Raw genomic sequence first — 127,485 nt, 5'->3', positions numbered from 1 at the left:
TTCTAATTACAATAAAGGAATCTATCCCAATTTCACCTATGTAATTTTTTCACTAAGTTATGACTAAGTTATGGAAAGTCTGTTTTGGGGGCTGGCTTTAGTGGGGAAGAGAGCAGGTGGTAAAGCTTTAACAGAACATTTGAAAAAGATGATGCTCACAGTGGCCCATTACCAGCAGCTGCACCACAAGAAGGAAAAAAATCTTTCATTCTCCTAAGGCAACTGAAGTCTTATAGATGATGGTGAAAACAAGACCTCTTCCATGCTTCCCCCTTTTCAGCTTACTTCCTAACCTTACCTTTATCTCCTCTCTCTTTTTTCAGCCAAGTCTAACACACAGGGAAGGGACTAATCCTGTTTTAAGGAAAGCTGTTCTTCAGTCCCCTCCCAAATGCACACAAGACTGCCCAAACTCCCCGTGGAAAAGGTGCTCTGCATGCAGAGCCAGCAAATTTAGGCACAGTCCTATAGGTGTTTTGGGCTCTCAGGAGCACACTGGTGCCATACCCATGGACTATACTTCCACTTCTGTTTCACCAAAATAGGTTTCATGGCCAGGAATTCAGTCCAGGAAACAGTGCTCCCCAGTTTCTTGTTCCTGTAGGAAGGAGTTGTTTTTTAAGAGACAAAATCAGGAAAAAACCCAGAAGGGAAATTAAAGAGGATGAGAATGAGACTTCCTATCTGTTTCCCTCTCTATTCCTCTCCCTTGTCATGTTTTAATGAAAAAAAGAAACTTCACTACAATTTTCCCTCTCTCCAAAAAGATTTTTGTTCAAAAAATGCATTTGGGACTCAAGTTTGCTGTTCCTTAGATCTGAGTAAGGTTTTAAAACCAAAAGGGAGATTTTTTTTTTTTTGCTACATAAAATTAAACATTGACACCTGTTTTCACTAAAAATTGAAATGATTGCATTTTAGATATTAAAATCATTATCCAAGCATGTCCAGCAAGGTGCTGATTCTGAAGTGTTATATAAAAAAAGTTAGCATTTTCAATAAAAAACTGACATGGTTTTTCATACAGAGAATACCATCAACTTGAAAAAAGAATTCTATACAACTGGTATTAAAAAGATTATTTACTTGACAAAACTGAAAAGTTTCACTGGAGCAACATTTTTATGACCTTTTTTTTTTTTTTTTTTTTTTGTGCATGTGTGCAAAGCTCAGCTTCCTAACAGAAATATTTGATCCCAAAACATTGTCAGACTTAGCCAAATTCCATCCTGAGAGAAAAAGCACAGCCAGGTCTTCCTCCAAAGGCATGTCATGTAGCAGAAGAACCAAGAGAAGAAAGATGGGTTAAGGGCAGGAAGCCCAGCTCTGCTACAGGTTTCCCTCTCAATCCCTTTGTCTTTGCCTCAGTTCCTTGGGCCAGCACAGCAAAGAGCTGAGTTCAAGCATGAAGAGCCACACTCAGCTTCAGCTTAGCAAGGCACCGTCAGTAGGGCAACAAGAAGCACCTCATTTACCAAATGAGGAAGGAGAAGGAAGGCCTTAAGAGGCTTTAAGTAATTTGTAAACCAGAAGCAGCAAACCTCATAAGACTATAAACTCATGCATTCTTGCCACATTATTCAGTGGTTCCTGTTGGAGCCACCATCTACCCAACCCCGTCTTCATCAGAGGAGCATGTGAGGTGCTGCCCTCTCCACCATTTCACCCCTGCAGACCAGAAGAGAAACTCCAGCTTTCTCCTTGCTAAGGAAGGGGGTTTCCAGATGTTTAAGATCCTGGCCTCCCTGCTGGAAGCTGAAGCTCCAAGAGGTCGAGTTGTAATATTTTATGTAACAAAGAATCATAGAATGGTTAGGGTTGGAAGGGACCTTAAAGACCATTTAGTTCCAGCCCTGCTGCCATGGGCAGGGACAGATTCCACTAATCCAGGCTGCTCAAAGTCCAATCCAACCTGGCCTTGAACACTTCCACAACTCCTATGGGCAGCCTGTTCCAGTGCCTCACTACACTCGCAGTGAAGAATTTCTTCCAAATATCTAATCTAAACCTGCCCTCTGTCCATTTTAAGCCATTCCCTCTTTGTCCTATCACTACATCAAATGCAATATATTACATATCACATTTCTTTTTTTTTTTTTTAATTTAAATGATACACATACAATATCCAACAGAGAGGTGGACCCTGGAACTGAAGGAAACCATCTGAAGAGGGATGGAGATAGCTACAAGGCCAGTTCATTGCCAGTTCTGTCCCAGGCAAACCTCACAAGCAGTCACTTTCTGCTGAGTATCTGAACAATGAGAAAAAGCACCCTCAGTTTGTCTTTTTAAACAGGATTTTTAGCTTCAGACTACACTGTGAACCTCAGCCCGCATTGTTTATATTGAAAGAGCTAAACAAGTTTTGATCACAACTTTAAATTCTCCTGTGAAGGTACCAGGCTCCTGTGACTGTTGCCACTGGTAGAGGGGTCTCAGACCCTTTCTGAAGATCTGGGCAAGGTTAATGGCAGGACCTGTAACATCCAAATGCTAAAGCCACAAAACTCCAAAAAGATATTAATTGTGAACTTGAAAAGAATGGCCACCTTCTGCCCGTACAGGTTTTCTAGACTAACATTTTAAGTGCTGGTAGGAAGAGGAGAGAGCTGAGCAAGTCCCACCTTCTCTCCAAGCAGTGCTGAAATGGAGTTGTATTTGTCAAAATTATATGTCTGAGGACTGGGGAAAAGAAAGAACAATTTAGCAAGATTTCACAGGAGACAGCAGCAGTAACTATGCAATGCCTGTATGCCACTGAAAGACTCCTCTGTGTCGCAGGAGATGCAGCCTCCTGACCACCACACGTTAAGCAGATCACTCTCCCATAGGTTTTAGACTAAAAAAGACTTTTCTATTCTGCTTTCTTCCACAGTGCCACCACCTCTGTTCAAATGACTTCCACACCTAAGTCACTGTATCAGACCACCCTAAACCAGTGTTTTTCATCAACAAAGCTGGTAACAAATCCATAGCTCCCAGGATCACTCACCTCACCTTAAACCTGCACAAAGCAGCAGTTCAGATTCCTGCATCCCTGCAACTCACTCTAGCTCCCCCTACTTGTATAGCAACAACGTCATTTGGCCATTTCCATGTCAGGAGATGTATCTTCACCACACACACAACAGCACTGTGCCTAGGGCAAAGGGAAATCCCAGAAAAAAGGGAAGATGAAGATCTCGCCCATCTACAGTGCTCTTGCATGTAGATCACAGCTTGCTGAAGCTACACCTTTTCTTACACTGTAACCCAAAGCCATGATGATGCTTCACCTTTTTCCTCTTTAGGAGCTTCGTTTACAGTCACAACCATTAACAGAAGAAGACTCGAGAGCTCCTTTCCACCAGTGGAACATTCCAAAGTAGGGAGAAAGAGATGCTCAGACTTGTGCAAAGAGGAAGGAGCACAAGCTCCTGTCATTACTGTATCTGCATTCAGCTTGAACAGGTGACCATAAACCAATGAAGTGGAGAGCACTTCCACAGCCAGCCATGCAGCCGCATGCTGCTGGAGGAGATGTCAAGCAACAGCCACTCTTAAAGCATGGATTCATGCCAAACAGCACTTTATGTTACGTGCTCTGGGCACACTCAAAATTCACGTCACTGGTGGCTGGACTGGCGGAGACTTCATTCCCCTCAAGAAGTTACAAGTACCTACACCACTGTTCAAGTACAGCCAGTGACAATTCCAGTCCCCTAACCCTTGAAGCACGGTGCTACCTCTGAGTTTCTTGACACACCTCAGTTCTGAGCAGCAGCAGCTCAGAACTGTAGTTCCAGGACTTCAGCTTTCACCAGAGGGAATCAGTTCCAGGCAGTACAACACCTGCCACGCAGTGGATTTACATGCCAGAGACCAACACCAAACCTGAGCTCAAGGCAACTTTCACATGCCCCAAGGAGAGGGACGAACAATAAGCATCCAGGTTTTACAAGCTTTTCAAGTGTATTTTTATGAACTCCTTTGCAAGAGTGAAGATTGAAATCGATGCATGACCCTTTTCCCTCACCAGAAGAAGCCCAAAATCTCCACAGCAGCATGACCAGCTCTACCAAACTGCAAAAAAGACAAACTAAAACAGAGCAAACAAAACCAGAAAGTAAAAACCACAAAGAAACCCAATCACATTAAAAAAACCACCAAAAAACCCACAAACAAACCCAAAAAACAAAACAAATCAAAACAACCCAAACCAAAAGCAAATAAACAAAAAACCAAACAAAACCCACACAAACCACTCCGTTTTTCCTAAAATTCAGCATCTTCAATGCTTATGATTAAATGAGCATCTTAGGAAAAAAACTTGTTGGACAACAGAATCTGTGATGGAGAAGAAAAAAGTTGAGAGTTCAGGAAGTAGAATAAAAACTTCATAATGAAAAGCTGCCATGTCATGGGAGTTGGCAATGGTGTTTTATGTTTGGTTATAATAGCCCTGTCAAGACACTGTATTTACAATGGCACATACCTGCTGACACTTTATTGGCAAGTAGGAAATAGAAGTTCTAAAAGGAAAGGGAATTAATGCAATGGCTCTTCCCCTTACCTAGAAGGTGACATTTTATTCCTTGCTGTAGTCTCAAAAAACATCCTTCTCTTGTTAGATATTAAAAAGTTGAGGAAAAAAAACAAAAAAAGAAGTAGGAATCCTTCCTATCGACCCAGCACTGCTGACCCTCCAATTACTACACTTGAATCGTGAAATTCTTTGAAAATGCAACACAGCTTCTTGCACCAATATTTTCGTGGCTAACAACTCCCTTCCTTCCCTCAGCATACACTCATACCCATTCTGGAGGAGGACTCTGGCCCATCCTCTTTTTCCAACTTCATCTTCACTGGACACCATCTACCAACTGTGTTGCTAGTCCTCAATCTTTTAGTCAAGCACTGTTCTTTGCTTAATGAAAAAAAGAACTGCCAAGTATCCTCACAATATATAAAACAACACATCATGCACTGAGACAATCACATGGTCAAATCAGACACACTGATGTTCTCTTTTCAGTAAAGCTTCCTGTACTGAATTTCTTGTCACAGGAAGAGTCAACCATCAGAAAAACCCACAACAAAACAAACAGGACCCACCAAAAAACCCAACACACTACCTCATGAGAAACTAGTTGAGCTAGCTGAACGGAGTGAAATAGCAGGTTGGTTCCCAACTGGGGGTGTGCAGGAATCCACATCAGACAGTAAGTAAAACTAGGTTAAAAGCGGCAGAAGCTGCACCCAAAACACAATCTGAACACTGATATACTTTACTGTGGTAACACTAAGGTTATCCACCAAGAAGTCTTCCTTGGGAAAGCAGCACCACAAAGAGAAAAATCATTCTAGTTGCAAACCTTTTCCTGAAGGCTAAGAGTTTGTTGCTAGGGCTGACTACAGAAGCTGCTGAATGGCAGCAGGGAGGAAGCAGCTTCAGGAATTGCTGGGGTACATAGAAAGCAGTTGGAACTACTTTGGGAGGCTTGCTTATTTTCAGGGTCATGAAGGGGACCCTCCTAAAAGAGAATGTTAAAAAGCAGAAAAATGTCTAGCAACTGGTGAAGGAGACACACACACACACAAAAATCCAAACCAAAGACCATTTACATTTTCACCAGCATCTCCAGAAGACTGTTCCTGCTGGGCTGCATGCCCAGTGCAGGGGCACCAGCAGGCACTGCCACGGGAGAGGCTGTTCCCAGCCTGCAGCGCTTCTCCTTCCACCACCAGCAGTTACAGGGGGGCATTGTACAGGGGATGGCTGGATGACAAAAACATTATTTGCTTTTTGGGGAAGCACTGGCATCAAAGGGTGCGCACATTCTCCCAAGTAACCAGGGCACGTGACTGAGCAACAATACCCGTTCAGAAACAGCACGTACAGTTCTGTAACACAGACAGTAAATACAGCACCAAAACGGTAACTTAGGTGAAAGAAGAGCAAAAATGTGTAGTCGCCAAGTGATGCTTTGCAAAGCAGGGTATTTAGAATCATTTTATGCAGATTCAATACTTGGTTCCTCTGTACAGTGACCAATTCAGGACTTGCTCCCACTCCCTGAAAGGCCAGTGTCCCTCCATCCCCATTTAGGTGTTCACAGTTCATCAGTGGGAATTCCCTTCCTTGCCCCTGCCAGCAGTAAACATTTTTGGAAGGCTGCCAGCCTGAGCTATGTAGCTCACACCAGGTGAGAAATCCTTCTGCACAGGCATCTCTAGGATTTCAGGCTCTCTGCCATCCTCATGAGCTACATCAATCACCACCCAAACCACAAGCTTGCTGGTTTTAAGCATCTCTGCCTGGAAGGATAAGAGCTTACTGGAGACCTTCTGTACATTAAGGGCTCTTCATCCCCTGCTGTGCAGTGATACTATTTTACACCTTTTAAGTGAAGATGCTGACTAAAGCAGGGTTTTTTCAGTAGAATTCTCTGCTGCAACCTTCAGGCATATTATTGCATGCTATCTATCCCAAGTGCCATGGCACTTAATTCAGAAAATATAAACAAGTTTTTCATATTTCAGATTTAAAAAGATATCACCAATAACAGAGATTGACAGCAATGAGTGAAGACAAGAGAATCCCTTTACAAAATTTAAAGTGTGTATGTTTTTTCCACCCTTCAATACAGAAGTTACCACGCAAAGCAGTATTTTCCAATTTCCAACCATCCGGTTTTGATGAACAGGAAAAAAACCCCACAACACACAATGACATACGGTTTTATCAGATGCAGTAATTAAAAACCCAACATTAAAAGAATAGAAAAGCAAACATGAAGTCATCATCAAGTTTTCTGGTTTATTTAAGATTTTAGTTTTAATTCTGAAGAAAGAGGTACATTTCCTTGGTTTTAGTTTTAGCGTCAGGTTATAACCATGTTTATTTATCTGTTTCTTTTTTCCTGTCTTTTCAATACTGCACAAACGTCCAGAAACTACAGGGTTAAGTAAAAGCTGCAGGCAGAGGAGGTCAGAGGTTGCTCCTGATGGTGATCATGTGGCCCCAATGCAGTGCTATCCCAGAGTGCCCTAATCAGGTGAATCTTTAAAAAAAAAAAAAAAAAAAGAAAGAGAGACTGACAGAGGAGATAGAAAGACTGAAGTAAATATCACTCGTGTTTCAGCTGCTTATAATTATATTATGTATATGCTAGGTATTAAATCTGTGAATACTTTTAAAACATTAAAGTTTACTTTAAATCTAAAGCCAAAATTAAAGAAAAATCTTATTCTCCCCTCTTTAAACCACTCTTTAGCAACATGCCAGTTACTCGTAGCTACAAGTGTTTTGTCTTTCAATACACTTCATCTCAAACACTGACTGATGCAATAAAATCCCCTGCTCAAAAAAAAAAAAAAAAACAAAAACAAAAACCACCAACATAGCAATTTCCCTGTGTAGTGCCACACAATGCAAAATAAACGCTGGGCCACTGTTTGCCCCACATGTTCAGTAACTTCACTTAAATTAAATACCTTTTTCATGTTCTTGCATTTGATTCTGCATTGCATTTTTTCCCCTACTGCAGACTGACACTTTTCCACTAGGCAGAAATACTCATGTGCAAGAGACATAAGACAGTAATATTCTCCTTAGGCATTGAGACTGCATTTTGCTTTCTCTCTCTCTTTTTTTTTTTTTTTTCCCCTTAGAATGGTTAGAAAATATTTCAAACAGTGTATTCCAAACACTGGTTCTGCAGAAACTTAACAAAAAGATATGGTCATGACCCTGTGATGGCATTGCATTTGGGGGGGAAGTTTGATCAGGAACTGGATTCTTCAGAAAGAAAGATATGACAGGGAACAGTAGGTGGGCATGGGAAGGAGTCAGGGTGGGACACTTCCTGCATTTCTAACGTTTTGGGTCTTATTTTTCTTTTTCTTCTTTTTCCTCCTTTCCTAATGACGATCCAGCGCTGAGCTCTGTAGTAGATCTGTGGGGGTTTTACTGGGGGGTCTGAAGGCTGTCTGAAAGCCTGGAGGTGGGGAATGGAAGCTGGTGGGGTTTGAAGGAGGAGAGTAGGGATTCCAACTGGCTCTGTGCAGAGGGATCTGTGTGCCGAAGGGGTTACTGTGGTGCGTCTGTGATGGCGCTGCACTGGGGCCGTCCACCTCTGTGAGGGCCTGAAGAGATTTTAGCCAATGTGGAGGATTGTCATCTTGAAGGGTGTCTAAACTGTTTCCTGTGGAGGCTGGGATACCTATGAAAAGAAGAAAAAAAAACAGCGATACAGGCAAGTCAGAGTAGAAGCAATAAGTTGAGCGTGAAGGAGGGCAATTTAACCTAACAAAAAGCAACAGTGAAAAGACATGATTAGTTTGTACAGAAAACGCATTTTACATTATTACGTATAATTACCCTGCCCGTAAAACATTTAACATTAATTCCAGATAGGAGAAAGTTCACCCTCAGAGCACTTCTTCATAAAACACACATTTTTCTAACAAACATCCTTCTCAAGAATTGCATCCCTGTCAACATGATCTTACCACACCAAGCTGCCAGTACACTGCATGCTTCACCTTCTACTCTGCCTACTTAAATCATGCTTTAGTCTCTCTAACAGGGAAATGCAACCAGACAGCCTTATAAAAGAGAGCTTTATAAACAAGTGGAGTACGTCCCTTTTTAAATAACAAAGTCCAGTGATTGCCTTCAGTGCCTCAGGACCAGCGGCGCACATACCGGACATGCCATCCAGCAGAAGGGACACCTATACATTGACCGTACAGAAAAGTGCTGCTCCACCTGACTGCCTGCAAAGGTTTTGGGCATGCATTGCAAAGGCCTAAGTGACGCTCTGGTATACCTAGTGGTTCCACAAAAATTCCTGGACCCTTGAGGTTTTGTGGATGGAAGCTGGAAGAGACCACCGCATACTGTCTTTTTTTTTTTTTTTTTTCCAGATGTAAATCAGTTTGTGCCAAATACCCATCTGATGGTTTGCCAGTGGAGCTGAAGGAGTGAGAAACGGTTACCTGTGATGATTGCGGGGTCCATCCAGCTGCCAGGGCTGTCCCAATTCAGGCTGTCGGTGGTGGCAGTGTTGGACGTTGGTACACTGTGGTTGGCGTTGGAGGGGGAAGAAGCATTGGGCAGTCCACCAAAGTTGATGTTAATGTTCGGTAGAAGTGCCCTTAGCCCGTCCTGCCATTCCTTCATATTTAAACTCTCTACAGAACTGCTGTTGTCTGGGAGATTTACCAACAAAAAAAAAATGAAAGATAAAAAAATAAAAAGCTGAAGTTAGAAACAGATGTCCTTCTTTGGTGGGCTATGGGATTTTGCTTTTACTTTTTAAGCTAAGCATTTAATACTTTCCCTGTCCAAAAACTAGGGTCAAAGTTTCCATGATGAATTACTCAGAGGGGCAAGCAGGTTTTAAACCAAGTGTAAGGAATGGGAGAAAGATTTAACTCCTCTCCCAATACATATTTCCTCGTGTCAGTTCAGAGACTCAAATAATCAAGGACACAGTGGCTCTTCCTCTACTACTAATAGGAGAAAATCTACCAGGTACTTGATGAGAATACCTCTGTTGCAACTTGGCTGCTTTATTAATGGGCAGCAGGTTCAAAAGGGTTGTTTTGTTTGATGCGTATCAAAATGAAGAAAGGCTAGGTAGGGCTTTGCAATAGAAACCGGACATGAGAAGCCAGGAAGGCGGAGGAATATCACAAAAGTCTCTTGTTTTAGCTTGCTCATTCTCAGCCCTACAGATGTTCTTCCGAAGGACATGGTAATGAAGTTGGAGGGAGTGAAATTTCCTCTTGCAGTTGAAGAACAGTAGTAAAAATTCTTTAGAGAGCTTTCAGAATAATTACCAACACAGCAACATCCTCAAAACTTTGGTCAGAAGCAAACCAGCTGGACACCAAAACAGTCAAGTCTCAACTACTTGCCTAAGTGTTTCAGGACATGTATTGGTAAAGGACAACAGAGTAACATGATTATTAGCACTATAGCAAATGATTCCTGAATCATTTGCTGTAGTGCTGTAACAAAAGTTACACCATGCTATCTAGGAATAGACTACCAGTTTCTATGATCCATCTTTTGCTTTAAGTATCTCAAAGCAAAACAAACCAGACACAAGCATTCTAGTATTTATCAGCCAACACAGAAAGTTCTACTTTTTAAACTTGTGGTCAATTATATTTAAAAAGGAAGTGTTGGGCAAGTATGTTGGCATATTGTCATCTTTTTGACACATACCTAGAATACAACTGCTTTGAGTTTTTTATTAAACATCTCTGCTTATCTTAATTGAAGAAAAGACCTTGATGTCAATCAGAATTGTTATAGAGAGATACACAATACTATTACTTCATCAACAACAGAAAAGATTTCAGTCTTCATGAAAAATTAGAGGATATCACTAACTTGCAACTCTGTGTTGGAGAGCAAAGAAAGCAGTCTCAATTGCTATCAAAACCTGCCCTGGCAATATCTGTAAAGCTGAATGCTCAGAAAGAAGAGAGATCTTGAGCAATTGCCTTTTTGTAACTACAGGGGGAGAAAAACTCCAAAACCAAACAAAAAAAACTACTTCTTGAAATCCTGTGCTTCCATGCAGAGCTTTCCTTCTCCAGGTCAGAAGTTTTCAGAATAAACTTTATATATAAAGATTCTGCTTCTGTACAGAATTACAACAAGCAACTTCAGTCACAAATCACAGCAACATACTTCAGTCCAAGTCACCAACTGAAATTATTATGCAAATCTGCTCTACCTACTTTGCCAATAACAGCTGTTGGAGCAATGCATTCATTTCTAACCCTTTGCATGCTTAATGCAGCTGTTCTAGCACAAGCATCCATCTACACACATAAGTGTCCCCACTTCGTAGAATGGCACCTGTCACCTAGAATGTCTGTGGCCAAACAGACTGATGCTGCACATGGGGCATGGACAGGGATAATGACAGAGATGCAAAGAGGGTACCAAGAAAATCTTCCTCTGCGTCTGGGCAAGTCCACAGAATACATTTGACCACAGACAGTGGAAGGCTTACAGTCAACTCCTGACTGTTATCCCCACTTACTGGCTGAGCTTGGGAACCACTTGACCTCAGAGGTTATGTCATGAGGTACCTCCACCAGGAAGACAGACAACTCCTAAACGTTCCCATAAACAAGGAAAAGACAGGTAAAAACCAGGTAGCGGAAGTAAACTCAAAAGCCTGCCTGTTACTACATGCATCATGTTATACCTAAAGTTCAAATGTTCAGTGCAAAAGGAAGAAAAAACAAGCCCTAAGAAAACCAAAGCTTTCCCTCAAGCAAGCAACAACCTAAGACCACCTTTTCTGTAACACCTTAGCACAAAGATGCAGTCAAGTCTCCAGACATAAGTGTGCAGCAATGTGCGCTGTGGGGCCTGGTGTACAAGTCCCTTCGGGTGAAAACAATGCAGGCTTAGCAGCAACTCATTCTGTGTTTGTTTTGCATCAAGCCATAGTGCATACAACTGGCTTTCACTTCAGCTTTAATTTCTCCTCCTGTAAACCAAATCTACTTCCTGCTCATTCCAGAGCTCCTACTTTTTCCTTTGTAATTCTAAAACACAAAATAAATGCTTTGAAGAACTTAGTGCAATACATTTTTCATCAAAACCTACAATCCTGAGGTTAAATATAATAAATCAAGATTTTAAAAAGTATTAGTCAAAAGTGTCCTCAATATGTTCACAAGCCTCTTGAGCATCCATAAGCCCATTTGAGACAAGTTCTAAATTAACTTTTCAGAATGAAAGTAGCCAGCTCATGGTCGCTGCAACATATTCTGCATGGTACACCATTGGTTTCCAGTTTATTTTCTCAGTGCTGCTTCCAACAACTTGTGCAAAGAAACATTTCTGTTGAATTACTCACTTCTACTACAATGCAAAAAAGCACAAAAAAAATGTTTACTGGGTCCGTGCATGAGTGAATATAGTGATCTCAATACCTGTGAGCTGAGGATCTGCATGCTCATGATGGTCTCAGTAACAGAGATTACTAACCCCCAACAAGCCCTCAAAACTCACGTACAACAAAATTAAACGTGCAGTAAAACTACGTATCTGCAACATGTCATTGAGCAAGTCTAATGAAGACAAAGCCTGCAAGATGTTATAAGAAACAGGATAGGAAAATAAGGGTGTTAGGCCCCCTTCTTATTAGGCATTATAAGAAAATACATATGCTTTGTCCTGGGTACCAGGTAACAAAACAGAAAATTAAAAAAAATTTAGTGTCTTTTTCAGACATCTAGGTTTGTGGGGTTGAAAGGCAACCTAGGACAAAAACACTGACCTCTGACACACACAAAAAAAAAAACCACCAAGCACCACATCACTCAGGTGTCTGTAACAGTTTTCCAGCTTAGCTAATAAATGCACCAAAAAAAACCCCCAAAAACCTCCACAAAACACCAAACATGACCAAAGCTTTCTCAGTTACTGGCTATGTTCAGTAAAGCACCTAGATAGAACATGAGCAATCTCCAGGCACCATACATCAGCACTCAAACCAAACAACTAAATCAGCATGTCTTTGCTGGAGTCTGATAAGTTTTAAACAAGAGCCTAAGTGAAAATCCAAGCCCACCCCAAAGACAAAAGTTACTTCACCATGGAGCTAAGTACCATAGTTAAAAATGAGAAGAAGTTAGCTCTTAGTTAACATAGATCTATTAAAAAGGGCATTTGCCTGTTGCCTAAAGATCAGGAGAAAAAAACCTCACCAGGTGAATTTAGTATAGATAAGTAGAGAGCAGGTCTTCAATGAAGGCTTCTGGCATAAGGAGTACAAAGGCACATGCCCATGTCCAAGGGTTCTACAATTTTATAGTATTATCCATCCAATCCAAGAATTATCTGCCCCCCAGATCCTCCCCAAATCTGCCTCCCTGGCACACTCTCCCCTGAACTGAGTCAGAGTTCCCAAGACCCCTTTCTTCTTCATCTTCCTTTTCTTCGCAGCATGTACTATCTTTGGAACTTCTCCAAGGTTCCTGGCTTGAAGGTTGCTTTGACTATGGCAGTATCTTGTTGTTCAGGCCTGGGAGGCATTTGTTGTTAAACAGAATGTGTTTACTATAGTCCTGCCTTGAAAGGAGCCTAAACAAGTCTGAAGAATTTAGAAAATTCGATATGAAGTAGGGAACAGGGTTTGGTAAATGTTAACTACTATTCTAAAGTGTGACAGACCATACAACTATATTAAAAATCTATATTTACCACACAGCTACTTTAAAACCTACAGAAGGCAAAAAATCCTAAAAATTCTGAGGCATCAGCCTTTTCCTACTTCTAAATTGTTTGGAGGGAGTAAGTTTTTGACTATTAGCAGACTTCTCAGTTGGACATCACAACTAGGCACATAAGAACCAATACACCACTGTTTCCCTCTTTCAAGGGGTGGAAATGCCATCTCCTTTCATAACTTCATCTTAATTTAAAGCAGCATTCCATGGACAGTGGGAAAACAGAAGAAAACAGGGTAAAACTCAGTTGACTGCAAAGAAAATATTTTATGCACCAAAATAAATATGAGATTCCTCCCCTCATGCCCCAGCATTGTCTCCCAGAAGAGAGAATAACTTGGTGAAATATCATTATGAAAAAAGCACTATTATGAAAAAACTTGGCCCAAATACACATCCTGAACTCATCTTCTCTTGATGTGCACTTCATAATCCTGTCTGGTCCAGCAGAAACTTGTGTTTACAGGGGTGAACTGATCCCACAGTTCTAGCACTGAAATTTGACTGTGTCTGAGGTGGTATGTCAATGTGAAATAAAAATACTTGCATGTGAAATTTTCAAAGTCAACCACTGTCTTAGACTAGAAAAGGAAAGAAAAACAAGTTTCATCAAAAAAATAACTTGTCCATCCAATGTAAATAAATAATTAAAGTTAACTTTTAAAAATAATACAATTGAGAAGCCTGAGCATTAATCTGTACAAAAACTAGTAATTTAATGAATTTCTAAATAAACTAATTGCCCCGTTATTACATTCTACCAGACAGTCTGGTAGTGTTACCTCATTATTCTCTACCTGCAATGTTGTAACACTATTCCTTCAAATGAGGCAAAGCAGTGTGTATTTGGGGGAGAGACGGTGAAGAGGATGATGGCCAAACCAGAACACTGTTCTGTTGTACATAATCAGTGCTCTGGGAGATGTTTGCACAAGCATCTGCTGCACTGACACAGGCTGTTTTGTGACTTCCAAAATTCTGACAATGACACTGCAATGCAGACCCAAAGGTGTTTCAGATTTGGCTGTGATGTTGATGCACTTGATATTTTATATTGAGGGTAATGGGATAGCACAGCTTACAGAGACAAGCCCACTAAAATGAGTATCTGTCTACAGTGACTAGACCATTTCCCATTATTGCCCCAATTCTCATACAAGTCAAATCCACAGCAAAATTCACACAGCATATGCTTAAAAAAATATGACTAATAGCAAAGATCACAAGACTGTTAAGTGTAAAGCAAGTCTATTTCTTTGTTCTGCCAAAATGATATTCCAAACTGTTACAAGAGTACTAACCGTGTAAAAACATTAAATATATTTATGCCGAGAGTCCTATATATTCTGGTTCCACCGAAAAGCAAGCAGTCCTGCAAATCTAGATTGCAATTATTTATTCCTTTTTTAAGAACACATCAGTATGCTATGTGTGTGACCAAGACACACAACTGTGTCAACTCCAGAAAAGCTTCAAATGAGTAAAATAAATTCAGAGGAAAATCATCATACGAGAGAAAAATAAACTTCTTAGCAATGCCACATAACTGACTGCACAGACTAGCAACAAAAAAAGCAGAGGCTATCAAGGTGTATTTGGTAATAAAATAGCTATTTCAACAACCCACCTATAAAAAGGCCCCTATGAAATCTTCAAGGACCCTGTACAGTAACAGCTTTGAAGTAAAAGAAGCATGAGAGGAAAAAAAAAAAAGAACAAGAAAGACTACCAGGAAGAGTTCACCAGGAGTCTTTCAACTCAATTAGAAACAAATGCCCCCCACCTCAGAGAAGCATACCCTTTGAAGTGACATCCCTGGTCTGGGTCTATGCTTTGTGCTACCATGTTCACAGATATCACAGTGCGTGCCCTGAAACAGCCTGCTGCCCTATTCTGAGAAGTGACAGGGGCTTCTCTATTTTAATTTCAAAATAACTTTCCTCTACAGTTACTTCTGTTTTGCAAACAGTTGTCCCATATTTCCCTTTAGAGGGGAAAGAGAAGGCAAGGACCACCTGCCACATCCAAAACAGAAATTATGCCCATCACATTATAAACTCAAAAGCCTTTCATCTAAAACTTATATATTTAACCATCAACAAAACACTTATGATAAAAACTGTAGCCATGTCACTTTAATGTGAATAATAAGCTTGTTTCCTCATGGAATTTTTAAAACCATGAATTAAGTCCCAGTTAAGCTTCTACAGTCTGAAGGATTTCAGTCTCCAATTTAATTGATTCTGTGTATCTACAATTGTTAGGAATCCCACAATGTTTAAACCAAACAGTAAAGTTTCATCCATTCACAGAGGCCTGAGCATGTTACTGGCAGATTAAAGAAGACTGAAACGGCCCACATTTAAACAGCAGTGCTGCCCATCAGGAATGCAAGTAGCCACTTCATATTAGGGAAATGTCAAGTGGCAGGAGAACTAGAAGACAAAGCCGTTTGCAGGGAACATTTAAAAGCCTCGCAAACATCGTCTGTACGTGGGAAACAACTTGACAATTCACAAAAACAGCTTTCCAAGTGTCATTCCATAGTGTGGATTTCAAATGAAAGTCTTATAGTCAGAAGCTCTACAAGCGAAGGAAAGAAAAGAAGCACATTTATGTACATTCACACCCCTACAAAATTGGCTTTGATTGACTCTCAGCTTTAAAATAATGCAAGTAAAGCACCTTATATCTCAATTCCACATTGATTTCCATGGTTGTATTAGTTTCACCCAATTAAAAGACAGCCATTTAAAGAAAAGCACACTATTCTTCAATCTAAAAAAATCAATTGCAACTTAACTTGCCAGTTGGCCAAGCTATCAAGTAGAAGAGGAATATATTGAATTCTAAAGTATACACTCAAAAGGGGAAGTTTTTCTAAGTAATTTTCTTTTTTGATAAGGATCTGACAGTACAACTTTTAAGCTTTCTGTGACTAAGTAAGTGTTATGAGTCAGAAAACGGCATTTATTTTCAGAGGAAATCCCTTCTACAACATTAGTATGGGGACAATATGAAGACTCATATTTGCTTGCATGTATTGTGTCAGAATTTTATGACATTTCAGAAAAGCAATTTTACATCACGTATTCTGGTGAGTTCTTGTGATTGACTTATATTTGCCACGGTTCAAGAGACCAAATCTAATACATAACTATAGCAGCCAGCCATCCAATTTTAAGCTATAAGCAAATTTCAAATTGAGTTTCTAACTTGCTTTGAAAAGTACACTTGACTTCTTAGCAGATGATTCCAGAGTATCCCAATATTTTTATTACTGACTTTTTAAAGTTTATTGCTGAAAACACACAGTGGTCAACTGCAGGACTTGACTCAAGCTGGGGTCCAATGTACTGCATATAAAACAGACAATGTATTGGGTAATTCTTCCATCTTAGTCGATAAACCTTTCTATTTTTTTTTTTTTTGCATGAGCTAACAGTTAAGAAGATAGCCAGTTCTTGATGCCAATAATCTTAAAAATTTCCTTAAATGTAAACTAAAGCGCACAAAGACTTAAGATACTGAAGCAAAGGAAACAGGTACTTGAATCCTACATACAGTTTGATTAAAAAGCTCAGAAAGCATACAATTCCATTCACCTGAGGAAGAAAGTTCATTTTAACCTAAGCTGCTTACTCTCACATCATGGAGGGTTCAGTCTCACCAGGTTACCCTGTCTCTCAACGGAACAAACAAACTTGGACTTCCAGTGAAAATCCTGTGTGTACAAGTGTACTTGTGGGTGCATGCATAGACATATGCATAAATTAAAACAAAACAAAACACTGAAATTTGCCCTAAGGGCAATGAAAAAACTAGAATTGGTAAAGAAAAAAAAAATCAGATCTTCAAAGCTGTATTTATAATTAGCAAGAGCCTATTCAGTTATGGAGATTCTAGATTCCAGGAATATCCAACCAACCCTCTGACCCAGACTACAAGACCAGCATTAGCACAATGAAAGCATGCTCTGACAAATGATACAGTAATTTTTAATTTTTCCTCATCTGTAACAACCAATTAAGGCTCCTGCCTATTTGGAATTATTTCAATCATTCTGTGGGAAAATTATATAAATTGCAAGAAAGCCAAGTTTTCACTGTCCATGACATGAAATTTATTCTGATTACTAAATGTTGTCCTCTAATAGAGGTGACCTACTTTTTAAATACATGTGTTTTTTAAAAATAATTCCTCTGAGGACAAGCTGAAGTTCAAATGAGGCTGTGATGTAAAACGAACCTTGAGACGGCAAAGAATGGAAAAGATTAATTTTCTTTTTGCCCTCAAATGTGATGTGGCATCACTGAGAAGAAAAACACTTTTTGTAAAGCTGCTCTTTCAATTGCTCTCATACCTTCAGCATATTTCCTTTATGCTCCTCTTCCAATACAATTTTAAAAAAGATTACATTTGCTCTTAATAATTTTTCAAATTGGTGCATTTCAAAAAAAAGTTTACATCGGAAGCCCAGGAACTTTGTACTTTTTGCTGAAATGCATCAGTCATAATTGATATTTTGTGAAATGGACTTAGAAGGAGCTAAAGTTTCAGGTCTGTGCCAAGGTACAGCCTCTTGTTAGACACTGCTACTAACAGGTGGCACTGCCAAATGCACTCCTTTCCAGTCCTTTAAAAGGAAAATGCCAGGGTTTTAACATCACTGATATAATTGCACCTTTTAACTCATTCTAGTAGTTTATTGTATATTTTGAAGTGCCAGTTGGTATTTCAGAAAAGCATCTAAGAGAACACAGCAGCCCAAGGCTAAGGATGTGCCTGCTGGAAAAGGGAGACGCTACACCAGACAACAGAGCTGCCTCGTATGCTGCTGCAGAGCCATCCCAAGATCTTATGGGTCAACTGTGAAAGGAAGCAACTTTTCTAAATTTTGGTTTAAAAAATCCCTGAAGAGGTTCTACAAGCAACAAATGCAGTCTTCCATCCCTAAAACACAGGCAAAGGCCCAACACTTAGTGCAGCTGAAGCTCCTCTGGTGACATTACTACAGACATAGTCAGAAAATTTGATGTGAAATATCTCCCACCTACTTTTTTCTCTCTTTCTGGGAAGAGCTACTAAAAAAGCTGTCAGGACTGATGCAAACTGGGTCAGCTACTCAGGCCACTTATTTCAGCCAACTCTGCATTTATTTCAAATCTAGTAGTGTTAATGAGATTAGTCATTCCTCTGATACATTGCAGCCAGGAGAAGTTGGAGGATTTTTTTCACACTTTTTTCTTTTTGTTCACATTTTCTCCTTCCAAAATAAAATAACACATTTAAAAATAGCCCTCTAACTACTCATAAAAGCAGGATGCCTGTCTTTCACTGCCATGACTAATACTCTTGCAATCAAACATTTTAAAAAATCTGTAAGAGCTTAAAACCAAGCTCGAGAGATGAGGACACATATTTCTGTCAAGCCTTATTTGAAACAGTATCACCTATACAATCATAGGAAAAAATTCCAGAGAGTTTAGAAAACAGTTGCAGTATTAGCACTGAAAAGGCTCTGGAAGGGAAGGGTGTGTGTGTGAGATGAGATTTGGGTACAGATGGAGAAACAGCAGGACAGGTGCTGCAGATGAAGTTCTCACAGAGATCATGACAAGATTACACAAAGGTCTTAGTAGTAAAAGTAGAAAGTGTATAGGAGTTAATGGACAAGACATCAGAGTTAAGAAAAGAAATATCCATAGTAGATTTTCATCTTGACACTGACTTAGTATTTTGGAAATTATTCTGAAATCCCATTTCCATTTAATTTATTTTAAACCATCACACCATGGCTGTATAAAAATCCCCACCAAACTTGTCCAAAGAAACAGAAATGAGCAAGCCAGCCAAACACTTCCTCTTCACCAGTGAAACAGAAAATTAGTTATGATGGGAAATAAAAGGAGAATGAATTTCAGGGTGGAGATACACACACACACACACACACACACAAAGTGTCTCCTAAAGAAGAAAGGTGAAGAACCTCCATGGAAAAAATGGGGTGCAGTGAATATAAAGACTGATGAGAAGAACAAAATATTCAGCGTCAAAGGTTGCACTAACAAAGGTCATCTTTGAGGAAAACAGGATACACCAGTAAAAGCAATAATGGAAGCAGCTGAGTGTTGTCTACAAAAGGTACTTTTTGAAGTTTCAAAAGAGGAGTGACCCTGTTATCAGGGCAACATTATCCACTTCTGAGAGGAGCTGCTCTGCACTCTGGAAAAGATACAAGCCTTTGGAGGCACCATGCATGGCACCTACAACTATCAGTTGTATCAGCCAAGATTTTTGCCAGATTTCCTATTTTCAGTACGCATAATCAGAGAAAGATTTCAGCTATAGGCAGCCACAGAGCTAACCAGGGGGCACAGAAGACTACATTCAGCTGTCATGCTTTCTGCCCAGCTGCTGTCAGAAAGCCAAACATCAAGGAAGACCATCAAGTAAGCAAGTGGTCTTCTTTAAAGGATAGAAAATTAATGGATTAATACATCTCTTACTGTTAAGAGTAAGGCAATCAATACTTAAAACAGGCATTATACCTTTCATATAATGTCAGGTCAAGAGAAAGAGTGTAGGAAAATGTTCTTTTGACCATGGCATCCAAATAAAGGGATGTGAGGCAGTAATGTTTAAGGCACATTGATTGTTGCTAGGGTATGGAATCAGATGCATTTTATACACAGGATTTGAAGAAATTTAATTTTTACAACATGCTGAATTCAACAGCCATACCACATGGACCAAACCCTCTTTTAAAGAGGCACAGTAGCAGAACGTGCCCAGAACCCCATATCATATCCTGAGACCACAGAAAAATGTCAGCTGCTATGCCACAAATTCTTTTTTTTTTTCCCAGTCCTGGATAAAACCCAGGCATGGAGGGGGAGTTGGGAGATTTTATGTCTGCCTCGATCAGAAATGCAGTTGTGTTATGAGAAAATACAAAGTCAGACAATGACTCTTAGTATTATAGGGAAAGCATGACAACACTATTTCTGCCATCTCATCCTTTTTTGTGCTCTAAATAAAGTCTTTAAATAATACGATCATAGTCAATATATAGGGATCTTCCCTTGTATTACTAAAATGCTGTCCATAAGGTATCATTGGGCAAGAACGGATTTGATGTTTACATTCAATAGCTGAGGGCACAGAGGCCAGAAAATTTCAAGCAGTAGATGCAACAGCATAGATTGTTCAGAAATAGAAGAGCTCGGGACTTAAAGTGGGAAGAAGTTGGACTTTCTTAATAAAATCTTCATTGCTTTGTCCTCCCTGCCACCAGCCATTGCTTCACAAAAACCTAAATGAAGGCACGATTTGAAAACATGCATGCTACTCAGTGTCCTGATAAGAAATGCAATACCACTACCACAAACACTGCTGGCTGGTACACAAAATTAATAGAGCTGTCTGTTTATTGTCTCATCTTTAAATACATGTAATACCATCAATTAGGCTGTACATGCTCAACAGATATAAGCCACAACACCAAAACTAAAGGGTCTTGAGAGAATTTTGATTCATCATTATATTCTACTACACAGTTATTATATTCAATCAAGCCCCCTGTTCTGAAGCTCCAGGACGGCTCAAAGAAACCCACTGCAATCTCCACATCAGTTGGCTTCAAATTTTACAGTGGTTATCTTCAAGGACAATGGGTAAAACTTTTTTCCTCCCCTATCCTAGACAGGGTTTAATTCTTTATGTTTCCTATCTATCTCTGTGTACACTTGACTATTTCCTCTATTTAGATTTCTAATATATGTATGATATGTATCAATTGCCTGTCTTTGTTAAAAAAGCACTTGGACAATGCTTCAAGACGTATGGTTTCATTTTTAGGCCGCCCTGTGTGGAGTCAGAAATGGGACTTCATGATCTTGTCGGTCCCTTCCAACTCAGTGGTTCCAATGATTTATTTAGGAAGAATAGATACACATTACTATGTACCATTAGTCTTGGAACAGTTCAAACTATCTCAATTTTTACTGAATATATAAGTGCCTACAATTAAGTTTTTGCTCATTTGGGATTATGTTCAGGATAACTATGAAAGTAATAAGTAAAATAGCAGACAGTGTTTCAAAACGTCAAGTACTTCATCCTGCATAAAACTTACAGGACAACTTTTTCCTAATACTTTTAACTCTGTGAATTTGGTCCTATACATTTTCTATGTAACCAAATCAAGGACTACCAACCACTCAGTAAACACCAGAAATAAAACTATGTATTCCTATTTTCACATTAATGTGCATACATCTCATTTTATAAGCATCTGTCTCAAAACACACTGGTTATCTGAAATCTACTTCATGATCTCATACTATACCTATTATTTTTTAACACCCAAGAGGCAGTAGGGTAGCAAAGATGATAGCGTGTTAATGATAAAATTACAAAGAGTTTCCTGTTATCCTACAGTAACCTAAAAATAAAGGCACACACCCACCCACACTGCTGTCAGTGAATCAATCTTTCCTTTGGCATTATCTGAGGAACAAGGAATACCTGCTGTCCTGTCTTCTTAGGACAGCTTGCACACAATCTAGGGTAAGATTTCTTTTAGCAAGAAACACACTGCCAATGAAGAAGTCATTGAACTTCTCCTGAAGCAGTTACAGTTATAATTACACGTAAACCATCTAATCAATCCCACACCACAGAGCAGCCAGAAGCCTGAAAATGACAACATGTAACATCTGCTAAGTTTGCAAAATCATACTGTAGGGGGAGGAAAAAAAAATGTTACTCTGGGAGTCAATCAATCAATTAAAGAGTTAATTTAAATATAGGCTGAGGACAAACATGCCTGATGAATGTAGCACATTTGAAGTATATGTACAATAAAACTATGAAGACAATTGTCATTTAATTGGAAACCATGGAATTAGTTAATAAATACTACTTCTAAGAGATAGGCAACTAAATTCCACATGAAAATTATTTTTAAATGAGCTTAAAAAAATTAAAAAAATGTAGGTAGTGCTTGTGCCCCTCCATTTATATTTGGTACACATCACAAAACAGCCCTAGTTGGAGCTATGAGCTTATGAATACAGCACAGCTCAGACTCTCAAATAAACAAAAGGTAGCTTCAGCAGATTACATTTAACACGTCACACACATGTATTTCTTGGTTTCTTTTGCTGTTACATCTGAAACAGCCGAGTCGATGACATTTACTAAAACATGGACTAACAAAAGAGCCAAGAAAAAGGAGCTTCAGGTGTACTACCACTAATTGCTCCATACTGCTAAATAGCTATTATGATATGTGCTGCCTTTCTAGCAGGTCAGCTAGAGTTAGTTATAAAGCACAGTAATAAACTTTCATAAACATGAGTTCTCTGTACTTGTACACCACTTTCCACTTCCAACCCCACCAGACACTGTACTTGTAAATCAAATGAGGAAACCAGGAAAATTCTGTAATTATATACTTGATGCTGGTAACATTAAAAGCAAACAAAGAACAGGAATTGTTTTTTTCAGAAAGAATACGAAATCAATTTGTTGAGAGACCTGTACACTAGATACAGATTAGAAAAGACAGAATAATCAATAAATTGGAAACTATTAAGTCAGCACACAAAAAAAGAGATATGAGGTCATCTCCTGACTTTCAAATTATTTGTACATCTCAAGCAGATAGGTCAGTAAAGAAAACCCTAGGCACTAAATAATACAAATCCTTAATCCAGCAAACAAAATCAGAACTAGAAGAGTTCAGCTGATTTTTGGCAGCAGGAAAAGAGTAACCTAAGTTTGTACAAATTACTCTTTTTTCAAGATATATCAAAGCTGACACGCAGATCACATGAGAAGTGTTTGCACTGCAGCAACTGCTGCTATCTAATTGTCAGCCAGGCAGCTAACATTGTTTTCTATAGCACAAGATTAAAACCAACTCAAAGGAATTTGCCATAGAAACTAAAGCAGATGTTTACTTTGTTTTTAGCACTGTATTTGCCAAAAATATTTTGAGATCAATTGGTTCTAGCAGTTGCATACAAAAAAAGGACAAATATCTGTTCTGTTGCCTTAAAACATATGGGGAAAGTAAACGGCCTGGGCTGTGCATCAATCAACACCACATAACTTGCTCTTCAGAAGGCATACAGAAGATCTACAAGTCTTCTACAAACACAGAAAGGTCTACTTCCAAACTGTCAATTGCCATTAAAGTAAAGCAATACTTCTGCAAACCTAGAATCAACCTGTATTATGAACAGATTTTTGTTTTGCTGTGTTTCTGGAAAGTCTATGTAGTTTAGGGGAAAGTGAGCAACACTGCACACTGCAGTTATGGATACTGCAAGTTTTACTCCATGCCAAAAACATTTTTTTTTTTTTTTTGAGCGCAACCAGTATCAGTCATTTTAGACTTAAAAATTTGCCACTGCCAGTATAAACAGTTTTGAACTACGTGCATTTGTAGTCTGGACCACGTTTATACTTTCAGCCTCAAGACCATACAGCAGTCATGTAGCTACAACAAGCCTTCAAAGAGTACAAAGTACACGAAAGTAACAGCCAAAATTAGCTCTTGTACTAGAGCATCAAAAAGCACACATTGACTTTTTCTAGGTCACTTTCTTATAGTATAGTTAGTACTTCTAAAACCCGGAAAACAATGCTGGCACAATCTCAAGAAACAGTTTTCTCCATCTCAGGACTACAAAGAGCTAACAGAGACTTTCTACCTGCAGTTCATTATACATATAATACAACTTTTTCCCCTGTTACAAGAAAAGAGTCTGTGTGGGCCAAGCTAAATCGGAAACATGGAAGGACTTCAAACTCCAGAAGTGAATTTTTAATCAAGACAATTATTGTTACAATTAGCTCCTTAGTTGTAACGTTTGATGCAAGAGCCTATTAATCCATTCAGGGCAGCCTGAACTGGCCTGACTGTACATTTATTTTTTCTCCAACATCACAACCCTCACAGTCAGGATGAATCCTCTTACACACATTGCAAGCATCCATTCAGTGGAAGATTAGCATAATATTAAGGCCATCTGAAGTACAGAAATGAACAGCACTGAATGTTTTATTGTGTAGCCATTTGGTTATGCGCAAGAGGGAACAACCCAGCCAAGACATCTGGCACAAATTACCGTCATTACAATTTTCTGCACGACTTTAAGAACTCTGGTCAGCACCTGCATGTCAACAAGAAAGTCACAATGCGCTTCCAGGGCCTATTCTTAAGGAAAGCCAGTCTGGCAAGACTGAAGAACCAAAATACCAATCTGCTTTGGCACAAAATTAAGCGGGCACAGAATACTCCACCTTCCTTATAAAGCTCAATATTACAAGGCTAAATATCCAGTTACTTTTTTTTTTTTTTTTAATGGAAAGGGTCTATTTAAAACAATATTCCTCCCTCTGTTCATAAACCTAGTATGACAGTTAAGAGATACCACTCTACCACTTGTATCTGGCTACACTAATATTCCTGTCCTGGCTCAGAGAAGCTGAGAGCATCAATTAAGTCATATTCACGCTGTCCCAATTCACATACCTGATATAGGGATCCCTCCCAGACCTGTGCTGTGTTGTGGTGGGAGATTCAAGTCCAAGAAATTACTATTTGAGGTGGGATTTGCTGTGTGGTTCAAGTGCATGATGCTATTGCGTGGGAAGGCCATCCAAGGATAGCGAGCTGCTTGGCCTGGAAAACTGAAGGAGTTGTAAACTGCTCGATGTTGCTGAAACTGTGGGAACCTCTGTGGCATGACTGGAAAGGTGCTACTGAGAGAGTTGGCATTTGTGGGTGCAGCAGGATGCAGGAATCCAGAGCCTGGCCCTTTGGCAGTTGTAGTGTGTGGGGTTGGGTTCTGAAGAGATGTGGGCGAAAGGGAAGGTTGGTCTTGGACTGACAGTTCCTTCTCAATCAGGTCTGCTAAGGCTTTGCGGGTGATGTCAAAGGGGTCAAACCCTAAGTCGTCCTCTTGCTGTTTGGAGGAACCAAACCCAAAAGCTGCTTGCCAGTCTGTGGAGGAGGACACTGGTATAGTTTCTGTCAGAGAGGAAAGGAACAGGATTTAGAACAAGAATTAGTAACTATTTATCCCTATAAAAATTTCAGTCTGTGTATCTGACTGTGGTCTGTTATCTTTCATATAATGCTTCTTTATACATTCCCCAAAGACACCTTATTCATCAGCTTGGAATGTCATTTTCAGAACAAACTCTTATAGACTTCTACTAAAGGTGAAGTGTTAGAACTAGCAAATAGTATTTTTACTGCAGAAATGCTCTGTTCCTGAACTACAGAAAAACCTTATTAAATCACTATTTTCAGTAATAACACAAAATAGACACCAATATAAACTCACTTAGAACCTTCTTTACACCCATATTAATTCATGGAAGTGTGAACAAGTAGAGTTTAAATGAGGTTGTTATTCAGTTAAGTATTTTGCTTTCAGTATTAAAGCCGAGCAAGAAAGGTGGGCAAGAGATATTCCTCCTCAAAAGAAGGAATCTCTGAACAGTGATTTAAAAACCAAAACCAAACCAAAACAAGCCAACAAAAATCCCCTACTGTCTACCATTATGAAAAACGCAAGCCAAATTCCTGAGCAGAGACATTAATAAAACAAAAAACATAAAGAACTGTATTACAAGATATTGTTAAATATTTTGAGAATGTTGAAAAAAAGGGTTATCAGAAATTGCCTGAATTTTCAATTAGTACTTCATTCCCTGAAACTTTTAATTCTCTTATTCAGGTTCAGTGAATACTTTCACGGTATTTTTCCTCAAAACTGTGGTCATGCAAGCTAAGTACAAGGGTAGTATCACTCGCAACAGTAACTCCCTCTGCTGGTAGGGACCTGGTCTGCTGCTTTGAGTAGGTTCAGTATCCTCTCTTTGAAAAAAAAAATTTCCACTTATATTTTTACTCTAAAATGCATGACAATACAGAGTTGTTTGATCGATAAATTGTCCTCTGCATTCTTATTTAAATAGCAACCATCATTTTATATTAATTACGATCTCTATTACCTGCACATTGTCTCTCACTGCTACTTAATACTCACAAAATTGGTACATAAAGTACTTTACAGCAAGTAATTCCCTTGGTAATAATACTGCTTATAAAGAGATAAAAATAATATTGCTCACAAACAAATTATGACATCCAGAAGCAAGATAAACATCAAAAGATGACTAATCACTAAGTAAACCAACATTCTATATTTTACTATAATGTTTCATTTAATTTTCTAACAATTCCCTCAGATATATAATTTGTAAGCTCTTAAATACTGGTAACAATTCCCAAGACTATATAAATACACCTAAAACCATGTTTCATTCATATGATGTGGTAATTCATAGCAAAGTACCTGGAAAATACAGGTATTTTTTAGTTGATGCAATTAAGCATATTTTTATCTTACTGGAATTTATAGAACCTCACTTCAGAGTGAGAAAGATTAGGCACCTTCAGGTAACTACACAGGATAGTAAAGAAAATTCTGAATTCTACAGAACAGCTTCTGATATCAGAATTACAGATTATCACACCAATATATATTTGATACCCTGTATTTTCTCAACTCTCAATAAAAGCCTATACATTCAATACTAAAGCATACATTTCCCATCCTATTATTTAGACAGGCACGTTGCTAAGAAAAACTAAAATAAGCAGTCTAGTAATTTAGCCATACAGCTTGACAGGTCTGTAAAGATTCTTTTAGAAGAAACCCTTAGGTCAGTGCAATTCATTTGTAGTTCAGTAACAAATTTTAACCATTCGTGAAGGGTGAAAACACAGTATGGAGCACGTCCTAGAGTTTTAGGTTCTGCACAAAAGCTGCAAAAGCAAGCAATACCCAGCCATGCAACCTGTGTACATACCTGATGTGAAGAGGCTCTGTGGTTCTGGTGCTGTGGGCCAGTCACTTGAAGTCTGTGGAGAGCTGGGAAATGGAGGAAGCCCACTAGGGATGGGATTAGGGTGCCGGAAGTTGTCAGAGAAGAGTGACTGTGATTCTGTTACAGCCCCTTCAAAAGGAGACCGCGCACTGTGATTAGATGAACTGATGGGTATAACTGGATTGGGTTTTGTTAAACCAGGAGGTGGTGAAGGTGTGTCACTGTTTGTTATCTACAGGCAAGAGAGGAAGAGAAGCAATTAGGACATGAGTGTTTATATATAAAATATTCCTCACTAATGCAGACGAAAAATTCCCTTAAAATTTTTGGCCACAATTATGTTAGCTATATAGCTCAACACAAGGTCAAACAAAAATTAACTTATCAATTGCATTTTTCAATATTGTTTAAAATTATGATATACTTCAGAAAGTACTTGCTTCTCCAACTGCAAATTGCACCAAGTCTTCAAACCCAATTGTTACTTTCACAGTACTTAGCTTTATGTCTTACCTGCTGAGAGCTGTCACCATTTCCTATACTGAGGGAATCTGAAGGTTTATCGATAGGGCTGCAAAAGTGGGAGGGGAAAAAGACAATAAGACACTCAAGTATTTAATGTGAAAATCAACATTTGCTTTCACAGTCGAAGATAAGCCTTAAAATAAAAACACAACAAAATTAATAAGTGGGAATTAAGGAAAAGAATCCACTTATTTTTTATGAGACTGCTTTTTTAATCATAAGCATTCCAATCATTTGTCATATACTGTAATACTTCTTTCCACTACTCTCCACTCTGCTTGTTGACAGCCTTAAGGAACAAAAGAGAAGTTCTGAATATGTTCATAGCATAAAAAAACCAAAAACCCAGGACTCTACTGCTATGGCAGTTATTTTATAATAGTCAGTTCCACCTATGGTACTACTGGAGAGAAACTTGGGAAGGTTTATTTTCCCAATATGCAGTTTTCAGTTCCCATGCAAGTCCTAAATAAATCTGGGGAGAGATAAAACATTAAGTTACCTAGTCCTGGTGGCAAGTTAAGCTTCCCAACAGCTTTTAACTAGCAGAAATTAGTCCCAAGGTAAGAAAACTGAGTTTTGAGACGACAGAATGGAAAAAAAGACATAGCATAAAAAACGGCCCAAAGTAAAGAGAATGTAAGATACAGCAGAAAACAACCTCAGAAAGCTATTCACTCCAGATTACCCTGACTTGGTTGATATGGCACATCTGAGGATTCAAGATACTGACAGGCATCTGTGAATTGCCTTATCTATGCTAAATAGCACATTAATGAAATGGTATTAGTTCAAGTTCACACTAAAATCTTTGCTTTACAACTTCAAGGTACTCTCATTTTCATCTACCCATAAGAGAAGATGCACAAGCAACAGGTTGTGCAGATCAATATGCAGATCCTATGAACAAGGACCAGAAGAACACTAATTTCAGTTCCATTAAGAGGCCACAATGGGATACAAGTCAAATTACAGTCATGATGTGTTAGTACAAGACAAATATATGTAACGCTTTTTCTTAACTGGGTGCAGACTTCAGATTTTACATACACCTGGTTTTCAAACACCCTTTGCTGCTGCAAAGTTTAGCTACTGCATACAGTCATATTGTAAGGCCAACAATTCATAAGATTGCTTCCCCTCATATTTGTTCTCCTCATCCCAAAATGACTAGTTGAAAGCCAGCACAACTACTTCTAAATTCTAAAGAAACTGTGTAAGAGTAATCTATCCACAATTTTTTTTTGTGAAAAAGACTGAGTCTACCTCTAACAGATAAATGAACCTGGAGTATTTATGTCTATAAAAGAAAAATCAGAAGAATATACTTGCTAACAAGCATTACTCCAGTGAAGATTTACAAATACTTTCTAATCAGTGATCCAACAGCATGAAGAAAGTTCTTCTATTTGAAACAAACTGCTTTTGGTTGGTAATTTCTGAATAAAGCAAAAACGTTTGCCGTAGATTCTTCATTATACAATAAATTCTGATTGCAGAGCTGATGTTCCAGTCAAATTCTTTTCCTACACCTAACAGTCTCAATGCTGCAGTTTCGAATCTATGTCCTAAGACACTTTTAATGACAATCTAAATGGTGGAAGTGTTTATAATACTTGAACCTGCCTAAGGAGCCTTTAGTGGCAAGACAGGCTTCCAGCCCTCAGGAAACCTCCTACAATATTTTTATTTACAGTTAATACATTATTTTCAGGAAAAAAAGGAAGCTGTACATCACTGAGATGCACGCAACCAGTCTGATCACTCCTCAACAGGACTACCATTAAGCCTAACGAGAAGGTACCACTTTCAAAAAGACTCTCAATGTTAATGCATTAGTTTAATGTTGATTTAAAATGAAGATTGGCTACCTAATCAGCAACACCACCCCTTGAAATATTAGGGTTTACCTTGTTGCTTTTACATTCAACCTCTTCATGAGCCTAACCTGTATTATCTAAAGGGTCCACAAAAACAAAACAGCACTACAGACTAAGATTGGAACCGCAAGTGATGTTTAAGACGGAAAAGGACACTAGTTCTATTTAAGGAGGGCACCAAAGAAGAAAAAAATGTTGGTTACTGCAAGTAGATGAATTACTTCCTCTACGCAAAGAAGCCTCAGTTGAATTTGCTGCCCTGTTGTTCTGTAACAGAGCGGTAATTGGGGAACCCTTACCTCTGCAGTTGTGTTTCTGGAACACATCACCGTAAGGAAATGACAGATACTCAGCCCTAACATTTAACTTCCCTCTACTGAAGTTTTTTCAAGTGACAAGCCTCCTATGCACAGCAAATAGTGTGTTACTTTTGTGGAAGCTTCTGTATAGAAAAAAATGAAGGGATCAGCTCTGACTGGGACCATGCAGCTGTACAAGCTGTTGAACCCCTGGTTATTCCGTTCCCCTCAGCCCTTTACCTGCAACATCACTTACTAACTTCATTTCAGGGTTCTCCTGCACAATCTGCCAATCAATCTTTTTGACATGGGCTATGCTAAGCACAGCTTTTTGTGACCTGATCAGGATTTGAATCCAGTCTCCAACCAGAGAGAGACTGGAAAATCATTCCCTCCACACCAATCAGTGAGAGAGAAAGCAAGCTATCTGAAGTATAAAAGGCAGCACAATTACCCGAAATCTGAGTCTGCACCATCTGGAGTCATGTGTTCTGGGTCTGTGCCATTTTCTAATATAGGAGGCGTTTTCCTGTGTTCCATTGTTAAACCGTTGGCTGATTTACTTGAACTCTGTAATGATGGCCAGGCATCTTTGTTATTACTGTTGGGTCTGGAAAAAGGCAAGAGTAAAATAAAAAAATAAAAAAAAAAAAGAGTTCAAGTTATGAAGAAAGTGTTTTAAAAATTGTAAACACTGGGGAAATAAATTCTTGCGCCAGACAATCCATAAGAACAGATTCATCTGGATATTATTTCTCAGATTTTAAGTTTAAAAAAAATAATTAGTGGGATAGGTAGGGTAGAGAAAACCAGAGGGAATTCTGTTTTCTTTGCTGAATAGACAGTTGTTCTGTCAATGCTGAAGTCCAAACTTGTCCATTTAGGGGAGAGGAAAAATATTAAAATAAAAATTAAAAAAGCCATCAACAGTTCAAGTGTCCAGACCTCTGCATACCTCATTTGGAATTACTTGCTTTAGCCCGTAAGTATTTTTAAGTTCTGTAAGTCATGAGCTAAATTTTTTTTATTTTTAATACGTTTTATATTCCAGGCCATATCAAGCCTGGCCACAACAGATGAAGTTTATGTTTTACATCTACACAAGACTCCACAGCTTTGCTAACAGACCATGAGACCAGTCAGATCACCACACTGTTCAATCGAGTTACTGCTCCCTTCATTTCCAGTTTAAAGCCATAATTACTTTCTTTTTATAAAGTAAAAATAAAGTTCATTTCAGACTGCACTTTAGAACTGAAAGAAGTTCAAGAGAGGACTTAAAGCCCAAGTTTTGCTGAAAATTGTTACATTCCATACAAATTGAAGCAAGATGGAATATAATCTGTAACTGAATGCATTCAGTGTTATCTGCTAACCCTGCAATTTTATTATAAAACATCTGCTTTTGTGTTCTTGAGCTTTTATATTAACTTGAGCTTTTCATTTGCTTAATTAGGAGCTGGTTTTAGTGTCCAAGTGCAGTCTAAGGAAGAAGCTTTCACAAAAAAAATTTATAACATATATGCCCCTCTTAATGCTGCCCTTCATTAGTATGTTCTTATTACATAGTTCAACATTTACTCTACATCTTTGGGTCAATTTAGTAATTTCACTATCAGAATCTGGAAATTCCTGTAGCTGCTTATAGTAACATAAGTGTTTCCTACTCCTATTCAGATAAAATTAGTAGTAGCTACCCTCAAATCTCTGTATGTAAGATTTGCTGTTCTGTGTCCATCTTTTCTTATATACCTATAAAATATGAACACAGACAAGAGCCTTGAGCTGAGTACAGATCCCATCTTGGTTTTGTATACATTTGGACTAAGAGATAGCAAGTTGATCAGATATAGAACATCAAGGAATGAAGACAGCAGCAGCACAATGTCAATCATTTAATATTCTCACCCATACAAAGGTGAGCTGTAATCTAGATATATCAAGAGTTTCAATCCATTAATAGATTTACTTTAAATATCCAAATTTATGTCCACTGCAGTGCATAAATGCATATAACTACCTCTATACTAAAACTAATTTTAAAATGTGAGTTAGAAGTCAGTTTTGCATCCACGAAGAAAGGCAAAGCAACAAACTGGTTTATGTTTTGGGATGGGGTTTTGTGCACATGGGTTTCTTTGTTTCAGTTAAGTTCAAAGCTACATGCCTCTGAAGGGCTGTTCTCTAAAAGACCAGCAGGTGCTTAATCCATGCTTCCACTTGTGGCATAGGAAAGCATTAAATTCAGTTCTTTAAGAAAATGCCATCAGGAAAATAAAAAAAGCTTGATCTGTTTTAAATGTAGAATATACCTGCAATTGAAAGAGAACAGTCACTATGACTGTAACGTGACGTACCAAGGGAAGTGTAGACAAAGTGGCACTGGGTGATTTCAACAGTTGTCTTAAGCTAAAAGAAAAGGTCTGCAAACAGGACCTTTCGAAATAGAAGACAACTGCAGAAAAACCACAGTTTAACAAGTTGTTTTCTACTACTGGATATTTAAAATTCAACATCTACTACTTAGAACTCAACTCATGTTCAATTCCAGAGTGAATCAAATCCTGTACCCCAGAAACACAAGAACAACCACAGATTTGTCAGAGGCCCTGACAAACTGCCAGAAATATTAACATCATATCAACGAATCAAACAAAACCAAGAACCCAATTGGGTAGAAAGCTGTGAAAGAGAATCAGCTCAAAAGCTACCTTTTGTACCAAAGAGGTGGGACTTGAAGGAACAAGTCAAAATCACAGCTGCAAGAAATTTACTTTGCAACCCTAAACATGGTGCCTAGCCATTATTAAAGAACAGAGTCCGTGTTGTGATGATGCTTCTCAGTGACAAGAAAAATTAACTCCAGACCACTTGTTGCCTTTAGAGTAACATGCCATTTTTTTCATAAGTGCTAAATGTTAGCACCACAGACTGGCCAAGCTCCAACTCCTAATTGCTCTCCAAAGCCTTAAAAGTTTGATGCAGCTCCAGATAGAGCATTCTTCCCTTGATGGTATAATCTGTTTTGCTGGGATCTAATGAGATTTCAAATTAAAATTACTACAGACTTTAAGCATAAAATAATCAATACCCAAGTGAAAGAACTGGTGTATTTGCTTTATTTGCTGCATTTTACCTTCCAAGTCAAAACTGAACCAGTGCCCAAGAAATATAGAGTGGCACTGTCCTTAACTGGAAGCCCCGACCACTTGCAGTGGAAGAGCATATGACACTTCCTCCAAAAGTTAAAGAAAATAATCCCAGTACACCATCTAGCATACCAGTTCTCAGAACTTATTCAAGCTCCACCAATAACATTTTAGATCCAGTACTCATTTTCTTGCTTAGGCTGCTGTGCACTGGCAAACTATTGTCTGAAAAAAAATCAGTAGTGGATAAACTGCTACACAACACCAACTCTGATTACAAGGCCAAGGTGCAGATGAGGCGCAATCTGACTTTCACATTCCACTCTGCCCACCTCCTTGGATTTTCATCTCCATGAAAACAGTATAAGCAGTGGAAGAAACTGTCAACAGTTTATATTTCTTTGTCTTAAATATGACATTTGAATGAATAATTAAGGTCTAGTGACCTTAGACTTTCATTTATCTTTGTGTGACTATATCCTTACATGAAAAGAAATCTTTTCATAACTTACTGAAGAAACTACTTCAATGGAACATTATATTACCAAGCCATAATAAGTGATATCTGCAATTACAACATAGTGAAAAAATATATGGACTCCACTATAAATCATGATGTAAAAAACAAAAATCAAGACTACAAGGTGTCCCAGTTATAAGAGTACATACTGCATTCATAACACCACCATATGAAGAAAACAGACCTGGTCTTTAGCAAACATTACGCACTGCTGCAAATATAACACACAAGGTCTTTTTTCAGAATAAGATTATCTTGTTCTGAACTACTGATCCAAATGCACACAGCAGAAACACATCTTCCCTAAGGAAGCCTCACACTCACTTTGTATTAGAACAAAGTGGTGCACGTGTCCTGGTTCCAGCCAGGACAGAGTTAATGTTTGCAGTAGCCAGGAGGGGGCATGGCCAGGACTTAGAGGTTATTCTATACCACCTCGTTTTCCAGAGATAGGGATGGAGTCCCTTCTGGGTCACATTGCACGGCAAGGAGTTGTCAGGTACTGCTGGGGTTTTCTGCAGGGTGAGCAATCACTTGTCCCTTTCTCATCTTAAGACAAGACAGTCTTAAGCTCTGCCAGGGGAGGTTTAGGTTGGATATTAGGAAGAAATTTTTTACAGAGAGAGTGGTCAGACATTGGAATGGGCTGCCCAGGGAGGTGGTGGATTTACAGTCCCTGGAGGTTTTTGAGATGAGACTGAATGTGGCACTTAGTGGCATGGTCTAGTAACCATGGCGGTGTTGGGTCAGGGGTTGGACTTGATGATCTTGGTAGTTTCTTCCAAACCAGTTGATTCTATGATTGTACCCTCTCATCAGTATTGTTGCTGTACTGTTAGTTGTCTTATTTCATTGTTGTTTCCAGTAAATTGTTCTTATCTCAACCTGTGATCTTCACCTTTTGTGCCTCCAATTCTCCTCTCCAGCCTGCCAAAGGGGAAGGGGCAGGAGGACAGGGGGAAGTGAGAGTGGCGTATGGGTTAGGAGTAGTTTCAGTGGGAACACTAAACTGGAGAATACCATTTCTAAATCACAATATGTCCCTCCACAGAGAAAATCTGTATCAGAGTTTATCACATAATAAGTACTAAAAAGAGCAGGTAATTTAGGGGATGCAGTAGGAATAAGAAAGTTTTCTTTGAAATAACCAGAAAGCAAGCATAGCCAGGCAGTCCGTCATCAGTACTTACGCATCATACCTCTGCAGTGCTGTCACTTTGTTCTTGTTCTTGTCAACTGTACCCGTAGATAATTGGAGAAAGTTGGGGTTTAGTTTGTATAATTCTTGCAGTAGTTTCTGTTCATATTCCTGGTGCTTACCCGCCTAAGAGAAGAGAAACTCACTATGAATAAATACTGGTTTAATATATATTTTTATAGTTATAATATTTTTATATATAATATACATATATACATCCCAAAGCTTAATAATTTAGCTTTCATAACTCAACAGGTCACTCCTGTCAAACCCAAAACAGTGCTGCTCATTCTCAGCACAGATCTGATCTCAACAAATCTCAAGCTTGCCTAGAAATCACTTGGATGTACCTACCAATTAATAATTTTGGAAACTTCTAAAGAAGAAAAATAGTCTCAACCTTATTAGAACTTGATACTCAGTTCTAATTAGGAGCTTGACAATATACCTTACAAATCATGAACAGCTCTAAGGCAGTCTGCATTTGATATATCAACCATACTAAGCTTTTCAGAGGATGGGAAGGAATGAAGAGTTTCTCTTAAACCAAAAGTTCTTCCAAAAAGGAATTAAACTTTTTTTATTAGCTTAATAAAACAGCTGAGGTGGTCTGAGTGTTAACTGTGACAAACAGTATATTCTAAGCAATAACTGACAAATCATTCTACTTATTAAATGAAAAATTGAAATATTCTTTCAATTTATTGAGAACAATTTTTTGCTTTCAGAAACTGAGGAGGTCCAATCAACTCCAGAATATTAGAATTTGGCATGGAAGAGAGTGTTTTTCAGTCTAGCTTGCAGATAACATTCTGGGGCTAAATCTATAAAACAAACCCAGCAAGATCTATTCCCACATTTAAGGTGACATCTGAAACAAATTCAGGACGAGCATTCATGTTTTTTGTACGTTGTTATGACACTTAGGTTAAGAATTATTACTTGCAAATTAAGTATTGTTATGAGTTCAATCAGTGCAAAATAGGACAGTGAATTTGAAGTTGTCAATAGCTTTTATCTACAGTTTCCAGATACTAAAAGATGTCCTTTAGCAAAGGAAACAACTGCCAAGATTTATGGCCAGGTCCTCTGAATCTTAAGTCTGAAACATGCAAGTTATTATCTATCACATCTTCAATGTTGATTTAGAAGTTCTCACACTACTTGTATATCTAAAATTCAACATTTTTTGCATTATTTAATTCCCTTTATAAATGTGTCAGGTAACACATGAAGGTAGAGGCAGTCTAAACTATACCAGCCCTCTACTGATCTGTGAGCTTGCTGTTACAGCTCAGAGAAGAGATACTGAGGTTACTGTGAACACATCTCTGAAATTGTTGATTATGCGCTAGCCACAAAAAATGTGCTGGGCATCATTAAAAAGGGCATTTAAAATTAAAAACAAACAAACAAACAAAAAACAACAACAACAAAACCACACACACACAAAAAAAATCAAAGCCAAAAAAAAAAAAAACCAACCAAACAAAACAAAACAAAAACACCACGGAAAAGAGCACATACCACACTACACATAAAACACTGAGGACTAATAACTTTTGCTTCCCCTACATTATGCATCTGAGCTCTGCATCTCAAGGAGGTCACAGAAGATAAAGAGAAGGGCAACCAAAATTATTTCAGAAATGGAGGAACTGTCAAAAGTTTGTAAACTGACAAAAGTTTACAAACCCCAAGACTGATTTGGAGAGAACGCTGAGAGAGATTAGATCAAGTTTTGCCACATCACAAAGGCAATGAATCAGGTGAATAAGGGTTTTTGCTTTCAGTAAGTACTTCAAGGCTAATATTAAGGGAAACTTGACAAAACTAACTGGACAGCAGTTTAACACAGGCAAAAGAAAGCACTTTACAAAACAGCTGTTGAACTTCTGGGGCTTGCTGCCACAAAAGTCTATAGGGTTGACAGTATCATGTTCAAAATGGATTAAACAAATTCATGTCTGACAGCTCCATAAAAAACTAAAAAGCCTAAACAGGAAAATACCCTCAAATGTGTATAATATAACAGATCTAGGCGGTGGGAGAAATACAGGGAAACAAACAGGGAAGGTGGCCTAGTTTGCAACTTGTCCTTGAATTTTACCTTCTATTGCAATATATACTATAGAGACTATTGAGTGAACTGGCAAGGTATTTTTTTAATTTAAGAAAATGTAGATGAAGTCCTTATAAATAAGCGTTTAACAGATATGAACATTCTTCCTTATTCTCTGGCTTAGCCTAACACATCAAATAAATTCTACTAGAACAACATTTACGCTGGCACTAGGGGTGGGAACTCCCTGCTTCATGGACAGACCATGTGCAAAAATTACAGCACGGACGCAAGGCTGGCATGCTTGAGATTGAGTTTAAAAGCTTTACCATACCTCATGAAGAAAGATACAGGCAGACACAAAAGGCCTCAGAGTGCTCTGCATTTGAGACAGTAAATCTACCCATTTACTTCATTCCCTACCCAAGACAATGAGCATTCTGATGTTGCGATAATAAGAACAATCCCAAAATCGTTACTTAGATTTTATTATAGTTACCTTCAATGTTTCATTTACATATGGTTTCTATACACTTCACAGACTAAAAAGGATATCCGAATTCAGTGTGGTCCATCACAGTACAACAGTCAGTCCATGATAACTGTTCACACACACAAGCACTACAGCAAAACCCAGACGTGCACTAACTTCTTTTGCAGAGATCTAAAATAACATGTTACCTTGCACTGGTATGAAAAAAGGACAAGTAGCTAACTCAAGGTTACTTGAATTCTTGGCTATGACTTTTATCTCCACCTTTTTGCCTCACAAATACTCACCGCACTTTTCAGATCAAGCAAAGTGCAACGAAAATATTGAACTGCTCTCTTCCAATACCCAACTGGTTAATCACCTTTTGGATTTCAAAATTAATTTCTGCCATAACATTCACCAAAAGGCTACACTACACATATTAGACTAAATCACTGACAGTAAGACATACAGGCCATATTTCGTGTGTTTCCCATTCATTAGACTTACCTGCATTTCTTCTTTTGTGAAACTGGCTGCTTCATCACCTAGTTCATGTAGATACATGCAGTCTGGTTTTGGACACTGCATATTTTTTAGAAAATAACTGCAATATTTTGTTGTACCTAATGATGCCTAAAGGAAGAAAAAATCATTACTTAAATACTGGAGGTTAAGAATGTCTTTTACAATGTAAGTTTAAAAAAAGCTGTATTTTCAAAAAAAAAAAGTCACCCCAAGATTTGGAATTACATTATAATGCATTTTTTGACACAGATGGAATAAGAAGTCCATTTGTAAGAAATCTATGTACTTGAGGGTTAGATAATTAGTATGCATTTTTATTTTCATCCAATCTAAACAAAATGCCAAAATAAGAGCCTCAGTAAATATTTCCATTCATAATCATAAGGAGACAAATAAGTAGCAGGTTCAGGAAATTAATATTACCTGGATTTTCTATAGCCACCAATTTGGCCAAGTCTGCCTGAATACCTGTTTACACAGACACCAACAGGACAAAACTTCGATTTCCCAGGGAGCTTTTGAGAGGTGTGGTATATGGACTACAGAAACACTTTGTAAAAGCAGTCAGGTTTTCACATTGTGCTATTACACTATACAACCAAAAAAGCCACTGTGAGAATGGAGAGGTGGTGCGTCTCTGTCTCAAATTTTTGTTTTAAGAAGTTATCTGCTAACCCACCAAAACATTGCCTGCTGGAAGCTCAGTGAACTTCCATGTTGGGATTACTGCTAGGAAAAGAGGTCAAACCCCAATACACTTATTCAGCAAGACAAACGTATCCTTGCAAACAAAATTTTGTATTGTGCACTGACATTAGTGTCCGAGAACATACACGTAAGAATGTAAAAATATTTCCACCTTAAGTGTTCTGCCGTCTACCACCACGTTATTGACACACTGTATGGCTCTGAGGGCATCTTCTGACCGGATGTAGGTTACATATGCACTGGCACTTGGACCCTAGAAAGAAAACATGCACTATTCATTATTTTTCTTTCCCCAGACAGATGTGATCATTAAATTGCCTTTTTAGCTGTTCATTTCATAGACTGGTATATTCAGGGCTCAATGCTTTTAATATGAAACTGGCAAAAAAGGTAGAATTCATAAAAGCTCATATGTAAGGCATAAAGAATGGAGAAAAGGAGAAATGCATTGAAATGTTGCTTCAAAGTTCTAAAAATACTTCAAGGCATTTTATCCCCAAAATGCAGATTAGTGAGTAAATGCCATACTGCTGCTTCTTCAAAAGGTTCTCACCGTCTCCTAGTTTTCAATCGTTCTACATTGCACCTTGCATCCAACTTTGAGAGTCTTGTTGGACAATGCCTCAGTAACTTAAAAGTAATTTGATTCTTTCAATGTTTTTTGGTTTCAGGTTTTTTTAAACAGTCTGTAACCTACTGCTTAATCAGAAATAGGGGGCCCTGGATTCACTTTGCACACCATGTATTTCCTAAAGGAATTAAAAAAAAAAAAAAAAAATCACAAGGGTCTCTGACTTACCTGTGAGCCTGCATATGATGTGCTGTTATTAATGACAACTTTGTGTATTTTACCAAACTTCCCAAAATATTCTGGTCGTTTCAACACCTACAAGAAAAGAAATTTAAAGTGGTATACTTATAATTCAAACAGAGGTGTACCCAGTCTTCCATGAAACTCTGCAAAACAACAGATCTCTCCTACAAAGAGGAGAAGAGCATGTAGATTGAATATTTTTTTCCCCACATAAAACATGATTACTTGCAATACAGAGTATGCTGCCACTGCAGAACTTTAGTGATGGATATTCTACATTTTATGTTGAATTTTTAAAAATTCTTTTAGTATTCCGATTACCCTATCCCTATCCTGGCAAAATACATCCCATACAGCATGAAACATTCCTGTATTTATCTATTTTAAAATTTAAGGGGAAAAAATAAATCACATTTATTCCAGTTTCAAAATAATTAATCATGTTAAACTTCCATTCAGCTACATTAATTACTAGGTACAACATGCTGAATCCTGACTTACTTGCCCCACTCCAAAGAGAAAAAGAGTAAACCAACTAGCTCAAGATAGTCTCAAACTGTCTAAAGATCAGACTAAGTGCAAGAAGACAATACAGGAAAATTCTCAGGGGCAAGAAAAAACATTTCAGAATCAACACCATGCCAAAATGAATGGGTGACTATCACATCCCTAAAGGAAATAGAAATACTCCTGTCTTGCCCTTCCCTGAATCAGTTAGTAATAACAACACCATTTAGGGATCCTGTGCAAAGCAGGAATATCATCATATTTAAACTGCTCTGCTGAATGATGGTCACCTGTGCCAACAAAAACTGGCAATGTATCTAATACATTTATACCGAAAGTCTTTCTTTTTCCATTCCTGTGACGGAAGAAGGTACAAAAGTATTGACTACTGAGACTGACGTTAGATAAGCTAAGGGTATTTCTAGCTCTACACAATAACCTGGGAGGTTATAAATCAAAATTTGTTTCCTCAGCTCCATTTTGATATTAACACTGAATAGTGCAGTTAAACTGTACTGATCCAAGAACATCTTTACCTAACTACCTCCTCTCCCTTCTCAAGGGAGCATCACAATTGGAACACCCTGTAGAACTACAGGACATGTAATGTCTTCAAGAACTAACAGCATCACAATTGGAGCACCCTGTAGAACTACAGGACACGTTACATAGACAGTAATTCCCTGGTCTCTTCTGACTGGTCTTCACTTGGTCTACACCCTCTTGAAACATCCCATACCCATTCTCCAGGCATCATTCCAGAGAAGACTGACAATCCCAAAGAAACTACTGCTTTACTCAAGCATATTGCAGATTATACTCCTGATAACATGACAGCACAGCCTTTGCAATTTTTCTAAAACCCAGTTGACAGAGAAGGATTCACAGATTCATTTCCAGAAATGGCAAATAGTAGGCAATCTCCCCTTTCAAACAATCTTCACTTAGAAAGGATTTTTTTTGCCTGCTTAAAAAGAAAACCTGAATATACCGAATACTTTTTTAGCTCATTTCTCTCTGGCTAGGTTTCTTGAAAATCAAGTTATTTTGGTGTTATATGAAATATTCAGTAAATACACATTATCTTCTGCTACGTTATTGAGAATATTCCTACCAACAGACCTAGTACAGCATATTCCACACTCCCCCCAGTAAACCCACTTCTAGTTACTTCAAGTATTCAGTACGGAATTATCTGAGGTTTTAAAAAAGTTAAATGTATTTACTATTATTTCTTTTACAAATCCTCTATCTGGTCAAAGAAATCAAATGCATTTTTCAATAATAAATAGCACCAAGCCACTGCTGACAGCTGCTTGCAAATACTTGCTGCTATATTTTAGTATATACTGAAGTGTTATACACCAGTTCCTTGTTTACTTTTTCTCTTCCCTTCTTATCCCTTCTCCCCCTTCACTAAAAGCAGCTTTTTACTTTTGTTCTTGATCCGTCTACCAAAATACAGACCATTCGCTGAGTACTCATAAACAGCCACTTCTGTTTGAGTTTCCTCTAGACATTTTAGTTCAATAATGTGAATTTAGCCTGGCACAGTAATTTTGAAGATATCCATCTTATCCTGTAGTACATTTACTCCATATTCTAATTCAAGATACTTTTACTCATTAGCACTTATTCCATTGGCCACCTGCAGCTGACTGATGTTGGAAGTAAATAAAACATTTTAAACACAACCAGTTCTCAAATTTTGGATGATGCAGAGTAGCAAGCCAACTCTTTCCTGAGTCTTCCCCTTACTGATTTTTTTCCTCTCAATTTCTTAAGGACATCACCCTTATGTTCCTTCCACGTTATATTTCAAGTATTGCCTTTTCTCTCCCTACAGGATTGTGCCACACTCCATATCGGTTCTTTGGAACACAACCAACCTCCCATTCCAGAAATTGTGATGCATGCTACAGTTGTATAGTGTCAACAGAACCAACCTAGGAAAATGAGTACCTAAAAAATCCTTAAGCATATTTTTAGCTTAAAACCAAGCTCTCATAATTACACAGAGAACAACTTCCCTAAAAAAATAGTAATAAAAAAAACCACAGAGCATCTGTACTCCCTAAAATACAGAGAAACACTTGTAGAAGTTGTTTTGGAGGAGGGAGCAGAGTAAGCTTCCTTTAGAAGAGGGAGCCTTTTCAATGCTGCTTCATTTTATACCCTGCAGGGAGAAAGACAAGGGTATTCTAACGTTTCATGGCAGTAAGTTAAGAGCAAGATTTGCAAGGGTGAACCATTTACCTCTGGATCTGCTAGGCGCTGAGATAGCCCTACCACGAAGACAAGGTTCTTCTGTACAACCCGTACACTGGCCAAATGTTTGCGGTTCTCTGATATCTTCTGTTTCCTCTCATTTTGTTTCTGTTTCTTTTCGTTTTTTATCCTCTGCAGCTCTTCCTGGGAGAGTGGTTTGTACACTGCTGGGTCTTCTGGGTAAGGCTAAACATAACAAATAGCATTAAACTCAACCCATATAAGAAACAACACACTTAAAAATCATTAATCCTGATGTTTGAATGAAAACATTTCTTTATTCTGTTATACTGATCTAATTTTTACAGCCACTCACATTATAGAGGCATATTCAGTCCTTTGGGAAAGGTGAACATTTTGCATATTTTCATGTAATTCTCCTATTTATAGACATAATATTGATTTGGGCAATAGCCACTTTCTAACCCAGCTGCCTAGTCAATTTGGTAACGTTACAAGCAGCTGCAATGTGACAGTCAACACATCCTGTTAAAATTTCAGTAATAGAGCATACTGAGCTGGGTGCAAGCATGCACTGAGTGTTCACTTTATATTTAGTTGTCTGATACAGATTTGAATGCTGAAGTGTACTAAACACTACTAGATAAGAAAATAAAATACAAATGTATTTTCAGTGGCCCACAAGTTCAAGACAACTTCAACACCATAACATTGCTCAACCTTTACATGGTTAACTTCTAGTGAAGAGACAGATGTCAATACAGTTACTGCATACTGACTCAACAGTATTCTTGCCGTGCCTGTGTACCAGTTTAAAATTTGGTCTCTCTCCTCTGGACAAAGGTGCATTTTTAACCTCAAGATTATCATCTACAGATAACTCCTCAAACACAAACATAACACTGTAGATTTTAACCTCAAAAGTATCTAGCAGAAGTACAAGAGTCCTCAGAGTTACCCACAAAGATTGCTCTACACTCACAGAGCACTGCTATAAAAGAACTATTTTAGACTGGTCTTGCAGACTACAGTGCACTGTCTTCTGATCCTCATTAGTCCTCGAATCAGTCCCACACTCCTTACTTGTTCCAGTTTTTCCAGACTGAAAAGTTAGGTTTCACACTGTATATAAAAAGCAATGCTAAGCACAAAAGCAAAAACATAAAAATGTATCTCAAACAAAAAGAAGTGTTTCTAAACATTGACACGAAGTAAAAAATGAGGAGAGTAGATGAGATGTGCATTAAGATGAAGACTTAAGGAAGTTAAGGTCAAGCTCACCAGTATGTTGAACTAAGATCTTTGCTTGCACTACCATAACCAAAGGTTTCAGTGTGCAAATCCAATAAAGTATGACAAATAGTTGTCATACTAAATAACCTAAGAAAAATCTACTGCAGCAGATGAAAATAAGGTTTAGGTTAAAAGCATATATTCCTCATAGTTGCATGATGTTACTCAGTCACCAAGTGCTCAGCCCTGATAGTCTTCTGAGTACATCCTCAAACCAACCACAGTCCAGTTTTCAGCTTAAAGTTCAGCATCATTATGCCGTATTTGTGACAATCTACTGAAAATATGCTGCAGTCAACTTCAGCAGATGGCATCTCACAGTTGAACATCAAGTCCTCTGGAATATGCTTTTAGTATCACAAAGGAATTTAAACTTCTAAGATACTTTAGTTGTAGCCAAAGGTGTCCTTAACATGCAAATACAACAAGCAGTCAGGCTATCCCTGAAGAATGGTCAAAGTCATACCATTTCTCAAAAAGATGTGCTATTCCAAAGTAACACTGAATACGTTACAGAGATTTCATAATGTACTTGACGAACACCAATGACCAATTTGACACCAAGAAAACTATTGCAAATAGTGCTACAGTTCATCAGCTTCTTTCTTGCCAAGTATATCCCCATTCAGAGCATATTCTCAAGGGAGAAGCAAGTCAGATAGTATTCTCCTTCTCTGTACAGTTATTTTCTACTGGAGGTCCTGAGCATGAGTCAGGAAACATCCTGGGTAGCTCAATCATAACCCTGAACAGAACATATGTCCACAGTGAAACTAGTAGTTTGTATTTGTACAGGAAAGTACAAGAATTCACAGCAGGAACACAGCTAAGCAGCAGCCTCAGAATCAGGGAAGAGAAGTGTCTCCATCTCAGCAGAAAGTACAAGGCTGTCTGAATAAGGATTTCAATCACTAAGAACCAACAGTTGTTGTTTTGCCACATGGCTAATAGCACTTGTTTGACCAACAGAATCATCAAAAGTTCTCATTAGGTACAGTTAGGTTGTATTATATATTAAACGTTTCATATGTTTCTCACTCTGACATTTTTAATGTTTCTGAGGGATATGATAGTTGGATACCCTGACTTGCAGGACCTGTAAATGAATCTGTGCACACCTCTTGAATCCAAAGAATAAATCAGAAACAGTTGTAAGAAATGATACATCTATTGATATATCATGTGTGACATGGTAACAAATTAAGAGATATTGTACATTTGAAGAGGGGGGAAGGCAGGTAAGCACAGCACAAACATTCCAGCATTAGAAATAATTTTTCTTTCAATGAAGAACAAAGTCAGTCTAAAAACAGGAAAAAAAATTATTTCATCTTCAGAGTGAGTGCTTCCCACAGTTTTGAAGTTCATGAACTCAGATGATGGTTCAACTACAAACAGGTGCATGCAGTGAAGACTGCTGGAACATCACTGAAAGATAAGCAAGGTAGACTGACTGCTGGTGTATCTCACAGTACCGTTCCGTCTGTTGTTTACTCTGTATCTAACCCTACAGTGCTACTAACATGCCCACGTTTTCTATCTTTTTGGGAACAAAATGCTTATTTAACCTATTATCACTGATGCCTGAGCTGGTAGAAGATTTGAGATCTAAACAAAGTAGCTACGTCAAGTGTTATCAGCATTTATGAATTCTCAGATGCAAGACATTAAGAGATGTCAACATCACTGATTCACTGACTAAGTTTAGTTGACACCCTCCACTTAAGCTGTGCAAATTCTCTTCAGCAAAAACCTCTGAGGCCACCTGAGCAAGTGGTCACTGAAAAGTGACCGAATTTTGTTTACACTAACTGCAAGTTGTGGGTAGTCCTACAACAACTTCAGCAAAAGTTTGAATGTTTCTTCTGAAGTCTTATTTCTTTAATCAGAGATGGCCCTTGATGAATCCTCAGTCTTCCTAAGTTTGTCTTGTCATTTAAGTTTTATTTTCTTTCAGACTTTTTTCCCTATTTCCCAGGCGTTGAAAGCTGAGTTGGAATTTATCAAGCACTTTGCTTTTGCCATTCCTAGATGGGTCACATTCCTTCCACACAATGGATGTACCAATACTTCCCACTTGTTGCTTTGCTACCAAGTAGGTCCTGAAATGAGAAATGCAGAGAAGTCAATAAGGTTTATGCATAGTATACACCATACTACTTGTATCAAGAATAAAAATAATAATTAAAAAAAAGGCAATTTATATTTTAAAATATCCATTGTTGCACTAAACTATTCAGTTGTGGGATTAAAAGCACCACAGGAAAAAAATGGCATTTGGAGACTATGCATTAAGACTAAGGGTTCCTTTTACACAGAAATAGTAGGAGAAACATGGACAAAGACATGCACAAAGCATGTTAATTTCTTGGTCATACATGTAACAGTTTACTATTTATCCCCATCTCTAACACAAGGTGCTAGGAGGAATAACGCTCGCTAAGTCAAGGAACTGGAGCAAAAGGCAAAGCCACACTGCAGGAACAACTGTGTATCAAGTTATATTGTTTGGTAGAAGAGCAAAGCAATTAAACATGAAAGAGTTGAGCTTTTTTATTGCTGGATTTAAAAAGTGCAACAATGGACTCTAAGGTCTGAGAGTGCTATGCTCTAATAAAGCAAGTGAAATGGTGATTCACATGACAAACAGTACCTAGGCTACTGAATTTCAAAGAAAAGAAAACAAGTATCACTTTAAGGATAAAAATCTCTGGCTTTACAGCCAGAACCAGCAAGTCTGTGACATGTAAACCAGTTTGCAGTTATAGAAATCTCTTTTGAACACACATGTTTTCATTCTAATTTGACCATTTCACTCACAGTTAAGTAATCAATTGACTGGGAAAAACAGGAAGACTTGCTTAGCACCTTACAATTGACTATACCTATAATTCTGAAAGGTATCAAAAACACTAAGAACAGGACAGTTCTTAAGTAAATATGTTTTGTAGAAATAATTTCCCAGTCCATTTCAGAGGATTCAGACAAAGTTTAGAAAGCTTTTAATATGTTAACATTAAGAAGTACCAGTTTCCAACCAGCATTCAAGTTTAATTCACACTAGCACCTTTCACTCAAATCAAAACAAAGCAAATGTTTGTGTACTACTACTATTCACACAAGGAAACTTAAGATGGACTAAATCAATTGACTGCAACCACACGAACACATTCTGCACATGCAGATGTTAAGCTTTGTAAGAGTTCATGTAGGTGTACTTTCTCGTTGGTAGAAAAAAACATGAGCTACCATCTTTTCAGTTCGGCGTACATTAAAGCAGCTTAGCAAAATAATGGTCTACATGCAATGCACGGTTAAGATCTATCAGACTAACGGCATAGGTACCACCATAGCATATCGCCAAACTATTTTATCACAGACTTATCCAAAATCTCCCCCAATACCCTTCAACAAAAATCCCCGGACTGTGAACTTGTTCATTGCTCCTCTCCACGGACTACTGCTCAAATTACTGGAGAAGTCGCATTGCACTCAGTAACATTGGCTCAAATAGCAGATTTCTATTAGGTAATTGTAAACAACATACTCAGCCTTGTTTTAATATATGTTTATTCACAGTCCATTTTGCAGTAGGTATCCTGCACTGGTGTGCACATTATAAAAATATGACATATCTGTTAAAACCATTGTACCTACTATAAACTTTCCTGTTAAAATTGTTTTGCCATGTTCTGTGCTTCAGCATTTTAAGTGGCCACAACCAATACATACCACAGTAGATATGAACAAAAAACTGCTCAGATCTTTCCCCAGAAGCCTTACTATACACAGACAGGAACTACTTAGATACACAGAACACAAATACACATACCTGGTTCCTTTTGTCCCGCACACTTCAAAAGGTGGTTTATTTAAGGCTGCAAGTCTGTAGCTCAAAATTATTTATTTCCAAGATCCTGGTGGCATCTGCATCACAATGTCTATGCCTCCCTCTGCCTTCTTCAAGTCAACTTCTTACAATCCAGTGATATAGCTGCAAGCTTGTTCAAGAATATCTTGCAGTTCGTGGATAAAGAACATATCAAGAACACAATGGTAGTTCATTGTGAAAGAAGAGGTCTCCTGTCACTCCTGGAATGGTCAGTATGCTTTACTCCAATTGTAGCACTCATTCCAGCTTTCCGCATGAAACAGTTATTCTAAGTGAACTGTATCCATTTTGTCAAAGTATCTGCACATCCAATCGTATGCCAGAGTATTCCACATTTAAAAGTTCAGCTGTGGCAGTATCCGTGTTTCAAAGAATTCAGATATCCAGAGGCAGTGAATCATGCTGCTTCTTTGATTTTTCAAATATATTCCACAGACTTCCAATAACAGACAGGTGGAAAATAGCATAATAAATCAGCATAATAAATCCAGGTAAATGAAGCAATTTGCAGAAATGAGGAAATCCGAAATCTTATGTTGTACCAGAAGAGTAGAAATTCACTTGTACTACGGAAATGACTACTACAGCATGTGTCATCTACAGCAGGTATCACACGTGGAGAATTATTTGGCTAATGACATGTAGGTCTTCCTTGTAGAACACAGAGCTAAGATACTGCAGCAAATTTGCAGAACTTTTGAACAAACATATGTTGGTGTGGGATAGCCTTCAGGCTTGCAGAAGCATCCAAACACAGGTTAGCAGTGATAACTCTAGTGTAGCCAAAGCCTTAAAGAGCAGCAAGAAAATATGACTGGAAGTGCTTAAAGAATACTGTGGCAGTGAATAAAGGCAGTGAGACCAAGTAAAATTACTTGGGGTCTGAAAAGGAAGCTGTAACATGAGACAGGAAGACAAAGGCATAAACTGAGGACAGGATCATGACTGAACAGCAGGAGAAAGAGACATAAGTAGCTGCAATTACAAGAAGACGAAGGCCAGGCAAGAAAGTTACAATCAAGGGAAGTCATTAAAGACAAGAGGATATTAGGAAAGAATTTATTAAACACTGAAGATAAGGAAATTAGAAAGTTAAGCAAAACACTAAAAGGAGGAATAAAATAATTCAAAGGATATAACAGGCAACTTAGTGAAGCTGAGATCTACAGTTGTGGCCAACCAAAGTATCAGCCAGACATCAAGACACGGATAGAAATTAAGTACTACCTTCAAGCACTTGGAAATGCGATGAGAATACTAGACATATAGACTTAGTCTACATTTTAAAATGCTTTAAAGTTTAATACCACTGGATCTTTTTCCAAAAGTTTTACATGTTTAGTATCCACTAAAAGACAGATTAAAAGCTCCAGTGTCACAAACAAAACAAGCAGGTGCTTTACAAGCTTACCTCAGTCAGCTAGCTCAGTCAGTTTAGCTAAACCTTAGCCTTCAGCAAACCCTGGAATCCTCACTGTTCTTCCTGAAAAGACTTTGCTAATGCATGAGCAACCCAACTCAGAAGATTATTTTTTTTTTGGCAGTTCTCTTAGTATCAGCATACCTTGGTTCTGATTCACAGTTTCCCCTGTTAATGCAGTTCTGAATTTAATAAACCAAGACTAGCCACTTCATAACAGCTTCAGCACATAAGCAGACAGAATCTGAAAGATCCAACACCTCACCCTCGATCTAGGCTATGACTAGATGAATGTTTCCCTTAATGAATGTCTTTGGTACCAACACAATGCAAGAGGCCTTGTGATATATGCAAGACAAGATGCTGTTCCAGGAATTTACCTTTCTGCAAGCAGGACAAAGTCCATTCTCATCAGTGCGAATACGATGCCAACAGAAACGACAAATTTGGTAGCCACAGGTGCAAGGGAAGAAATTGATGTCATCAATTTCCAGAGGCTCCATGCAAAGAGGGCATTCCACAGGGTCTTCCTTAGCATCAGGGCTGCGAGACATCTTTATATGTTCGCAGAGCAGCAAAAGTTTATAATAACTTAATAGACCAAGAAGGTCAGCACTTGAAAGTCTGCAAGAGGAAAAAAAAAAGAAAAAAGTATTATTAATACTGTTGACAACTTTTCTCTTGTACCTTTCAATATTTCAGTTCTTCAAGTCCTCATTTTCTTCCTTCATTTCCTGAACTCAATCATTTGAGTATGTTTCTATTCTGTCAGTTTAAGGATGCAGCACAGGAAAGTTACTTTCAGACTCAAAACAAGGCACTTGGAGTCACCACTGAGATATTCAATCGATTTGGGCATTTTCTTCTTTCTTTTTTCATTTAAGTACCACCACAAAGTGAAAGTATCTAATCTCAGCAAGCTGTCTCTATCTGCTGCATGAGACATGCATGTAGACGGGGCAGAATTAAAGGACAAAAGTAGAATTTTTAGATGAACCACTGGAAGACAAACAAAAGGAAAAAAGACACAAAAATGAAAAATCCACTGAAAAAGACTGAAAAGATGGGACTAGAACTGATAGATGGGTGGTCATACTAGCTGTAATGAACTACATCACTTTTGTAGAAATAAGTGAGCTCTAAAGATTTTTTAAATCCTAAATTATTTTTGCAATCACATTTTCCCCAGAAAATCAGTAATTTAATTATGATTTAACCACACATATACAATCTGGAGTCCCCCTCTATTTTCCCAGAGAGTTTTCTGTTTCATTACTAACCACAAGCTAGTAGATTGTATAGTATCTAATCTTTCTCCAGGCTTTTAGGAAGAAGTCCAGAAAACAATTCTCACATCCACCTACTTGAAGAATGATATTTAATTCTGTCATTGGAATCAAGATGACAATGTTTTGAGATCAAACCCTTGCTCACAGTTTTCAGTATGGTGTGATGTCAGCCTTACATAGCTTTGGTTTCATACTTCAACCACCCCCCAAAAAAAGAAAAAATCACCAACCAGTACTGTTTGGATCCTCCTCACCCCAAACCATACTTCCTTGCACAAAGTCTACCTTATAAAGCCCAAGAGGTTACAGCTTGAGCTGGAACCTCCCACCTTACAGGATAGGATCCGTTTAGCATCAGTCTGCAATGCCTGTCCCTGTCCTGCACACCTATTCAGGAACTGAAATTCCTCTGCAAGCAACCAGGAGAGAACCCTGAAGAGGAACCACACACACGCACACAACCCAAGCACCATCCAGACACACAGCAGAGGGTATATAGCTTTGTTTGGGAATGGTCGCATTGTCAGTAGGTTAACCTGTAATCACAGGCTGATACCAGAAGTTCAGACTAACTACAACTTCCACGAGTTTGGTAAGGAGCATATCATCTAAGCACAAAGTACAGGTCTGGTACACAAATACCACTGCCTGAGAGAGAAAAAGTTCCACTGGATGACCATTTAAGAATAAGGATGACAGAATGGCTTTTAGATATTGTAAGCATAATTTCTCTATATGACATGCACTAGCAACAATGTTGTCCTCTTTTTGACTTTCACAATGATTAAAATCAAAAAGTTAAATCTCCACAATAATACAGTATCTTTTACTTCATTATCTATGCTTTCATTCGTGCTATATTCACAATCACTTTGACAGTCTCAAAATCAGGTTCTGGAACTTTACCAGTGTTTTCTACAGGGGACACTAGCAGAATCTGACCTGAAGGAAGGAAAGGATTAGTTTGTTTGAGAGCTTTGTCTTGTTTTTAAGTAGACATCCCCACTGGCAGAAGAGTGGGAGGGACCCTTAAAAGGCCACAGAACTTTATTTAATTGCTTATTATGCAGATAATACACATTTTTACAGCAGCCCGTAAACATTTCCTGTAAACTTTTCACACTTGTATGGCAGCAAAACCATTACAATATGAAAGTGACTTTAAACCAAAGCATAGATGAACTCCACAGGTTTTCTTCAGTTTAGATTTGGATCTGACTTTGTCACTGATGTGCCAGCAACAGTAAGCAGACAGCATGTTCCCTTCTCCTGCATACTCATTCCGTCACATGCTCAGTAGCTCTGAGCCTACCAAAACACAGAAGTAAAGCTATACTAGTACTACTGAAACTGTAATTAAAAGCACCGTTTTGAAGAAACTTCCACCACCACAGTGAAGTTACTTAACTTAGGAAGTTACTATTTGGAATCTCCACTAGGAAATGTCATCAGATGATGTGGGGAAAAAAGCATGCTATACTAGCTAGTGCCTCTGGGACAGGCAGACAAACTCTAACAAAACTGCAACACAATTAACATTTATGAGCTGTTTAAGTTAACACTAAGACTTCAGCAGCTGTTAGCAATAATGTCAATGGCTTGCTTCAGTCAGCAAATGGCCCGTTATGCTACAACAAGGAGTAAGGAGAAGCTGTGTGCCATGTTTCTTGAAACTAAGAGGAAATATTTATTTACTTGGTCACAGACCATTCAGGCATCCCATTTAGAGATTCGCCAGTGAAGTGTGTCTCTATTTCAGAAGGGTTTACACACCAGGGTCTGTGTCTGAAATCTGCATCAGAACACTGTTTGTTTTTTTTCCAAACCAGAATAACGTGCATCGTAAGGCATCATTAAAGCATTCTGCATATAGTGTGTGCACTACCAAGAAACACAGAGAAACTAGTCAGCTCTAAGGCTATTCCAAACAATTCCAGAATAATGTCACAGGAAAAATAATGCAGCAATAGCAAAAAAACAAAAGGCAGTATTACATGCTGTGTTTAATCCAGAGTATCTGGCCTTCTGGATCAAGTTCAAAGAGATTAAATTAATGGCATCTCAGGAGAAGAAAAGGAGGAAGGTTGCACACATGTACACATGATATACAAGCAGCTATAATTTGTCCATACACTTTCCAAAACTCCAACAACTGGAGTAAAACATGGCTCCAACAGTTCCACATCCTGTTTACAGGAGACTATGCCAAAACATTCACACAGGGATGGAGCAGAGGTGGACAATGTCCAGCAGCGTGTTTCAGATGTACTGATTTTCTAACAGGTAATAATCAAATGACAGAAATACTCAGTTGGGAGCTTTATCCCTTTTACTAGATCAACAAGTTAGCTCTTTTCCAAAAACAGGCAACATGAAAAAAAAAAGGATATTTTATTAACTTTTGTAAGTACTTATTTAGTGGATGACAGCTGTGTCTAATCTGCTTCATCAATTAACTGTTTCTCTTGATGAAATCCTACAAATTTTGCAATCATGAAAAAGTGATCCTATTCTTTGAGGGTACTCATCTAAACACAATTTTACTTCTAATAAAGATAGTGATTTCAGTCCATTTAGGATGCAGATATTTGTTCCCTTCCCTTTTGCACTCAAGGTGAAGAAGTTTAACTTCCAGCAGTTCATCTTTCCTATTTAAATTTAAAAGGGTCATAAAAAAAAAAGGCAGGGGAAAAAAACTAGCTTGCTATTCATTCTTTTTTCCCCCAAGTATACCAATTTGAGACTTGACACACACTCCTCCTGTTCTCTCCACAGCAGACACCGGAGTATATTCATTTGTAAGCATTTTAGTAAACACATCCCTTAAAGTTCTCCTCCAGGAGGGCAGCTAGCTCCAGGGAACACAGACACATTCTCCCCCTCACACAATGGACTGAATCCAGCCTTGCTACTTGCTTTAAGATAATAAAAGCAACACAGACAAAAGTCCTCAAAATCTAGTCATGAAAAACCTCAATAAGGACTCACATCCCAGAAAAATATTTGGAGACTTTGAAGGAAAAAACCCAGACATGCGTTAGCTAATGTTTCACTTAAGTTCAAACATACCTGACACTTGAAGTGAAACAGGTCGGAGTCTATGCACTGAACCTTTAGTAAAGGCTCATTAAACTTACGCAAACAGAAACTCATACGTTTTTTCATGGCCTTGTATCTCTTGAAACTCGTCAGCCACAAGAAGTCTCAAAAACATGGCACAGATGCTTGCCTACCTAATGCTACTAGAAGGGCAGCCCCTCCCACGAGACCCCTGCTCTCCCTCTGCTGAAGGATCAGTTCTCTTTCTACACTTCACCTCTGTGTTGATCCCACATACAAGCTGGAGGCAGAAAGACAAGCAGACTACAAGCAGCAGCTACAATGGGTTATCCCTTCCTTGAATCAGGGAAGCATCAGCAGCTCTGTCAGCGCAGCAATCTCCCTTGGGCCAGCATCGGGCCACAGCGGCCTGAGGCCCATTTGGACTACCACCTCCACTAGAGACCACTGAAAGGACAAAAACATCCATCTTCTTCAGACTCTGAAAGTAAAAAAGGTTATCACTGCATTGCAGTGACCACTGGAAGGTGTACACTAAAACCTTTCATAGGCAGACTGCAGAGAAAAGTCCATTTTTACTGTTTTAAGCACACAGAACCGAGGGAGATTTGGTGAGTTAAGTCATCCAGGGCCCCACAGAGAATCCATAGGCTCAAAGTTCCCATATGCACACCCCAAATGATGGATGATATCTAGTGGTAGACATAAGACTAGATATTTTAATGAAGTCATCCACACAATTCAGAAGAAATCTGGTAAAATTCCACAGGCCATGTTGTTTGATGTGATACCTTGTGCTTGCCTGTCATTTTTTTGAGACTTACACAAGAAGAGTGTAGGGCTCAAATAACATCAAAATACAGTTGTATTTTACAATCACCTGGTTACCAACACTGAGACAGGAGACAGCACAAGTGCTGAAAAGGGGCTATGCTTTTCTAAGTTTTATGGCTCTGCTACTGACTGAGAACAAAGACACTTCAGTAGCAAGCAAGCAGGCTCTTGAATTCATCCAAGTTAATTTTCATTTCAGACCAACGGAAAGGTCACTTCCTACTTCTTTTTCCTGACTGTGCTGAACATTTAAAGCAAACTGTAGTACTAATTGCAAAATCCTGCCCAGAAACTGCAGAGTCCATTTTCTCCCATGTCCTCTTTCTGGAATAATGTTTATTATTCTGTCTGTAGTCTGCAGCTACATTTTGATCACAGTACAAACAGCATCTAAGAAAAGTTAAGACACAGACAAAGTCCCAAATGTTTGGAAAGTATGACCAGGAATCAGGCAGTCATCTCATTATTTCTAAAACCAGTGTTACGCTGACTAGGATTATCCCCAAGTTATTTAGCTCAGAGGTCAACACTGAAGCCTCTAGACACTCTCCCCTTTATGCCTCCCTGTAGGTGCTTAGGGAGCACTCATAGCCTCAGACTTTGAATTCTGCCAACATAAGCAGTTGTACCATCACTTGAACCAACGAGACCAAAATGAAAATATCCTTGCAGGGTCATATTTTACCTAAATCAGTCCTCCACCTAGTTCATCACACAGCCATACAGAAGCTTGCACTAGTATTGTTAAAACACAGAAACAAGCACCTAGGGGTAGCAACTGCTCAAGCAGCATATTCAGCAACAGTGCAAAAAATCAGGCAAAGAAATCACTGAAGAACCATCTACCTAATGATCTCAAGGCAGATTACGAAATTAGTTAGATGTCACCTGCTAAAGGGAACTTACCATTCTTTATAAACCTACTGTGAACATACTATTTCAAGACAGTTATGTGGCAAAAAAGAAGTTACGTACCACAGATGCTTTCTTTCATTTAAACTGAACCAAGAATAGGTTGTTGTGTTTACAACAGTATTGAACTGTTACAATACTCAGAACATTAATGCATACACGGCTACACATACTATCAGTGACAAATGCCAAGTAACATTATTTACACAAATACCTTAGTTTCTTACAAGTCATGATCAGAAGAAGATGTTAAATTTTATTTAGAAATAAAAAAGGCCAAATAAGATTCTGACAAATTCATCCACAAGCACATAAAGCTCTGGACACAATTATCCAAGACAACACCTAGCATCTATGTCAACTCACCCAGTGAAATTAAAAGCACAATATTTGGACAATCTGTAATTGTCCAAATTCATTTCCCACATTCATTCACATTTAATTCTAGGATTCCTTACTTTCTCTTTCTGCATATCCCCATTTCATTTTTGTACCTACAGCACCACTACATATAGACAAAATAGGTCTAAAGCATTTGGATAAGGAATTAGAAGTGGGCTATACAATTAATAGTTTAAATATTTTAAAAGCCTGTGTCACACACAGAGACCATCTAACATTGGTATACATATTCCAGCATGGTTATTTCCTCTGGACACAAGCAGGAGATGCTCAAGCAACAAGTGAAACACAATAGCTATACTGAACAGATTTGTATACAGTAAATTATGTATCACAAATCATTGTCAAAGATGTTGTAAAGTTCCATCTGAACTATTCTGAATTCCCTAAATCTCTCATTACTTAGAAAAAGGCTACTACTTAATTTCTTGTACTTTTTCTTCAGAGCATCTGCTACCAGTCACTGTCAGAAACGTGATACAGATAGACCAGCTTGCCAACCATGCAGCAACCACAGGTGGTTATTAAACAGGCTATTTGTGGAATGGAGTGTCTTTATTCTGTTCACACAGCTCTCTAGCACAAACACTTATTCTGCAGTTGGAGTGTCTACACATCAGCGTACCATAGTTCAATTTTTCCATAATGCTGTGCTCTATTTAGTCCTTAGTAAGGTGACATATACTCAAACACACATTTCATTTGTCCTCCTTGTAATTCCGTACAGCACTGTGAGCACTGGAAAACTCCTATTCTTTCCACATCCTAGGGTACCAGTTTTCTCTGTGTTTAAAGACCAGCATATTGATACAGCTGTAGAAGACTCATATATTAACAGAACCAACAGCAGGCAGTTGGAACAGTACTTTGCAGAAACAAAGTGTCTTGTAAAAGGTGGTTTAAGAGATTAAAAGCTTTGTTAATGCATATATATGCAGTAATTTGTTTGCAATATAGCAATATCCAATTGTAAAAGTAACCACTATCAAAGTGTATTCAGCAGAACACCCCAGCAGACAGATTTTTAACGACAACTCAGCAGGTTAACACTGTTCAGCCAAAGGTCCTATGGCGAGGCACAGAGGCCAGGTGAGTGATGGCACCTCAATTTCATCGACCTGCACTTCCTTCTGTTTCACAGATGTTTTCAAGCCTTCCAGTGCTTTTACCTCTTCAGATTAAAAACTCCGGACACAGATGTTTCATTGGTGCTATCCCAAGTAAATTTGGGAAAACTAGCTGGAACAGTTTAAACTTCAACTTCCTATGTTGGAACCCTCTGAGACATGACTTTGTGCTACTGAAGCATCTCACTTACCTATGAATTTCTTATCCTTCTGCTGCTCTTTACTCACTATTACTTAAAATACCCAATTTTAAGACAAACTGCAAGCCAGCCCTCCCCTCAATTTAAACTGACTGCAAGTTTTCATCTATAAAGTAATTTTTTCTATTGATAATTACTATAAATGTTAATCTACAACTAAACAAACTCTGTTGTTTGCTTATTTAAACTAATTCAGCAGACAGACTGCATTACCCATACTTCAGCTGTTGCTTTTTCAGTATGTAATAACTCTGATTTTTGAGGGTTTGTCTTCTAATCCAAAGCCACTGCTACATTTAATAACTTTTTTTTTTAAATCTACATGGAATTTTTTAATTAGCATAACATACAAAAGTCATATAAATTCTTAGATGTGCTTGTAAGGTAAGACAATATGTTCACAAGACCTGAAACCAATTTAGTTATCTAAATGTAGCACTGTTAACTGTAGTTTATATCTCTAAATCCTTTAAGATTTCAGTAGTACAAGATATCCTTATTTTCATTTCCTGAGGAAAAGAAAAAAAGCTTTTTCACCTTAAGAAAATCGGTTCCTGCAGTGAAAGCGAACACACCACTGAACTAGAAAATTAAACTGGCATGACCTGACTGTGCCTTTAAGAAAATCTGGTACAGCAGATAAACAGATTCCAGATTTTAGTTAGTGGACTCTACTAGTATAATGTAGAACTAAGTACTTGTATCAATCAAGGTGTATTGATTATATGTTGAATACTTATACACTTGCTGAATTGCTTTTGATGGGAGAGTTGAGCAAAACAAGCTCATTTTAAGAGACATTATCTACAGACCAATTTAAATCTTAAAAAAACCCCTAAATTCACAGTGCAAAAAACACACTGCCCAAGTCACTACATCAGTGATACCCTTCCCCTTTGCACCGCTGTTCAGGATATCCTCCTCCATTTCCCATGGCACAGCTCAGCTCTCTGTCTCCTCGGTAGGCCTCTCACCACCTCCCATTTTCATTGGTCTCCTGGTGCCATTCAGCCTATTCACATTTCCGTAGGATGCCTTCATTCAAAAGAGGAAAAAACTACCATTTGTTCCAGGCTTCCAGCTACCAGAGTTTTTATCAGTCCATTGCTTTCTTCAGGGAAGAAAAGAGGTGAGAACCTGCCAATTCTATAATGAAAGCTTCTTGTGCTAGTTTATATTAGATTGCATACTTAATAATAATAGCCAGTATTCTCAGATCCAATTAGAACAGCTCAGGTCGGAAGAGTTCCAGAGCCTTTTAAGATCAACAACCCAGAAATTCTCACACAGGGAAAAAAAAAAAAAAAAAAGAAAAATCACCTGACTTGAGGGTGCAAGACTGCCTTTGAATATAACCCATTCGCAATGTCCTGTTTGCAGTCATCACCTTCTGGATAATTTTGCAGAAGGACTTAATGTTGACCTGTTGCTCTAGCTGCATCAGTTCATGTACACAATACTACAACTCGTCTGATCTGAAAGGATGCCTGAAGAACAAGAGTCATGCCATCACTGAAGTACAATCTGGCACAGAGCACCATCAATGCAATATGCTTCGAAAGAAGTCTATGGCTTTTTTTTTTTTAAACCTGCATTCAAGGACAGCTCAGCTTTGACATTATAAACACCCCTCATTTTCATGGTGCAGCACAGACAAGACCACTACAGCATCTTTAGAAGTCCTAGCCTGCCTATCCAGCTGTACTCACTAGTTTAAACAGTTGTATTATCCAGTACAAAATCCCTGTAAGCAGTTTTCTTATTAATTCATGGATATTTGTTATCCAAATGAAAGAAAACCGATATTCAGTTAAACCTCCTGCAAACAGATCTCCAAAGATTTAATTATCTATTAGATAAATACCTTCCTCTACAGCAAAAGGATTATCTGTTATTTGTCCCTGAAGAAGCAGTAACAGAAACAGTATCACAAAAACTATTAAAAATGCAGCACTTCTGCTCTTAAGGGAATCGTATCCAGTAGTTAACATACACACTTCTGAAATTATCTTGGGAATACTTCTAAAAGTTACAACTGCTTGGGGGCAGGGAGGAAAAAAGCACAGAAAAGGGGCATAAAAGCTGATCGCACCAAAGAGATGCACATTCTTATTTGTAGCACCATGCCTTATAAAGACACACACACACATTCCTTTACCCACTTAAAATTACAAAAATGACTTGTAGAAAACTAGATATAAAATGCAAGTCTGCATGATCACAGATTGTGGCTTCTCTTCTCAACTTGCTGAGTGTCTCAGAAACCCTCCAAATTCCTTAACTCCCCTTATGAAGTGCTGAGTTGTCACTGCAATATTAAGTTATAACAAACCAGGAAAGTGTAGCAGTCATATGTTAGTATTATCAACAAACTCTCACACAACACACATGGCAAGCAGTAAATTTTCTATTAATGCATAACTGGGGGGATTGACCACCCCACATGCCTTGCCTCTAGCCAAGAGACCCCTTGAACATTGTTCTTAATTTCAGACTGTTTGAGATGCTTTTCTTGAACAGAAAGAGTATAAATCAATGCACGTGGTAACCTTTTTTCCATGTTACCAAGACATGAATAAAACTAAGAACTATTCACTCTGAAGCTTAGTAACACAGCTGACTACACTTCCAGACCTAGGGTATGGGAGATCCAGTCAGGGTAACAACTCCTGAGTTCCCTTCCATAGCATCCTTGAAATTAGGAAAGCAAACTAAGACACCAGAAAATCTGAGCAAGAACAAATTTTAAGTAATTCCCAAAGCTCTTTATTTATGTTTAAAATAACCTTGAAAAAATGGATAATAAACTACTTAATATTTATTTGTTTTCTCCCCACTTTCTCAATTAAGATGTTTTTATAAGGCTTCAACTCATGCAAGTTGTCCAACATTTTCAAATAACTTGACCTTTACAGAGCAACAGAGCTATTATGCTCTTTTTAAGTAATTTTAAGCAGCAAACATGAACATAGTATCAGCCTAATCACTGATTTCTTAGCAACAACGGTATTAAGTCTCCCATGTTTTTCCATAATCCATGAAAGAAAACATACTTTTTAGTTGGGTTGGAAGGGGAGAGAAGCACCAAAATAAGTTTAAGACTGAGAAATCTGCACAGAGAAAGCAAGCCTTATACAGCTCATCTGTAGGTTCTGGATGAGCAGCAATTCCAGCTTGAGTGCTTCTGCTAATCACGAAATAATGCAAAGCATTGAATAAAAGAAGAATAAAACTCTTTGTCCAAGTCCATGCACTCCTCAGTGCTCACAATTCCATCTTGAAACTCACTGGCAGCTGATGGCAGAGATCAGAGGACTGGCATGAAGTATGCTCTATGACACACCGATTGATAAGTCAACAGCCACAGAGTACTAGATTGAAAAATGCCATCTTATTCTTACACTAGCAAAACACAAACTACTACTTCATCACTTCCCTGGTCAGAAACTTGGAAGCACCTATGCCACTGACTCCCCTCGGTTCTAGTAGCTTGTACTTGAACTCTAACATTAAGTTACTAAAAAAAAAAAAAAAAAAAATCTTCATTTCACTCTGAAATTTTGTGTTTGCTTTACAAAGAAACCAAATTATCATCTGATTCCCCAGACTGTAGCTTTATACCTCACAACTCAAAGTGTCCTACCAGATGACATGAACCAGTGAAGCCTTCACAGGACTTTTTCATAAGAATTGTGCTAATCAGAATGGTTGGAATGGTACAGACACAGTATCAGCCAGAAGCATGTCTCTCTCCCAAAAGTTTCTACAGTCCTTAAAAGAAAAAAACCATTAAGGGAAAAGCAGCCTGATATACATTCTTTACAGAGTCAGAAAACAGAGATACCTCTTCTCCAGAGCTGCAACTGCTCCCCTGTAAATCTATCAGGAACCACACGTTTCTCTCTCAGGGCAGAAGTTTCCACACTTAGGTCAGCCCTATGAGCAGGAACATCAGCAGGTGGCTACTAAATAGCCCTCTGGGCTTTAACTGAAGAAGACGGTGAGAGAATACAAAAGTAGTGATCGTATGATCAAAACCCAACAGCTAAATCACCATACAAGCTATTCTTGAAAAGGTCAAGAATGAAGCAGAGATAGAAAGAATAAAATTAAAAAACTAATAAATCAGTTTATATTTCTGGAGCCAGAGATGCAGCGTAGGAGCAATACTGTCAGCTGCTGTCATTACTACAACTACTGAGTACAAGAAAAACTGCTGGACCAATAACAGCTCTGACAGACTTTGTGCTTTACTCTATCAGCTTTTTTGCACTGCACTACTTAAAATATTTCCAAGTCTGAATATTTTGTATTTTGTCTTTTAATGACTCTGATTACATATGACCTGACCAAATCAACATGAAGAGCTTTTTTTTTTTTTTTTTTTAAATCAGGTAACTCAGCAATAATTTCTCTTCATGTACCTCACATTTTTTTGAATACGCTGTGGTCTACAGCTCACTTAGAAAAGAAAGAAAGGAGAGGGAGGGGAAAAAAAAAAAAAAAAATCAAACAGATCCCCTGACCGTGTTCCTGACTCAGCACATGAAGAACAAAGCCAGAATTTTCTCTTTAGGAGCATCAAGTGAAAGTTAATGAAGTTGCATTTTGAATTTTCAAGAAAAATACAGTTTGGGAAACAGTGACAACCAGAAACCAGTTACAAAAAGCTGACATGTGAACTGCCATCCTCAGTCACTAAATATTACAAAAAATCTTTATTATTATATTAACCAGTAGTCTAGAACTGGGATTTCTTGCCTCCATTTATTAGAATTGTAGAAACCCCAATGTATTAGTACATATGGCCTGAAAAACTGGCTCTGTACCTGCACATTCATTCTTTACCCAATAATTTTTCAATACAAGTTCTACTTACTACATATAAGGAGTGCAAATTTATAAAATCAAACATAATTAATGTCTGATCAGAAAATTTTGAAACACACTTCACTGAGGTAAAGAATAAATCTCTTCCCAAACATTTGATGCAAGAGAGCTATAAATTCTACTTTGTATTTATTTTAAAGCCATTTTGCTTAAGAGTTTGACTGGGTTTGCCTCTACAAGTAAGTTTGTAAGTTATCTGCAAGTTGACTTTTACAGAGTCTGGTCAGTGACACATGTTGATAAGGCAGCTGTGGAGGAGCCCAGTTTTTCCCCTGCTGAGCCTGTACTTCAAAACTTCTGCTATTGAGTTTGCACGGATGCTTTTTGACAGGTAGCTGCAATAGCAGATTTTTAAAAGCAAGAATTGATAGTTAAACTGTTTTAGAAGGAACTGGACATACTAGTTTAATGAAAGGAAAAGTTTTGCTCGGAAGTGTTAAGATATCCCAGAGAAATTAAGCAGATTCAATTTCTTTGCCTCTCCCTCTCGATGAGTTAACAGAGTAGGAGGTACACTGGTACTTTCAGTACTGCACTTAATTTCAGCTGCCAGCCAGGTTATTCACCATCCAAAGCAGCATCCACTCATAAAGAATGAAACATATACCATTCTCCAGGTGTGAACAAATACTGTAAAGCCTGTAGCTTTTAAGATTTAATCTGTAGTCAAGTCCGATGACCACGCTGGAGTTAGCAGGCAGTCAAAGAAAAAAATATCCAACTGCTCATAGAAAAGTCACCAACCATCAATAATTTTTTGATGGAAGTCACAGATCATGAGGACCAGAAAAACCTTTTCTCCTTAAATTTCAAAAAAGCTTTCAATAGGGTTCTGCTGAGCTCTCTAAAGAAACTAAGCTGCCATCAGTAGTGTCAGTCCTCTCATGGATTAAGAATTGATTTTTAAAACTTGGCAACAAAAGAAGGAACAACAGTCAACCATAGGAGCTCCAAACAATTCTGACATCGCAGATGTAAGTAATTCTATTTATTAACAATCTTAAAAAGAAAGCAAGGAGGAAGTGGACAAAAGTTACTACACCAAAGGACTTAAATTTGAGACCAGCACAGAAATCCAAAGGATCTCATGAGATTGAAGAGTGATAAAACATTATGAAATATACTGTTGCTAAATGCCAAATGATGCAATCAAGAAAAAACTTATAAATGGGCACAATGATGTGCCAATCTACCAAGCAATTTTAAGGAACAATATCTCTGAGCTGTTGTAAGTATCCCCTGCAAAATCAGCTCAGTTATCAGTCACAGTCAAAAGCCAAAGTGAATACAAGAAAGTATTAGTAAAAAAAAAAAAAAAAAAAAAAAAAAAAAAAAAAAAAAAAAAAAAAAAAAAAAAAAAAAAAAAAAAAAAAAAAAAAAAAAAAAAAAAAAAAAAAAAAAAAAAAAAAAAAAAAAAAAAAAAAAAAAAAAAAAAACACACACACAAAGCACAAAAAAAAAAAAATCACCGTAGAAGTCTACAGAGTGTCTCCTTTACTCAGAACAACTCTGCTTTCCTCTCACCATATGCAGAAAGAACTAGTAAGTACAGAAAAATTAACAAGAATTACAAAATGCATCTAAGGAACAAAACTGACCCACTAGAAAAAAAAAGGTACTCTGGGCACCACAAATACAATGAAAGAAACAAATAGAATATTTATATATTCACCTTTTTATATGTTGCATTTTATATACATATACACATACATATTAATGTATAAAAATAGAACAGTGTCTAATTAAACCTTGAAACTCCTTGCTATCAAAGGCTGCAGATGACAATTTAAACAATTTTAAAATAATCAGACAAGGTGACCAGGGTGGAAGATGCAGTTTAAAGTGAGCAGATCAAACACTATTAAACAAAAACATACTGCCAAGGAAGTGGCTGGGTTACAGGATCACAGAATATCCTGAGTTAGGAGGGACCCATCAGGATCACTGAGTCCAGCTCCTGGCCCTGCACACGACACCCCAAGAATCACACCGTGTGCCTGAGAACATTGTATAAACACTTCTTGAACTCAGACAGGCTTGGCGCTGTGATCGTTTCCCTGGGGAGCCTGTTTCAGCGCTCAACCACCCTCTGGGTGAAAAACCTTTGCCCGGTACCTAACCTAAACCTCCCATGACTCAGTTTGATTCCATTGAGATAATTCCTGGGCTGGAGAAGTTCAGAGACTTTGGGACTGCTATCAAAAAGCATTCTAGGAAGTATCACTATGATCACCCTGTTCTTAGTGTATTCCCTAGAGCAGCTGCTGCTAGTCACTAACCACAGCAAGATATTGAGATAATTTCTTTCTGATCCACTACACCTGGCTTACACATATGGTATTGGTCTAATATATTATGAAGTGCCACACTTTTAGAAATAGAAAAGGAAGTGGAAATGAACAATTAATACGCACTACTGATTTTGAGTGAATTTGGACACAGGATTCCTTCCACATCTTTTTAATTCTCCTATCCCCAGAGTTGACTTCAGCCTTTTTTTAAATATACTTTTACAACTACAACTTGACAGAGCAATTATAAGCACAAGCAGTTATTTACCTAGTATCTGATAAACACATGAAAATGAAAGAAATGCATCACAGAGGAAAGACAGGGAGAGTACAGACTTCCATGTCTAACCTAAATCAACAAGAGTTCTCCCTCCATAACTTCATTCGAAGTCCTGAAGCTGGTTACCAGAAGTTAGCCAGGCAGCAGATACACGCACCTGCTCTTTACAGAAGTACATCAGGAAGTTATGTTGAACTGTCAAATATTTCCCCATTCTGATCAACAAAACCTATAAGAAGTTAATTTAACATTACAAACTGTTGAATATGCCAGGTAACCACACTTATCCTACATGTGCAGAATTGCAGCCGCACCAGTTTTATTTTCACACTTCAGGTACTACCTGAAGTCTCCAGGATTCACTTCTGTCTAGAGATACAAGTCTACAGCAAAAAGCATTTCTTTGTCCAGAGATACCAGATATTATGATGGAGGAACATTTATTCATGGCACTAAGATACTGTCCATAAGCATGCTTTTCTAGACTATCAAAAATTTGAGGAAGATATTACTTAGATACTTGTGAAGTGGGAGTACAGAGTTGTTTCTATAGTATTATTTGAACACTACACAAAAAAGTTATAACCCAGTTCCTAAAGTTCAGCATTCACAGATACTAACTTATCTACTGTGTCACTTGGAACAAGCTGTTTGAAACCATACTACTTTTGGTTTGTTTACTTGGTATTATTAACAAAACTTTGTTTCTTGGGACAGCAATAACTTAAATAACCACATCCAAGCACCTCCATCTCCTAAAGTGCTACAACTTAATACATAATCTGTAGTGATAGCTGCAAACATTTGAAAAAAAAAAAAAAAAAAGAAGCAACACATCTACAGTCAGTAGATTACACAGCCTCTGCCCAGTTAGGACTCTCCTCTAATGTTTTTTACAGTGGTGCTGTCCCTTCTCATTAGCAAATGGCTTTCAATAGCCATGAGTACAGTTTTAATCTAAAGAGCAACAGAAGTCAGTTCTGGAGAATAGTAACACTAAGATACACCAAGCTCAAGTTGCAAAGAACTGTAAGTACTGCTATGTGGGAAATGTGAAGGGAAACGAGAGGTCCCCATTTATCACCTGGTAGCAAACTTTAATCACATCAAGATTCCCAGTATGTGGAGAAAGATCATCCTCAATCATGTTCTGCTTGGACACTATTAGTTGGACAATATAATCAGGAGTTTGAATCCATGCACTTTCACTTCACTTTGCATAAACTTTCTGGGAAGAAAATTAGTTAATCATTTATTTGTTCAGATTAAGAGTTCAAGTCCACTTCTGCCAGTAATTTAGGACTGAACTTTACAGTAATGCTATATTTATGATAAGGTAAATAAAAGTCACGTCACAAGAGCCTGTATTCCAGTGATCCTTCGCATTAACTGCCAAAGTAAGCTTGTCCTCCCTTTATTCTGCCTCCAATATAAACCGAGAAGCCACCGAAAAGACTTTATAGGAGTTCTGCTGCAACGAGGAGGATGGCAGTAGTACAGAGTACATCCTGCAACCAGCATCAGTGAGCATAAACAATCATCACATGCAGTCTGAGCTGATTCAGAGAAAAGCCTTATCTCCTCAGGAAGGGCAAGCATCCCAAAGAGGTCAGTAGCACAATGAAGTTGTTCTTCACCTTTTCTGATGATGATCAACCTACAATACCAACTACCAGGAATGCGAGAAGTCTCTGCACAGACATTCACACACCAGCACACAAGCATCTACTCATCTTTACAAATCTGGTCATATAGAAGGAATTTGAGAAAAGCCTAAATCAGTTCCTGGGGAAGAAAAAGACACCAATCACAGCCCAGAGCCATGGCTCTAAGAATTAATTCTATGTCTTCCAAAACTCCTGATTTACAAGAAAATCCCACAGAGAAGTATCAACAAGGGAGGCCAGTGCACAAGAATTTTGCACTTAAGAGGCTGCAGTTAGCCCTTGCAGATAAATGGCTTCTTGCATCAAGGTGAGGTCTTCTCCTTGCCCTCCCACAAGGCACCTATGCAGTGAAAGAGCAAGACAATCTTGCAAGTCAGGCATATTACCCCAAGCTGCAAGCTGTTAGCACAGTTTCTTTTACGGAAGAATCACTCACTTCTAAACAAGGCCCATTTATGCTCAATCATTGCATCAGACACATAGGAGATGTCTAACATTACATGTACAAACCCTGCCTTGCAGAAGGGGAATTCAGAGGGTTGGTGCTAACAAAGCTGAGATGACTGTAGTAACACTGCCTCAGAAGAAAACACCATGAATTTTCCCCAAAATAGGACTACACAAGATTTCAAGAGCAAAGGAGGAAAAACACTGACTTGTAAGAACATAATATTATCTATGGACTAGGTTGCTATTGAAGCATTTAATGTTTGAAATCACAACAGAAATCTCATACCATTGTCAAGTACCATATGCCTTATATCCAGAGTCAACTTTCAGAATATACTAGCAAGTACGTTCCATTCCTGGAAAATCTGCAACTCAATCCTTAATTGTATTAGTGACAAATGAAAACAGACTTATGAGGATGAATGTTTAGAGCTCAGTAGTCTGAAAACACTCGTAAAATATTACTTACCTTTCTACAAAATAAGTGGAATGAGTTTGCCTTGTAGCCTTCTACAGAAGTTGAGATCCTTGCCTTTGCAAAAGGTAGTTTACTGTATTAAGGTTTCACATCATCTAAACTAGTATGATTAAAAGATTGTGGAAGCATCAAAAGACGACTGGGGAAAAAAAAAAACCTACACAAATCAACAAAAACTTTGTATGCCATCACGACTTCCCTGAAGAGCTATAAGTTTTCTCTGAAAATCCTTGGCTTGATTACCACTGCTCTTTTTCACACTATGGGGAGAAACACAAGAAGAAACAGCTGTCTAGCACGAGTAGCAGTGTAAGCATTTTTTTGTTTAGGGCCAGTCAGAGATGCCAGTGTCTCAAATCAGAAAGAGTTTTTCAGACTATCTATACTGGCTACACATTTCTCGATTCTCCTGGTCAATTACAAAAGCTGTTTATTTTGGTCTACTCCAATGTCAGACTCTGTGCGGATAGCACAGTGATAATCACTAAAATCCTCAGGGCTTAACAGTGCCAGAAGTTTCATGGTCCTCTCTAGATAAAAAGTCAGGAACAGAGATTGTAGAGAAGTCTCAAAGCAGTAGGTCAGGATTAAATACAGAAAGAACATCTTTGTTTCTTAATCAGTATGGCAGTCCATCACAAGCCTTTCAACATAACATTCCTTTCCTCTTTCAAGACACTGGTCACAAGAGAGGCCTCTACAGGCTCAGGGAGGCTCTCCTGGCATTTCTTCCAGAGAAGCTAAACCCATACATATCAAACCCATACATATATCAAAGCAGACCACCAAAAAATAAAGTTACAAGCTGCAAGGACTTCTTAAAAAAACCAAAAGTGTCAGGGGTTTTATTCTGAAAATCATTAGCATCAAACAGTGATAGATTCCAAACCTCACACTAAAAGCAGCTGTATAATCTATCACACACATCTGATCAGTAATTCCTGAATTCAGCTGAGTCAGGATCAAGAGGTATTTGCAGCTTTACTTTTCTTTATTCTTCCAGCAGCCCAGGCCAAGTACAGTAGCTTCTGAGGACAAAGTTGTTCAGCATGTCCAGACTCGTGTACAAGACCCGCGAGAAAAGACTCAGTGAGCATGGGAACATTTTTTTTCCCTTGGTGTGATCATGTATTTGAGATGTGTTGTTATTGACTCTTGCACTTTGGTTTTCGGAGTTCAGCCATTTCTGATTACTCTTCTGACAATGTCATTCTCTTTGCATTAAGACATTCCATTAGTAAGCTTTATGATATTTGTGTCTTGGACATAACTACAGCATTATTCATACATACTCTAAAGCTGACTCCCAAAAAACCAACTGACACTTACGGTTTAGAGAAAAATCTTTTGCAAATCCAATTTTAAAAGGGAAAACGGCTAACATACATAGATGTTATAAACAGTCTCATATTTCCCCTAATCATGGTATTTGAAAAATTAATATGCAAATAAACCTAAAGCAGCTCAGCAGTTGCATTCTGCAAGAAAAATAATCCACTCAGTCTGTTTTACTGTTCAGAATTTCTATGGCCTTGACATCAGGAGGCCAAGTAATAATGAATCAGACTGAAATACAAATGTGTGCTTTTTACACTGATGCTTACGGTGTGTACTGACTACAGGACAGACAGCACTAGCTGCAGCTGACATGCAATATGCTTTAGAAACACAGTTAAGCACAAAGCTTAATTTGATGAGAAGCAGTCTTCTGAAATTAGCCTTAAAACCACAGAAGTTCCATTTGAAATGTGTATGCATAAATAAAACAACAGGTCATATTGCACTGCTACTTTTGTGTGGGCTAGTGTGTGATTCTGAACCTATAATAGAAACTTTACAATATGGTTTAGTCCTTACCTGCAATGTGCTGAAAAGTAATTAAGCATTCTAAAGAGCAACCAGAAAACCCATATTATTGTTCCTACATCAGACTGGAATGGTTTCACTGTCCCTAATAGCAATTTTCACTTTCAAAGTAATGCTAAGTCACCACTTTGCATTAGACTTACTCTCTGAGTTATCAAAATATATTTCTCAATGTTTATGTAGTAAACAGCATAATTATAGAAGCATTTTTCCTGAGGACTTGGAGAGGGAGCAGGGGGCTGTTAGGTTATTCAGGGATATGGCACACAGGTTATCTACTTCCTGACAAGGCTACATATCCCAAGTTCTTTTAACATCCATCCACGTAAGGGCCATATCCACACAGTAATAAAGAGGGAGCAAAACAATCCGTACAGACCACAACAGCACATACAGTATCTTTGCTCCTCTGATTCAATAAAATTATGGATTTTCATCTGCTTTTTAAGAAGGAACATTTGTCTTTGAGAAGTAGGTTAGTGTTTTCTCCTTACCTACTGTAACAGAAAAGGCTTGTGATGAGTATTGTGCATGTAGATTGGTAAATCAGATATTACTAAGAGTTTATGTGTATAATGTAATGCACACAGAAAGATGCTGGTAGTTCAGACTGTCCATAAAGCATACCATGGCAATAGTTAGTTAACAATGAATAGTCAAGGTGAATAAACAGCACCTCGAGTTTTGTGGTGTTCTCCTCATTTTGTTTCCATTCTGTTTATTAAAACCTGGTTATATATGCACATCTCAACTACATAATTGTTCCCAAATTTACACTAGAACATCAGTTCAGATAAACTCCCAGCTCTCATCCAAAGAGCAAACCTTTGGAAAGGGAAGTATTCCTGCTACTGCTGGAACGTCAGCAACTCAATTCCCTGACTCTCTAGAAGGAAACACTCACTGGGTGGAGTAGGTAGAGAAGAAATCCGAAGTTACGAGTAACAGAAGTAACATCCTCTCCCAGTGGCAAGGACATGCTTCCCACTGCCCCATTCCTTAGGGTTACAGATTACAGCAGCTGCCAGGTTAACTGACTTCTCTGTAAGGCAAGAGCTCCAAGCTGACCACACACAGAACTCACATTATTTCTCCCCCAAGAAGTCTCAAGATAAAGAACTACTTTTCCGGTAACCATCTTTCAATAAAAACTCCAGTTTAGTTTTAGTTTTTCAGTTTTCATATGATAATAGTTTCTGTGAAAGACTGAAAATTGTTCTAAACACTTTTAAATGGGCATTTATAGCCACAGGGATTTTTAATTCCTTGAAACACATGGCTATGCATTATGATTAAGAATGTTAGAGCACATAGAATATTCCATCTAGGTTAGTTCATAGACAGCATATAAAATAGCACATCACTATGCAGAATTAGGGTTTTCAACACAAAGGCCCACGTCGCTTTGCTACACCTGAATGCAGAGATATCAATACGAAAGACAAAGCATGTGCCCACAGCAGGTTTCCTTAAATAGGACACAGATCAAGGACAGTCACAAGAGAATACAGGAGAGAGCACAGAGGGAAAGGAAACTTGTCTCCTAACACTGCACACCTCTGCAGAGCCCTGAGACTGCTAAAGATGAAGAAGCCACATCCTTGTGCCTTGCACCCACTCCTACACTCATCCTACTCTGAAGCAGGCACAAGGTCTGTAGGCAGAGATCGTATCTTTTATTAGACCAACATGTATAATGAACTTGTATACTGGTCTAACACAAGATACTATCTCTGTGTCCAACAAGATGCTACTTCTGCAGTCCTCACCTTGCATATGGGAACCCAATGACAAAATCTGACACTTTCAAAATTCAGTAATTACTGACTAAGTTATAAATAGGACCTTTATATATTCAGCACTTGATCCAAAGTTAGTGTCCCAAATTTTCATCACAACTAATGATAAGTTTGGTAAATTAATTTAAAAGTTGTTCTTAGGGTGTGCATAAGAATTAAAATTAATAGTAATTTACCTTGTTATTCCCAGTGAACAGCAAAAGGAGAAACATGGTCATTTGGAAAGTCTGTTGATTAACTACAGCATAGCTACACTTGGGGGTGGTGGAAGGGGTAGAAAAGGTCTGTAAGATACTCTTAGAACATACACATCACAAATTATCTGCTACAGCAAAGTCTTTTCAGACAAGGTGGAATGAGAAAAACAGAGCCTGCAGCATACTATAGGTAAGCAGTAAAATAAGCATCTTGCATCAGTTTAAAAGCGATCACAAAATCCCTGAAGTATCTATTATACAGTCATTGTACAGTGTCTGTAACAGGCAGCATTATCATTGCTGAACATCTCAACTACATCTGCTTCCTATTTAAACATTTTTTAAAATCTTGCATTTACTCTTTTCTAACAGATCAACAGGGCATATGTGGCAAAATTCATTACTCAGTTATGTAAATAATGCCAAGTATTCTAGACAGTACTGCAGCAGTACAGTGTTAGAATTTTTTAAAACTATGCACTTTGCACAGAAAAAAAAAATTAACTTACAAAAGCTTAAACAGAAAAAGATTTAAGAGTTTTTTGTTCTCCACAAGAGATACAGAATCTGCTTCTGAAATTTTATCAACAATTAGAAGGCATTTGGTCATTCAGAATTGTTCTGTTATACTAATTCTCTATAAAAGTACTATGATGTAGAATTGAATATATGGTATAAGTAGCCTTCCCTCTCTACCTTTCAAAAAAAAAAGTTTACTCAAGATAAATATTACACTTGTATTTTTAGATGGAGAAGGGCAGTATTATTTTCATTTGATTTTCAATATATCTAGCAACAGCCAAAATACAAATGTAATTTGCTGCTAAGTTATATAGGAGGGAAACTGAAACAACCCACAACTGAAATTGTACTGTTGTGTTCAACAGTTCTAAGAAAAAAAAGGGGGAAAAATTCATACACTTAGGTGAATATCTTGTCCTTCATCACTTCTGGTCTAAGAAAAGAATGCCAAAATTTTATTTGCAGAGTTCTACTTCTCCAGTAGTCACTGAATCCTTTAGAACTCTGATCTTTCAGCTGGCACCTAGAACTAGTTCAGAATTAGTGATGAGCACATTGTCCTGGTTCTGACCAGGACAGGGTTAATTTCTGCAGTAGCCTGGAGGACAGCTAGGACATTGAGGTTATTCTATACCACCTCAAGTCACTTTTCAGGGAGAGAGAGGGGGGTCCCTTCCAGGTCAGGTAGCCTGAGGGAGGGAACAGGAGGGTATTGTTGGGGTTTCCACTGGGTGAGAAATCACTTGTGAGTTATTTGCATCTTTCTCATACCATTTAATTAGTATTGTTGCTGTTACTGTTCACTGTCTTACTTCATCTCAATCCATTTTTTGCCTCCAATTCTCCTCTCCAGCCCACCGCAGGGGAAGGGAGAGTGGAGCAGCGCATGGTTCAGAGTGTTTCAGTGGGAACACCATCCCTAAACCATGACACACATGAAAACTATTCACTACACCTGTCAGACCAGGTCTCCAGCACCACAGTACCCCACAGTTTGCCCACAACCCACTAAGTTACCACTTGTGGGGAGAAACCAAGAAAAGGTCAGCCTGGAGAATGAAGTACCTTTGCATTCCTCCAGGCCAGCATAATTGTACACTTCTATGATTATTTATGCTACTTCTGCTAAATTTCTTCGATCGACAAAGAACTGAAGAACAGTACTAGACACAAAAAGCTCTCTTAAACACTTCATTTAGAGCATTCTATAAAGGTAGTGAAAAGTTTACAAACACTAGTATTCATTCATCAAACCCTAATTAGTTTTACTTTGCAAATACCATTAAACCCTCACAAGTCTTAATATGAGTCAAGAGTGAGAATTTTGTCCCTTGCTTTCCAATTTTTAAAGCAAACACAAGTGCTAATGTACTGAAAAATTACGAGTCCTTCAGCATTCATCTAAGAGCAATACCAACATAACAATGGGAAAATTTAAAAACACTTTTTTAATTACCCAAACAAAACTATCAAGCTTGAGAAAGAATACCTACAAAATCCAGAATTACTAGTGTAAAGGACATTACCCATAGGTACAGTGCAAATGTGAAGATAAGTGCTAGGACCAGATTTCTTTCACTCTCCCAAGACACATTGCAGAAATACCAAAACAATGCTTAACACCTAACTTTACCTTTCATTTGGGGGTCTGTCTGTGTTCCTAAGCATCACAAGAAAGCTAAAGGTATAAAGACTTTAAAGTTCTGCTACAAGATAAATCATAGTGTACTTGCAGTTACAGATTGAATAAATTGTTCTGGATTATCAAAATAGTGCTTTTTAGCCAACAGTGAAGTAAAGATGTTTCTTCCGCATTTTACGAAGACACAACTAGAAAATGAGCATTTAGCTAAATACAGCACTGTTGCTATTCCTGAGGTTTTGAAGGACAAGCTAGAAGAAAAACCTCACAGGAGAGACAGGAATAAAAACACCCACAAAAATCCCACCACACACACAACTTAGTCCAACTCCAAAACTAAATCACTTTTATTCCAGCACATTCTCAGTCTGACTACTGTTGGGGAAGGGAAAAGCCTGAACCTGCAGTACCATGGACAGGGTATCAAAAAGCTCACAGAGTCAAAGAACATGTTGAGTCAGAAGTGACCCACCAGGATCATGGAATCCTTCTCCTGGTCCTGGTACACAACACCCCAAGAATCACACCATGTGCCTGAAAGCATTGTTCAAACACTTCTTCATCTCAGACAGGCTTGGTGTTATGACCACTTCCGTGGGGAGCCTGTTCCAGTGGTCAATCACCCTCCAGGTGAAAATCCTTTTCCTTATATCAAACCTAAGCCTACCCTGACTCAGGTTCATGCTGTTTCCTTGGGTCCTGTCACTGGTCACAAGAATAAAGAGATTGGTACCTGCCCATCCTCTTCCCCTCATAGGGATGCTGAAGACTGCAATGAGGTCTCCCCTCAGTCTCCTTTTCCCCCAGCTGAACAGACTGAGCGACCTCAGCCGCTCCTCATACAGCTTTCTCCTAAGACCCTTCACCATCCTCATGGCCCTCCTTTGGACACTCTCTAACAGCTTAATCTCTTTCTTATATTGTGGTGCCCAAAACTGCACACAATACTCGAGGTGAGGCCACCCCAGTGCAGAGCAAAGAGGGACAATCCCCTCCCTCAACCAGCTGGCAATGCTTTGCCTGATGCCCCCCGTGACATGGTTGGCCCTCCTGACTGCCAGGGCACTGCTGACTTACATTCAACTGGCCATTGACCAGGACCCCCAGGTCCCTTTCTGTTGCTGCTTTCCAGCTTCTCATTCCCAATCTGTACAGACAACCATGACTGCTCCATCCCAGGGGCAGAATCCAGCACTTGCCCTTGTTAAGCCTCATATGGCAGGGAATTGCTCATCTCATTGTTTGAGGTCTCTGCAGAGCCTCTCTGCCCTTGAGGGAGTCAGCAGCTCCTCCCAATTTAGTGTTGTTGGCAAACTTAGTGTTCCTTGGAGTCCTGTGTCCAAATCATTAATGAAGATGTTGAAGAGAACTGGGCTGAGGATGGAGCCCTGCAGAACCCCACCAGTGACATGTCACCAGCCTGATGATATCCCCTTCAATATAACCCTTTGTGCCCAACCTGTGAGCCAGTTGCTCACCAATGCTCCTGTGCCCTTAGGAGACAGTGTTTAGAGCTGCACTGATGGGCTCCAGCACGTGCAAAAACATCTTCCAAGGGGCTTTCACTAGTTCCTGAGCAGCCTGCAGTCTGCTCTCCTCATGTCCTCAGTTGAGGTTTTGCTGGCACTCTTCCTCCTGTCAACACAGATTTTATATTCGATAGTTTCATGGTTGCTGTGGCCAAGATGACCGCCAATCTCCACTTTGCTCACGAGTCTGCTGACAAGCAGCAGATCAACAAGGGCACTGTCTGAGGCGGTTCCCTTAGGGCCTGTTCCACGAAGTTGTCAACTAGGATTTTTAGGAATCTTCTGGTCTGGGTTGTACTAGCTGTGAGCTGCTTCCCAGTAATTTCTAGCAGGCTGGAGTCCCCGTAAGGACAAGGGCAGTTGACTGCAAAGTGTCCCTTAGTTCCCCAAAGAATAATTCAGAGTCATCGTCCTGGCTGGGAGGTCTGTAGTAGACTCTCAGGATGACATCTACATAATTTGTTTGTCCCTTGACTATTACCCAGAATCAAGGCTCTCAACTGTGCCATCACCAACTGTGAGCTCTCTTCCATTACACACAATGCCACCCTCTCACTTCTTCTGTCCCGCCTATCCTTCCTGAAGTGCCCGTAACCACCCAACAGGGCACACCCAACCTCAAGACTGATCCCACCATGTTTCACTTATGCAAATGATATCAAATCTCTGGGACTGGGACAATACTTTGGACTAGTCTTATCTGTAGTTCATGCTGTGTGCATTAGCGCAGGAACACTTCAGGTGTGGTACTTTGTAACCAACACCGCATGAAGCTGATTGAGGGATCCTATTACTGCTTATTTGCTAAGGTTTAGGCACGCCGTCCCATTGCTTATCACTGGCAAGCCTGGTATTTTCCCTTTCCCTTTGGAGCACTTCATTGCTGAATTTTTAGGCAACCAGATTGAACTTTACGAAAACAAACATCCTGTGTCAGTGCAAGAGATTCAGTTATCTTCTGTATTACATCAATAAGCTTCAGTATTCACATCAAGCAGCATCTTTAAGTTTAAAAAGCCTTCTTGCATTTCCACTGAAGCCACACTATCTGCTTTAAGGCTTTTAACACAGAACTATAGAATGGCCTGGGTTGGAAGGGATCTAAAAGATCATCTAGTTCCAACACCTCTGCCATGAGCAGGGACACCTTCACTAGTGGAAGTTGCTCAGAGCTCCATCCAACCTGGCTTTGAAAATTTCCAGGGATGGGGCACTCACAATTTCCCTTGGACACCTGTTTCAGGGCCTCACCACCCTCACAGAACACAATTTTTTCCTAATATCTAGTCCAAACCTATTCTCTTTCAGTTTGATAGCATTCCCCCTTGTCCAGTCACTACATGCTCCTGTAAGAAGTTCGTCTTCATCTTTCTTAGAGGCTCTCTTCAAGTACCAGAAGGCCACAATTAGGTCGTCCCTAAGCCTTCTGTTTTCCAGGCTGAACAATCCCAATTTTCTCCGCCTTTACTCATAGCAGAGGTGCTTCATCCATCTAATCATCTTGGTGGTTTCCTCTAGACTCACTGCAAAAGGCCAATATCCTTTCTGTGCTGAGGGCCCCACAGCTGGATGCAGCACTGCAGGTGGGATCTCATTAGAGCAGAGCAGAGGTGCAGAGCCTGTTCCCTTGACCTGCTGCTCAGGCTGCTTTTGATGCAGCCCAGGATACACTTGGCTTTCCGGGCCACGAGCTCACATTGCTGGGTCATTTCCAGTCTCTCATCCACCAGCACCCCAAAGTACTTCTCTGCAGGGCTGCTCTTCCTTCATTCCCTAGTCTGTACTTGATACTGGGAGTTGCCCTGACTCAGGTGCAGCACCTTGCACTTGGTCTTATTAAACCTTATGAGATTTTATAGGCTCATTACTGATTCTTAGTTTCAAGCTCTAACACGGACAATTTATTCATGAAGTTGAGGAGTGTTACATTTTTTTTTTTGCTACAGACTCACCGAATAATTCCAATTGGAAAAGATCTTTAGAGTCTTCTAGTCAACCTCCTTCTCAAAGCAAGGTCAGCAAAATTAGTCTAGATTACACAAGGTTTTATCCAGTGCACATCAAACAATCTAAGGCTGGACACAACAGAATCTCTTTCACCTGTTCCAACAATTGTCCCACTACATGGAGAAACATGTTCTTCTTAAATGCAGTTATTATATGTGGTATAAATTGAGTTATTATATATTACATAATGCATGCCTGCTGTCTCTTGCCTGCCTTCCACATGCTGCTGTAATGATCCTGGGTCAGTATTCTCAATAGTCTGCCTATTGGTACTGTAATGCTGCTATGAGTTCCTCCTGCTTCCCAAGGCCTTCTCTTCTGCAGCCTCAAGACCCATTTCCTTAACAACTGACAGAATTCTAGCAAACTCTTACTTCTCATACACAACTGCTAAACCTAAAGTCTTCCATCACAAATGTTTTGATTTAGAGTGGCTGTTATCTTCATCCCCACACTTCCCCAGATACAACTGCAGGAACTAAGACCTCACACTAAAATCTGTTCTACTATAAGCTAAAATGAGTTACACACTGCCTTTCGAGGCTCACTATAATCCCTCTCTAGGAATGTACATCAACTCTAAAGAGACCATCATCTGCTGTTCAGCCTGCAGATCTGTTTCTAAACTAGAATTAAGAGATATGGAAGAACTTCTTAAAAAAAAAAAATCATCCAGTTGAACAAAGAGCTGTAGTCTTACAGGCTCATTATATACACATGTACACAAGTTTGGATACATAGGAAAAAGAAAAGATGTCCTGAACTGAAGGTGGGGAGGAGGGGAAGGAAACACCCCAGTGGGAGGCAGAGGGTGAACCTACAACAAAAAAACCAAACCAACAACCCAACCTCAAAGTACATAGATCAAAAAGTTATCAGGAAGGAGAATAAGAGTACATTATTAGGACTGCTGTCTAAACCACTGTTAGAAAGAAAATGAAAACATTAACAAAGACATCACAAGCACTTCAGCATCTCAGGTAAATTTCTGATTAGGTGAAGTCCCCTATTGAAAATTTCAAGCAACAAGTTCTTCTATCAGTTTTCCCAATCCTCCAGATTTACTTATCATACTAGTAATAAGGTATTTCAGGACAGTAACAGCTCTTCAGACACAGTCACTCACTCTTTGATGAAGCAAGAAACATCAGGAATTATTAACCACCAGAAAATCCATGTCATGGCTAGTCAGTCAAGAAATCCCACAGACATGAGGGGAAGGAGTGAAAAAGGAGATGTATCTCAAGATTTACTTCATACCTCTTATCACTAATTGATACGTGCTCCAGTACTTATTTCTCAAAAGAATAGATGGGGAGCTACAGATACTGGAAGAAGCAGTGATGCTTCCTTAACAGAAGAAAAGCAATCTTCTCTACAGACTTCCATCTCTCTCTCTGGAAAACCCACATTCTATATTTCATTTCCAGCTAAAGGGGAGAAAATATATCAGAGAAAGGTCTGTACTCCTCATCCAGCCCACTTAAAAAAAAAAAAAATACACACACACACAAAAATCCTTGCACCAGCTTAAAATAATTCTTCAGAATACTTGAGAAACCAAGAAGAAACATATGGAAGGAGGAAGATTTGATCATTCTCTTCAACCTCATCTTAAAACTTGTGAAACAACAGAGTCACTGGCCTCAGATTCACTCTCAGCCATTCATACTCTTAATATCTTTACAGTCATATAACTGGAAAGAGGTAATTTTGACTTTTGCAAGAAGTGACAATGCTTACCCCTCACCACAGAGGGTGTCAAATAAGGAGAGCCAAGTTAGTTTAAGCCACAGGCAAATGAACACTAAACAACTGGGAGGCAGAATATTATTAGATGAATAACTAACTGGGGCCCCCAGCATAATAAAGACATGGAACTGCTCAAGCAGGTGCACAGAAGGGCCACAAAGACGATCACAGGGCTGCAGTACTTCTCCTATGAGGCTGGGATTGTTCAGCCTGGAGAAGGCTCCAGGGAGATCTTACAGCAGCCTTCTAGAACCTAAAGGGGGCCTACAAGAAATATGGAGAAGGACTCTTTATCAGGATGTGAAGTGATAGTACAAGGGGTAAAGCTTTTAAATCAAGAGGGTAGATTTAGATCAGATATTAGGGAGAAATTCTTCACAATGAGGGTGGTGAGGGCCTGGAACAGGTTGCCCAGAGAAGTGTGGATGTCCCATCTCTGGAGGTGTTCAAGGCCAGGTTGGATGGGGGCTTTCTGAACAAACTGGGTGTTCCTGCCCATGGCAGGGGGTATGGAATGAGACGATCTTTAAGGTCCCTTCCAAACAAAACCACACTGTGATTCTATGAACTTGTCTATACTTTGCATTTTAAAAGGCAACACAGCAATCCATTAGAATTTAATTGCATTTAGGCAGTGCTTAAGGCAGAAAACCAAAATACTACAAATTAAGGCTGTGATCCTACAAACATTTAAGTAGTAAACTTTACTGGAATAGATTTAGACTATAATGAAGTTACAGAACATGCCTGAAACATAGAAACAAGCCTACATTTGCAATATTGGCTTCAAAAATGTTTATTATAACAACTCCCTACCGTGAGGACTGCTGTTCTACAATATAACAGTCTCAGCATGTAAATACACAAAGTACAGTGGAACTGTAAAGTTACAACAGAAGTTGAATACATACAGGCCCATTTCCACGTTAAAGACACATTAACAGTTACACCACGGTACAGGCACTTAGAATTTTTCAAGAGTGAAAAAGTAACTAAAGCATGAGTCCCTGTAGCTAATAACTGGACCATATCAGCTTTTTCCTCAGTGGGTACCTGGAAGGTAAAGCCTATTCTGAATATAGCACACGTCCTGTGCTCAAATTTGTGGCACTACCGGAAAGTAGGTGGAAATTAAGCCTCTGGCTTATTTCTTGTTCCATGCTAAAAATGACAAAGGGTGAAGCTTCTCTAAAACCTGAAATTCTGTAGCACATAATTCAAGACAAAGTATTTCTTTTAGCAATTTAGGAAACAGTTGGATAACATAAAAGGTACATCTAATTAAAATGCAGTATCAAATAAATCCAATGATCTATGAGTTCTATTGGCTGAAGAAAAATACTAACTCAAGAGTTCAGTTTAAGTACAGAAAATAGGAATACTATGCTTAGGACATCATCTGCTTCAGACAAGAGTAGGATGCTGCTTCAGTAACATTCACTGACATCTGAGTCAACAGAAAACAGTACAAATGTCTACCATCTCACAGTCACAATCACACTTTTGGGTTCATTTGGCTTCTACAGAGAATACTTGAAATGTTATGAGTTATTTCAAAAAGCAAACCAATCATTTAACAAGAAGCATAGAAAAATTTCAGAGGATGAAAGAATCTTCTAATCACTCACTCACATACCTGCTAGAAATCCAGAAAGGTAGTTGCTTTGAGCAATATTCACTCATATCATAAATCTCCATTCCCATATATCTGGTACACAAGCTACAATCGCTTGCTTCTACTTTTCAGGGAAATATATATTTGTTTGCTTGCATTCAAGGAAGTACTTTTATCTCAGTGAGGAACAGAACATATATAACTCCTTGAAAGCAATCTATATGCTGTAGTAAACAAATTCTAGAGACAGTCATATATAAAGCAATTGCCTTAAAACAAAAAAAAAGGAAAGGGAGAACATTAGGAAGTAACCTGCGGAAATAGTTTTCCAGGTCATTTTCTAAAAAGGCTAGGCAGAAAGGGAAAATCAATTTAGCATTCTAAAAAGAAACAATCCAGTAAAATACTCAAAACCAGAGCATCAGTTTCCACAAATTTAAATAGGGTGTGTACTATTGATTTTTTATAAATTCATTCTACATCAAATACATGGAGCTGTGTTAACTCAGACAGGTGAAGTTAAGGAGTCACTTGGTATGTACAAAGTGCTGAATTAAATCCCAAACAAAAATCTGTCAGACTGTGACAAATATATGCTGTAAAAAGCACAGAAGTTCAAGTTGACTGCAAATGCACTTGCCCAGCATACCTTTAAATCCTGTGACTGTTCAAAACTAGAGATTAGAGATACAAGTCTGAGCTTTTACCAATCAGGAGCAGCTGAATGCGGTTTCTTTGGAGAAACCTAAGCCATAGGAGATGCAAACTATCCAAAACTCATAAGAAAATTGAGTAACTGCCTTAAGGAGATGAAGAGCTGGCTGATAGATTCAAGTTTCTTTAAAAATAGAAGAAAAAAATACAAAATTACGACATTAGGGATGCCTCAAACATTCATGGTGATGTTAGCTCTGTGTAAGGGGGTGCTCTCCAATAACTGACTTCATATTTAGTACATAAGAAAATAAAAAAATTTAAAACCCCACACAAATAAAACACAGAGTGACAATAAGTCTATCTCCTTTCTGCACTTCTATATAATATGATATTTCCTAAGTCCATTATAAGTCTCAGGAAAAAAAAAAAAAAGTACAGCCAAAAGATGTTGCACTCTACCTCTACAGAAGTTACCCTCACCGTGCTTTCAGAGTTGGCACACACTGAATACAGCAGAAACAGAAGCTGGTGGTAAGTGGCTCATTTATTACGAGTGGATGACTACAGCACTGCCAGTGCCAAAAGGAACCTGCCCCTCTCACCTCATCACACCGAATTACATTTGTTTGAAAACAAATTCTGCTTAACCTCTGCTCAATATTTAATATATATATGTGCAAAGAATTTTTTAAGAAGTATGGTAATCAGTATTAATTATGATTAAAGACAGAGTAACCATTTTACTTCAAAGCACCTGTTTTCTGACTCTTCACTTTACTTATATTCTATATAACTAAGCTCAAAAAGTAAAAGCCACGTGCCACTGCAGGTTTCCTAATAAAAACAGCTGTATGGTGTTCTCTTTTTGATCACTGAACTTGAAAGCAATTAGTTGGTTTCCCAGAAGATACGACAGAACCAATTCTAAGTAGTTTCTGCCCAGGGTATAGTGTTTTCTTAGACAACTTTCTATCAGATACTATACAAATACATGAGTTACTGTGAAATGGCCAGTCTCTTTGCGAATGAAGAACCAGGGAAGGTCTTTACACCTTCCAGCCTGCGCATTGGATTTTTTAGGTGAGACACAGTGTGCGCGGAACTGAGCCCACCCTTTAATCCTGAGGTTCATCTGCCGGGGCCAAGCACGTTTGGACGGTGGCAGCGAGGTCTGGTTACAGTAGTAACCAGAGCAATAGTTCTTATACAAGGTATGCCACTGCCCCACCTCCAAGGAATCACAAGCCTCAAAGTTAAATCAGAATGCAACCATGAGCAAAAACTTCAGAAATTAATGGCTCTAAAAAGGTTCAGTTGGAGGAGAAAGACACCACACTGGTGAAAACATGAGAATGAACCTACCTTGAAGCGTACTTACAATTATAACTACTATTCAAGACTAGAGTGGAACTGTAATCCAGCCAGATGACAACACTACCCATGTGCAGAAGACAGCTTGATGAGTGTAAGAGCTGCTATTTCCTTAAACTTCCCAGCTGTTCTTCCATATTTTCAGCATACACAAACAGTTATGTAAAAGAAAACTAGTGATCATCTTCTGGGTTCAGACTTACCACCTGATGTTCTAGAACCAGTTTGCCACTAACTGTGAAATCACAACATTAATATGTTAAATATATGCTTTACTAAATGAAAGTATTAGCAAAGGAGCTTTCAAAGACAGGAAGAAGCTCTAATTTCTCAAATATGGTTCCTCAGTTATGAATTCCTTGACCCTTAACCTGGGATACAGTTTCATAAAAAGAAAGATTACCTTCTTAGGAAAAGGGATTCAACTTGCTAAATGATCAATAGAAGCCCATGCAAGAAGGCTCCTTCAGAACAGCAGCAGTTACATGATAAATGGCAACAAGACCAAGTCACTGGACAAATTGGATTAATGCTACTGGGTCTCACTCAGACCAGTGCTTTTAACATAACTTCAGGACTTTAGGGGCCCCTACAGTTCACACTGACTGAAGGAAATATATTCAAATTAACTCTGGGGCATATTGACCTATAAACACTAATTTTGACCTAGCAAATTTTGGTCTTTCATTTTATATTTGTTTAGGAGCTCTCAGAGGACACATTTTATGAATGAAATTCTGAAGACTAACCCTAGTGTTCATTCAACAAAAAAAGAAAAAAGGAAGCAGTCACATGTAATGAAGCAGGAGCTATTCAGAGAGAGGGAATAGTTTCTATTTTTGCAACGTCCAGTAGCCCAAGGTAACATCTTCATATCACAGCAAAGCTTTAGGTCTTTAACTGACAGGCACAGCTATAGCTACACGTACCTATCTTCATTCATTATATGCGGAGAGAAGACAGAGAAAGAAAGTAGCTGAACACTTTCTCCCCACATCTAGTGATTACTGCTACATACTTCTTTCCCTATCCCATTTTTCTATATTTCTAGGCTGTATTACAAAACAAATTCTGAACAACAGCCACCACACACTTACCTATCTGGGACATAACCTTCATCAAAACTTCTATCACTTAACTGCCTCAGCTAGGCAGTTTCCAAAACACATATAAATGGAATTTAATTACTTCCTCCCAGTCCGGCACTCAAATTCTGTTTTTTAAGATGGTAATTTATTGTAACATGTAACAGGAGATAAGTTTAGAAATAACAAAATTACTCCACCCGCAAGTATAGTATTTCACAGTCTAGGTGTCTCAGTTCACGGATCTTGCAATTTAAAATTAATATACACAATTCAAACAGGATCCACATTAAAGCTACATTGGAGAAAGAAACTTTAAACCAATAAACAACATGAAGTCTGTCTTCAAACAAATCTCATCTGTTTAATTCAGTGTTCCTGAAACAAATTAAGCCAGAAAATTGTTAGCAAATCTTCCTATGCAGTGTATTTTATCTTACAATGAGTGAGATTGTATCCTTTTAGTTACTAGTTTTCTGTATGGAACCTTAGATGGAATAAAACATTTAAGAACATCCACACCAGGAAAAGTAAATGCTCCTTCTGTTAAGTACGGAAAATATTAGAGCTCATGGACTGAAATGTAAGATTATATTGCAGTTTACCACAAACAAGGCCTAAAAACATGCCAAAATAAAACCTGGGATGAAAAACTATTGCAAACTACAGTACACACGCCTATCACATTTTTTTGGTCATCCCTACAAAACTTCTGTGAGTCTGTTTCAGATTTGAAGAATTCATTAGAATAAGTTAAAAGTGAAGAGAGAGGTGTGCTGCCATTTTTGCAGTTTCTTTCACTTAATTTGTTTTGAAAAACAAAGAAGCAAAAAAACAAACCAACCCCAACAACATAAAATTGCCAGCACAAATTCCTAGTGTTAATAATTGATACAATCGATTAAATAGAAAATATGGCAACATTACCTTCCAGCAATCAAAGACTGCTAAGCCGTGAAGAGTAAAATACTCCAAGCCCAGAGAGGGACAGTCCAAGGACCTGCACTAAAACAGGGGACCCTCCATCTCACACTTCAAGCAGAAGTACAATTGCTTTATATCAGATTTTGTGGTCAATTGGAACCCACTTCATATTAGGAAACTATTCCTCTCAAGACAACATCAAGATAGAAGAATGATGCTGGGATCACAGTATGTTAGATCATAGACAGATGAAGTTTCCCATCTTCCCTTGCAAGAAAACAGAATTGGATCAAAGTCTGACAGCACTGATCAGAGAACAAGCCTTAGCCAAGATCCAAGTTTGCTTTCCACCAAGTTCAGTAGTATGTTTGCTTGATTCACCTTTATTTTTAACTTTGTGACTAAAAGATTAAAAAAATCCTCCTCATCCTGACCCCAACCTATTTTTTCCCCAATCTGAAAACCAGCAACAGATGAAGTACCTGATAAAAATACACAAATTATTGATTAACCATTATGAAATTAATACTGACATATCCTGCTCCAGAATAAAAATATAGTACATAGCTTTCAGGTTACACAGAAAAGGATGAGCAGAAGCATCATTCTCTTGGCCTGCATTCTCCTGATAGCTTTGGGTGCAGGCTTCCTCAAGCTGTTAACACACATGCATGAGATAGTTTACGAATACCTTATTTTGTACATGTGTGTTTAGAAAACACTTACAAATTCCATTTAAATAATAGACTCCTACAAGAAATACCTTGGAGTTGTCATGTTCCCAGAACAGCTAAGTGGAAGAAAAGAAAATATACAGTCACAAAACCTACTTGATCTTAGTACTATGCGGAAATCAATAGTTTAAACACTAATTCTTTCCTTTAAGCTGTTGCAGCCAGTCTAATAACAGCTAGCTAGAAGTCAAAAGCATGTATTTTGAATGCTCCCTGAATTAGTATAATCTTGGATACAATTTTGAATTAAGAAAACTGTAAAGATTCCCTTTTCAAGCTCATACAAGAAAAATGCCATTTGACAAAACCAAGCATATCAAAGTTCCTGGTACAACAGAACAAAACCCAGTTTGATAAAAACATGCACCCAAATGATCCAAACAGTTTAATGCAGAAAACAAACAAACAAACAAAACAAAACACCACCACCAAAAAAATCCCCCAACAACCAAAAACATACATGTTTTTAGTTATAGAGGTTATATTCCTATTTTCTGCTAAACTATTACATTGCCCTCCCTCCCAATTTGCTTCCAGGAAGAACCAGAAGGTCTGAGCAGCATCTCAAGCCATGCCAAACCATTTGCTGCTATACTTAGTTTTCCAAGTCCGGAAAGCATTTACAGTTGTTAAAATGTTAACAAATGTTAATCAATCTCCTGAAAGGAATAAATTCCCAGACTATTCTCCAAGAACCAGAAGAGTGGGGTGCAGAGAGATGGGGGTTCTATTTGTTTATAGAGCACTAGCTCCTCACACCCTTTCATCCAATAAAAAGGGGACAAACCAGATATACACTGGGGAAAAAAAAGCATAAACATCTTGAAAGAGAGGAAACATTCAGGACACTGAAACAAGGTAAGTCATGCAGTCTTTCACATATGCACCTCATCAAGTTATCTCAGCAATACTGCACAACTGCAAGCGGAACAAAAGGTGATTCCTACAACCTAAGGCACTAATTCACCATGTGAAAGTTTAGGCACCCTTGATCCTAGCAGTCTTGCTGAGCAAATAATTTCCTTCCAACATGTGTTAAGGCCTATAGATGAGCCTCATTTTACCAAAACAACCAAGGCCTAAGATGCAATCTACAATCAGTCACTTAACAGTTACCTGTGCTTACAAACTGGTCTATTTGAAACAATCTCATTTATTTCAAAGAAGCAGGCAAAATTTTGAGAAATAAGTACCAGAGTTAAGCCTTCAGGGCCCATACTTAAGATCTCGGTCAGAGCAATTTCAAAACATTTAACTCACAAAGAGTATCCCAACTTTCCTGAACAATAGCCACAAAGGATAACCTGTCTCTGTACATAAAGAACATTTCTTATTAAATAAAAAAGCCACATCGTTGAGTATACTCTCTCATCAGCTTTTTTAACCCAAACCTTTTATTTAGATGGCATTCTAAGGACGTTCCTAAACTTTGAGCAAAAGGCATCAAGAAACTAGTAGAGCACTACTCCTGACAGACACTCATCATCTTTTCTCTGTAAAGAGAGAAGCTGTTAGGATCCAACACTCATTATTTTAAAAGCTAATAAAGAGGCACCTGAAGAAACACACAGGATAAAAGATGACATTATTTTATCCTTGTATTTCTCCTTTTCAAAGCAATATTTTCCCCTAAAATGAGCTTAGTTTGCAATTCAGCCAAGTTCAACTGCCAAGCATTTCTAAACACTTGCATGTGTTCGTCTTGTTTATGAAACGGAAACTCTATCACAGAATTCCAAATGCCTAAGGTACAGCACAGCTGAATCCTAGACCATGCGTTAGAGCACCACATTATGACAGAGATGCTACGAAACTAGGAGTATATTTGAGTATTTGTAAGCCATCTGAAACTAATTCACCCTCTCCAGTCAAACAGCTGCTTTCCTCCCTGCTCTTCATAAGCCTGTATTTTATTTTTTCCCTTTGCTCTTTACTTTTCTTGCAGTGAAGGGAGCTAGAAAAAAATTTAATTCTTCTACATATTCCTCTTGCAGTATGAGTTCTCTTCTGATAGTGTCAGACAGCAAGAATATGAAGTCAAAGTACAGGGATGTTCAAGACATTTCAAAGCTAAAACAAAATACAGACAGTTAAAACACAGTGGGTTAGAAACCTGTACAGGCTCAGTAAACATGTGACTGGTCAGCATAACTTCTACAACTTTTGGACAGGAGCAAGCCAACATCTGCAGGTCTACAGTTTCCACAGCTTTAACTAGCTGATAGGTTTTGCTTACATTAACATATGTGAAGAGAATTGCTTCTTCTATGAACTACATACTTGGTATTACCACACTGACAGAAATCTACAAGCCATGGACAATTAAACCCTTTCTGGTACGGTAACCAAACATTTAAAGATAATTATCTAGTGTATTTTCCCTCCACTGTATAGACCAAGGCACTAGCAGCTCCCTTTCAGACTAGCAGGTAGAGCTGTACAACCATCGCTGGGAACAGGAGAGAGCCCACACGCAGCCTTATCGTTTGCTTCTACCAATGCACAAAATAGAAAGAGCTTCTAGGATTTTGCAAGAAGGAAACGGAAAGTTACCTATAGGTTATTTTACTGACAGGTAAATCTCGGGAGGCTACATGGACTGTCCAAAATAACACCAAAATTAAGAGGCTGCCATTTACCATCTGTCTGCCTATCTTTCTCTCTCTCTCCAGAAAAAAAGTGCACATCACAACAAGAAATGGAGCCTGGCTCCGTGGAAGAGGAAGAAGGGGAGAGAGGAAATTTCCACGCAAATTCCAAGTGAATCACGCCGCGATGCCCGCGCCCGGCCGCGCCGGCCTGCCCCGACAGAGGCGAGCGGCTCCGGGGGCACTGGCCCACCGCGACCGGTGGCCCGGCCCGGCCCAAGGGCGCCGGGGCGGCGAGGAGGGGATAAATAAAGCCTCCTCCGGCCAGCAGCACCGAAGGAGCCCCCTCCCCGGCGTCCCCCGGGAGGAGGAGCGGCCCATTCGCCCCCGCGCCCTCCCCGCCCGGCCCGGTGCCCCGGGCGCTCGGCAGCGGCCCGGCGCGTCCCCCGGCCCCGGGGCTGCACCGCCGGGTGGGCTGCGGCCTGCGCCGTCCCGGCGAAGCCGCGGCGCTCTCGTAGCCAGAGCGGCCCGGCTCCCCCCCGCCTCCTCCTCGCCTCTGCTTCCCTCCCTCCCTCCTTCCCTCCCCGGCCCGGCCTTCAGCTCGCACTCACCCGCCTTCCTTCTGCCTGCCCGGCCCGCGGTGCGTGTGCGCGGCTCTCCCCGCTCGGGCTGCCCGGCGCGGCGGAGGCGGCCGGGCGGGTGGGTGAGTGAGTGAGCGTGCGGGGAAAGGAGGCGAGGGGAAAAGGAGGAGAAGGGTGGGGAGGGAAGGAGAGAGGCGGCGAGGAAAGAGAGAGAGAAGCGGAGGGGAGAAGCCTGCCGCGGCGCTCCTGAGGCGGGACGTGCGGCGGCGGCCGGCCAGGCGCTCCGGAGGTTGCTCCGACGACCTTTAGGCGAGGGACGGGCGGTCTCCGAGCTCGGGGCGCTCCGCTGCCAGCCCGGCCACCATCTTACATTGGGGAGACTTGCCCCGGACGCCGCCCCCGCTGCGCGTGCGCCGCCGGCAGTGGGCGGAGCGTGGTGCGGGAGGGGGAACGGGGCGCGACGGCAGCGGCCGCGACGGGCGCGGGGCATGACGGGGCTTGTAGGCAGGGGCGGCCCGGGAGGAGGCGGGGGCGGGGCCGGAGCGGCCGTTCCGCCGGGTCGGGACCCCGAGCCGCGGGCCAGGCACGGCCGGTAACGGCCACGCTCCGGGGGGTCCCCGGCCGGAGACCCGCTGCCATTTCAATCACCTGTTGCTGGGCATTAAAAGCGCGGTTCTCAAGCACTGGGTGCATTTATTTATTTATTCATTCATTCATTTGTTCACTTTTGTGTTTATTTTATTCCTCCCATCGGTGTTCCTTTGGGGGTTTTTCCCCCGCCAGCTCGAAGCGACCCCGTGTGCCTCCCCGTCGGACTTTGCCGGCTGTTGGCTACAGCGTCAGGGGGTGGGATGTGCCGAGTTCTCCCGGGAACACCCGACGCGGCTGTCGCGGCCGCTCGGTTGGGGCTGGATGCGGCTCCCACGGAACTCGGCACGGGCAGCTTCCATTCCCGCACACTCCGGGAGAGCGGGACTGTCCCCGGGCGCTGTCCCACCACCGCCCCCCCGGTGCCGCCCCTGCCATCGCCCCAGCCCGCCAGCCAGCCCTGTTCCCCGGGAGGGCACCCCCGCCACCTCTCCCCTTCCCCTTCCCTTCTTTCCCCTTTTTCCCCATTTTCTCCTTTTTGGTTGGTTAATTGGTGTTGTGTCGTCGTTTCCCCTCCGCCATCCTCACGGGCTCCAAGAACGAGGACCTGGCGTGGCAGGATCGCTTCGCTGCTTCTGTTTCTGAAGCTGCAAAATCTGGAGAATTTTGGTTCCCGGGGCGCTGTGCCCGTGTCCTGCCAGGCCCCGCTCCGGGTGGCCACTCCTCCCTCCCCTGCCCGGTGCCTCTCCGTGCCCGGGCTTGGCTTTCCCACGGCAGCAAGGCACTCACGTGGCGCCGCCCCTTTGCCCAACAGACTTCTGTTGCTGCTATTATTATTGTTACTTTCCAAGTTCATTCCCTCTTTGGAACAAAAGCCAAAGGCACAGGAAAAGGTGTTTTCTTGGTTTCCTCTATTCGCTTACAAAATCCAGGCAAATTCAATTGTCATGCACGTGGCTGTAAGTAATTTCGACAGAAACAACTTTTCAAAAAATCTCAAGGAGAGGCTCTCTCCCCTACTAAAAAGGCTCTTTTTTATTTTTTTTTTTTCAAAAAAAGACTCTTCTGCCCCAAAATCCGTAGCTCTCCACAGACAGCCTCATCTTGGATATTTATTATCAGTTATCTCCAGTGCACCAGCTATTACTACTTTTGCCATGACAATATTCACCTGAGAATTTTACTTATTTCAGCAACTGGTAGGAAAGAGAGCTGTTTATCACTGAACGCACGGGGACAACTATTATGTTTAGTGGTATGAATTTTTTCTTCTTTACTTTTGTTTCTTATTTTCAAGAGTTATATTAGTATAGCGTTGCACAATATGCCCATTCCACTAACAGTGGAACTTGTGTTGACATAGCTTATCTCCTTCCTAAGTTAACATTACCTTGTGTATATTAAATTTTAGACTGATATATGTATATTCACCACAGGAAAGCTCTATGAAATAACTTTACTACTTTTTGCTATAGGCAAGACCCAGGTCCACATAAAAGGAAATGCTGTTTTCAATAGTAGTCTTGACATGTGAACCCAAATGCAATGTTCTTTTGAAAACAAAACATACAATGGAATATAAATACCCATAGATGTGAGAAATTCCGTGTTTCTCTGCGTATATCTTCAACTGTAACATATATGTCATATATTAATGTAAAATTAATTCATAGCTATTAATCAAATTCAGGTTACTGTATATATATAAAATAATGTATTTCTCAAAAAGTTTATTATTTTCGTATCAACTGATATAAACCATTAGGTTCCAAAAGTGCCTATTATGTAAGTAACTCATATAAGTAATGTAATTGTTAACGCGCCTAATACTCAGCAACATTTCCTGTTGACTAAAAGTAAGTACTCTGACTTGGAAAGAAAGATTAAAAATAATGCAACTAAAAGCTGCAATTTGGGCTCAGATTCGAGGATGTTAATATTAAGTGAATTCTGTGATTTCTTTTAATCCAGTATTGAGGAGTCTCTCCCCTAGTAAAAGTCTTTTCAAATCCCTTTGCTGAGACCTGCATGAACACAAATTTCAGCAGCATCCAATAATAACGTAGGAAAAACCTATGTGGCAGAAGATTACTTTAACTGATGTTACTGAAGGTTACCCATAGCCATTCCTCCACCTCTGCTTTAATCTGGTAAGAATAATTCACTAGGACATCATGTGGCTATTTTAATTTTTAAGATGTTCCTTAAATTAATTATTTTCTTACTTTTAAGTAATTGTAGTTGCTTTCATGAGGTTACATAACTGCATTTTGACACCTTATTTACTTTTGGAAATATTTGGGGTTTGTTTGTTTGTTTTAATTGGGTCTGATAACTTAGCAGGATTGTTTCTAAAAAATCATTTCCACATCTATAAAGAAAAGCTTTCAAAATACATTTTCTTGGTAATGTAATAACCAATGTGTACTTAAAAATGTCTATCCATATGATCTGTTTGTTGTGGTTCCCCGAGATTCATTGCATACACACTGTTGTGCATTGATTCAAATCACGTGCTGGGAAATTGTTCTCCCGGCCCATGTTCCAAAGTCACTGTCTTGTGGAATACATATCAGAACCTTACCAAGATTCTGCAGTTTGGGGTGAAACCAAGCTATTTTCATGACTGCTCCAGTGTTATGTCACAGCCATTTCAAATGGATGCCAACCTGTTTGGAGGAAATATGGCCGAGACCGACTACAGAGTGTCCTGAAAAGGGATTAGAAGGAGACATGACAGTGATGTACTGATACCGGCAGAGGAGGAAGAGGGGGAGATCAAGTAATTTCCATGCCCAATTGGGATAGAGTAATTATGCTGGGACTTTAGGATAGTAAAGGTTGCAAAGCATCTGTACAGACTGCAGTCTGAATATTCAACAAAAAAACCAACACAGCAGCATCTCTACATGTGGACACATGTACCCATAACATTAGTGCCTCAGTGCTTGCCAGCACTCCAGTTGGCTTTCTGCTCACTGGGATTGATAGTGGTAATTCTACCAGTGTGTGCTGGAAATACGTGTCACGTGTGTGTTTCAGTGTGCCGGTGCTGAGAAAATACGTCAGGATTTGGAAAGTTCACGATCCCGAGTTGTGCTGGCAGCAGTTGGCTGGATGTGCATGCCTATATTTCAGACTGAAAGTTGGGTTTCATAAATAGAAAAGAATTATTTTTTCAAGCTTCTGCAAAGCCTCACTGATTGCTACAGAAAGTTCACAGATATAGAATGTTCTGACTAACTATAGAATAATAATGAAGGGCTTTTTTGAGAAATTAAAGGCAGGTGGAGGAGCCTTACAAACACTCTGATCAATATTTACTGCAAGTGGCAGATGTTCACCATGTCTTGTTGGAAATCTATGAGAGGAGAAAGAGGTGTCCACGCTGCTCAGGGAAACAGGATGAGTGATTTGTCCTGCTCTTTCTTAAATGAGAGAATAGAGTGGTAAAAAAATGAATGTGTTATAGCCAAAAATATGAGAGAGATGTATCTTTGTTAATGCTTTTGGATTATTAGGGGGAAAATGAGAGCTTCAATGGGATGCTTCAGCCATTTTTCTCATTACACCCTTTGCTCATTCAGCATAACTGGCATCACACATTTGCAAATGAAAGCAGAATTCACTCCTGTTTTCTGGAAAGGGTGCAGTGAGGACACGCAGGAAGCTCCCACTACTCTTGTTAATCTCAGAGTGCACTTGAAGTAACGGTATAACATCCTAATATTCTTCAGAGGACTGTTTCTTTTGCACAATTTAAACCAAATCTTTCTGTATGTTTTTTTCCTTGCCCCAGATTCATATGCAAGTTAATTCAAGTTGCCATAAGCATCCTTCCAGCTCTTTTTTTGCCTTCTGGCTCCTGTGACAAAATCCATTCACAGAATCCTCAAACTTCTCTTTCCTATCCTCCTTTTCTTTTTTGAAATATTTTTTATGCATCAAGCAGCTTGTAAGGCTCATGTTCCTCATTGTAATAGTGCCTTCGTTGCCAGGGACAAAGTGCAAATGTTTATTTCTACACTGAACTCAGTACCAATGATCATAGGTTTCATATTTTTTTAATCAATTTTGGAATGTTGTTCCCATCTGTTTTTCCAGTTTGGGCTTTCCTAGGAAGTGGTTGTTCCCAGGGAACCCCATAGAGTGTAACAAAATAAGAAGCCTCCCACTCTACATCTCCTTTCTGTAGAAATCCTGTGCTAGTGTTGAAATGGGAAGGAGGGAAGAAGATGCTGGGCTAATGTATCCTGTTACTGAATAGTAACAGGACTCGAGTTTGCAGTTCTTTGTGTACCTGTGCAGCAATGTTACCTTGAAGTATGTTTCCAAGAGATGAGAAATAGTCTTACTGAAAAAGGCAATGGATAAATCAGAAGGATATTCAGCATTGCATAGAAGGGTACTGAAATATATTCAAATAAAGATAAGAAACCAAGAAGGCTGCATTACTTTGCTCTGTGCATAGTAAAAATAGAGAACAGCTTTTGTCCTAAAATCTCCATTAACACACACAGGTCAGCATCATGTGCACTAGAAAGGAACAGACTGTAGAGCAATTAGCCTGAATCCAAGAACTTTATATTGCTAAAGATTTCATTATAAGTGTTTTATAATCTCAGCATTTTGAAATGTTTCATTTGGGTAGTTCATCTTATAAAATGTGAAAGGAGCTAAAGAATGCTGAACAAATTATAAGCCAAAGTATATTTGCTATTGCTTTTTTTTCTGCATTCACTGTTGCAATAAATATGCCTGCTCTGCAATCTGTATTCCTATTAACTCATGGGCTGCTGCCACATGATTTGAGTGGCAGAAGAGCAGCAGCAAGTCCAGATGAGTAGTCAAGCAGTGCAAGGTGGGAAGAGAAGATTAAGTTCTTGTTTGTGGAGCACCACAATGACCACAGTAGGAAAGGCGGTGCCAAATGGTTGGAAAGAGGCTCATGGTTCATACAGCTCATTTCCACTGCCAGTGGTGACATCCAGATAGTGGCTGATTTAGAGATGCAGATCTATGATATAATATAGGACATGATAGGAATACTTCCCTCTGTAGGATTTTCAAGCTAACCATCTATCTGGATTTCAAACAGCTTTTTAGTAACCTCAGTCTTTGTGTTTCACTTCAGTGGTTTGAAAAAAATATTAGCTCTACAACTCTCTATTTGAAGTGACATCATTTGACAGATGTGGTAAGTCACACAGATCCATTACAATAGTGGGGTTCAGTGGTGACTTCCCATGGATAAATCTGTCACAGTTTATCCTGTTCTGGACTGTTAGAAGTCCTGGAGGTCCTGTTCATATCCCTTCAGTTCTTGTAGAACAGCCAGCATTATTTTGCTTTAGGGTGGCACTGGTCCATTTCTCAGGAATGTCTCTCTCTTGCATTCAGTTTGGCCAACAGTCACAATCCTAATATTAGAGGCAGTGTCATAGAGTTGGGGCTGGATGTGCTAATACACACAACCCATGAGTCTATATCGGGTGGGGGAAAGAGGTGCTGCTCAAAAAAAAAAAAGTGTGAATCTGGGGAAACACACACATGCTGGAATTGTGAAGGAAGCCATCAGCATTCAGCAGGAGTGATAACATACCTAGTCCAGATGATCTTGTAACAGAGGAGGGCATTCAAGGGCCAGACAGCAAACAAACCTCATCATATTATACAATGAGGGAAAATAATTTAAAAATGGGGAGAAACCTGTCACAAACTGGATGCAGCTCATAGCTGAAGGCTCTGAGCTGATGAGCCTGGATTTAATTCATGCCAAACAAAGAAAGCCCAGGCACTTTAAAACAATCTCAACAAATAAGCTCAAGCCAACTCATCTGAAATATTCGAAGTAACATCCCTGTGTAGACAGGACTTCATTATGTTACGCATTATTGTTTTCAGGGAGTCATCACCTACTCTTTAAAGCAAAGGATACATTGCAAGAGAGAATGATTGCTCATTATTGTCATATTCCTTGATTGCCTTCTGTATTAGTTCATTCAAAGGAATGTATTTTTTCTCTTCTGCCCTTCTCTGCCTGCATCTGACAACACAGCATTTTCCACAGAGCTCAAAATTGCTTGCATTCTTATAAAAACGCCTCAGACATATGGGATTTGCTGAGATGAAATAAAAAGTGCATGACTTGAGAAAATGCAATACTTCATCCTGTATATTGGTTCCATGGCTGATGTATAAACAGGAACTGTTAGTTACAAGAATTTCCATGACTTTTTTTGGTGTTGGAACTCATGTTCTGCATAAGCCAGGTGTGACAGGAGCTCACCTGTCAAGACAGTATGACATTGCATTAAAGGTCTGGTGTGAACTTTGACGCTTGTAAATATATTGCACCAGCCAAGCTCCAGCTGCACCCCTGCAGTTTTCCAGGCACATATACTTTCTTTTGCCAAAAGGAATGTGAGCTATTGCAGCTAATTTTTTGCTATATAAACAATGCTGATAGAGAGACAAGCCCAAAATTAGATAGGTTAGATAGGCAAAATAATAGATTAAATAGGAAAGTCAAAGCATTTATTAATCAGAAATATGAGTATGGTCCTTAGGCAGCTGCAGAAAACTGACTGTAATGTGACAAATGACAGATCCCAGTATAATACGATCAGTCTTGCATATAGACAGCACCATAACCGAGACTCTGTATGATATTGATGCACTTGTTGTACAGAGAAATTTGGCCCTTCTATTCTGATAGAAAACATTTCCTCTTAGCCTGTGCTTGACATGGTGACAGAGCGAAGGCTGTGCTGTGTGCCTTGCACCACTCTGCTCTCTTTCCCCTTCTGCTCTATCTTCCCTCTGGCACTCTGCAGCTCGATGGTCCCAGGCTGAGACACCAAGGTTCAGGATCACATCCAGGGGGATCAGAGACCAAGCTGATATCCTGACCATATTTTATAGTTTAATCAAGACACCTAAAGAATGATAGATACTTTTCTATTTTAATATCCATTTTTTATTCTTGCATATGAATTTTTAAACTGTACTATATTTTTCTTTGCAACATTTTAAAATCACTGGAACATCAGTGCATGAATATGAGAACTTCCTGCTAGCAGGAAATTAATGTCCTGAGTAGACACAGTTTATTTACTCCTAATAATCTAGCACTTGCTTTTTTTTTAAGCAATGATAAATTGTCTCTGATTCTTAAATAGGTTATTTCAAACTGTAGCCAGTCAGCCTCTGATAGGTGCCATACTTTTCTAAATCATATAAATCAAGTGCTGGCTTTTATTTTAACTTACTTTTCTTTCTTAACTTACTTTTCTCTTCCTTACTTTCTTTGTGTTGGCATCATCCCTGGGAAACTGAAATTCATTTTTGCATGGAAAGCTTCAGAACAGATATGCCCCAAACATTTCCACTGATAGTGCATTGTGACACACTTGCCTGAAGTGCTTATAATTTGTTTTATTCAAACTCACTGTATGCTAGGCCTTAAAACGTACTGCACAGTTTCTGGATTGCCATGGGGAGAAGATAGGCTATGCTTAGTGTTTTGTGAGGTTTCTTCCATGCCTAGCAGTATTTCTCCTAACTAGTAAATAAAACAGTTTAATGTCTAAAAGCCACAAAATATGAAACTTTTCAGTGTTTCAGTGCTACTACATGAAAGTAGCTTGATTTCTGAAACAACTGAGCATTTGCAACTTCTCCTGAGGTCAGTAAAACCTCCTCTGAAAGACAGATGCAAGTTTTTCCCACAGGATTTCTATGTTGAACATTAGACCTACACTATATACAGTATTATGATACAAAAAAACAGGTGGACACCCACCAGTTTCTTTCAAATGCATCCAGATGCTTCTATGTTTAATCTCTTGGGTATATTCTGTTGGAATAAATTTGGAAAAGACTTAAAGCTAAATCTACGCCTAAGCAGAGTAGAAGGTAATGAAGAATCTCTTTAGAGAATAGCGTAGGGAATGTACCACAGAGTAAGATGCACAAGGTGATGCTTAACAGTATCACAGAATCACAGAATATGCCAAGTTGGAAGGGACCCACAAGGATCATGAAGTCCAACTCCTGGCCCTGCACAGAACCATTCCCAAGAGTCACACCATGTGCCTAAGAATATCATCCAGACGCGTCTTGAACTCTGTCAGCCTTGGTGCTGTGACCATCTCCTGGGGAGCCCATTCCAGTGCCCAGCTACCCTCTGGGTGAAGAACTCTTCTAATTTCCAACCTAACCCTCCCCTGACACAACTTCAGGACATTTCCTCAGATTCTGACATTGGTCACCACAGAGAAGAGATCAGTGCCTGCCCCTCCTCTTCCTCTAACAAGGCAGCTGCAACCGCAATGAGGTCTCCCCTCAGACTCCTCCAGGCTGAACAGACCAATAGACCTCAGCCACTCCTCATAGGGCTTCCCCTCAAGGCCCTTGTGCATCTTTGTTACCCTCCTTTGGACACTCTCTAACAGCTTAATCTCTTTCTTATATTGAGGTGCCCAAAACTGCACACAATATTCAAGGTGAGGCTGTCCCAGTGCAGAGCAGAGCAGGACAATCCCCTCCCTTGCTTTCCAGCATCTCATTCCTCCATCTGTACATATGTCTGGGGTTGCTCCACCCCAAGTGCAGAATCCGGCACTTTCCCTTGTTGCGTTAGGTTCTGCCATAAACATGTGGATTGCTTCATTGTGCTTCAGAGGCAACCCCTTCAATCAACAGGCAATGGTGAGCCATCACTTTCTTCATTCTCCAGTGCAGAAGCAGCAGAGTAAGAGCATTAAGATTAGGTGGGTATCCAGCTGCTTCTTGCTTGTTTAAAAAGACTTGGCCAAAATCAGGGACAAGAGAGAAGTGAGTTGCCAGTTGCTTGCTTCTTCATTCCCCCTCTTTGCCGATAGGGATGTAGACACTGGACTTCCTTCTGAGTAATATATAGCTTTCCTCCTTCTTCTGAGCAGCATATAACTTGACTCATTTCAGGCCTACTTCAAAGGCACAGAAACCAGAGGGAACACTCTCAGACCTTTCCCACTAGAGTGAAGTCGTACATCCTCACCTCAGGACAGGAAAATACTAAGTTGTCTCAGCTGAGATCTTGGTAAAGACAAGGGAGTTATTTTTTCATTTTCAAGATCACATTAAAATTAAAGTTTATCTCAATTTAGTAATGTAAGTGAAACTACCTCTGTGGATTTTATTTTAAAATAGTTAAATAGATGCAGTATCTATTTATTGAGGTATGTCTACTTTCATGAAGCATTAGAGCACAAAATAAAAGAGCTTAGATCTCAAAATATGAAAACTGTTGAAAGAATAACAATGGCTCTGTTGTACTCCTTTACAAAGCAGGACCAGGTGGCCTAAACTGAGTTTTATTAGGCATTGCTTTCTAATTGCTGACGTGACTGAACAATCAAAGCTGTAAAAAAAGCTTGGCTAATATTCTGAACACTGTACGTTCTTAAGAAAACTTAGCTGTGGTGAAGTATTCCCCTTTAATTGGTATCTTTCCTCTCAGATAACTGTGGAATTAAGAGGATAAACAGAGCCACATTAGGTTTTCATGGCTCATCTGCATCTTACATAGGCTTTTAAAGTTTAGTAGCATGGTATGTCCTCCTTGTAGGAGGTCTTCATGTCACAAAGTAATCAGTTCATGAAAGAAGTCTCCAAAAAATTAATCACACAAAAGTTCAAAAGTATGGTGGCTCTATGACCTCTTTCTAGGAAGTGCTCCAGTGCTTAAGGTTTTGTAACTGTGAAATTGAAGCAGTTGTTTAAAATAAAAGATCTAAGAGTGAGCCCTGGCAGCTCAGTCTGCAGAGGACTGGCAACTGCCATGGAGCAGACTGACAGCACAATTACCTGCAAGGTGTGTCCCACTGGGAAAAGCCTGAGCTTCAGCAATTTGTTCGTGTCACAGCATGTGACAAAAGGTTACCAAGAAGGTGACTACTCCTGCCGTACCACAGCAGTCCCTGTGTCAATTGGCTCTAGCAATGGCAGCCAAGCTTACACTGAAAAACTTCTTACTAAGACATGATTTGGATAAGAAAATGTGGGTTATGGGCTGAGAAGAATCACAAGAACAAGGACATACACTGCCCTGGGTGATACTAGCTGAGTGTGTATTTACTGTCCCCTTATTTTTCCCCTTAATTTTAAATACCAGCAATTATAATTTCAAATACCAATAACTAACCCCTTAAATTTCTCTAAGTTTGTGTTTGCACAGTATTTAAAGAAGAGGTAAGTTGTTTATGAAGAGGAATTCCTAGAAATGACGTGGGCTGTTGACTCTAGAGGGATACTAACTTCTCCAAAAGTCCTTTTTCTGGTGTTACGTATGAAAAGTGGTGTGAGGCAAGACTTAGAGCTGGATCACTATTTTATGGAGCCAGACACAGAGAGAAAAGGCACAACTTTCAGACAAGAAATCAGTTTACTGCTAGCACTGGGGCTATATGACTCACTGATTTATCTGAATAGGCAAATTAGAAAGTATTGAAAGAATGGCTCTGATCAATGAAAATAAAAACATGATTTTGTTCTTGTTGAGATAAGAAAAAAAATCTACCCTATGAATTGGCAATATGAGGCAATACAAATTGCTTCAATTTGGAATATTTGTGAAGAAAAAGCTGGTTAAGTTGGCAGAGCTGGTGGTCTGCTTTCACATACAGCTCAGGCTTTCAAGAACTCTCTAAAGCAGTTGACACAAAAGTTATAGTTCTTTGTGAAAAGAAGGTGAGTTAGTATTTGAGTCAAACAAATGCTAATGTATCTCTCTAAAAGACATGATCACTGAGACAAATCACAGGAGAAATATTCTTTACCTGGTGGTCAGATTAGTCCTTTGAATTGTGGCATTTTCACTGCTTCATTCCCTGGCAGGTTCTAGTTCCATAACTGGTGGAAGTTTAATTGTTTTTGCACACTGAAGAGTCACTAACAAGAGACTGAGAGCACAGAATGCTCAAGTCCCCTCCAACCTTTATGGGAAGTAGCAGATGAATGTTAAGTTGGGAGGGCAGAACTTAGCAAGCCTCTCAGAACCTGAACAAGTAATATGAACTCTTCCTGTGAAAGGGAGGCATCAGTCTTTCCTATAGAGCTTTTTGAATCTCACCTCAAAACTGATTTCTGAGAAGTTCAGGAAATCCCACTTTGAAATGCATTTACCATTTTCCGATATAAAACAATGTCAAACTAAGACACCCGAAAGGCATAATCAAATCTTCATTAAAAATAAGGCCACCTAATTTTTGGGGATTTCTCATAGCTTAGTGTCCTCGTGTAGTTATAGTCTAAACACACCTGAAAGCTAACCTTTCCCTCAGTGTCTCAGAATGAGTCAGTACCTCAAGCTTCTCCTGGGCTGAACGTCTTCACAAGTACCTGTTTCTGCAGACAGAGTGCACATTAAACAAGACTCTGAGTGATGCACAAGAAAAACAAAATTATACCGTTGACAAGCAGATGCCTAGGAATGCAGCAGAGCGATACAACCCGAGTGTTATTTTCAAGCAAGTACAGATTGTTGTTTGTAAGGAGGTAGCACAAGATGTAAAGCTATCCTGAGATTATAATCAGAATTTACTGTTGTCTACTTAAAGAGACCCTTTATGCAGATATCAACCATAATGCTGAATGTATGTCTTGACCTTTGAATTTCTGTTCTTCAAATCAGTATTTCTTGTATGCATGCTTTGAATAGGTAATTAACTGTGGAGTGGACTATTCTCCTGAGTATGCTTCCTTAAAACTCTACCAAAATTAATCTACAATAGTAGTAGTCTTAGCTTGCAGAAGGATCTAAAAGGATTACCATTCCACCACGTAGGACATCTGTAGACACACACAACAAATTCTGAAAATTTTGTCTTCTTCATTGGTTAGGTCTCATTTTATCTGAGAGTTCAGATTATCTGACCAGGTGTTTATCAGCACATTTCAAAGGTAAAGTCTTAGCTTTGTCTGATTTAGAATAGGAATGTTCTTGAATGATGAGGGAATTAATTTTGACTGACGCCATCTAGGAGAAAGATATGAGAGTTGTATGTGTCAAGCAGCTCCAAAACCTGCACATAAGATAAAGGTTTTTCACTTTTCTACTCTTAAGCACTCAAGCAACTGAAAGAACAGAAACCATAAACTCCAGCCTAGTATAGTTTAGTGCTCCAATGTCTAAGGTGTCACCTTGCTAGGAGTTACTGAACATGTGGTCTCAGCAATTGCCCCATTATTCTGTGAAAAGCTAATATTACCTCTCATTATCCTTCTGCAGCATAGTCATACCCAAATAAGGCAGGAGGAGACATGTGACTTCCACAGACATGTGACTTGCACTGAAATATTTTGACATCAGAGCCAATTAATGTGGTTGCTTGTTCCAGAAATTGAATTTGTTCAGTCCAAATCCTTTGTATTCCAGCTCCCGAACATAATTCTTCCTCATTCTCAGGAAACTCAAATGAAACAAAACATTGACTGGAGCAGAAAGCAAATCCTTTTCTTATGCTACCTATTTAAACAGCGTTTTCCTTCAAGTAAGATATAACAGACTGTCAGAAGTGCACAAGCTAAATTTCATGTACACTTTTTGCATACAGGATGCTTCTTATCTTGTGCTCAGAGAACTCCAAACAAGTAGACAGTGCTGGGAAGATATTAAAAAAAAAATGGTTCCATAATTTGTGAAGCAGTTTTACATTGTGGTAGAGATGGCATTGCAAGGTACCCTTTTCCCGAGTCTCACTTTTTCCTATATCAATTTCTCTCAGTTTTTAAGTATAAAGTAATGATTTATTTCAATTTGGCTTTGATTGACTGTTAAGATACTTACTCTCACATCTCTTACACTATATCTAATTACAGAAACCCTGTCTTTACACTATTAGCACAGAGATTTTTGTGCAACTTTACACACCTTCAGTGTTGCCCCAGTGAACTCATTTCATTTTTGTAGCTTTGCACCTATTCCAACACACCCATTCTCTGATGGGAACCCAAAAGGATGAAATAAGTGTATAAGTCAGCTGCAGAACGGATACAACATGCTTTAGAAAGTGCTCAGAGTGAAATTCAGGATAAAGACTAAATTTGTGGAACTGGCAACTAATAAAAACATCAACCATCCATAAATCTGATATGTAAATCACTGAACAGAATGAATAGCAATAAGGCAGCTGATGTGACAAGACTTCTATTTACCATATCAAATATCTCTGCTCATGCTTTGTCTTTCCAGCATTTCCCCAGTTGTAGGTTTCTCCACCTCTTGTTGCCAATTACTAGCAGCTCCATCATTACAATAATCAGATAATCTCCAGGGCTAGTAACTGCCTCGTTGCCTTCAGTAGCTGAATGAAGAAATTATTGCAAAAAAGGAGAAAGGCTATTCTTCATTCCAGGACAGAGAACAAAGGATAACAAGACAGATAGGTCTAAGGGCCACAAAGCAGGAATTGGGGAAAAAATAACTCCCAGTACTTCACACAGCCTAGAACAGTATTTTCATTTTACCTCTGAAGCCCAAACAGGGATCATAAAGACCCAACTGACAAGCAAAAAAATTACTGATATTTCTAGTGATATTGTTTATTAAGGCATTCATTTCTGCTCAGATGCCTATAGTCAACAACTGTCCTCACCTACACAAGAAGGGCAGCACCTGCCGTTGTTCAGCTCCTCCCCCCTTACCCCCAGACCCCATGAAAGGTATTCATGTACCTTTGGGATCGTTGAGCTATTTGTTGCTTTGGACTAGATAAACCACTTACCCAAGGTAGCAACAACCTCATGCAGTTTCTCTGATGAGCTTAGATACCATGGTGACACTAGAAATCTCTAGGAAGGAAGACAGAAAAATTATAAAATTATTTCCTTGAGAAATGCTGCAGGGAAAGGTCTCAGACTTTTTCTAAGATTTGATGCCAAGATACCTCTCTCCATGTATAAACCACACTTTTTGCAGCAAAGACAAGATTATAGCCAGCTAAGAACTTCTCAGGAAAATTAACAGGCATAGTAAGAGAATTCAGGATTCTTTACTCTGCCGATTAACATAGCAAAAAATACATAATTTCTTTCTATTCAGGTGATGGGGCCAGGCTAAAGATGCATTCAACCGGCATTCCAGGGCTGCTGTGAGATGTTATACCCATTTTTACAGACCAGTAAACTGAGATGCACAGCGATGTCAGTCAAAACAAGAACTCAAGGAAGTTTTATGGTCTAATCAGTAGCCAGAAATGCTTCTGGCTTTTTGGGAAAGAGGCATATTTCACAATGCAAAGGCTGGTCTGTTTATGCAGATGCACTTCTACGGGGCAACTTTTTCAGCTGCGATGCAGAAAAGCCTTTTTTTGTTTTAGTCCATCATGCAGGATGTGATCATAGTGACACTGAAGATTAAAGGTAGGAAATTAGGCATGGCCTCCTGGGCATTTGAACAATATGTCTTTTTGGCTAATAATTATTCTTCCTGATAGTAATATCATGTAAAGAGAATAAATTATATCATAATCTTCATATCTTGATGTGTGATTTGACTATAAACCACAGGGACTAAATATAGTACTAACAAAGTTAAGAATGTTACACCTGTAATACATCACAAACCACTGAGAAGTTACAGTCAAAGGGCAGGTTCCCATTGTGCAGCTCATTATAATTATTACTAGTAGTTATTTCCTAAAGAAATAATCTAATAATTTATAAGAAATAAATTACCTAAAGAAATTATCGCAGGTCTCTCACCACACAAGCAAAATTCACTACCCTACAGGTGGTCTGGGACCTCCTTTCCCTGGAATCCAGGGAAATTTATATCCATCCTAGATATTTAGTGTCAGCCTACCTTTGATACTTTACAGGTTTCTGTCTAGTAATTAAGGATGAAAGACACCGGTGTCCCTCACTGAACCCATCTGTACTGGAGAACTTGCTGAGAGCTATTGTTACGGAGAGGAATGAGGTATTCTTTCCCTGTATGATTTGTCTAAAATAAACTACTAAACCAGCTAGTGATCCCGGGTAAACAATAGGATCCTAAATTAAAGGACAGCAAATACAGTCAGAATAAAGCAAGAATTACTATTCATGGACTTGCCTACTCATAAAAACATGGATGGATGCAGTTATGCCAATATAAATATATGCAGAATGTGTGGTATGGTGTATCTAGATGCCTCTCTCACTTCATCCATACTAGGAGCTGTACTGTCACAACTATTTTGCATTAAAATGCCACACTGTTGACAGAGAAAGAACATAATAAATGCTGTGCAGCTGGACCTAAATGCAGTATTTTTCTTCTAAAGTTCAGCTGCCCAGTGATCTGCCCCATGCCATCCACTGTTTCAAGCTGGGTTTTTTTCTTGTTGCTATGTGACCCTTGGCCAATTGGCAAGGAGAGGAAAGAATTATCTGGAAATTTAAAATACTAAATCTGCAGTGGTTAGGAAGGATTTTTTTCCTCCAACAGAGTTTAAAAAAAGTGTATGCAATCTGGCTGCATCTGAATGCCAAAAGAAATATGACAGCTCTTAATGCCTGGGAAAGGTTGTGGTTGTTTTTGGGTTGGTTTTTTTTGTTTGTTTGTTTGTTTTGTTTTGTTTTGTTTTGTTTTGTTTTAAAAAGAAGATTCAATTATTTATTTCTCTCTCTTCTTTAAAAACTCATGTTTCTTAAGGAAATGCAGCTTGGGAAATCACTGTCTGCTGAGCTTCTTCAGTAACTTTTGAACCTGTTGCAATTTCTGAACCAGTTCCAACCTAATCTGATCAAAGGCTAAAGGGCACAAAAACTTTGTGAAAATCAAGGAATGTATAAAGGAAAAAGATCAAAATTAGGATTGCTGTGGAGAGGCTGAAGCAAAACCTCAAGCTATCCATTACATTACATTGGCACATGCATCCCCAAATTTATCATGATACCTGCCTGCCATAGTCCTGGGTCTTGGGGTGGCATGTGAGCAGCACAGAAGCAGAACTCTGGCTTTACAGTGATGGGTGCACAGGAGAAGGTACAGGAATGCTGTACCCAGGTACCAAGGCTGCTTTAGTTCAGCTGCTTGTGGAATAACTTATTTTCTATTTTCACCTCTTGCTTGGCACTCTTCCTTTCCTAGAATAAAATGAATAGTTCACTATCATTCTCATTGTTCTAGGTCTAGTCTAGTTAATGGCTAAGAGCAGGAAAAGGTAAATCTTCAGGAAATACGGGGCCTTTGACTAAATCAACAAATTAGACCAAATTAATGAGAACTGATTAATCTATTGAACTCTGAGAGAAGCTGTTCTTGACAGGACAGAATTTTCCCCCACCTTTTCTAAAATTTCCTTTTTTTTCTCTCTTCTTCTGAGTAATCCTTGCGAAACAGTTTCTCTGCTCTCCATCTCTTTTTTCTTATAGCTGCTTTGCCAATTCACTCTCACCCCAGGACCACTGCTCTCTCTGCCATCACATTATAGAGGAGACCCAGAGAAGCAAAGATAGTTATTTTGCCAATTTCCCCTGGGTCTAGTTCATTGGACAAGGTTTTGCAACTGTGAAATGCTGTCTTAATAAAATTCAAGAGGGAAAACTATTGGAACTGAAAATGAATACTTTTGGTGGAATCTTTTAAAGGTAGTACAGGAGGAAATTTCTGGTGGAGAGTTGATTACTGCTGGGACAGAGGGTGGTAACTGACCCTTAGACACAAAATACTTCTAAGATACTGGTATTTGTTCTTTAACTCCAGATATGTATGTGTACAAATATGCTTTTTGCTTTATTTTCTTCATGTCTGATACTTTAAAAGCAGCTTTCTTCAGAGGATAACTCCTATCAGGGCTGGGTTTTGTTTGGTTGACCTTTTTGTTTATTTTTTTTTCCTATACAAGATTGTAAATTCTAGTTCACATTAAAAACCAATTTATTTTGAAGACTTCAAGCTGAAACCATAGAAGCTGAAGCCATTCTAGTAATCTTTTTCTCAGTTAAAAAAAAAAAAATCTGGTACATTTATCTCCTAGTGCAGCATCTGAATTCAGGTATTCAACCATATTCTGTGACAAGGGCTTATAAGGCAGGGCTTGGAAGGAAAGACTCCCCTCAGAGCGGCATGGAAAAGGAAGGGGGAAAGAGAAACTGAACGGCACGGAATCGATGTGCTATTTACATCAGAGGTGCGAAGGCGGGAAGGCAGAATTCCGGGGCTCTCCCTTTCTCGCAGCCACCCCGGTAAAGTCCGAACACGAAGCCTCCCGACACGGCGAACCATCGACCTGCGACTACAGCTCCCGTCAGCCCGGGCGCGGGGCTGCCCCTGCCGCTGCCTCCGCAGCCGCCGCCGCTGTCCCTGCCGGAGCCGCTGGGGCGGGAGCGGTCCCTTCGTGCTTGCCGCCAGCTGTGCTGTCCCGAAGCCGGGAAAGGCGGGAAAGGCGGGAGTGGCGGGACGGCTCCCGGACCCCCCAGCCCGGCGGGCTGGCCGGGCCTTCGTCGGGCGCCGGCGCCCCGTTCGCGCCTCCCTCTGCCCAAGATGGCGGCCCCGTTGGCGGTAAATTCGGGTAAGAGCGATCCGAGCCGTGGGGTTGCGGCTCCTCCTGCCCTCGCCCCGGCCGTCCCGCTCCCCTCCCGCGGGCCGCTGGTCCTGCGCCGCTCCTCAGAGTCCGCGGCACCGGGGGCGGCCGCCCTGAGCGGGCCGGGCGTGGGGAGGCTGCGAGGCAGGGCCCGCGCGGGCGGCGGGGAAGGGCTGCGGCGGGGCGGGCGGGCGGGCGGGCGGGCGGCGGGAAGAGCGGCCCCCGTGCGGCGGTACCCGGGACTCGGCCCGCTCAGAGGTGCCCGCCGATGGATCTCCGTGGCCAGAGCTGCCGCCGAGCATGGCTGAGCCTAGCAGGGTGTGACATGAGGCAGCGAAGGCTCCTCGATTCGAGAGAACTTGATTCAGTGCACATGGGGTTAGGCAATACGTTGAGATGTTTTGCTCTCATCTCAGTGACAGTATTGCACTCATCTCTCCATGCTGTGAGCAATAAAAGGCAAAAAAGAAATACGTTTAGAATCTTGCGCAGTAGTACACACTGAGTGTGGAAATGTGAAGATGTTTTCTCATCCATTGGCTAGGAGCATCAGAATCAATCCATGGTCGTTTTAGAGCGTGTCACAAGGAGCAGTTTTGGGTTACTAAAATGGCACTTGCTCAGTATAACAAATACAAAAGGAAGTGACTAGATAATCAGAGAATAACTTAGGAGGTCATCTGATCTAGTGCTTCTGGTCTTCCTTAAAGCAAGGTCAGCTCAGTCTGATGGCTCAGGGCCTTATCTAAACTAGCTTTAAATACTTGTGGGGATGAAGATCTTCCAAGAGGTTTCTCTGGGCCTCTGTTCCAAGGTGTGGCCACCCTCACAGTATTTTTTTTTTTTCCCTGGTGGATAATTGGAAGTTTAGTTATTGCAGCTTGGGTCAGTTGCTGTTCATCTCCTGGGGTACCTCTGTCTGCTTTCTATGTATATAGTGCCCTTCAGTAGTTAAAAAACCCAAAACTCCCATCCCTCTTTAACCATTCTTTGTGTAAGACTGAACAAGGTCAGTTCTTTTAGCCTTTCTTCATGCATCCTGTTCTTTTGGCTCCCTATTTCAGTGTTTTGCTCTGAGGAGCCCAAAACTAGACATAGTGCTAGAGTGAAGGATTCAGAGATCACTTCCCTGCATCTGCTGGCTACAACTCTGTTAATACAGCCTGATGCCTAGAGGCAGCCTTTGCTGTCAGCGTGTGCTGCTGACTAGTGTTCAGCTTTCCACCTGCCAGGACACTTGGGTGTTTTTCCATAAAGCTGCTCTCTAGCTGCTTGCTTGATCCCCAGCTGTACTGTTGCGTGGAGTTCTTCTGTCTCAGATGCAAGACGTTGCATTTGCTGTTGTTGAGCTTCATTGGGTTAATAGAGGGAGAATGGAGACTCTGTGAAAAGCAGTTATGACTGGAATATAGGGATGGCCAAAAAGTCCCAAAAGGTCTGTAAGTAAGGTTTTGTATGGCATAGTGACTAGTTAATAGAATTAAAACCTCCATTCCTTTGTCAAGCAGGGAGCAAACTTTCCAGAGAAGATATTTTGATCTAACTGAACAAATTACATCTCTGTCCCCTCACAGAAAAGCAATAATAAAGCAAGACCCTTCATCTGAAATGCAACTTTGTTAAAGTGAAAATCTGAGTAGTTAAAATGAGACTATGCGTTATTTATAAATTACATGGCAAGAGATTCTACAGCCATATAATTAAAAAAATAGGGGAAGAAAGAGTTTTGTACATGAAATATGAGGAAAAAAAAAGCAGATATGTGAATAGAACTAATCAAGATTTTGCCTTAGGTTATGGTGTGTTGTTTGTGGGGACAGACTTAAGTTCAGGCATAAGCGTCACCTGCTATTGTTGCCAAAAGAAGTAACTCATCCTGTCCTTCCTTGCTGACCCTGATGGGATTGTCAACCTTTGTAAAACTAATACTAAATAAATATCATAAATGGGAAAAAGTCAGCTTGGTTGCTAACACCCAACTTTTTTTCCATCCTAGGTGCTTATTGTTTTCTCTTTGTGCTAGCAAAGCTTGTGCCATCACAGAGCAGACTGGGCTGTAGATGTGATCTTGCTGAAAATAAACTTTTTTTGGATTAGTTTTTGGTTAGAGAAGTTAGGTCCTTAATTCCTTTTAATGCCTTACAGTACCTGTGTTTGGGCTGGCGCAAAGCAATTATGTGCTAGGGACAAGAGCAAACAAATGGGCCAGGGAAGTAGTTGAACAGCTTTTGGCAGGCACTGTGGATTGCTGCTGGTGTTTATTGGAGTCAATAATGTAATAAGAGTGAAAAGATAGTTTCAAGTGGAAATAAATCTCTACACTCTGAAGTTTATGTGGGAGAGCCAGTTACAGTCTAGAGTGTGAAATTATTCATCCAATAGTAGCTGTTTGTAGTTAAATTTGTCTAGGCGGGGTAACATCATATAATTAAAGCACTCTGATGCTCGAAAACGAAAAAGGCAGAGGGTTTATCCTTTCTTACAGGTTTTCCTGATACAGCCACACTGGCTCTGCTAACTGTGTTGTGAATGATGATAGGTTTTGTTAGTACTGAGTTTGGTGTGAGAGGGTTTGTTTTTTATTTATTATTGTTTCGTATGATTTCTTCCTTTCCAGCAGAATAAAACTGAGAAAGTTTTGCTGCTGCAAAGTCACCACTGAAAGCAGTGGTCTTGCTTAGAAACCTGATACTGTCTCTGTGCTCATTTTGCTACACTTCCATTTGTCTTACCCTGCCTTATTATTCAGGGAGCATTTTGGTTTTCTCTGAGATGGTGCCTTGGTTGCATAAAAAGGAGGGGCATCTTTACGTCAGAGTAGCTACATCTTGCTGTCTTAACATAAGCAGCCTGGTCAAGAAAGGGTGCAGATACATTTCACTTCAGTAAACCTTGAGAGGTTTACCTTAAGAATTAGAATTAGAATTAGAATTAGAATTAGAATTAGAATTAGAAGGAGGTACACCATGATAAAATGTTGCCTTTGTACTTGATTTTATACCACAGTGTTATCTTGTACATTAAAAAGGGCAAAAAAAAAGTTAAGGCAATTTTAGATTATATGCTAGTGGTTTTGCATGTAGGCTACTCTGCAAGACATAGCTCTATTTTATCATTTCTCCAGAGACAGTTCTCCTCAGTTTGAGAGGTCTCTGCTGTTCCTTACCCACTTGTTCTTTCCCTCTGTGCTTCAGGCATTGGTCTTTCAGTTGGTTTTATGATTCGCCAGACCACTTTGTAACCTGTGTTAATGAAAACTCTGATTTTTATAAACCACATTGAAAGACCTCTGAGACATGTTGCTTCCCCCCCCCCCTTCTTTAATTTCAGTCATTTGACTAATTGTGGTGCAGTCTGTCAGAGTAAACGAAGCAGGTATGTGCATGGCTGGGAACAAGTGGCTCTGAGTGAAGGAGGACAGCAACCTCTTAAAGCAGCTTTTCCACTGCAAAAATTGCAGCATGGAAAAACCACCACTAGCTTATAATACCTTTGGGTCAGAGAACATCTCAGTAGTGCATAACAGAGCCTGCAGTCAGGCAGTGGTTTTTATGTGGTAGCTTGAAGGCAAACCACAAAATTGGCAATAAATTTATCTGATAAATTTAGCAGTGACTTTTGTGGTGTGTAAAGTCTGAAAGTTTCACAAATACAAATGACATCTAGCAAGGGAAACACTTAGGTACTTCTGTTTAATGTTGGTTTTAAAATTTTGAGGGTTTTTTTTTTAATAGGATAATACTAAGTGGTAAGAATTTTCCATCTACAAGGTTTTCAGTGTAGACAACAGTTCTGGTTGAAGTCTGAAGACTAGTTTGATGTGCCGTTTTCATGATTCCCGATGATAAAGAGACTTCTAGTGCATTCTTCCTGCAACAGAGTTTGGGTTCTGAATGATACAGTTTCTAGTAAGGAAGGGTTCATTCAGCTATAGCACTAAATTCAGGTCTGAAATGTGCAAAAGAAACTTCTTCTCAGTGTAGAGAAAGAGGTGAGGTGGTATTTTTAGAGTAGTGTCAGACTTCTGTAATGTATTTGAGCTTCCTAGCTTCTACAATAATCTAGTCTCTTCTAAACTTAGATAATTATTTATGTTGATCTATTTCTAGTAAAGGAATTTCATGTCTTTATGAACCTCTTTTACAGAATATTAGCAGCAAATGTGTCTTAGGGGTCAAAAGTACTTGTATTTATTTATTTTTTACATTAAGAGGAGAAAGATGAGTTAATATGAAAGAGTATCATTAGGCTTTAATCTTACAGTTTCAGTTTCTATTTTATATTATTCTACACAGACTGATGGAAAGAGGCAACAAATTTTGACAGCACTGCTCTTCATTTTCAGTTCCTTATATATTGGATATATCTTTGGTTTGGATTCTTATGTCAAAAATAGAAGGCCTTGCCAAGTTACATTCAGATTCAAGGTTGGCTGTCCAGTTCTTAGTTATCCCTTAATCTTACCAAAGTGGATGGAATTCAGGCAGGTAAGGTTGAGAGATTAGAAATTGTCCATAGCAAGTCCTTAATATCCTTTCCTCTTTGTGTCAGGAAACTTTTCAAAGTCTTAGTGGAACTTCTATTAAATGTGGCAGCTAACCATTTAACCACGAAATCTGTATGAGGAATCTGCAGAAGCAGGATGGGTTGACAGGGAGAGTGTGCTGGGATATGTAAACATTAAATATAACGTGGGAGCTTTACAACTGTATTACTTGTTGATGCTTAACCTCGTAGTTCACAATAAGAGGCTTCCACACCTTCAATACAAGCCATTTGCATGGACAATTTGTCCCTGAAGTAATATTCTAAAGATGTTACTTAATAGTTCAAAAACTGGGAAAATGGGCAATCTGGGGGGAAAAAAATCAAGAAATGGAGAAATATACCTGTGTGTGTATATTACATGCCCATTTTACACTTGTAAAAGTGCCTCAGTCACTTCTAAGTTTGTGTGTTCATTTATAGCTACTCAGCTTGAATGTCTTTACATTTAAATGTGCTTGTAGACTGTGACAGTCTTTGGTCTGACATTCTAGAAATACTTTTAGGCTTAGGAAATTTCCACTGTTGGGAGTGATTTCAGTTTTAGTTTGAGTAATCAAAGGAGTTTGTTCTCTCTCAACAGATAGTGTTTTTCTCCTATTGAGGTAGGACTTTACACCCCTTCCAGCTGACTAACTCAGTACATTGGTTCACCTCTGATGATGTAGGAGCAATAAGGGTGATTGAATAGTTTGCTTTTGATTAAACTGCTATTTTGTTTTCCCAATTTGCTCATGCAAATAGTAATCTTTGGAAATGGTTGAAGCTATTTTTCTTTAGTTGTCTGCTGTAGTCCAAGAGTACCATATATTTTGATTTGATGGGTTGTTTAGTTTATGGTGAAGGTGGTCCTTTTCTGGAGTTTTTCTTTACTTTCTCTGCTTTCTGTAGAAGTGGTAGAGCCACAGTCCTGGAGGGATTTAAAATCAATGTAGATGTGGCACTTGTGGATGTGGCTTAGTAGTGGACTTGGTAGTGCTGGGTTAATGCTTAACTCCATAATCTTAAAGCTCTTTTTCAACCTAAATGATTGTACTGTAACTATCTTTATAAGATGACTTTCAGCTCCAGAACTTAGGTGCATACATCATCTTTTCTGCTTCTCTAGCTCCCTAAATGCAATTAGGTTTTATATCAGACCATCATTCTTAGGTTTTTTTGCCTTAAGAAAGCAAAATATGCTGTGGTTGATGGGCATAAATGTCTATACTTTCAAGCTGAGAGTAACAGTAAGATAAAAAAGGGTCTACTTATTGAAAGCAGTGAATAAATAATTTTTTTTGTTTCTTTCTCCATTTCAAGTACATTGTTTTATTTCTTCTTTTAGCCGCCAGCTTGTGGGGTCCATATAAGGACATATGGCAGACTGTAATGAATGCCATTTGGAAAAGGCAACCTGAAGCTGTTCATCGTCTTGACCAGGTTTTAAAGAAACACAAATCTGACTTCATCTCTCTCTTCAGAAATCCGGTACTGGACTAACGCTTTCTTGTGGAATGAGTTGGAGAGTTGATGATTTAATCTGTCTTGCAGTGTTGTCTTACATACATACCATTTAGACCCTGACCATTCATTTCCTTCTACAATTTTACAGTACATAATGCAGATATGTTATACCAGTCTTGTGCTGCTGTAAGAATACAAATAGCTTGAATAATATATATTATTTTGTGTCTTTCACAGGATAATTTTATCTATGATGTATTGTTTTCTCTCATTGTTTGACTGCTATTTTGAAAGAAAAAGTAAAAGCCTGATGACTGATGATCCATCATTCACCTCTTAGCTTCTTTCGTTACTCTTGTGTGTCTGAAATAAAGCACCAAACTATTTTGTCTGGTTTTGGACCATGCTCATATTTCAGTCTGGTTAACAAACACACTGAGCAGGTGAACACACATGAATTTAAAAATTACAGTATGTCTTGTTAGGAATGTCAGATGATGTGAAAAAGCTCACTGCTTCCTGGCTGATGGATCACAACTAGAAATATATCTTCTTTCAGTGGTGTTACTTCTGCAGTAGTAGACAACTCTTTTAACTGATAGGTCAGAAAATTTAAGTCAGCTGTAGAGTTTTGCCATACCAATATTTTAGCATCTTGGTATAATGGAAAAAAAATGATGTAGAAAATAGCAGTTGGGAGTAACATAATAGTTCTGATCAGCAATGAGGGTGTCTTTCATGGAGCTGTTGAGAACTATATTAAAGTTTTCTTTCAGTCTCCATTATTCTGAATAAACTAAAAGCACATTGTATAAGATTATTTTTGATACGTTCTCACAAAGAGACCACTGCTGTGCAAGCGTGAAGCATTATTAGGATGCTTTTACTATCTCTGTTTAAAAACACTGCCTTTGTTTTTATGGTGACAACCTAACCTGTCAGAACAGTATTGGTGAGAAAGGATTAATGTGGAAATCTTTATTCTATGTTTATATGTTCTTGCCATTTTGAATAACTTCCCATGCTTGCTTCTCTTGCAGCCAAAGAATGTTCAGCAGCATGAGAAAATTCAGAAAGCAAGTACAGAAGGAGTTGCTATCCAGGGTCAGCAGGGAACTAGGCTCTTGCCAGAGCAACTCATCAGAGAAGCCTTTATCCTCAGTGACCTCTTTGATATTGGAGAGTTGGCAGCTGTTGAACTCCTTCTAGCTGGTGAGAAGGGAAAATATTTAAGAGCTGGAGAAATACAGCTTAAATAGGGCCTTCTTATTTAAGTGTATAGTTAATGTGAATGCACGATCAGTGAAGGCCTTAGCTTCCTAACATGGAATGTTCCTAAAAAGAAATCTACTCTCACTGTAACGTAATACGATAGCAGTGTTCTGAAACTTAATGTTCATACGTGCAGCTATTGCAAAAGGGGAAATATTTTGAGGAGGTTTCACCTGTTTAATTTCTCTGTAATTGAATTTAAACATAATTTAAAAAGTTATTGACTTAGAGTTTTTCCATAAAGCAGTGTAATGGATATTAGTTCTTCATACTATGTATTAGTTATATTGATATGTGACTGTTTGGATCATAATCTAATAACTGATTAGTAAGAGAAGTATTCTGGAGAGTGACACATTCTGTGCATATAGGAGATTGATTTGAGAGTTATTAAGATGTAATTGTCAGTTATCATTACTAGCTACTGTTCACCGGTTTAAACTTTTAAAAATTCATTAAAGAAGTGGCTTACAAATTTGTCAACTTTAGCAAGCCATCTTCAAGTCAGTCTCTCTTTCTATTTTGAACTTGAATTTTTGATGTAAATTCTGGCAGAAATTTTAATTTTGAATAAAAAGATATGTTGATGATCAGCTTGAATTGATTATGAAGATAGGTACATATCAGTTGCAAATATTGTTTGAACTAAGATGTGTTTAGCCTTACACCTATTTTTTAAAAATTTTTGGATGTTTTAATAGTTGAATATTAATTTTAATAATAGCACCCAAAATATCTCTGATTTAAGTGTCTAAAAGAAATCCAAGTGATAGTGAATAATCACAGTTACTTTGAATGCTATATTTGTGTTTCAGTTAGAAATACAAAGATACAGAGATGTTCTTAAAGTGTGTATGTTCAACCTTTTTTGACTATTCTATGCGTTTTCTTTCCCTAGGAGAACATCAGCAACCTCATTTTCCTGGCCTTACAAGAGGTTTAGTCGCAGTTCTGTTGTACTGGGATGGGAAAAGATGCATTGCCAATTCACTACGAACCCTCATCCAGTCACGCCAAGGCAAGACGTGGACATTGGAGCTCAGGTCTGTATTAGGGTGATGAGCTGATCAAAGCTCTTTGTTTTGAGTGCTTTCAGGACTAATTAGACTAAAGGGAATATGTATATTCTCACATTTATTTGTTTTTCATAACCTGATGCAGCTGCTTTCATGTTCTTTTTTAAGCATAATGTTAAAGTTTCTTGCACATATTTTTATGGGGTTATAAGGATATGATAACCTTGATGAGAACCTTGCAATGTTCTGACTTCCTGTGTACTGCAAAATCAGAGAATTGGGCTCCTGCCTTTATTTAAAGGAATGCACTGTCTGCCAGTGAACGTTATATGCTATTGTTTCTCGCTTTGAAAAAGAAAGCAATACACTTTGCTAACTTTCAGTGCACAGTGATGGGTTGACTACAGAAAGATGAAAAGATGTGTTCTAGTGTAAGTATAAATTCTGAAACATAACATAAATTATTACATTAGAATTAGCTCTGCCACTTCAGTAGAGTTCAGTATCTGGATAACTGCATTTACTAGTAAGAAAGAATCTGTGAGCTTGTGAGTTATGTGCATTTTATGTATAGGACTTTTTCCTTTGAATAGAAATCTTAACTAGCTGATCCTCACTGTATTCTCATATTCCATGTTCCTGCACCTACAGTTACCTAAAGACTTTGTATCCATTCAGCATAGTGTTTTGAGAGGGCACTGCTTACTGATTAGTGATAATTTATTTGTACATTTTTTTTTGTTATCAAACATATTTGATGGCATTCATTATTTGAGAATTCCTTTGTGACTGGGAAAGTATGATTAAGTGTTAAATTTATATTCTTTCTGTTATAGTCAGGAGTTAATTTCCATGACAACACGCTTTACAGATGACTTAATGGAGCAGGGTTTGACTCAGAAGATCCTTACACTTGTGTCTCACATTGATTTGAACAATGAATTTGATAAACTCCAGAGAGAGCGAGGATTGGGCAGTGAGAAACATCGGAAAGAGGTAAATAAATACTCACTGAGCGTGAATATTTTTCTGTATTACCGAACAGATTAGAATACAGTTAGATTATCAAGAGTTCTCTACCTTTGCAAGGTCTGTTACTGTCTGAGAGATCAGAGTAACTGCTCCACAGGCTGTGCAATATGAGTGTGGGATCCAGATTGCTTCCTGCATTTCTGTTTTGCTCTTGCTTCAACATGCTGGGTCATGCCTTATTTTTAGTGAAGAAGTGTAACCAAAGACAATAGAAAAGTAAGCACTATTAATGTGTATTCTTATTTTAAAAATTGACACTAAGTGCTGCAGCGTATTTTTTCTATCAGGTAGATTGTAAACATAACTGTTTTAATTTTTGAACCTCTTTCTAATGGGTTATCTGTTTAAAAATATTCTATGTAATAATGAGTCAATTTCTTTTCCACCAAAAAATAATTAGTTTGATGCTTTTGCTATTTATCTAGAAACTTTGAAAAGAGTATCCTTCTCAGTTACCTTAAATTATCTTAATTTACCTTAATTTTACCTTGAAATCCATTTAATGCTTTACGTTAGCAGATTTTTTTCTTTGTTTTAGATGGAATACCATATTTCCCTCTATATTCATTAGATCTGTTATTCTGCTGGAGTCTGTGCACAAATCTCTTTCTATGTTAAATGTTGAAAAAATTCTCTCTTTATCACCATGGATATGATTTTGCAGGATATAAAATGCTCATGGCACTTTACTTTTTATTTAGCCAGCTACAATGGATATAGGATAAGAATGTTACTAGAAGCTCATAATTTAGCTAAATAAAATACGGTTTTACAAAGGCCATTATGAAAGGTCAGAAGTGCCTTTTTTTTCCCCTAACTTCCACTGTTTTTGTAAGACTTAAAGCAGTTAAAATTCAACCGGGGAGGGGAGGACATTAAATGAGATAAATGTTTACTCAAAAACAGGTAATTTTGGTGTAACTGTTAGAAAAAAGACAAACTTTGTTTTCAAGAACTATTGTGCTTACTTGTATTTTAGCATGAAGTAATCTGCCAAATAAAACCAAAAATACTAATTTTAGTATGAAAATGCTTGGTAGCCTTTATGTTGGGCTTGATATTTGTTCCATATATGATAGGGGATGATAAATTTAATTTATGTTTATATTCTAAAGTTCATATAAACATTTTGTCTGAGGGAAGAAATTTCTAATTTTAAATGTTTTTCTTATTTCTCAATGTCTTAAGTGTTAGGTATTTGTATAGTCAGTTGAGGGCATCTCTTTTGAGGTAAGGGAAAAACCAAGACCTTATCTGGAGATAACTGCCAGTGCAGTTATGTAATTAGGAAATGTGGCTTCTGTGTGATACATTTACAGCTGTATAAGTTCTGTAGAGATTCACATCTCCTGACCTTCACAGGGACACTGGTTCACATGTGGTCATATTCCCAGGTATCTACTCACACCTCACATGAAATACATGGGAATATGAATGCCATTAACAAGCAGAAGTGTGCCTTTATTGTTTAGCAATTAAACCCAACATTTTCTCTAGCTGCTGTTTTTAGAGTAATTTTTAGCTTAACCTAGTCATCGTGATTGACTGAGAAGGAGTAATTGAACATGTTACTAGAGTATGTATATTCACCCTTTGTTTGATTTTTGTTCTAAAGGTTTCTGACCTCATTAAAGAATGCCGACAGTCCTTGGCTGAAAGTCTGTTTGTCTGGACCTGTCAGTCACCACTGAGTAAGGATGACACTCTAATCCTCATAAGTTACCTGGAGAAGGTAACAGTGGAAGCTGATGGCTCATTGGACGGTGTGAACTTGTCTCTTCTCATGGCTCTCCTTTACTGCTTTGATGTCAGCTTTCTGGAACAAGGCGCAGAGGATCGTGAAGGTAATTCTGGGAGGTTTCCCAGATGTTACATTGTACAGATGGATAAAATGTTATTTAAACAATTTCTTTATTGATTGCTAGCAACTTGATAGGATTTTGCATGCTCGTTTTCGAATTCATTTATTGGGTATTGGTTTTGTGTTTGTTTTCGTTGTTCTTCAAGATTTGATGCATCGACTCCCTCTGCTAGCAGAAAGACAGTACATAGCAACGATACACACTCGTCTTCAGGAATCCCAGCCTTGGAAATTACCAGGCCTGCAAGCTACTGTTAGATTAGCCTGGGCACTGACATTAAGAGGAATATCCCAATTATCTGATGTGACAGGTAAATTACCCTAAAGTGCAGTTCCTGCACATTAGTATTCAGCTTGCAAGTGGTGTAAGTCAAAGTATCTATTACCTTTTTGAAGTGCTAGTATTTGCCTTTATGATAAAATTACCATTGACACTCCTTAAAGCTTTCTCAGCAGGTGAGTTTGGTTGTCAGGAATTGAATTGCTCTGAAATGTACACAGATTTAGAAGTAATTGGTTATAAGAAAGTAATATCGCATAGTGCCTCATTGAAGTGAAAGAGATTTTAACATACTGGAAAATTCAAAGATTGTGTTTTCAGCTTTAGTATCATTTGAACACTTGAATTAAGACTAGATTTCTAATTATGGGATTTTTTACATCTGTACGTGTTAAACCTCAGTATCTTGAGAGGATGAATCTATTTATAATTTTGTTTTTTTTCCTCTCTGAACTTCACAAAATTTCCAGGCTTCCTACTAGGTCAAAATTGAGTCTACTCCAGAATATCTATTAAAGAAAATGCAAACATTATAATTAATGTTTAATTAAGATTGTTTTGTGATTCTTGGTCCACCGCCTTAGTTTTTTTGAGTAAATGGGTTATGCACTTTAACACTTCTTAAAGCAGAAAGTTGAGGTCATCACCTGCCATTAATTTATCTTTTTCCAGTCTAGTGTTTTCCTGTATGGTAGAAAAACACATAGTTGATAAAAGCATGTAAATTTGCACGCCAGCTGGATATCCTGAAATATGTTTTGCTTGTTAACAGATTATTGTTATTTACTTTTCACCCTCTTGTGAATTTTGTTGCCCAGCTCTTGCAGAATTCACTGAGGCAGATGAGGCAATGGCAGAGCTAGCCATTGCTGATTATGTCTTCCTGTTCCTGACTGAATCTGTTGTGGGGTCTGAAAATTTCTACCAGGAGGAATTTTACATTCGGAAAATTCATAATCTTGTCACGGACTTCCTTGCACTCATGCCAATGAAGGTACGTTGTTTATGTGAACAGCAGTTATTGAGAAATGTGAGTATCTTTTCTATATTTCTAGCATTTGGGCAGGTAGTATAGAGATTCAGACCGGACCATCAGCTTGAGGTTCTGCAGTTCAGGAAACTTGTTCACTCTATAAAAGTCATAATGTTTGGGGTTTGTTTTCCGTACTAAAGTAGAATGTGATTTTTATAACACTTCAGTATGGTGAGATTTGCAAAACAAACTTCTGAGGTGGAATTAGTTTTGTTTTACATGATTAAAATATAAATGAATGTTGAAATTGATGGCTGTGCATGTGGGTATTGATTTTTTGGTTGATTATTTTTCTTTTAATACAGACAGTAGCGTAACCTAAACTAACTTAGGGGGTTTGTCTCTCATTTTTAGTTTATTCTTTTACTAATGGTCTTTCCCATACTTAAGAGGAGGGATTCTGCTTTTTCAGTAGTATCAGTTGTTGGGAAAATAAGCAATTGCTTTCAGAACAGTAAAAACGCTGTAAAAGGGTTTTAAAAAAAGTTTGAAGCAATTACAACTGTTTCTTTTGTGCAATATCTTGTGATTAGACATGGAAAATCAAAATTCTATGAAAACACATTCAGTTGATGGAGACTTTATTTTGTGGCCTTCATTGTGTTGAGGTGTAGTTAGAATTGCCAGATAATTACTTTTTTCAATGTGCAAAAAGGAAGATTTAAAACCATATCTTTTCATTGTAACCTCACAGAACATTAGGTTACAATTGGCAGAAAAAACAATACTTGAGCCTCAAGAATCTTTGAGGGCATATATGAACATGTAGACAGTTTTTAGATTTAATCGTAATTTATTTATAATCCACTGGTGTTGCATGTTGTTTTCTCAAGCTGTCTTTTAAACCCACAGAATATCCATAAAACAAGTATAATGTCAGTTCCAACAGGTTCATGTTGATAAATTGTAGCTGTATTTCTGCTGCAGTGGCTGCCTGCGTACAACACTTACCATGTTAACAGGCTTTGGACATGCTTTGAAGGCTGCACATATCCAGTGTTTTCTGTAATGCAAACACGTTAGCCCTTAGGAATATATGGGGAATACGTGAGGTGTATTTTGTGAAGTTCCCTTAAACAATCTGGCAGTTCTTCAGTGGATGGTGTTGCTTTATGAATGATGTAGGGTCTCCCTGTAATGATACAGATTTTATGAGAGATATAAGGTAGATTTTTGAATGAAAGTGGAAGAGCTGGAGACTGACCCTGGCTGAGGTTTCTGCCTTACTAGATTTAGAACAGACGTGACCTTGTCTCCTGTACCCACAGAACTGCCTGAAAATCCCAAGGCTATTGCTTGATTTGTTGGTACATCTCACCTTCATTGCATTATGAAACTGGATTCTTTATCTCTGGAAAGAGTATTTCTTTTCCAGTTCAGTTTTTTTTGCTTTGGCTCAGGTTTGCAGTTGATTGTAGCTTATGCCTGAAGATGAAGAGACGTTTTCATTACAACTAGGATTTCGTAATGCAAGATGTAAGCCAAAGACAAGACCATTGGCTCGTATCCAAGTTTGAGAGAAGCCAATACTAGCTGTTTCACAAGAAAGACTTTGTTAGCAAGCAATTGGGATATAAACCTGCTAGGCAACTTTATTCTTAACTGCTGTTAGGTGGTGGTTGGCTTATGTCCTCAAACTATTTCTACCAAATCTCAAATTTTAGGTAAAGACAAGTGTCTGTGTTGCTAGATCTTTGTTTTGTTTTGTATATCTGCGTAACCTTTGTTCAGTTTTATTTAAATCTGTAAGTCAGCATTTTAATTAATTCTTCCTTCTAGTTTTAACATTTATGCTGTTTGCCAGTGATTATTTGGGTAAATCTTTTGATTGATTGCATTACATTCATTCAGAAATCGATAATTAACTTTAGTACCTCAAATAATTCATAATTTCATTTACTAGTTCTGTTCTTGTTCAGTTAGTATACTGATTTAGCTGGTTTGCTCTGACCCTTTCCACAGTTATTTCTAGTTTTAAATATTTTTTCTTTTTCATTATTACTATTTTGAAATTATTTTTCCTGAAAAGACACAATTATTTTGCTGCTCATTCAATTTTGCACATTAAGGTACTGTAGACCAATGCCTATTGGCCATTACCATGTTTGAATTTTTGATGCGTTGAATTGGTTGCTTACTTCTGTTTCTTGATCCTCATTGTCTCCTTAATCTTTAACAAAACTTGACTTTTCATCTCATGTTGGTTTGCTTTCTATAAGCTTCTTGTGGGGTGTCATGTCAAAAGCTTTTTGATTTTAAATGTCAGCTGGTTTTTGTTTAGTACTTAGCTTATTCAACACAGAGAAGTTTAAGATGCTGATTAAATGGCTTTTTTTTCTTTTTAATTGCTGCAGTTCTTTTTCCCTTCCCTTCTTTCTTTTTTATTTCCTATTGTGTTTATAGACATGGTAATACTTTTAGTTGAGACAGACTGGGTCCAAAGTAATTATATCAGTTCAGACCTTTGCAAATCCCGAAATAGCTGTAAGTAGAAGTAGCCTTTAATGGTGAAGAAAGGTGCAATCCACAGATCTATATAAAGAAAACATTATTTTGCTGTGTTTTGTGTTTCTTTTCCCTCCTTGTGAATAATGGTCCAACATTCTTTGTTTGGGCCTAACACATCTAGCTTTTAAATTAAAAATAGAAAAAGGATCCACCTTTTGGGGCCAAACCAGAGCATCTGGTAAAATCAGTTAGGAAAAAACCCTGTGGTGTAAATTCAGGGCTTTTGCTGTGCACTGGGTACCTTGGCAGTAAGAAAGTAATTGAATATATCGTTTTATGGAAGCTCTTGGGGGGAGAGAGGATTGAAAAAAATATAAAATTGAATATTCTTGTCATGTACATGCAAGTGCATTGACTTTCTTAGTTATTAATAGGCTGTATAGACAATGCCATTATTTCTGTTCTGTTCCATTCTTAGACCAGTGGTTTTTTTTCACATCATAAATTCTGTAGGTGAAACAACTGAGGAACCGTGCTGATGAAGATGCTCGCATGATTCACATGAGTATTCAGATGGGTAATGATCCACCTATTTCCCTTCGGAGAGATCTGGAGCATTTAATGCTTCTAGTAAGCACTATTTTCTTTTGAATTACTGTGGCAAATAGTGATTGTGGCTTTCATTTTTCATCTGAAAATCTGTATCTGAATGATGCCATTTTAAAATTTTTTTTCTTTAAATATAGACACTTTTCTATAACATTTCATGTAAAGGAAATTATTTACTGCCTTGCCTTCTTACATTAATGTCATTTAATTCTTGTTTAGTAAGTAAACACTGTATTATTTTCTATGTTTGAAGGGTTTAGGGGTTTAACCCCACTATTGACACTCTGATAAATAATTTAAATGTTTAGATAATTCTCATGTTAATATATTTGTAATGACAATTTTGGAAGACTCTTTTGTATTTGCTGTAGAGTAGTCTAGGCAATGTGACCCCATCAAGGCTGGTGGAATTCAAAATTCCCTAATTTCAGTAGAATTTTGACCAAAAGTGTCCATTCAAAAAAAGATCTGTTGCTATGATATTTTAAATAAAATAAAGAAAATGGAAACAAAATAAAATGAAAATTAAAATAATCATATTTGTTTAAATATTAGTTATGAAGGTTACTTAATTACACTTTCAAAAAATTGCAAACATATTTACATATTGAACAGGGCATTTTTTATTTTCTGTTCATGAATAACTTAAAAACTTTTACTACTTTTCTTTTCCAAAGGTAAAGGTTATAGGACATTTGCAGGAAGCTTTATAATGAAATGCTTTCTTAGGCAGCTCAGAGATATATAGTGAACTTAAATGAAGAACTAGAAATGAAAATTTACTCTGAGAAATTTGTATGTTCAGATAATGGGTAAGATTTCTATTCATGGTACTGACTGACTTGTAAATTCAATATATAAAGGTATGCATATGGTTATTTAAAGAGAGATGATGCTGTTCTCTTACAGCAATTCAATCTGTAATAATTAGAAAGTCAATAAAGTTTTGCTGATGTGTGCATTTTGAATTTCTCTGTCACTTGTTCCTATACTGTTATAGAAGCTCTTGTTTTCAGAGAGTTTTAAGAAATAGAACACCAGCCATGGCATGCTTTGCCTCTCAGATGTGTTTAGCTTGTCTAGAAGCAGTGCTTATTGTTGCAGTAATTGTCTTTTCTTCATATAGTTGATATTTTTCCAACTCTTCCTTTCTCTGATAGATTGCTGAATTGTATAGGAAAGACCCCTTTAATCTGGAACTTGCTCATGAATACTGGTGTCCATCGGAGCCCTTGCAGACGTCCACCATCATGGGGTCCTACCTTGGAGTAGCTCATCAGCGGCCCCCTCAGCGCCAGGTTATCTAGATTTTCTTGAGTAATTACTAGTAACTTGAAACTAAAGCAACAAAAACCCCCAAGCAACAAAGTTTGTGGTATCCTTATTACAGATAGCCTCTAAGAAGATACTGCCTTTTCTCAGTGGCTTATCTGCATGTGTCCTGCTCTGCATGGCATGATTCTTGTTGTTTGTCAATAAACTTAACAAGAAGGAGTCCTAACAAACCTCTTCGAAAATGTTGTTTAGGTCTGATTTGTTGCAGTTGCTAAATAATTCTGATACTGCTCTGGTGTTTTCTGTCTTGATAACTTCTACATACCTTTTTCATGTAAATGAGAAGTTGAATTCCTTAACTTTATAAAAAAAAAATCTTTATTAACTGCAGTTGATAGTATTTTAGGGGGTAAAAATCCGTAAGAAAATTGTCAAATAAAGTCCAAAGATTATAGTCCATAGGAGACAAAACTTAAAATCAGAATGAAGAAATTATGTAAACAGATGAAGCAGACATTCCAAAACTTATTAGACATCTGTGACGCTGTCAGCCTTAAATGCTTCTTGAAAGACTGTGCTGCATTAGGCAAAGCCAAGTATGAGGCAAATTGGACACTCCCCAAGACCCACCCAGATTACAGGCAACTTGAGCTGGGGCCATGTGCAGTCTGCAAACACTCTAAGCTGACCCTGAAGGAACCACCTTGTGTGGGAGTTACTGTGCAGGTATATGACAGGCATAATGAATTCTTTCTTGATATCACTTGCACAGTGAGATGTGTTAGTAATGCTGCTGCGGAACATTTGTGAGCTGAAGTAAATTTTATCACTGGAAATACAGAAATGGAGAGTTAGTATTCTTTGCAATCCCATGAATTGTTTTGTTTATTTCTTCTTTGAACAAATGTTTTCACCTTGAGGGAGACAGGATAGACCAGTCTATAAAAGAACTTTTTTAATTGAAATTGTGATTCTACCTGTCTACCCTGCCCTGATTACATTAGAATCTGTTTTCTGACTTTTCCTGCCTAATGTTTTCCTAAAATACTCAGATTTACCTTTTTTGTTTTTTTTTTTTTTTAAACGCTGATCTTTATTTGTTCTAGGTTGTCTTGTCAAAGTTTGTTAGGCAAATGGGAGATCTACTTCCTTCCACAATTTACATCCCATATTTGAAAATGCTGCGGGGACTCGCTAGTGGGCCTCAATGTGCTCATTACTGCTTTAGTTTGCTAAAAGTCAATGGCAGTAGTCATGGTAAGAAAAGTGGCACTTAGCTCTTTCTCAACTGTTCTTTTGAAAAGTGCAGACTCGTTTCAGATGAATTGTGACTTCATACTTTCAACATTTCATTGTTGGTACAAAGAGGAAATTAGAAGGCTTTACTTGAAAGTGTAATCTGGAAAAAAAAGACAGTTTAAGTAGGTAGATGCCTGAGCACCTTATCAAGCAATTCATGTAATAAAACAACGTGTTTTTTAAAAACAGTGTCTTAACACCTTAAGAAATGCAGAATATCAATATTGCTTATTATAAAACAAAAAAATGAGTAATGTCCTAAAGTTAACTATATTTACAAAATATACAGTGTAACTTTCCTGCTCTTTTTTTTAGAAGCCCTTTGTTCTGTTAGAATGTTTTGATACATGTAATATAATAGCACTTTCTCAAATTAAGAGGTGCTAGTCAGTCCTGTGCTTTGCATTAATTTTGCATTGGTCAAATTATTAAAAAAACAACCCTACTATGAAGATCCAAATAATGCTGCAAAGATTCCATTTCATAAAACTAAAAACTTATTTGTGCTGGTTTTTTGTATTAGCACCTTTCTCTCTCAGTGAAAGAAAACTTTAACAAATAAAAAACCCCCAAACCCGAGTGACTAATATTGGAAACAATAGCTTTACTTTGAACTTTATTTTTTCCTTTAGAAAAGAAAGTTTTCCTTTTAAATTTAACTATCCTGCTTGTCACCCTGTGAAAAGGTAGAAAGAAAATCTTGTCACCTGTTTGTCATTTTTCTAGTGGAAAACATCCAAGGGGCAGGTGGCAGTCCTGTCTCCTGGGAGCATTTCTTCCACTCTTTGATGCTTTATCATGAGCACTTAAGGAAAGACTTGCCAAGTGCAGACAGTGTCCAGTATCGTCACCTGCCTCTCCGAGGCATCACACAGAAAGAACAGGATGGATTAATTGCGTTTTTACAGCTGACCACTGTTATAGTCAGTTGGGTGAGTAACCTTTCATTTGGTTTTCATTGTTAATATTTTTTTTTTCCTTGCAAGTCATCATTGTGCAGCTGTGGAGTTCTCCTTGGGCAAAAGGATGCAGAGGGAAAATTTACCTAGCAGTTGTTGTCATTTCATTAGTGAACTCCACAAGTATGGGAAGCATCAGGAATAAGTGCAATGACCAAACACACAGTCCAGGTGAAGCAGGAAGAGATGACACCTTGTTGCTGGTGTTAATGCTTTTCTTGTTTCCTTGACAGTGGTGGTGATAATGGGGATGTCTTTCAGAAGTGAGGTATATTCACAATAAATTGCTATGAAGTAGGGAAGTTCTTTGCATTTATTTATGAGTTTGAAAACGCTAAAGTAATAGTTGAATTCAAAAGGAAATGGTAAAAATTCGTCAAGGAAGCTGATAAAGTGTGAAACTTGCCTCTGGAGTTACGATTTAAAACGTCCCCAAACCAAGAGTGCCGTGAATTGGCTGGAAGAGGATTTCAGAAGAGTAAAACTGCAGTGCATAATTTTGTATTGTGAATTGCCTGTGTAATTCTGAATAGCATTCTGGTTTTGTTGACACAAACACAAGACAACACAAGATCAGTGAACCTAATTAGGCTTTTTAAAAATCATCCTTGGTGGTGTTGGTTCTAGTGGGGTGATCCTGTGTGAGCTGTAACTGGATAAATGTGAGGAAAAGGGAACTCTTAAAACTAATATTTCCTGGTATCATCAAACCATAACATGAGATGAAGTAAATTGGTTCTATGTATGCAGGGAATTACCATTTGACAAGGGTAGAGGCTTGTTCCTGTCCAGTGGTTCATCTTACAGTTTCTAGTGAGCTTACATGAGTGATGATCCTGTTGTTAAACAGATAATTGTAAGTTCCTAGCCAATGTCCAAATGCAGGTTAAGTTCATAGAAATATATAGAAATAGAAAAGTAGAGAAAACATATAATAGAGATATTAATAAAAGTCCCTTTACCGATGCTTGAAGGAACCATCTAGTGCTTAAAGACTAATTCCATGAGTGTGTGTCTACTAAAAAAAAAAAGTGAGTTGTTTTAAGAAGCTTATATTATCCACACAATTTTTCTGTTTGGATAGGCACAATTTTAGTACTCATGAGTCATTATATTGGGCGCTTTTTTAAATTAAAATGGTTGGCTTTGGAATTGTCTGCCATTCTTCTCATGTTTCATGTGCCTTCAAGTTCAAAGCAGAATCTTTGATACTGAACTGTGAGTTAGAGGTTCTAAGAATAACTTTCAAAGCAATAATCTGCAGTTTTGTTTTTTGTTGGACTCTGTAGAGTGAGAATGCTCGCCTGGCTCTTTGTGAGCACCCCCAGTGGACACCAGTAGTGGTCATTCTGGGACTTCTGCAGTGCAGCATTCCTCCTATTTTGAAAGCAGAGCTACTTGAAACCCTTACTGCTTTTGGAAGATCTCCTGAAATAGCTGCTTCACTCTGGCAATCTCTGGAATATACACAGGTATTTTAGGATTTTCAGTGCTTAGAACTATAGCATCCCACTTTGTTGAAATTGTCAGTAATGTATCTGAAATAGTATTGCATTTCCTCCTAAATTTTCTTTTGGCCATTGTTGAATATAATTTTTTTCACCTAGTTAATACTTTGGAACTATTTTGAAAATGACAGTATAACTTTATGCCTCAGAGATCTCATTGGCTCTTCTTACTTTACCTAAGTACAGGTTTCCCAACAGACAGTCCTGTTTGAACTGCAACTGCTGGTTTATTTTTAATTGCTAATAAGAAATCCTGATAATAACGACATCTCACCACCTTTGCTTCCTAATTTATGGTATTCCTTAAAATATAACGTTGTGAGAGATAATGAGGGAAATGTCTTTTCCCTAGCCAATGTAAAACAAAAATCCTTAATGTGAAAGTATTTCTGCCCTTTTGTTTCGTGTAACAATAAACGTGATGCAGATCTTTGAGGATGTAAAGTGTAAAACATATAACTCAACCTTTCAGACAGAAATATCTTGGCTTTTTACTTTTTAAGAGGATTCAGAAAATGTCTTCTTGAATCTAAAAGATAGTGAGTCTCTTTTACTCAATAGAAATGATGGAGATGCACTTTAATTATGTAAAATATGTTGTTTGTCTGTTTTCTTTTCTCTTTCTGTTTTGAAGATATTACAAACTGTGAGAAGTCCAGGCCAGAGACAAGCAATTGGTATTGAGGTAAGAGTTTCTCTGTACCTGGGTGGCTTCTCTGATCATCTGCATATGAGTTTGGGAAACACTTGCAGAGGTTGCATCTGCTGTGAGTCCATGGGAAACCTTTCTAATAGGTGCTGTGGTTTCGCTGATTTGTTATTTACTTTCAGTCCTGCTTGTAATTTCTGGAAAATTTTACTCATTTTTGCATATATTGCAGCAAAGTAACAGAACAGCCTCTAAACCCCCAAATTCCTCATAAGCACTTCTTACTAAGATTTTCCTGTTTTTCTAAACTGGATGCACTTTTGCTACATCTTGGTGCAGCTCACTTTGCTCCTAATAACAGTGGTAAATAAAAGTAAAGTGTGTAAATGTTGAGGCATATCACCTAGTAGCTCAGAAAGGAATGGAAGTGTATTGCTGAACTGAAATAACAGTAATGATGCTTTCTGACTTTTGCTCCGTTTGTGGTGAACTGTGGACAAAAATGCTAAGTCAATTCACTGTAAAGTAATTCACAGATGATGCTTTTATATTATTTGTTCTCACGTGTTTCTTTGTCCCCCAAAATTGTGATTTTTTTTCTCCTTCTGTTTTTGCTGTCCTCTTGGAAAGGTTGAATTGAATGAGATTGAGTCCCGATGTGAGGAATATCCTTTAACTCGTGCCTTCTGTCGACTCA

At 38.7% G+C, this 127,485-nt stretch overlaps 2 protein-coding genes across 9 annotated transcripts in view; one reads left to right on the top strand and one right to left on the bottom strand.

Moving 5' to 3' along the window:
- Window positions 1-6,779: 6,779 nt before the first annotated feature.
- Window positions 6,780-87,804, bottom strand: CNOT4 (CCR4-NOT transcription complex subunit 4). Of its 7 annotated transcripts, none has more exons than XM_027885785.1 (13): window positions 87,444-87,804; window positions 49,045-49,288; window positions 42,087-42,284; window positions 39,309-39,395; window positions 38,661-38,762; window positions 37,784-37,909; window positions 34,732-34,865; window positions 30,327-30,482; window positions 27,682-27,739; window positions 27,151-27,400; window positions 24,800-25,297; window positions 8,983-9,195; window positions 6,780-8,204 (listed from the first exon to the last, which is right to left on the bottom strand). In XM_027885785.1, the coding sequence occupies exons 2-13, from the start codon at window positions 49,216-49,218 to the stop codon at window positions 7,903-7,905; spliced, it is 2,298 nt and encodes a 765-aa protein (XP_027741586.1). In that variant the 5' UTR covers window positions 49,219-49,288; window positions 87,444-87,804; the 3' UTR covers window positions 6,780-7,902. The 7 variants fall into 7 exon arrangements, with proteins under 7 accessions (XP_027741586.1, XP_027741587.1, XP_027741590.1 ...); XM_027885786.1 differs by having other exon boundaries at window positions 34,741-34,865; XM_027885789.1 differs by lacking the exon at window positions 8,983-9,195.
- A 17,712-nt stretch (window positions 87,805-105,516) lies between these two features.
- NUP205 (nucleoporin 205) overlaps window positions 105,517-127,485 on the top strand; it is a 50,109-nt gene continuing 28,140 nt past the window's right edge. Inside the window, exons 1-16 of one of the 2 annotated variants that reach the window (XM_027885799.1) lie at window positions 105,518-105,544; window positions 109,902-110,043; window positions 111,429-111,571; window positions 112,588-112,759; window positions 113,718-113,862; window positions 114,672-114,831; window positions 116,483-116,711; window positions 116,875-117,039; window positions 117,827-118,002; window positions 121,003-121,119; window positions 122,259-122,396; window positions 123,480-123,630; window positions 124,399-124,604; window positions 125,921-126,103; window positions 126,774-126,824; window positions 127,419-127,485. The exon at window positions 127,419-127,485 is cut by the window's right edge and continues 143 nt beyond it. In XM_027885799.1, coding sequence (XP_027741600.1) covers window positions 111,473-111,571; window positions 112,588-112,759; window positions 113,718-113,862; window positions 114,672-114,831; window positions 116,483-116,711; window positions 116,875-117,039; window positions 117,827-118,002; window positions 121,003-121,119; window positions 122,259-122,396; window positions 123,480-123,630; window positions 124,399-124,604; window positions 125,921-126,103; window positions 126,774-126,824; window positions 127,419-127,485 — 2,059 coding nt within the window. In that variant the 5' untranslated portion in view covers window positions 105,518-105,544; window positions 109,902-110,043; window positions 111,429-111,472. Of the gene's footprint in view, window positions 105,545-109,901; window positions 110,044-111,428; window positions 111,572-112,587; window positions 112,760-113,717; window positions 113,863-114,671; window positions 114,832-116,482; window positions 116,712-116,874; window positions 117,040-117,826; window positions 118,003-121,002; window positions 121,120-122,258; window positions 122,397-123,479; window positions 123,631-124,398; window positions 124,605-125,920; window positions 126,104-126,773; window positions 126,825-127,418 lie in introns of both variants that reach the window. The other variant, XM_027885798.1, reaches the window with a different exon arrangement.

Source organism: Empidonax traillii, unplaced genomic scaffold (assembly GCF_003031625.1).
Source record: "Empidonax traillii isolate 1590-97213 ecotype Southwest subspecies unplaced genomic scaffold, ASM303162v1 scaffold172:size1107868, whole genome shotgun sequence".
Lineage (NCBI taxonomy): Eukaryota > Metazoa > Chordata > Aves > Passeriformes > Tyrannidae > Empidonax > Empidonax traillii.
This window is presented reverse-complemented; position numbering and strand designations above follow the sequence as displayed.

Excerpts from the sequence above, each read along its gene's own strand:
- CNOT4 (XM_027885785.1), bottom strand. The coding sequence starts at position 49,218 with ATGTCTCGCAGCCCTGATGCTAAGGAAGACCCTGTGGAATGCCCTCTT. Across the intron at positions 38,763-39,308 it reads CATCATATGCAGGCTCACAG|GGTCCAAGTGCCAGTGCATA; the intron begins GTAAGTCAGAGA and ends TTTTCTTTCTAG. Across the intron at positions 30,483-34,731 it reads GCACTGCAGAGGTATGATGC|ACCCAACAGTAATAACAAAG; the intron begins GTAAGTACTGAT and ends GCCTTTTTCCAG.